The sequence below is a fragment of the Leopardus geoffroyi genome, chromosome D4 (assembly GCF_018350155.1).
Source record: "Leopardus geoffroyi isolate Oge1 chromosome D4, O.geoffroyi_Oge1_pat1.0, whole genome shotgun sequence".
Lineage (NCBI taxonomy): Eukaryota > Metazoa > Chordata > Mammalia > Carnivora > Felidae > Leopardus > Leopardus geoffroyi.
Genome location: NC_059342.1, coordinates 93,526,808 through 93,653,632, shown reverse-complemented (window position 1 = coordinate 93,653,632; position 126,825 = coordinate 93,526,808). Strand labels below are relative to the sequence as shown.

General features: G+C 64.9%; 12 protein-coding genes and 1 long non-coding RNA gene across 23 annotated transcripts in view; 6 read left to right on the top strand and 7 right to left on the bottom strand.

The window, feature by feature from the left end:
- Window positions 1-14,347, bottom strand: part of LOC123593836 (endoplasmic reticulum mannosyl-oligosaccharide 1,2-alpha-mannosidase-like) — a 15,073-nt gene extending 726 nt beyond the window's left edge. Inside the window, exons 1-13 of one of the 5 annotated variants that reach the window (XM_045470376.1) lie at window positions 14,096-14,347; window positions 13,511-13,619; window positions 12,707-12,822; window positions 11,047-11,201; window positions 10,644-10,756; window positions 9,142-9,327; window positions 8,285-8,433; window positions 7,760-7,948; window positions 5,672-5,862; window positions 4,682-4,802; window positions 3,577-3,774; window positions 3,288-3,419; window positions 1-2,663 (exon numbers count right to left, since the gene is read on the bottom strand). The exon at window positions 1-2,663 is cut by the window's left edge and continues 726 nt beyond it. In XM_045470376.1, the coding sequence (XP_045326332.1) occupies window positions 2,451-2,663; window positions 3,288-3,419; window positions 3,577-3,774; window positions 4,682-4,802; window positions 5,672-5,862; window positions 7,760-7,948; window positions 8,285-8,433; window positions 9,142-9,327; window positions 10,644-10,756; window positions 11,047-11,201; window positions 12,707-12,822; window positions 13,511-13,619; window positions 14,096-14,206 (1,983 nt within the window). In that variant the 5' untranslated portion in view covers window positions 14,207-14,347 and the 3' untranslated portion in view covers window positions 1-2,450. Of the gene's footprint in view, window positions 2,664-3,287; window positions 3,486-3,576; window positions 3,775-4,681; window positions 4,803-5,671; window positions 5,863-7,759; window positions 7,949-8,284; window positions 8,434-9,141; window positions 9,328-10,643; window positions 10,757-11,046; window positions 11,202-12,706; window positions 12,823-13,510; window positions 13,620-14,095 lie in introns of those variants that run through there. The other 4 variants (XM_045470377.1, XM_045470380.1, XM_045470375.1 and 1 more) reach the window with 4 other exon arrangements.
- A 1,049-nt stretch (window positions 14,348-15,396) lies between these two features.
- Window positions 15,397-22,020, bottom strand: UAP1L1 (UDP-N-acetylglucosamine pyrophosphorylase 1 like 1). 2 transcript variants are annotated; one of them, XM_045470383.1, is made up of 9 exons: window positions 21,666-22,019; window positions 20,779-20,983; window positions 20,397-20,572; window positions 19,922-20,094; window positions 19,637-19,830; window positions 19,024-19,164; window positions 18,265-18,450; window positions 17,625-17,691; window positions 15,397-17,193 (listed from the first exon to the last, which is right to left on the bottom strand). In XM_045470383.1, exons 1-9 carry the CDS (start codon window positions 21,952-21,954, stop codon window positions 17,110-17,112), a joined length of 1,515 nt encoding a protein of 504 aa, XP_045326339.1. In that variant the 5' UTR covers window positions 21,955-22,019; the 3' UTR covers window positions 15,397-17,109. The 2 variants fall into 2 exon arrangements, with proteins under 2 accessions (XP_045326339.1, XP_045326340.1); XM_045470384.1 differs by lacking the exon at window positions 17,625-17,691 and having other exon boundaries at window positions 21,666-22,020.
- A 4,345-nt stretch (window positions 22,021-26,365) lies between these two features.
- SAPCD2 (suppressor APC domain containing 2) lies at window positions 26,366-33,017 on the top strand. The gene is made up of 6 exons (XM_045470252.1): window positions 26,366-27,077; window positions 29,344-29,456; window positions 30,114-30,260; window positions 30,603-30,710; window positions 30,822-30,944; window positions 31,018-33,017. The coding sequence occupies exons 1-6, from the start codon at window positions 26,492-26,494 to the stop codon at window positions 31,144-31,146; spliced, it is 1,206 nt and encodes a 401-aa protein (XP_045326208.1). The 5' UTR covers window positions 26,366-26,491; the 3' UTR covers window positions 31,147-33,017.
- A 9,978-nt stretch (window positions 33,018-42,995) lies between these two features.
- ENTPD2 (ectonucleoside triphosphate diphosphohydrolase 2) lies at window positions 42,996-53,007 on the top strand. Of its 3 annotated transcripts, XR_006710494.1 has the most exons (11): window positions 42,996-43,158; window positions 44,430-44,547; window positions 45,070-45,220; window positions 45,403-45,562; window positions 45,643-45,870; window positions 46,334-46,588; window positions 46,671-46,790; window positions 47,564-47,698; window positions 47,774-48,135; window positions 49,068-49,291; window positions 52,900-53,007. XR_006710494.1 is itself a non-coding variant. In XM_045470250.1 (9 exons), exons 1-9 carry the CDS (start codon window positions 43,042-43,044, stop codon window positions 47,975-47,977), a joined length of 1,488 nt encoding a protein of 495 aa, XP_045326206.1. In that variant the 5' UTR covers window positions 42,996-43,041; the 3' UTR covers window positions 47,978-48,358. The 3 variants fall into 3 exon arrangements, 2 of the variants coding, with proteins under 2 accessions (XP_045326206.1, XP_045326207.1); XM_045470250.1 differs by lacking the exons at window positions 49,068-49,291; window positions 52,900-53,007 and having other exon boundaries at window positions 47,774-48,358; XM_045470251.1 differs by lacking the exons at window positions 45,643-45,870; window positions 49,068-49,291; window positions 52,900-53,007 and having other exon boundaries at window positions 47,774-48,358.
- Window positions 49,902-55,818, top strand: NPDC1 (neural proliferation, differentiation and control 1). The gene is made up of 9 exons (XM_045470254.1): window positions 49,902-50,239; window positions 52,900-53,046; window positions 54,169-54,303; window positions 54,398-54,571; window positions 54,657-54,723; window positions 54,800-54,884; window positions 54,970-55,049; window positions 55,260-55,356; window positions 55,451-55,818. Exons 1-9 carry the CDS (start codon window positions 50,128-50,130, stop codon window positions 55,517-55,519), a joined length of 966 nt encoding a protein of 321 aa, XP_045326210.1. The 5' UTR covers window positions 49,902-50,127; the 3' UTR covers window positions 55,520-55,818.
- Window positions 55,819-58,278: 2,460 nt separating this feature from the next.
- On the bottom strand, window positions 58,279-61,662 carry LOC123593776. The gene is made up of 2 exons (XR_006710495.1): window positions 61,550-61,662; window positions 58,279-61,290 (listed from the first exon to the last, which is right to left on the bottom strand). It is a non-coding gene; the product is annotated as an uncharacterized LOC123593776 (long non-coding RNA).
- On the top strand, window positions 61,206-63,085 carry FUT7 (fucosyltransferase 7). Its single transcript, XM_045470253.1, has 2 exons — window positions 61,206-61,309; window positions 61,419-63,085. Exons 1-2 carry the CDS (start codon window positions 61,304-61,306, stop codon window positions 62,433-62,435), a joined length of 1,023 nt encoding a protein of 340 aa, XP_045326209.1. The 5' UTR covers window positions 61,206-61,303; the 3' UTR covers window positions 62,436-63,085.
- Window positions 63,086-65,220: 2,135 nt separating this feature from the next.
- On the top strand, window positions 65,221-85,696 carry ABCA2 (ATP binding cassette subfamily A member 2). 2 transcript variants are annotated; one of them, XM_045470073.1, is made up of 49 exons: window positions 65,221-65,377; window positions 69,087-69,180; window positions 69,454-69,456; window positions 70,143-70,254; window positions 70,332-70,495; window positions 70,783-70,910; window positions 71,123-71,221; window positions 71,567-71,785; window positions 72,119-72,489; window positions 72,723-72,882; window positions 73,664-73,792; window positions 73,908-74,075; window positions 74,144-74,240; window positions 74,699-74,872; window positions 74,951-75,053; window positions 75,139-75,253; window positions 75,480-75,670; window positions 75,845-75,995; window positions 76,070-76,274; window positions 76,406-76,570; window positions 76,661-76,841; window positions 76,938-77,150; window positions 77,240-77,436; window positions 77,525-77,707; window positions 77,941-78,125; window positions 78,256-78,376; window positions 78,657-78,890; window positions 78,973-79,179; window positions 79,433-79,535; window positions 79,667-79,986; window positions 80,059-80,272; window positions 80,365-80,470; window positions 80,567-80,678; window positions 80,765-80,825; window positions 80,899-81,073; window positions 81,247-81,362; window positions 81,442-81,589; window positions 81,665-81,788; window positions 81,896-82,028; window positions 82,139-82,256; window positions 82,834-83,012; window positions 83,084-83,225; window positions 83,294-83,428; window positions 83,512-83,615; window positions 83,730-83,822; window positions 83,914-84,016; window positions 84,126-84,263; window positions 84,340-84,546; window positions 84,947-85,696. In XM_045470073.1, the coding sequence occupies exons 1-49, from the start codon at window positions 65,312-65,314 to the stop codon at window positions 84,980-84,982; spliced, it is 7,302 nt and encodes a 2,433-aa protein (XP_045326029.1). In that variant the 5' UTR covers window positions 65,221-65,311; the 3' UTR covers window positions 84,983-85,696. The 2 variants fall into 2 exon arrangements, with proteins under 2 accessions (XP_045326029.1, XP_045326030.1); XM_045470074.1 differs by lacking the exon at window positions 69,454-69,456.
- Window positions 85,697-89,602: 3,906 nt separating this feature from the next.
- Window positions 89,603-94,441, top strand: CLIC3 (chloride intracellular channel 3). 2 transcript variants are annotated; one of them, XM_045470077.1, is made up of 6 exons: window positions 89,603-89,701; window positions 90,501-90,610; window positions 90,694-90,819; window positions 90,967-91,073; window positions 91,155-91,330; window positions 91,409-94,441. In XM_045470077.1, the coding sequence occupies exons 1-6, from the start codon at window positions 89,666-89,668 to the stop codon at window positions 91,565-91,567; spliced, it is 714 nt and encodes a 237-aa protein (XP_045326033.1). In that variant the 5' UTR covers window positions 89,603-89,665; the 3' UTR covers window positions 91,568-94,441. The 2 variants fall into 2 exon arrangements, with proteins under 2 accessions (XP_045326033.1, XP_045326034.1); XM_045470078.1 differs by having other exon boundaries at window positions 91,189-91,330; window positions 91,409-92,085.
- On the bottom strand, window positions 92,288-93,843 carry PAXX (PAXX non-homologous end joining factor). 2 transcript variants are annotated; one of them, XM_045470076.1, is made up of 7 exons: window positions 93,710-93,843; window positions 93,565-93,625; window positions 93,258-93,307; window positions 92,987-93,177; window positions 92,840-92,908; window positions 92,585-92,669; window positions 92,288-92,484 (listed from the first exon to the last, which is right to left on the bottom strand). In XM_045470076.1, the coding sequence occupies exons 1-7, from the start codon at window positions 93,841-93,843 to the stop codon at window positions 92,445-92,447; spliced, it is 630 nt and encodes a 209-aa protein (XP_045326032.1). In that variant the 3' UTR covers window positions 92,288-92,444. The 2 variants fall into 2 exon arrangements, with proteins under 2 accessions (XP_045326032.1, XP_045326031.1); XM_045470075.1 differs by having other exon boundaries at window positions 92,585-92,908.
- Window positions 94,442-98,539: 4,098 nt separating the features above from the next.
- Window positions 98,540-101,854, bottom strand: LCNL1 (lipocalin like 1). The gene is made up of 7 exons (XM_045470081.1): window positions 100,770-101,854; window positions 100,290-100,429; window positions 99,833-99,906; window positions 99,632-99,742; window positions 99,197-99,298; window positions 98,926-98,951; window positions 98,540-98,655 (listed from the first exon to the last, which is right to left on the bottom strand). The coding sequence occupies exons 1-6, from the start codon at window positions 100,866-100,868 to the stop codon at window positions 98,926-98,928; spliced, it is 552 nt and encodes a 183-aa protein (XP_045326037.1). The 5' UTR covers window positions 100,869-101,854; the 3' UTR covers window positions 98,540-98,655.
- A 116-nt stretch (window positions 101,855-101,970) lies between these two features.
- On the bottom strand, window positions 101,971-105,240 carry PTGDS (prostaglandin D2 synthase). Its single transcript, XM_045470079.1, has 7 exons — window positions 105,043-105,240; window positions 104,226-104,365; window positions 104,039-104,115; window positions 103,218-103,334; window positions 102,966-103,067; window positions 102,327-102,352; window positions 101,971-102,124 (listed from the first exon to the last, which is right to left on the bottom strand). The coding sequence occupies exons 1-6, from the start codon at window positions 105,154-105,156 to the stop codon at window positions 102,327-102,329; spliced, it is 576 nt and encodes a 191-aa protein (XP_045326035.1). The 5' UTR covers window positions 105,157-105,240; the 3' UTR covers window positions 101,971-102,124.
- Window positions 105,241-120,266: 15,026 nt separating this feature from the next.
- Window positions 120,267-124,834, bottom strand: LCN12 (lipocalin 12). The gene is made up of 6 exons (XM_045469430.1): window positions 124,501-124,834; window positions 123,973-124,106; window positions 122,256-122,338; window positions 122,066-122,182; window positions 121,738-121,926; window positions 120,267-121,150 (listed from the first exon to the last, which is right to left on the bottom strand). Exons 1-5 carry the CDS (start codon window positions 124,633-124,635, stop codon window positions 121,781-121,783), a joined length of 615 nt encoding a protein of 204 aa, XP_045325386.1. The 5' UTR covers window positions 124,636-124,834; the 3' UTR covers window positions 120,267-121,150; window positions 121,738-121,780.
- Between the last annotated feature and the right edge of the window lie 1,991 nt (window positions 124,835-126,825).

Here is a 126,825-nt window from a genome sequence, read left to right as displayed (position 1 = left end):
CCCTTGAGCAGGGACACTCTGTCGTTGGGGGCGCTCTCGTCTGTTGGGACTGCCTAGTTTGTAGCCCTGTTCCTGTCCTCGGTTTCCTCGCTGGTCTTCCCCTAGCGGGTCTGTGCATCTTGAAGGCGACTAACAAAGTCTCCAACTGCCACTGGAGACCCGGCTATTTCATTTGACTCTGCTGTTCGATGCATTCTTTATAACCCTGTCTTTTCTTCCCCATGGAAAAATCTTTTGACTGAATACAAAGTAAGCTGCGTCTACGTTGACCTCCTAAAAGTTTTTTTTTTTTACTTTTTATTTGAAAGACACCGTGTGCAAGCAACGGAGAGGGCAGAGAGGTAGAAAGAGAATCCCAGCAGGCACTATGCTCGGCGTGGGGCCCGATGCAGGACTCCACCCCACGACCCTGGGATCATAACCTGAGATGAAATCAAGAGTTGGGTGCTCGACCCACTGAGCCACCCAGGCACCCCCCGTGTTTGAATTAAAGCCTATTTCGTCTGGTGTTCACAAAGCCATCCCAGCTCTCCTTGGGTCACTGTTTCCATGGAGTGTCTCCCCCCATGCTTTTGCCTTCGAGCTATTTGTATCTTTGGAAGCATGGTCTCTGCTAGACAGTACGTACTTGGGTCACTGTGTTTTAGTCCACTCTGCCAAGCTCTGGTTTTGATCGAAGGGCTTCATCCATTTTATTTTACGTAATTACCAATAAGACTTCTTTCTACCACTTTGCGCGTTTTCTATACGTTAATCCTTTTTCGTCCCTCATTTCTTCCAAGGTCGTCTTGTGTTGATTCTACTAGGAAGTGTCTGACCTTCTTGAATTTGTAATTTACATTTAGAACATCACATTTGGTAAGCGTTCAGCATTGTTTCAAATCCCCTTTTGCCCCTGAGACCCCAACTCTAACAGACTTGTGGGGCCTGCGGAGGGTGGGACCTGTCCCTCGGGCTCTGTCCATGGCTCACATTTTGTGGTCTCCTCGCTGCTGTGGCTACTGAACTCTGCTGATGAATCTCTCAATCGCTGCACATTTCAATGGAAGATGATTTTTAGTAATTATTCCTTCTGGTAATTTCTCTGGTAATCTCAGAGTGCTCGTAGTATTTCCCCAATTTCCCCTACTTCCATGTGTGTGTTCGAGTTGAGAATGTTTAATTTAGTTTTATTAGTCCTTTTCTAATAATTCTCAAGGCTGGACTGTCTTTAGCGACAGTTTTTAGCAACTAATTTTGTTCCTTTCATGGAGCCACACTTCCTTTTTTTCTCATGGTTCACTGGCTGTTGTCAAAACTGACCGCGACGGTTCTACTGCTGTTTTGTTTTCTGGGGAGAACGGGAGGTGGATGTTGCCGCTCTGCCTCGCTACAGAAATCTTTTCTCTACACTGACCTTTCCAAGGTATCCGATTTTGCATTTTGTGAAGTTCTGTCTTTCACGAAATACACAGAAGCTGACGAAAGAACTTGGGTGTGGCACTGCTGGCTCTGTTTGCTGTGGGTCTGTGTTCGGCACAGGCTGCGAAACACACCTTCCGCTCCCACCCCGTGATGCGTTATCTCGTCCAAGGACAAGTAAGGGGCGTATGTGCTAACTTATGTATGGAGGACGGCAGGATTATCGGACTGGAAACCTGACACCCCTGCGCACTGCAGTCAGAAGCGCCCCAAACCAGCGATGGCTTTCTCCCAAACTACGCAAAGATGTTTCACAGTAAAGGACCCGTTTACCAACACAGGAAACAATCCACGTTTATGCTGTCTGGAAAGTCCGTTCTGTCGGGTGGTCCAGGAGCAGGATGAGCTTGTCCACCCGCCCCTCCCCGCCCCTGCAGGGCCGGGGGAGGATCCCTGAGTCCAACATGTAAACACCACAGCCGGCCAGGTGCCCGGATTCGCAGGAGGTCAAAAGTGCCCCCCCCCCCAGGACTCCCGGGTCAGGGCACATTCACAGACTCTGAGACCCCGGGCTGAACCGCACGTCGGGCTGTCCCTTCGGCTCATCTCAGAACATGTGTGGGTCCAGGAGACCCAGAGCGGCCCCAGGGGACAAGCAGAGACACTGGGGCCACACAGAAGACGTCTGGGGATCAGGAATGTAAGTCATGATTCAAGCAGGATGGTCCCCAGCAGGTGGGGCCTCGGGGATTCACGGCGCTGACCTCACGACACCATCCGACGTCGTGAGAACCACAAGCCAGAAGTGCAAAGCCGGCGGCAAAGCACCGGGCGCCCAGCTGCCCCGACCACCTCCGAGGCCCTGAGATGTCAGGCTCGGTAACCCCCTGGGGAATGTCATCAGCCTGACCCCGGAGCACGGACAGTCGGCCGAGGGGACACGCCGCGGCCAAGGTCAAGAGAGCGAACCTACCCAAGGCCAGCGTTCCGAGGACAGGTACCCACAAACGCAAGACGTGTGAGGCCCCCGGGCAGTGCCCACAGGGGGGTCACCCCACCCTAGGCGGGGCCCAGATGGGCAAGGGGTGAGCCTCAGTGTTGAACACGTAGGCGTCCAGGCTGAGCAGGGCCGGGTCGTCGGAGAAGAGCAGGTACAGGTACTTGAGCGTCTCCCCCAGAAAGAAGCTCTCCATCTTGTCCCGGGGCTGGGGATTGAGGGGATCCTGGACGTTGCTGATGGAAGAATAACCACCCGAGGGGACCTGCACGAGAGCGGAGACCGCAGCGTCACCACGGCTGCAGGCCCAGCCGGCTCCCCACGCCGGGCTCGGCCCCCGGCCGGGGCCCCTGCGCCTCAGCGCGGCACCCGTGGCCAAGGGCCGGGTCTGAGGCAGACGACCCCAAGGTCCACCGGGGGACCGGCCCCCCCGGGAGCTCAGCCGCAGCTCCTCCAGACGGCCCCTCAGAGACGCCAGCCGCCCTCACGTGACCCGACGTGCAGCCCGTGCTCCGGAACCCGGAGGCGGCCTCCCGAAGGCCCCCGAGCACCTGAGGAGGCCGGGACCCACCGCCCGGCCGCCACAGGGCGTACGCGGGTCGGGTTTTGGCGCTCGCGCTCTGCCGGGGTGGGTGGCGGGCCCCGGACACGGCGTGACCTCCGAGCCACGGCCCAGACCGCGAGACGGGTGTCGGGGCCACGGTCACGGCGCCGTCTGGGGTGGGAAAGGGCTGCCCGGGGCCACACGGAGGATCCGGGAGGAGAGTCGCCCTGTGCACACGGGGCCACAGAGCCTGGTCCCCCCCCCCCCCCCCCAGCCCCGCTCTGGCTGCCCAGGCTAGGGGAGCAGGGACTCAGGCGGGGCGGGCTGGGCGGGGCAGGCGCTCACCCGTGTGTACTTGTTGAAGCTCTGCAGGATCTCCCAGCCCCAGTCCTGGTACTTGCGCTCTCCCGTGAGGCGGTGCAGGTAGAACAGACTCTCCACCGTCTCGGGCCGCAGCAAGTTGTGCCTGTCGGCCGGCTGGGCGGGGGAGGGGGACGGGGGGAGGGAGGGATGGGGGACACAACACGGGCTGAGCTCGGCCGGCTGGGGTGGGGGGTGGGGGCCGGGGGGACACGGGAGGAGCTGGGCCGAGCCCGCAGGGCGCCCCCACGCCCAGACCCCGGCCCCGGCTCACCTTGACCTGCACGTCCTTGCGGTCGCCCTGGGGGTACAGGTTGAAGTGCACGATTTCGGGGCTCAGCCCCGTCTCCATCTGGCGGTTCATCTGGTAGCAGGTGTCCATGAGCGCCCGGGCCAGCTCCATGTGGTCGGCGGGCAGGCCGTGGTGGGCGCCCAGAGCCAGCGTCCCTGGCAGGAAGCACACCAGGTGGTCCTGAAACCAGAGCGGTTTCCTCACCACTGTGAGTCGGTGGCCACGTGGGGCAGGGGCGGGGGCCACGCCGGGTGCAGGGTCCCGCGCTCCCTCAGGCCCCCCGCATCCCCAGGGGTCGACGGGCCTGAGTGGGGACTCCTCAGGGCCCACAAGGGCAGGAACGTGGAAAGCGACTCCACTACGGGCCCGGCCCCTGGAGCTCCACGTGGGCAGGGGGGAGGGTGGCGGACGGACACCCGCCTGCCAGGGGAGCGGATGCTGACCCGGGTCTGGCCCTGACCCCACAAACACTGGTGGAGTACCAGGGGCAGGGGACAAGTAACTAGACCCAGGGCAGAGAGCAGAGGGCAGAGGGCAGAGGGCAGGGAGGAGAGAGGGGAGGGGGGAGGAGAGAGGGGAGGGGGGAGGAGAGAGGGGAGGGGGGAGGAGAGAGGGAAGGAGAGAGGGGAGGGGGGAGGAGAGAGGGGAGGAGAGAGGGGAGGGAGGAGGAGAGAGGGGAGGGGGGAGGAGAGAGGGAAGGAGAGAGGGGAGGGGGGAGGAGAGAGGGGAGGAGAGAGGGGAGGGGGGAGGAGAGAGGGGAGGGGGAGGAGAGACGGGAGGGGGAGGAGAGACGGGAGGGGGGAGTGGAGTCTTGGGCACGGGGCGGGGGGGGGTGTTCCTGGGGAAGGCACAGGGTCCCCGGGGTACGGGAGCGGCACCCCGGGGGAGGGGCCGGGGACCCACCACAGACCCCAGCCCCCCTTGCCGCACACCGCCGCGCAGTCCGTCGTCGACCTGTGAGGGCTCACGCCCCACGACCAGAATCTGAGCCATCTCTCCCACGTCCAGACTCGCGAAGCCATCGGGGGCCCAGAAAAACGGGTGGGTGCGGCCCCCTACGCCCCACCTGCGTCACGACCGTGCTCACCATCTTGGCGCTGAAGCGGCCGTGGGCCAGCTCCCCCACGAAGGTGAGCTTCCTGGGCTCAGACCTGCGCAGCAGGTGCCTTTTGATTCCCTCGACGGCTTCGAGGTAGTCTTCCAGTAACCTGTGAACCGGCAGGCCCCGTGGGCTCAGGCCGGGTGGGTGCGCGGCCCGACCCCCCGCCCGGTTACCCGGGAACGGGCACGTGGCCGCGAGCTGCCATCCCCACGCTAGTGGCCTAGAGGCCTGGCCCTGTCTGGGGTGGCACCACGCCAGCCTGGAGATGCAGGCTCGTGGCAGTCAGCGGCCTGGGGCACACACGGGGCTGTGCCCGCCGCTCCCCCGAACGGGGTCGTTCCTCTCAGCCGGCCCCCGTGGACCAGCCGGGACCCCACGTGCCCACCAGGGTTCTCCCAAGGTCCCCACGTTCAGGCGTGGGGAACTCCGGCTCCCCAGGCGTGATGCCCTGATCTCTGCCCGTAGGGGTCGGCCTCCTGGAGCTGCCCACCCCCAGCGGTCCTGGGTCGTGGCCACCCCCTGGCGTGAGACTTCAAGGATTTCCAGTTCCTTCACTAGAGTGACCTGTGTTTTCCCGACCCCACGACGAGGCTCCCCGAGGCACTGCCGTCTGGGAAAGCACACGTCTGAAGCGTCAACCAGGCAGCGCGGGGAGGCCCAGGGGCCCCTGGCCACCTTCTGCTGGGGAGCGGACGAGCAGAGCCGCCTCCACGACCCCGAGGACGAGAGCTCGGCCGGTGAGCCGGGGGCCCCTCGGCCGGGCCCAGACCCCAGGCCCTGCCTGGCGCAGAGGGGCCGGGGACCTCCGTGACCAGCCAGGCGTCCTCTCTGGCACGAAGGCCGTGCCGGGAAGAGACACATCCCCCGCGGAGGGGCCGAGTCCGGGTCCGGCACGGCCGCTGCCTCCTGACCGAGAACTCGGGACAAGGGGAGCCTCGGGGACCCTGTCCCCGAGGCAGCAGAAACAGGCCTCACTGCGTCTCCTTCTTTCCGCCCTGGATCCACTGCTTCAACAGGTACTCGTAGTAGCTGTCGGCCCTGGCGCCCAGAGTGAACACTCCCATGTGAGTGAAGAGGCCGCTGTGCGTGTTGATGAACATGGGCACCAGCCCGTCCTTCTTCCCCGACAGGGAGTGCACACGCCTCGTCACCTCCTCCGCGGCCTCCTGGGACACACACACACACACAAGGGGAGAGTGCGGGTGAGCCGGGGGGACGGGGCTGCTGGACCTCGGGCCAGCCGAGGAAGGCGGGCCTCGTCGGCTCACCCCTCCCCCGTGACAGGCGGGCCCGTTCCCAGCGGAGGCCGGAAGAGGCCGGAAGAGGCCGGTGTCCCGGCCCACGGCGCTCCCCTGCCCGGCTGCGCCGGACAAGGGCTTCTGAGGGTGGCCCCAGCCACACGGCCACCAGGTCCCCACCCTCACACGCGGCTGCCTCGATGAGCGGGCAGATGCCGAGGGCCCCGAACACGGGGCTGAGCTCCTCCTCCTGGCAGGGGACCGTGTCTGAAGGCCACAGCCGCGGTCCCCGGGACCTCCTGCCCAGGCGTGGCCGTCTGCTCCCGCTCGCTGGAGGGAAGGCAGGGGCGTCTGCTTCCGAGCCCGCGGTCGCGGCACACCCGCCCGCCGATCCTGTTCATCCTTCGAGACCCAACCAACCTCAGCTCCTCCCGGGCAGCGCCACGCATCTGTGCTCCGTGGCCCTGTGCGCGTTTGCTCACGGTGCTCGGGACCCTGCCTGGGGAGTGACTCCCTGGCCTCCACCCGCCACGTACGCCCGCCCCCTTTCACAAAGTCCTCTGAGGCAGGCGCGGCTTCAATTTCCCTTGGGTCTCCAGCAGCTACAGGGATCCGGCATCGCAACGGCGCCCGGCCGGCGTCTCAGAGCAAACAGGGAGACGCTGAGCTTCCGGAGTACGAGCCAACGACAGGAAAGCCGCTAATCCGCCGACAAGCAGACAGGCACCCGGACGCCCACCTCCACCCGGGAGATGAACACGGGGCCTGTGGGCATTTGGAAAACGCCACACGTCATCAGGACAAAATCCACAGCTCAGAGGAGGCACCCTCACGTGCCCACCGCGAAGGCTACCGAGAAAGACCGGAGGACAAGCGCGGGCTGCCGCGGAAAAGCCAGAGCCCTGTGTGCGCCTGGAACCTTCTCCCGGGAGCGCCGCTCTTACCACCCCCGCGTGGGAAGCAACCCAGCTGCTCCTCAACGCACGAGAGCCCGGACAGCACGTGGTCCGGCCGCACGATGGCAGACCGCCGGGCCACGAAAAGGGATGCTTCGGACACGTGCTACGACACGGGTGCGCTTCTCCCGGACGCTTCCAGCGCGGACGAAGACGTCACGCGTGGCGACAGAACCGGCCACAGACGGCCCACGCCGTACGTAGGACCTCGCTCACGCCGAGCATTCCAAACAGAGAAAGCCACGCACGACAAGTGGATTTGCGGCCACCGAGGCAGGGGGCCCGGGTGGGAGCGCTAGGGTGCGCTGGCCTACTTCCTGAGGCGAGGACCTGGTTCTGGAATCAGACGGTGGCGGCCGCTGCCCACGTGGGACTGCGGCGCGACGCTCAAGCCAAGAGGCGAAACTTCCCGACGTTCAAATCGCAGCTCAGGTTTTTAAGGAAGAGGAAGAGTGACGAGGCAGAGCGCCAAGTCCAGAGGGTCCGCCGCGTGCTGGAGACTCACCCGCAAGGAGAGGGACCCCGGCCAACGGGGTCGGGGCGAGGGTCAGGAGCGAGGTCCATAAGGACCGTCGGCGACGGGCTAGCAAGGCCGAAACCCAGGGCTGTGGGCCCCTGCCTCGCTCCCGGCACGGACCACCCCCGGGGGCCACCACAGCACGCGGCAGGGGGCAGTTGGGACCCCAAGGACACGGGCCCGCGCTCGGACTCAGCCCCCAGTCGACGCCCTTCCCGCCCGCGCGGCTGAGGAAAGGCGAGGAACGAGGGACCGGAAAGCACACAGGACGGTGGTCCTGCGGCCCGGGGTCCAGTCCACGCACGCCTCCGCTTGGTGTGACGCCTCCGGCCGGCAGGCCGGCCCCCCGTACCTGAAACTTCTTACTCCCCGTGAGGCGGGAGAGCTCTCGGAACTCCAGCTGAATGCTCGTGACCTCGGCCACCGTGCTGTCCGAGGTCCAGCGGGGCGGGTGGGCGGCCCCGGTGCCGATGTTCACGTCCGAGTATGGGATCCTGGAGGGCGTCTGGAACGCAGGCAGCAGCCGATTCCCAAAGTCTTCCTGATGATGCGACACGACGAGGACCGAGGTTTCCCGTCACACGGCAGCCTCGGCTCCGTTCCACGACGCCCACCCTCCCGCCCCGCCCCCGCCACCCCGCCACCCGTGCTCACCCCCGTAAGTGGACACGGGACCTCACTGGCTTCACGTGGCCTCGGCGCTCAACAGCGGCGACGCCGAGGAGCCCCGAGAGCGCTTCCCCACGGGTCGCGACGGTGACAGGGACCTTCCCACGCACGTGCGCGGGAGCGAGACCCAGACGACCGGGGAGACCCCCGCCCCCACCCCCGGGGGCCCCTCGAGCCGCGGAACCTCCGCCGGCGCCCGGACACTCACGGCCTTCCTCAGGAAGAGGTCGTCCCCGGACAGGTGGTAGGCGCTCAGAAGGCCGCCCAGGATCCGGATCGTGCTCTCGAACAGGTTGACGTCCACGTCTTTCTGAAACCGGAGCTTCTTAGACACCCACTTGCGGGCTTCTTCAAACTCTGCGACGGGAGACGGGGTGGGAGCGGCAGTAGGTTACAGGTCCCGGCGCCCCCGTGACCGCTCGCTGGCTCTGGGGCCACGTGCGTCCTCGCGTCCCTCTCTCCCGACGGGCCTCGCCATCACTTCCCACGGCAAGGGGACACACCGCGGAGCCCCCTGCCCCCGGAGGACGGGCAGCCAGCGTGCCGTCGTGAGCACCAACGCTGACGGGGAAAGGCCACGGCACAAACGGCCACGTGAGTAACTCAGGGGGAGCCTCTGGCCTCTACGGAACACCGGAAACGGACTCCGAGAGACCGATTCGGAAGTACCCAAAGACCCACACCCCGTCCACGTGGCCTCAACCACACCCCGTCCACGTGGCCTGAGAAGGGTGTGATGGAGAGACCCGGGACGCCGATGGCCTTATCGGATCACGTGCCGCCTCCCACCGGGGAGCCCCTTTCCGGCTAGGACAGGAGCACGGGCTGGAACTGCCCCCGGACGCCAGCCCAGGCCTTTGGCCGGGAGCCGAGGGCGCGACTGCCCTGAGCGTCCCCGGGACGCCTGCCACCAAGGGACAAAGCGACTGCCTGCCGCCCAGGGGAAGGGAGAGCTCCTCAGACGGAAACAGTGGCGTCTACACCCTCCAGGGCACGGCTCGCTCACTCGCGCGCCCAAGCGTTCCACCGGGGGAACTTGGCCGCGTGCTCGGGACGAGCAGGTACCTTTTTTCAGACCCAAAATCCACATGGTGTCCAGGGCGTCGATCAGCGTAAGGCCCAGGCCAAACCACTCGCTGAAGGACCTGGACACGGGTTTCAGCTCGTCGTGGCCCCAGGCGAACTTGCGGTAGCCGGTCCACGCGTGGCGGAAGGCGTCTATCACGGCTCTCTGACGCTCGTTCGGGGAGGCTGGGAGGAAGACGGCGGGTCGTGGGGACCGGAACCGCCCAGGGTCCGGACACCGCCCCTCTGCAGCCCCAAGCCGCGGGGCGCTCAGTGGGGCGGGGGGACACCGTCCGGGGCCGCAGGTCAGCAGCGGACGACCCCGAAGGTCGGGGCGCGGCGCCGCCGGGCTCGGAGCCGCACGGCTGGACGCGGCTGCCAAGGTGGCGAGGCCTCCAGGGCCCACACGCGACGGCTCGGCCTCTCATCCGCCTGGCCTGCACCCGTCCGCCTCCACCAGACGCCCGGCGGGCACGACCCCCTGGAGCTGCGGGGAACGCGCGGTGGGCGGCGGTGTCTGAGGCAGCAGACCGGTGCCTGCCGCTCCGCCACGGCAGCCGCGCTGTGCAATCCGGCCGGGGGAGCATCAGACGTGGCGGGCGGGCCCCGGTGACCTCCACGAGAGCGCCTCATCTCACAGGTGCCCGCGTCGTGCCTCAGCAGCCCTGGGTGTTTTCGGGGAGGGAACAGCGTGTGGCAGACACACCCAAGGCCGCCCTGGGGCCCTTCCAGGGTGGCCCCGACGCCGACCGAGGAGGTTTCTCCCCTCCACACGTCGGAGGACCAGGCACGAGTTACAGGGCCACCAGGCGGACAGAAACGTGGGCGTCGGCGGCTTCGCGACACGTGTCCTCTCGGTGTGGCCCGAGGCCCAGTCGTGTTGGTATCTGCGGCTTTGACATCGGTCCTGAGAGCCCCGCGACCGCTCTGCCTCCCCCCACACGCCCGGGCCGCCCATCCCGGCTCTGGGCTCCTTCTTCCTCCTCCCCTCAGTGGCAACAGCGACAGGACTGGAGGGTCACAGCCTGGGCCCCAGGCTCAGCTGACCCGGCGCGAGCCCCCGCTCCGGGAGGCAAATGGCCGTGGCCGCTGCCGGCCTAACCTCGGTTCTCCCGTCCGTGGAACGGGCCTACGACAGACCGATGACCTCAAAGGCCGCCACGAGAACCAAAGCAGACAGGCCGCACGGAGCGTACAAAGCGCCAGTGCCCCGAGGGCCCTCCGCTACAGGTGCCAGAACGCAGGACCCCAGGACCCCACCGAGCCGGGGCCGTGTCTCCACTCTCCCCAGGCCCCGCGCCGGCACGGACGCGGGCAGTTCCCGCACAGGCGGCCTGTGGCTGCCGCGATGGGCCTGGGACCGCGGGCCGCCGTGGAGCCCCGTGTCCTCCCCAAGGCTCTACAGAGAGCTGGGGCCCGCCCGGGTGCCCAGCTGGGTGTCCACGCGCCCTCTCCGTCACCATGTCCGGGTGAGGCCCGACGGGGCGCAGGCGGGGCCTTACCTGGTTGGTTCTGAATCCCGGGGGCCTGTGAGGAAGGCTTGGTGGGGGGGCCCTCTGCCTTTCTCGAAGGGGGTTCGGTGCCCTGCTCCGGCTCGATCACTGCACCCCTCCAGCTTCAGGGAGAGGAGGAAGAGGAGTCAGCCGGCTTGAGGGCAGAGATGCAAACGCCCGCGGTCACAGCCTGGCTGGGCCCGTGGCGGCCCTCCGCTCCATGCGGCACGACGCGGAGAAGGCAGGGCCCCGCCCCCACCGGGGTCCCGCTCTCTCCACCGTCTGCTCTGAGAGGAGAAGCCGCTTCAGACAGCGCGCCGATCCTATCCCTTTGTTTTTCAGGAAACGCCAAACGGACCGGCCTCTGCGCATCTAGCGACCCGTGCTGCCTCGTCTCTGACGCTCCCTGTACCTGACCACCGTTCTCTGTGTGCTCTCTTCCTGACGAGCGTCGCCCGCCACCTCGTCCCTCCGCCTCGTGTCATCCTGCCTCCGGTCCTTGGGGTCTTTGTCGGGGGCTCTGATCTGCAGGTTGGGCGGTCCCCGTCGGAAATGCCTCTGAGACTTCTAGATCAAAACAAGAGCCACTCGTGAAAACACTTCAAGGGCCCAGGAGCTGCCACTCCGTTTCCACCTGGGATGCTCTCCCTATCAGACCCAACCCCACGGACCGCGTGGAATGGCTGGTGGCGCACGGCCCCCGGAGGAGATGCCTTCCCGCTCCCACGGCAACATGCAGATTTGGCCAGAAGATCCTTTCTCACGATCTCCGGGCCCTGACCAACCGGGACGGAGACTGTGCCAACGGGCTGGCGCAGCCCTGGGCAGTGGGTTAGCATCCAGGCCCGGGAGGGTTCCGGGCCGTCACAGACCCTAAAGGTGGCAATAAAGGGCCAGAGCCACGTCCCCGTGGATGGAGGCGCGAAGAACACTGTCCCGGGCCTGTGCCCCAGGACTCCCACCCTTTGTCCTCAGAAACGGGTGGCCAGGGCACCGGGTCCAGGGACGGAGCGCAGGGGCCCAGGCGTAGCCCGTCGTCAGCAGAGGGCAGGAGGAGGCCCCTCCTCCGCAGGACACAGCAAGAAGGCCGACTCAGGGATGGAACGCATCTCTGCCGCTCAGTACCCACAGGACCCGTGAAGAGGTCCTCGTCGTAAAGACGCCAGTGCCACGGAGCCGGGACCCCCGTGGCCAAGAGGATGGGATCTGGCCGCACGCAAAGCACCGGGGCTGACCCAGGCCTGGGGCACGAGTGCCGGAGTCCGAGCAGCAGAAAAGGTCCCAGCGGCCCCGCCACAAGGGGCCCCGCGCCCCGAGGCCCGGACCCGGGGAGCCGTGCACACCGGCCCCGGCCGCCACCACAGACGGGATCACAGGCCTCCCGAGCAATGGAAGCGTGTCTTTCGGCGGGCAACCGTGCAGGCGGGCTCTGCTCCCATCGCCGTCACGAGAGCGGCCAAGAGGAGCGAAAGACGTGCGTGTCGGCTCCACGAGGGAGGACGTGAGCTGTTTGACACACAGCCTCCGAGTAAGACGGTTTGCAGAGAGGCCTCCTGGCCGCTCCCCGTGGGGCCCGACCCCAGCCCCCTTCCCCGCCCACGCCCTCTGAAACTGCAGCTCCCTGAACGAGCCCAGCTCCCCCTGCCTCGGGCAACGTCACTGGACTCGAGCCCTGCTCTCCCGACTCTACCCAGGACCAGCGCTGCCCAGTCTCACGCCGCAGTTCAGCGTCCCGTCCCCAGCCTCATCCCTGGAGGCGACTGCTATTTTCCTCCCGGGATGGACACCACGGGCCACCGGCCTGCTCCCGCCGGCCTGCCGCTCCTCCAGACGAGGGGCGGGTCTGTATCGCTCACCAGCAGGTATCCAAGGGGAAGGAAGGAAAGAATACTCCTCCTCCTTGCCCCAAGCGTCATCCTACTGGCTCAGAATAAGGGGCGCGGGGCGCGAACATCAGACAAACAACAAGGGAAAGGACTGCTCCCCCGTCCGTGTGGAACATCACACGCGGTTCTGAAACGCCCGTGGGACCGACCCCGGTCGCAACCCCACGTGTAGTTCACCGAACATACCTGGGGTAAAAGCCCCGGCGAGTTTTCTGGATTAGCATCTGCCTTCTGAGGAGCCGGCAAGACGGGCGGATCTGCTGGTCTCGCCTTCCGCTCTTCCGCTGACCTGCCATCCACGGCTAAACGAGAGAACAGATTTTATCCCAAACGTGCCGCACAGCCCCAAGGAGAGCCCGAGCGAGCGCGTGGAGGAACACGTCTAGGCGGGCACTCCTCACCACGAGAGGACACCGTGAGACCTGGGGAAGGTCCTTTAAACCAACTCCAGAACGGCCAAGGGTAACCAAACCTTCCTCAAAGCACTTGGCAGCTTCTGTCCTGCAGCCCAGCCCACACGGACCTCCCCTCAGCGGCTTCCCTTCCAGGAAGTGCAGACGCTGGCCTGTGTGCAGCTGTCTCCAGCCGCGTGCAGCAGCTCCTGAGCTTTCCTCCCCCACGGGGGCTCCCTACGCCCTCACCCAGACTGCCCGGGCCGCTCGGAACACACGGTAACACGTGTGAGGCAGTTCAGGGAGCGTGTCTGGACGGGGCACGCGACCTCAGGACCCGAACGTCTCCGTGAGGCACGGAGAACGGAGAGGCCGGCCCTTACACCGGACACCCAGGAAGCAGTCGGGCAACATCACATGAACTCGAGCCACGTTCTAGCAGGGTGGCTAAAGACACTCTCCGCTCCTTTTCGACTGCGCTTCTCGCCAATTCGCAGACGCTCCAGGCGCTTAAGGCGCACGGCCAGACCGCTTCTGCCCAGCCACCCGCAGTCAGTGACGCACACGCACGGGGTCGAGGCACACGCGCAGCCGGTACCTCTCCACTGGTCAGCCACGCTGATGTACGACAGGAGCCCGCAGAGCACGAGAAACGTGAGGAAGAAAAGGATCACGTTGCGCTGTAATCTCGACAGCTGCTTCCATTTCTACGGGACGGAAAACGACACAGCTGGGACCCGTGCAACCGCTGCAGGTCCGGTTTCAGAACCGGGGGTAGCGCCCCGGCGGCAGAGACTGACGAGCCACGGGGCTGTTCCAGACGGTACAGGGGAACGGAAATAAACAACAGACGCAGAAGCCATACGTGTCCTATCGCAGGGGCAGTGAGGAAAGGCTCGCGCGACGCGCGTGTTCCGTCTCAGGCAGCCGGCGGGACCCCGCATCTGCCCCGATGCGGGGTGTCGATGCCCTGCAGCCCGAGACCGCGGGGCTCCTGACCCACCGCACCGAGGGGCAGCCTACAGCTTTCCCCCTCCCCGCCCCCGCCCCGCCCCGCCGAGCGCCGGCTGTAAAGACGGCCTGCGGCCGGCGACCACCGCTCCCCGGGCCCGGACGAGCGCCTGCGCTCCAGGCAGGGGGCGGCGGGCGGGCCGCGGGACGCCGGCCCGGCGCCGACCCTCACCCTCCAGCACGAGCGCCGCCGCCAGCTTTTGCTGCCGTCGTAGCTCTGGCCAAGGCTCAGCGTCACCGAGATGAAGTCCCGATGTGGCGCCGGCGGCGGCGGCGGATACATGACAGCGGTGGCGGCGGCCCGGGCGACCCCGCCCACTGGCGGCGTCAGGAGGCCGGGCTCTGAGAGGCGCCGGGGGCTTCGCTGGTCCGACACCCGCGGGCAGCCATCGCAGCGCCGTCCACACCCCGCCCATCGCGCGCGCGGCCAATGCGCCTGCGCCGCGCCCTCCTATTCCCCACCGCGCCTGCGCCCGCCCTCGTGGCCCCCTGCGTGCGCGTTTACGCCCCGCCGCGTCGGCGCACGGCCGCACCTGCGCCGTGACGCGCTTGCCCGCTCGCGCCTGCGCGCAGCCCGCCGGCGCAGAGCCTGGGACTCGGCTGGGCGCCGCGTCCCCGGGACCGGCCCCCCGCGCCCCCGCTCCGCGGCTCGATTCCCGGGCCCGGGCGGACTTCCCGGCCCAGAGCTAGTGGGGGCCGCAGCTCAGCGAGAGGACAGCGGGTCCGGTGCGAGCCCGAGTCGAGGCGGGGCGGCTGTCGGTGTCCGCTCTTCGGAGGCGATGGTCTTGGGGGCGCGCGGACGACCGCCGCGGCGAGTTGTGCGCGCGTTTCCCCTCAGTAGACACGCGGCAGGGCGGAGCGAGCCCCGCAGCGCCGAGGGCCGTCCCCGCTCCTTGCCGGCCCCCTCGGGTGAGCCCGCCGCCTCCCGCAGTCCTGGCCGCCGCACTTAGGGGTGTGTGGCGGGCTCCCCGGCGTGTGCGCCTCCCTGGCTTGTCTGAAGCTGCCGCAGAAAGCGCCTCCTGCTCTCCGCCCCTCCCCCCCTTCCCTAGCGGGGGTCATCCCCGAGGCCCCTGCGGGTCTTTTCCCCACACAGGGCTCTGCCGCTAGTGCCAGCGGTGCCCTCGTGCGTCCGTCCCTGCACATGCCGACAGCAGGGAGAAGGTGGTATCTGGAGGGTGGGTCACCGGTCTCTCCGGCTGAGGGCGCGGGAGCCCACCCCCGGAGACCTAGCCGGGGTGGGGTGGGGTGGTTCTGCCCCTCCCCCCAGGGTGTCAGACTCCCTACGTGGTCCTTGGCCTCCCTGAGACCCTGGCGAAGAGCTGGGTGGGAGCTCGAGGGGACTCCTGGGCCGCCCAGAGCAGGTGCGGGCTCAGCGTGTGGACTCTTGCTCTCTTGGATGCACGGAGCTGGGAACCCCTGGTTGCCGTTCCCAGCACCCGTGCCGGTCAGAAACTGCGCTCGCCAAGCCAGGGATCAATCACGGCATCTTGCGTTTATTGGGAATCCGCCACGTTCTGTGGGAAATCAAAGAGTTCGGCAGCCTCTCAGAAGTCCGTGGCTTCCTTATCGGTCGTCTGCGGAGGGACAGTTTTGTGCTGAGGGGCCCGTCCTGCCTCTTGAGTGCAGTGTGCACAGCAGCGCGCACCTGTGAGCGGTGACCCAGGGCTCCACCCGTGTTCCTGGTTTGGGGACGTGCTTCAATCCCGTAAGCTGCAAACCCTGTGGAAAAGCCTTTCCGCGGGCTCTCGTGCCCCCGGATCTCTGGGCCGTGTTTGAAACTTTACGCGCAGCTGTAATTCTTTTACAATAAACGGGGTCTTTAAAAACAGGCCGTTTCAAACGTAGCTCCCCCAGCTGGTGTAGGAAAGAGGCTGCACGGTCGTTGGGCTGTGGCAGTGAGGAGCAGCAGCTGTGGGCAGGACCCCGGACCTGGGCCCCCGCCTTGGCTGGCCCTCCTCTGTCCCAGGCCCTCTGCTTGCCAGCGGAGCAGCTGGGAGAAGCGTCGTAAGGCACGCGGTTCGGTTGTGAGGTCTGCGAGGGACTGGCACAGCGCGGGTGGGAGCAGAGTCCTCCTCTGGGCTTTGGGCCTGGCCCCGACCCCGCCGCCACGCCCAGGTCCGGGTGCGGGGACACACGTCCACCCTCCGCTAGTCCACTACAAGCCACCGGAGGAGTCCGCGGCCTCTGAACCCACCGCCCAGGTGACATCCTTGCCCTGGGGAAACCGGCTTCCGTGGGGGTGTCGCCGCAGGGTGAGGGCGTGGGAGCAGGCGGCCTGGCGGAGCGGCAGGCTGCATTCCACGCCGCCCTTTGCGTCAGCGGGCGGGGAGGTGCCCCCGTGCTGCTTTCCGGAGGGGAGAGCCGCAGGCACTGGGGCCCGGAGCAGCAGGGCTAGGGGCCGGGGCCAGCGGGTCTTCCCCAGCCTCGGTGGGGCCGCGGGGGTGCAGCGTGGGGACCGTGGCCCCGTACGTGGAGTCTGTGTCTCCCTCCAGAGAGCGCGGGAGGTCCGTGAGCACCAAGATCTGTCAGAAGCTACTGGCAAGCTGGTTGGGAGACGGTGCTCCCCGCCTGCTTATATTTCAGACCAATTAGCCACCACGTGCGGCCACTGGAATTGGTCCCACCGGTTGTTGGGGAAAAGACCTAAAACTCAGCAGCCTGAACCAACCGTAGCCCTGGCCGAGGAGCCAAGGCCTCCAAGGGAGATTGAGAGAATTCAGTGTTAGGTGTGCAGGCTGTGCGTGGGGGGGCGGGGGGGGAGGTGGGGGGCACTGGGGGGCTGGAGGGCTAGGCCGCGACACCCCCCCCCCCATGCCAGGTCCTTGGTCAGCTGCAAGAGAGGGAGGGAGCAGCACCTTTGGACAGGTCACCCTGCGGGGGACGGACACCGTGCCCTCCTCTCGCCTCGTCCGTCCGTGGGTCTGCAGAAAAGCTGGAGTGGCCGGCGCTCCCCGCCGGGCGGATCTGCGCGTAGGGCTCGAGGTGCCGCTGTCCTCACGTACGTCTCCGCTCCGACAGAGGCAGGCCTGCTGCCCTCCCCGAGGACGCCGCACCTCTGCCTCTCGCCCAGACCTCACAGCCAGGAGCACGGCCAAAGAGCCCTGTTTGGTCACTTGTGTCCCCGGGAACGATGACGGGAGCGGCGCCACCCCTCAGGACCCCGGGGTTGGCAGGCCAGAGAGCAAGTCAGGGCTGCAGAGCCCTGGCCCGGTTCTCATCCAGGATCAGCGGGGATGGGAACTCCCGGCCTTGCAGATACACCTCCAGCGCCTGGAAACAAGGATGTCATTATGTCCACACGTTAACCTCTGTCCCCAGGTGGGGTCCATATTCTGCCTTGAGTCCGTGTGGGGTAGGGCCAGACTCGCTCCCAGCACGAAGGGTCGCATGCCACTTGCAGACCCAGGCCCTCTTGAGCCCAGATCTTCTCAAAGGGTCCACGCCGGCATTCCTTCCTTGCAAGGCTCCCACAAAGCCTGGCTGGAACCCTGGCCTCTGGCCTCTCCTGGTCCTTGGGGCCTCCTGATGCCTCACCCACCCTACATCCTAGAGGATCCTCTGTATTTGAAAAACTATTTGTCTCATCGGTAACGTGAGGCAGAGCTGTGACTTTCCGCCCCAGCATCCACCACTCCCCAGCCCTCCTCCCGATCATGCATCCCTACCCCAGAAAAGACCCGAATGAGCCAGTCCACTCTCACCTCTCCAGAGTATGATACCAAAGGCGAGATCTCACAGATGGCAGGAGGCTCTCCGCTGCTGGGCAAGCTGTGGGAGCCCATGTGTCAGTACCTGCTCCTCGGTGCGTGCCCTGCGGCTGGCCTTGCCTGGCCCAGCTCCCATAGATCTTTTCTCAGCACCACTCCCTTCCACGGCACCCCCAGAGCCCTCGGCAAACTGCCCCTGACGTGAGTGATCAGCTCTGATCTGGGCTGGAAGACACCCCTCAGCCCTGCAGGTAGCCCGCACGGGTCCCCGTGAGCAGCGTGACTTAGGTGGTGGCTCTGTCGTGCCCTTTTCCAGCCCCGAGACGTGACCTGCATTGCTGTTTTTCTACACGTCATGCCTAGGTCTTGGTTTCAGAGCTTACAGACGAGTCAGGAAGGCTGGCAGCCACCCACCTTCCCCAAGGCCCTGAGCAGACCTCGAGGAGTTGGGCTCAAAGCTGCAGGCAGTCACTGTATGGCTGGGCCGGCTGCGTGGCCACCCATACTCAGCGTGGTGCTGGAGCCCAAGCTCCCAGCGCAGCTCAGACAGCAGTGGAGCCGGCAAGGGCCTGGGGTGGGGAGCTGGACCCTGACACCCTTGTCCTTTGAGGAGCATGCTGACGGGCACACTCACCTGGGCAGCTCAGGGAGCCGCGCCCCACACGCGTCCAGAAAGTGGGCCCCTGCCTGCAGGGCCCAGCGGTAATGCTGCAGGAGCAGGGCGCACCGAGTCGTGGTGGGGTTGTCGCTAGCAGCCGAGGCAGCATTCTTCAGAGGAGAAAACTCCTCCTCCCGAGACACTTCGAAGGCCACGAAGTTCCTGTGCGGACGACAACTAGTGACCAGACGTCCTGACCCAGAGGCCCTGGTCCTGAGCGGGCAAAGCCTGCACCGGGCTCACGACGACTAAATGGTGGTCTGTTCCACGCAGGAGGCCCCACGGTCACCGCGTGTGTCTTTGTTTCTGAGATCCCTGGGGCTGCCTGATTTCCCCGCCCCCCACCCCATTCCCACCTGCCAAACCCACAGACCCTGAGGCGCCAGATTGAGGGCCAAGTCCCCTGGGAGTCCCCCAGCCACCGGCCCGGGAACAGCCTCCTAACCCCGACCAGGAGCAGACGGAAGGCTCAGGAGTGGCAGGCGTGGCCCCCAAAGCACAGCCCCCAAGACTCCAACTGCTCCAGATGTCACCATGCTCACACTGCAGGGGCAGTGTGAGCCCCCTTCTCTTGCCCCCTTCTGGAGCCCGCCTACAGCCCCTAGACCCCACTGCAGAGGTGCACCCCCACTGTCCCCCACAAGCCTCCACTTCCCAGCCCAACTAGGTCTCAGAACCCACCACCAAAACAAGGAGAGGAGAGAAAGAAAAAAATAAATGACTTTTGCCACTAACTTAGCAAACGGGAACACATCAAACACAAACTTCTCCAGCTTTATCCCATTTGGTTTTAGCGGCTTTACCAGATTTCCCTCCTCATCCACGTACGGGACCTTCTTCACAGCCACGTGTGGCTTCAGCAAGGGCTCAAACTCACTTGGGGGGGGGGGGGAGACAGGAGAACAAAAGAAGGAAAGACACGGTTCAGACGGGACACCCCTGGGAGCCCCCTCCCCACCTCTCTGCACACCTGGCCAGGCAGGATGGGCCGACAGACGGACACCGCAGGGCACAGGAGCCCCGGGAGCTGAGCCCTGTCTCCGGAAGGACACAGGCACCCTCTTACGCTCCCCAGCCCGCGAGAGAGACTGGCACCACTGGCCACATCCCCGCCCAGGTGAAATGGCAGCTGGCAAGTCGCAGGGCAGAGGTGGGGCCTGAGGCCACAGCCACTGTGTGGGGAGGAAGAGCAGGCCAACCGGGCCCCAGAGCCTTCTAGCAGCTGCTAGAGGTCTGGTGGCGTTGGCCGACTTAAATGCACCCCAACCCAGGCTGGCCCCTCACCGCAGCCCCGCTGGGCTCAGGCCAGCCTCCCTGGCCAGCACCCTTGGCCACCTGCTGAACACACCTGACGACAGCCCGGAGGAAGCCTCGAGTGAAAAAGTGGTTGCAGATGTTGCCCAGGTGGTAGAGGAGGCTCCCATCGGGCCCGCGAAGCCGTGCGGTCTCGGGGCTGATCTCGCTGTACTCCACCACCTGAGGGACTCCGTCCACCTGGCACACCACCCCCACCGGCTCCTCCGGGGACGCCTTTTCCACCACCTGCAGCCGAGGCAGAGACAGGAAAGGCTGGCGGGGGCGGGGCCGGGGGCGGGGCGAGGCAGGCAGCCGGGCAGTGGGCGGGGAGGCTCACCTTGGCCCCACAGTCTGCGCCGCGCAGCACGCAAAAGCCGACGAAGGCAGGGTCAGCCAGCCGCACGAGAATGTTGTCCACGCAGTACACGTGCACAAACTCCACTCCCCGACGCTCCATGTCCTCTAGAATCTGGTGATCTGACAGTGCGCGGTACAGCCCTCCGTTGCCATCTGCCAAGGGAGAAAGGGACCAGTCCCCGGGGCTTCAGCCATCCAGTCCAGAGTCTGCTGGAGGCAGGAGAGGCCCCTGGGGCTGGACCTTGTACCTGAGGCAGCTCTGTGTCGCTATCCAAGTAGCCCTATGGCTGTGTCATGCGACACGTGGGAATCAAAGCCCAGGGAGAGGAGGCCAGTCGCCCAGGACCACACAGCCTTCTAGCATAACGTTCTGGCCGCGTGCAGCCCTCCTGACCTCCGATTAGCTCCTTGTTCTAGACCAGGCAGCGCTTCCCTGACTCAGGGGCGGGGCATACCTGGGGCCATGGCAACCTTGTCTTTCTTCTCCAGGATGGCCCTGCCATCAAAGGTCACAGCAGGCAGCATGCGCTGCTCAAACATGATCACGTTGTTGGGGTCCAGGTGGAAGAAGTCGTGCTCCTCGAAGAACCTGGCGGTGGGCTCCAGCGTGAACTCACTTGTCATGATGTACCTGCGAGGAGAGGCAGGGCTGAGCAGGCCCTTGGAAGGGCCCGGCCGCTCGGGGCGGGGATCCAGGGCTCCGATAGGGGCTGGCCTCGGAGTCCGGGCTGGGGGCTGGGGGTTGGGGGTTGGGACTCGAGTCTTGGTGTGGGGCAGGGCTGATGCTGCGTGGGCAGGGGATCATTCTGGGGACAGGGTGAGGAGGGAAAGGCACACCAGGGTATGGCGCACTGGGTCCCGCTGCGCTCGCTGGCCAGCTGCTCCACCCGCCGAATCCGTTCTGCCTGCAACTGGTACAAGCTCTTCCCGCTGGGCAGCCCCACCTGATACATGCCCTTGGGGTAGGTCACGCCTAGGCGAGTGCCCTGCCCACCAGCCAGCAGCAGCACAGCCACCTTGTTCAGGGCGATCTGGTGGAAACCTGGGGGCAGAGGGTGCCGTGAGGGGACCCCTGGGACCTGCCATATAACCACCCCCTCGCTTCAGAGCAAGCCAGACGTGCGCCCAGGACTCTAAAACTTCTGAGAGCCACAGAACAGAGATCTCCAAATAACATTCCGACCTCATGTGGGCCAGGGCCCCATCCAAATCTGACCTTGTCCAGACCCATCAGAGGTCCTGATGATGTCCTCCAGGGCTTATTCCCAGCCTGGGTCCTTCAGAGGGAACACCAGGTCAGACTGGTCAGAGCAGTCTGGTGGGGGCCCTGGGCAGCTGCCCTCCAGGAGCACCTGCCTCACCCGTAAGGCCAAGAAGCCGAGAGTGCACCCGGGGCCAGCGCGGTTGTGAAACGGAGCGTGTACAAATGTGCAAGGGGTTCCCTGCTGTCAGTACGCTTGTGGCCTGGGCAGCTGACCATCCAGGTGCGCGCCTGCACAAAGCACTCGCTGGAGGGGGAAGCCGCCTGAGGGCGGCTGCCACCTTCGCAGCTTCTGGAGCCCTACACCTGAGTCGCGAGCTGGTGTGTGAACGGAGACTCCACAAAGGAACGAGGCGCGCCAAACTCCTCCAAGTACAAGCTCTCCTGTCACCCCACTTTGGGCAAGGCCCCCTGCGCCGGCCGGGCCCACCCCGACCGGGGACCCCCGCCCCGCCCCGCCTACCTTCCTCCTCCCAGAGCCGCCGCGTCTCAGGGTCGCACCGGCTCGCGCTGCCCACGCGCTCAGGGGGCAGGGGCCGCAGGCGCGCGGCCAGGCCGGGCTCCGGGCCCGGGGGGCACGCGCAGGCCGCAGCCGCGCGCTGGCAGTGCTCGCGCAGCGCCTGGGGCTCCAGCGCCTCCAGCTCGGCCAGGAGCGCGGCGCGCGGCCCCGGAGCCAGCTCGGCGCAGAAGCGCAGCAGGTGTTCCTGGCCCGCGCGCTGCAGCCGGGCGCGCACGTCCCGCTCCGAAGCCATGTCGCCGCGGTCGGCCGCGTCGGCACTCGTGACTCGCGCGCTCCTACCGGCGTCACGGGACCCGGCGGGCGGTGGCGACCCCCGGAGGGGCGGGGCCGGGGCGCCACGCCCCCGCCCCGCCACGCCCCCGAGTGCCCCCTCCCTCCTCCGGCCCCGCCCCTCCTCCAGGGGCCCCCTTCCCTCTCCCGCCTGACTCCGCCCCTATCCGCGCGGCGCCGGACGCTGAGGGGCCGAGTCAGAGGGCTAGCGACGCCCGAGGCGTGGGGGTCCGGGGGCCCCGAGTCGGGAAGCCCCGAAACCCGCGATCCCGGCGCGTGAGGGCGGACTTCAGTTCCAACGTACCCCCCTCTGGACCCCACAGCCCTGAGGGTCAGGGCACCCGACGTGGAGACTGTGTTTGCCTTGACCAAGACCCCTGGCGTCTGGGCTGGAGAGGATAGAGCCGGATCGTCAGTAGGGTCGGCTGTCTGGATGCCGCCAAGGCCTCCCAAGAGGGCCACCCAGCACCCGCGGGGGCTTCCTCCTTCACACCCTTCGTCCTTCGCATTGCCACGTAACCAGAACCGCTCAGGTTCGCCCTTCGCCCTGCCGCATTATCTTAACTATGACTTTAAAATATTTTCCTATTATTAAAATAGAGATCTTGATGTCTATAAACTCCCTTGTGAAAAATAATGAGAGTAGCTTGGGCCATTTGGGGACAAAGCTTCCAAAAAAAAAAGTTTTTATTAAATCTTAAAACAAATTCGAATGGCGTTTTGGGACCCGAAATGAGAAGTGACCTCTCCTCCAGACCTGCCCCAGCTAACCCCTGTTAAGGCTGTTACATCCACGCGACTCGTGAAACAGAATGCTACGGGCACCAGCGACAGTCACAACAAAGTTTATTACAATGAGAGGCAAGGCCGACCGATCGGGACCAACACTCTTGATAAGAGTGCCCCCCCCCCCCCCGGAACAGCGGGTGTACAGAGTTTTTATAGCCGATCACATCGTTTTATCATCACCTGGGAACAGAACAAAGAAACAATTTCCAGATGAGTTAGAAACAGTTGCCTAATGAGGTGTTTATTTTAGACTTTCTGCCTCTAAGTTGCAACCAGTGGATCTCCTTGACCCTGCCTCTGATGCTCCATTCTTTGAACTTTTGTTTCCTTAATTGGTGAAGCCTAATTTACAAGAGTATGAGGGTGTTATTTTTCAAGCTAAGAGTTAGCCCTACAATACAATTTAACCCTTACAAGGCAATTGTGTCTCCGTGCAGGCAGGTTCTGTATATAGAAACTCCCACATGTTCCTTTCGTGGGTTAGGAAGGAGAGCTTCACAGCCCCCTGGGGGTGCACTCTAAATTCTGGTGGACTTTTCAAGGATGGCCTTAGGCCTGCCTCAGGACCTTTGCACTCGCTGTTCCTCCTACCTGGACCACTCTTTCCCAGAGACTTCCTGCCACACTCTGCCAGGTCTCTGCTCCTGTGTCACCTCCTTAGGGAGACCATCCCAGCTCATGTTGGCTCAGACAGCACCTTCCCATCCATCTCTGTTCCTTCCTGCCTTTCTGCGTTCTTTGCTGCCCGACTCCCCTCAGAAAGGAAACTCCACAACAGCTGGATGTAGTTTGGTTCACTGCTGTGCCCCCTCACTCTAGATGAATACCCAGCACACAGGAGGAACTCAAGAAATGTTTGTTGGGTGAATGAGTGTTGAATCCCACATCTAGCACAGTGACTGGGCCACAGCAAGGGTTCAGGGAGTGCTCTCTGAATGAATGAATGAATGAATGAATGAATGAATGAATGAGTGGTCTGCTCCAATAGTTTGTGGCAGTTGAAGGGCAGTTTGGGGCAGATGTTGGAGGTGTGCATGGGAGGTAAGGAACCAAGGAGCGGAGTAGGTCCCACACCCCAGGCCAGAGTCTAGGGGAACCCTTACGCCCTGCACATGTGCCCTTGAAGGCAGGTGTCACGTGAACTCAGGGCTCATCTCAGAGTGACCCCCAAATCTCACTTCAAGGTGGGGGTGGGGCTGAGATTGGGAGGGTTTGGACAATTGAGGCTGTGTAGCCAGAGGCACCTAAAAAGCCAGAAGAAGGAGAGCTGACCCACCTGGGCAGACAGGTGGGAGTGCCAGGGAGGCAGGGGTGAGTAACAGCCTCCTGGACCACCTGCCAAAGGCAGGCTTTTGGCCAAGGCCCCTGGTTGTTACTGCAGGAATAGAGACCAGAGAATCGCCAGAACTGGGCAGCTACCTGTCCTTGACTCCATGCTGCGTTAGGCAGGGGACAAAGGGGCCCAGTCCCCCTGTCCACCTCCAAGGAGCTCCAAGCTGGCACAGTGAGAACATGATCACAACGGGGATGGGCCCCTCAAAAAGTACAGGGGCCACAGGGGACCCACCTGGCTCGGGGCTCTGGGAAGCCCGCCGGGGGAGATAGCAACACTGAAAGGTACAGAGCTAGGCAAGTGTCGGGCCAGGCTAGAGAGGAGGAAGCTGTCAGAATTCAGGACAGGAAGTACACGAGGGCCACGCCTCAGTCCCACACCCAGAGCTGGGACTCACTCCAGTTTTTTCTGTACCTTCCTCCAGTGCCTAGCCAGAGAAGCCCACCGGGAGGCCGGCAGGCCAAAGGCCAGTGGGGACTTCCTCCTCCATGGCTCCTGACACTCTGAGCAGGCCTTGCTTTCTCTGCACGGTGGACTCAGGCTCACAGTGGCCCTGGCCTGGGTGCTGTTGGCCACGCTGTCCTGCTGCCCTGAGCTGTAGCAGCATCGCTTGCCGCTGGCCGCTGGCCTCCACATCCACACAACAACCCCCCCCCCCCACCACCACCACCACGGAGCTGTCCCTGGGCCTCCCCATCCCACCCAAGGGTGGCGTTTCCACTGTGACCTCCAGGATGAGGCTTCCCCTGTGCTGGTCACCCACTAAGCCTCCACTGCGGGCCAGGCTGAAGCCAGGCCTTGGGGTGGCCCTGTCCTGCTTCCAGAAAGCACAGGGAAGGACCCATGGGGAGAGAAGCACAAGAGCTAGGAGAAAGCAGCCTTATGCTTTGAAGGTCAGGACATCTAACCAGACTTCCAAGGGTGGGTCAGGTACCTGAGTGGGGTTTCAAAGGACGCACAGTGATTGGCCAGGAGCAGACAGGGAAACATGTTCCTGGCGGGACAGCTACCATGTGCAAGGGCCCAGAGGTGAGAGAATGCTGGGCACCCTCAGGATGGGGGATGGGGCAGGGTGTGCTGGAAGGAGAGGAGGAGGGAGAGGCCAACTACAGGCAAAGCGGCCTGAATGCTGTTCTGGGACTCTGGCTAGTCCTGTCCCTGAAGGGGAAGGCTGGGATGAGCTAGGCTCCACGGGGAAGCTCCAGGCTCACAGCTTTCTAGGTGCTTCCAAAATTCCTTACCATAAAGGAGCCTCAACTCTGAGGCGTGTGAAAGGTAGTAAAGGAAGGCCGCATTTACAATGGAGTCAGGAAGCCCTCGCAGGGGGGGCTCTCATGAACAGGGCACCTGTCCCAGCGGACCGCACGTCCTGGGCAGGAAGAAAGTCACCTTACCGCCCTAGCAAGAGGAAGTTCTCTTCTGGACGAGACCGCAGGCTAAGCCCCGGCCCCCTCCCAGACTGACCAGACAGAATGACTGGATGCTGGCTGGAAATGAAGCAGGGGCCGCTGGGGACACAGGGCTGCCTGGCCGGGAGCGCCTGGGGAACCGCTGGAGGAAGCGTCCAGCCAGGGGAAGAGGCCGGAGCAGAGGAGAGCTGGTCACCAGATGGGGATCTGGGGACACAGGAAAAAGTGGCTTTGTCCTGCAGTAGGCAGGAAAGGCCAGGCTATCCCCAGGGACAAGGGGAGGAGCCGGCAGCAGTGTGGACAGACAGGCCTCTGTAAGGGGAAGCGTCCTGCTGGCTGGAGCCCAGTCCTCTTGGGACTCTCCTGGCACCTGGGCCCCAGAGTCGAGGTGCCTGGAGCCGGGGACCCTCAGCGAAGAGTCCCCAGGGGAGTCAGACAGGGAAGGTGACTCCCAGAGGAGGTGTGCTCCCCATCCTTACCCCACGAGGCCACCTGGGGACAGGTTTTCGTAGGGCGCCGGGCCCCGCCCCTCCGAGAGGGCTGAGCCGCCGCGAGAGGGGGAGGGGGAGGAGAAAGGGGTCCGCTCGGGGCTCCGCCCGCCACCCGCGAGACCCGGAGGAGGCCGAGTCGGGACCCCGCCCCCAGGCTAGTACCCGTGTCTCGGCGCACCCCCGGCCCCTCCCCGCCCGGCGGCGGGAGCGCGCGGGGCGGGGCGGGGCCCTCGGCGGAAAAATCAAACCGGGCTGGCGGCCTCTCAGCCAATCCGGGAGCAGACGGGCCAGCTTCGGCCAATGGCTGCCGCGAATGCTAATGAGCGCTGACGCCACGAGAAGGGTCCATTCAAAAAGTCGCAGCTATTGTCGCGCCGGGTTGCGCGCGCCGGCCGGGCCCCGCCGTCGGGCCCCGGGGGGACGGAGCGCGGACGCCGCGGGGACCGAGCCCAGGACGGAGCCCGGCGGCGGCAGCCCATGGCCGGAGCCGCGATGGCCGAGCCGGGCCACGGGCCGCCCGCCGCGCCCGCGCCCGGCACGGAGGGGCTGCCGCGCGCCTTCCTGCAGAGCCTGCGCACGCTGTTCGACATCCTGGACGACCGGCGGCGCGGCTGCGTGCACCTGCGCGAGATCGAGTCCCGCTGGCAGGGCGCCGACGCGCGCGAGCTGCCCCGCGGCGTGCTCGAGGGCCTGCGCCAGGTGGCCCCGGCCAGCGGCTACCTGACCTTCGAGCGCTTCGTGGCCGGCCTGCGCACCTCGCTGCTGAGCCCCGACGGCGGCCCGCGGGGCCAGGCGCGCGCCCCGGCCCGGGGAGGCTGCCCGGCGCGGCCCGGGGGTCAGCCGCCGCCGCCGCCGCGCCTGGTGTTCGCGCCGGCTGACGAGCCGCGGACGGTCCTGGAGAGGAAGCCCCTGCCCCTGGGCGCGCGGCCCCCGCCAGCCGTCCCCGGCGGCGCGGCCCGGAGCCTAGAGAAGCTGTGCGGACCCGCAGAGGCAGCGCCCGGTCCCGCGGAGCCCGAGCGGCCCCAGGGCGCGGCGCTGGAGCGGAGCCCGAGCGCGGACGCTGGTGAGTGCGGGGCGGCCCCCAGCCCCGCCTCGTAGCCGCCCCCCGCCGAGCCCCCGCGACCGGCGCCTCAGGCCAGAGGCGCAGAGGCGCTGCGGCCCTTCTCCTACCGCGGGGGCCGGTAAGCGCCTGGAGGGAAAGCGGCCTCCTGGGTTCCCGGTGTGCTCAGGGGCCAGCCCCTCCCCCTCCACAGCTGGAGGCCATCGTAGGGCCCAGGGGCTGGTGGATGACTCCCAAACTCCACCAGGAAGCCACTGTACAGGCCTGAGCTGAGCACTGAGGACCCCTGCCCCACACCTGGGGACACTTAGACCCTCGGCCGTATCCGTGGTCACTGCCTAGGCAGAGTTTTCCTCTAGTGCAGAGGAGAGAGGGGCCCAGGCTGGGCGGGGGCCCTCGCTGCCTTTTTGGGTTCTCAGTCCGGCAGCTCCGCTCAGACGGCTGGGCTTGCTGCCTCCACCACTGAGGCCAGGGCCCGCCGAGGTGGCCCCGAAGGACCTGGCCTGGCTGCCAGGAAGAGCGAAGCGGTGGGTGAGTCTCCAGCCCAATCTTCAAGCCTGCAGGGGTGACACCAGGGAGAGACCCAGGCGCAGCCACTGCTTGCCTAGCTTCCGGTCCAGTTGGCAGTGCTGGGAGATGGCTGAATGGCTCCCCTGTGCCCCCCCCCCCCCGCCATGGCCGCTGCCAGCCCTTTCTATGCCTTCACTGCTCTGCCAGCTTCATTGGACCTCCACCCCAGCCTTGCCCATGTCCCCCAGCCCCATGACTGGCGCTTGGAGCCACAGTGGCTCCTGGCCTCCTTGGTGCAGCCGTCCAGAAGCCCACCCCAGGCTGGGGGCTCCCCTGCTCCTCACTGCCCCACCACTCTGTCCCTGTGGTGTGGGCAGGCAGGGGGCGCTTCTGAGTGCAGGGCTAGTGCCGTCCCTGTGGCTGCATGCAGTTGAAAATCAGCCATGGGACTGGGGTTTGGAGGCCTCAGACCTGCAGTCCTGCTCTGTCCGGGTGCCTGACACCACAGAACAGCTTTAGTCTCAGGCCGGGCTCTCACTGTCACCTTTTCCAGGCAGAGACCCAGACGAGAGGCATGGCATGTTTTGGCACTCCAAGCTCCCCCAGATTTCCAGGACGAGAAAGCCCTCATACTCACAGGGCCCCCCGCTCCGGAGATCCAGGGGCCCCTTCCCTATCCCCTGCTGGAGCTCAGTGCACCCAGGCCTGCCCTGGCCCCCTTGGTGCAAGCTGCTAGCTCAGGCCCAGACGGGGACAGACAGGGCTGCGTCCACCTGCTGTTCCCTCTGGACATCCAGCGTGCTGTCATCTGGGAATCTGGGAGCTGCCCCCACACCAAGCCCGGGGGTTCTGAGGTTCCGTGCTCTCTAGCCTCCCTCTGGTGTATCTTCTGTGCCAGCCATGCAGCATGGGCAGGTTGGGACGTGAACTCTGGGCTGGCTCGGAGCCTGTCTGCCAGGGCCGGCTGGAGGCCTGCAGAGACCTGGTGCCAGCCCTGTGGACATGTTCCCTCCTTGCACCACCGCCCCCAGTGCCGGGGGCAGAGCCTGTGAGGCGGAGCCTGGTGTGGGGGAATAGGGCTCGGGAGCCAGGAGGGTGACCTTCTCCACACCCGCACCCTGCTCTGCCTCGCGGGTTGCCCTGCAGGCGCTCCCCATCCCCCGGGGAAGTCAGCTGGCCCCGATGGCTTTTCAGCCCCAAGCACACTCAGCTGCACACACTTCACCTGCACGGACTCCCGTCACCCCTGAAGGCCCCGGCAGACCCGGAGGGAGAAGCAGGGACGGCCAGAGGCCTGCTCACTCCCCCCGTACTTAGCAGCCCGTGAGCCCCTGCAGTGTACTCGAAGCACCCTGGGCAGCGGGAGTGCTGAGAAGAACGGGGTAAAGCCCCTGCCCCAGGGCGCTCGTGCTGGGGCATGTGTGTGGGCGCACACATTTGTGTTGTGTGTACAGACAAGCAGCCTCAGCGGTCACATGGCCCTTACCAAGGGAGGGACGAGGGGAGCTGGTGGGGATGGAGTGGGGAGCCAGCCGCCAGCCAGGCACAGAGGCAAGGTGTGTGCTGCGCTGGGCCGTTGCCCATGCCCCCAGGATGGGTTGAGATGGGGAGGGCCTGTGCAGAGGCTCTGAGTCGCCCATGACCCCAGAGAGACGTAGGCCTGGACACCCAGCTGTGCACCGCCAGGCTTGGGGTGGGGGACGTTGAGCTTGACTAGGCAGGCCTGGAAGCGACCCAGGTCCTTGCCCCTCTGCGGCAGGTGCAGCGGCCTGCAGGGCCCGGGAGCTAGGCGTGGGCGATGCCCATCGGGCCCCCCGTGCCCGAGGGGAACGTCGGAGGCACACCATCACCAACGGCGTGGACTGTGACCTGGTGAGTGAGGGCTCTGGGGGATTCTCCACCTTGCCTGGGATAGGCCTTGGCCCCCACGCTTGGTCTCCTGGACCACCCCTCTGGGAGGTGGCAGTCAAGCCTGGGTTCTGGGGGACCTATGGCTGGAATGTGAGTTAATTACAAACATCTGTCCCCGTGTCTGGGTGTGAATCCACTTGAGACGTGGCTCTAGACCACACGAAGAAGGCCCTTAGGGAGAAAGCAGCCTCCGTGCGCCATGCAGTGGGCACGGCCCCTCCCCAGAACTGCCCCTGCACCAGCCGGCTTCACGAGGCTGTCCTTTGCCAAAACTGAGCCGGGGTCCCCCGCTGCGTGCTCGCCATTTGCTCCAAAGGAAGCTGCTGAGCTCGGGGGGTGTCGCCTGCGTTCCTGTGGGGGAAGCCTGCGTGGAGGGGCCGAGAGAGGACAGCCCGCCCGCAGGGGGACAAACGGGGCGGTGCTTCCCAACAGGGGCACGCGTAGGACTCACGTACAGGCGCGTGCGCCGGCAGAGCTGTGCTGGCGCGGCTGGCCTGCGCGGGCGCGCGTCCGAGTTGCGGGGCGCGCGCCGTGTGTGTGTGTGTGTGTGTGTGTGTGTGTGTGTGTGTGTGTGTGTGCGCGCGCGCCATTCACACGTGTGCGTTGCCGCACGTGCAGCTGAAGCAGCTGAAGGAGCTGGAGCAGGAAAAGGAGGTGCTGCTCCAGGGTCTGGAGATGATGGCCCGGGGCCGCGACTGGTACCAGCAACAGCTGCAGCGCGTGCAGGAGCGCCAGCGCCGCCTGGGCCGGAGCAGGGCCAGCACCGTGAGTAACGCCGCCCGGGACCGGGCTGTCCCCGTCCCTAGGCAGGGTGACGCCCCCTGCACCTGCAGGAACCACCCACCTAACCCCAGGCACCCCCAGGTAGGCACAGGATGCCCTATTCCGGGACACATCGCCGTCCCTCCTCCCAGGGTGCTGGGACCCCCACCCCCGACACACACACACACACACACCCCGTGATGTCCCCCACCGGCAACACCCGTAGGCTCCCTCTCTGCTCAAGCAGTAATTTGGGGAGACCAGAGTGCCACCTGTGAGGGCTCTTCTCGAGGCGCGGTGGCTGGTCCTGCTCTCTGACCTTCCCCTTGTCTGCTTTCCTCTCAGGACCTTGGGACTGAGGGGAGCCCCCTCCCGCTGGGCCGGCTGCTGCCCAAGGTCCAGGAGGTAGCCCGGTGCCTGGGGGAACTGTTGGCCGCAGCCTGTGCTGGCAGGGTGAGTGCCCCCCCAGACCACCCAGCGCCCGCCTAGGGCCCGTGCCCATCTTGGTGCCACCCCTCACCCTTGTCCTGGAGGCTAGGCCTGCCTGACTGTGCCCTCCCGTAGGCTCTGCCCTCATTGTCCTCGGGGGCCCCGTGCCCAGCCCTGGCCCCCACCTCACCGTCAGCCCCAGGCTGGCAGCAGCAGACCATCCTCATGCTGAAAGAGCAGAACCGGCTCCTCACGCAGGTGAGGTGCGGGGAGGGGTGCAGGGTGGGGGCTGGAGGCCCGGGGTGCCCTGACCGACCTCCCGCCCGTCCAGGAGGTGACCGACAAGAGTGAGCGCATCACGCAGCTGGAGCAGGAGAAATCTGCCCTCATCAAGCAGCTGTTTGAGGCGCGCGCCCTCGGCCAGCAGGATGCTGGGCCCTTGGACTCCACCTTCATCTAGCCGGCCACGGGCGCGGGGCTCTTAGGACCTGGCCTGGCAGTCAGCCTGGGCAGGTGCCTCCTTGAGCCCCACTTAGGCTAAAGATCACCTGACTGGCCTGAACACGGGTTTCTTCCTCTCTTCCGGCCGGGGCTCCCCCAGAGCGCCGCCCCCCCCACCCCCAGCCCAGGTGGGGCCAGCAGGCAGGCTGTGCCCCGGAATGTCTTGTGGCTCCAGATCCGGACTCGGTCCTGGCCTGGGGGGCTAAACCGGGGTGGGGCTTCATTGTGCTGTCACAGCCTGAAGCTGCTCCAGCGGCTGTCAGCGGTCAGCGGGGGACTCCCCCTCGTGTTTACCTGGTCTCTGGCAGCCCTGGGCAGCTCGGCTTTGTGGCAGGCCTGTCCTCTCTGACCCGGGGTCTCGGGAAAAGACAGTGGTTTCCCCTGGCCTGCACTTCCGACCACAGCCAGCAGAGGGGCCTCACACACAGTAGCCAAGAGCTGCCTTGGAGCCGCCGCTGGGGGTTTCCTCCCGGGTCTGAGTCAGGGTCCCTGAGGGGGGCTGGAGCCCCAGGTCTCGGGGCTGGCCGTCCTTCAGCCGGGAGCACGTGGAGGGGAAAAGGGGTGGTTTCTAGTAGCGGGGTCTGCCTGTGTCTGGTTTTGGGGGAGAGTGATCAGAGTTCATGCCTGGGCCGAGGCTGGCCTCCTTGCCCCTCCTCACAGATCCCAGACCCTAAAACAACTCGGGCCAGCTGTCACTCCTCCTTGCCAAAACTAAGCCCCACGGAGCGACCTGTGACCCAGGCTCAGGGCCTTGGGCCCGCCAGACACCCCAGCCAGGGCAGGATGTGGTCACCAGGGTTGCTCTGGTGTGCCCCTGTCCTGGGGAGGGCCCTGTCCCCAGGAGCGATGTCCGCATGGGCCTCCCGATGTGCCCCAGGGTTCCTCATAGGCCAAGCGCCCCCACCAGGACCTACCCCACATGATTCGGGGCTGGACAGTCAGCTCCCACCTCCGGTCTTTGCAAATGCTCTTCTGTCTCCTGGAACACCCTCCCCCTGCTTCACCCGGCTCGCTCCTACCCAGCCCTCCAGGATGGAGTGAAGGACCGCCCAGAGGCCGGAACAGTGAAGGTGGCAGCCTCTGGGCGGGCGGGCTCGGCAGCGGTGACCTCTGGGGCGTCCGCCACGCCCGGGGGTTCTGCGTTCCCCGTGCTGCCTTCACGTGACTCGGGGGGCAGGAGGTGGCGCGTTGTCCGCCCCAGGCGTCTTCTAGCGGGAGACCTTCCGCAGAGCGTGCCCCTCCAGCTGAGGGAGAGGTGGAGTCGGCAGGCAACTCGGATAGAAACCCCTCGTCCTTGGGGCTCTGTGTGGGGTGAACAAACGTGTCCTCTCTGCGGTCTGAAGTCAGGCGACCTGTGGGGCGCTAGAGGCCTCAGGGGAGACTTTTAAGCGGTCCTAGTCTGCTGGCGGAAGCCAAACCCTGCTCGGCAAAGCGCCGGTGACATTTGGGGCCAAGTAAGTGTTGACGGGGGAGGGGCTGTCCCCTCCTGTGTGACGCCGACCGCCCTGGCTGCTGTCCACGCACTCGGTTCTGACAACCAAAATATCTCAAGACGTGCCAAGGCGTGGTGGCGGTAGAGACGCTGTCCCTGCCTGAGGAGTCTGTCCCAGAGGAGACCGTAACTTCACTTGGTCTTAAGGGGCTCCCGGAGGTCAAGTTCCAAGGAAAATGAGCATCTCCAAGGTAGATTTTTTTGCAAACACTGTGAGGAGCCTCCACGACGAGCCAGCAGAAACCGCCGATTCTGCAGACGGTTCAGACAGTGGAGCGATCAGAGAATATGAGATGATTTTTGTTCGTCTAAAGAAATAAAAAGGATTCTTGAAAATACGAGCAAGAAAGAGTGTTCATACTTTCTTATTCTGTGAAAGTATAGTCTATAAAGGTGAGCAGTAAAGCCTGACAAAAGAAACTTAAAAATAAAAATTGAAATTGAAAACCCAAGTGGACTAAAGTTGAGAATGCTAGTGAAAAACGAGCTTAGGAAATGATCCAGAACGCAGCCCAGAGACTCAGACCGGAAGCACAAATGAGAGGGGGCGTCCTGGAGGGCAGAGGGACAGGGTCACCCATCTGGTTGCATTTCCTAAGAGAGGACGAGGAAGGAGGCACGGTACATGAAGATACACTAGCTTAAAGTTTGCCAGAGTTGTCTGAAAACCTCAATCCTCAGGCCCAGAAATCCCAACAACTGCCAGCCAGGCTGAACGGGAAGAAACGCACATTTTCTCTTACAAGGTCGCGAAGGAGCCGGGAAGAAACGCACATTTTCTCTTACAAGGTCGCGAAGGAGCCGAGACGAAACCAGTGGCCTCCAGGGGAAGTGCCGTCAGAGTTGGAGGGGAGCGGCTTCGATGGCCAAGACGCAGACTCGCTGCCCTCCAAGGCCAGACCCAGAGAAACTCCAGAAGGAGGGCAAAATAAAAACACTTCAGAAATAGTTGAAAGTTTGCCACCGATAGGACTTCACTAAAGGGCAATCTGGAGGAAGGATTTCAGAAAAAAGGCAGAAGTCAAGAAGGAACCCTAAATAAGGATGAGTTTTCTCCTGCTGCGGAACAAATTAGCTTCAAGCTCAGTGGCTTAAAGCAACAGTTATCGTCATTTTCTAAATGTTTACTTAGCATGAGAGGAGAAGGGGGGAGAGAGAAGCCCAAGCAGGCCCCGCACTGCCAGCGCACAGCCCGACGTGGGGCTTGGACTCACGATGAACCGTGAGATCGTGACCTGAGCTGAAACCACGAGTCGGACTCTTAACTGACGCCCCCAAATCTATAGTTCCTTTCTTGCCATTTCCGTGGGTGAGGAGCTCAGGAGCAGTTGCACCGGCCAGTTCTGGCTTGGAGCCTTCTGGGCCGCCGTCTCCGACGGGCCCGCTTCCAAGAAGGCGCCCTCGTGGGCCGTTGGCGGAGCACCTCCGGGCTCGTCACCTCCAGCGTCCTCACATCACTGCCCCTGCACCAGAGCGGAGACCCAGGAGAAGCAACAGTGAGGAAGCCACGTGCCTGTGAGGACCTGGGCTCAGGAGTCCCGAGTCACACCCTCGTTTCACTTTGTTCGTTAGAAGCCAGTCCTCAGCCCAGTCCTTTCTCAAAGGGGTGGGAGGGGAATCAGGCACCACCTTTTCAAGGAAAGAGAATGAAATCTGTGCACGTTCGACAGTGCTTGAGTTGTTCGAAGAAGGGACAAGATACCGCTCTAAATTTTCTTTAGTGTGTCTTGAAATAATTGGGAGAGCCAGGGGCAACACCTTCCCAAGAAGGGAGGCGCAGGCGGACAGGGTGAGAAAAGGAAAAAAAAGTTCGATCTTTAAGAAAAAGCCAAAAACCCCAAAACACAATAAGGTGATAGAGCTACATCGGTAATCACAACATAGGTGGATGGATTAAACTCTAATAATTGTCAGATTGCAGTTTTACGAACTCGGATAGCTGTTTTAAGAGACAGACCTAAAATATGGCGTCAAAAAAAAAAAAAAAAGAAAGAAAGAAAAGCTTGAGTGGTTGTGTTAATATAAAACAAAACATATTTTAAAGCAAAAGACGTTGCTAGTGATGAAGAGAGTAACTAATGATAAAAAGCTTGGGGCACCTGGGTGGCTCAGTCGGTTGAGCGTCTGACTTTAGCTCAGGTCATGATCTCACGGTCCGTGAGTTCGAGCCCCGCGTCGGGCTCTGTGCTGACAGCTCGGAGCCTGGAGCCTGCTTCGGATTCTGTGTCTCCCTCTCTCTGCCCCTCCCCTGCTCATGCTTTGTCTTGCTGTCTCTCTCTCCTAAACATTAAACAATAAAATAAGAAAACAACTACAGTGAGCTGAGCTGTTACACCCCAATCAGAATAGGTAAAACGAAAACTAGTGATAACACCATATGCTGGTGAAGATGTGGAGAAATAATCGCTCGTATGTTATTGGTGGGAGTGCCAAGTGACATAGTCGCTCCGGAAGAGACTCTGGTAGTTCCTTTAAAAACTAAAATTAACACGCGGCACCTGGGTGGCTCAGTGGGTTGAGTGTCTGACTCTTGATTTCAGCTCAGGTTGTGATCCCAGGGCTGTGAAGTTCAGTGTTGGGCTCCGTGCTGAGCACAGAGCCTGCTTGGGATTGTCCCTGTCTCCCTCACCATCTGCCTCTCCCCCACTCATGCTTCCTCTCTCATTTTCAAATAATAATAATATAGAATACCATATATGATGGTTTGTTAATCTTATGTGTCAACTTGGCTGGAGTATGGTGCCCACCCGTTGGCCAAACACCTATTTACATATGGCTGTGAAGGTATGCATTAGATATGTTTAGGATTTACATAAAGCAGATCGCCCTGCATAATGTGGGTGGGCCACATCTAATCAGTTTAAGGCCTTCGACCCCCCCAAAGAGGAAAAGATTCTGCATCTGGAGACGCTCTTTGGACTCAAGACTGCAACGCTGACCCTCCCTTGAGTCTCCAGCCAGCTGCCCTGCCCTGCAGACTTCACACTTGCCAGCAATTGCTTTCTTGGGCATTTATCCCAGGACAGCGAAGACATTTTCATGCAGGAACATGTGTTCATAACAGCCTTACTGGTAATAGCCCCAAACTAGAAACTACACAAGTGTCTTTCTCTAGGTGATTAACCGAACAGAGTAGATTCACCCACACCCTGGAATACGATTCAGCCATAGAAGGAAGGAGCCACTGCTGTGCTCAACAATGTGGATGAACTTCAAGGAAGTTGCTGAGTGGTAAAAGCCAATCTCAGAAGGAGAGGTTGTACATGATCCGTTTACGCAACAGTTGTGAAGTAACACAATTACAAAGGCTGAGAACTCATGTGGGGGTGGCATGGGAGCGTCTTGTGAAGGTCAGTTGAGTTTCTTGCTGGTGGTACACATGCTGCGAGTGTGATAAGACTACAGAGAGCCACACGTGTGCACACGCACAGACACGTAAGTGCATGTAAAACTGCCTGGGTGGCTCAGGTGGTAAGTGTCCCGATTCCAGCTCAGGTCCTGATCTCACGGCTCATGTGTTCAAGCCCCACATTGGGCTCTGTGCTGAGCGTGGAGCCTGCCTGAGATTCTCTCTCTCTCCCTCTCTCTCTGCCCCTTCTGCACATTCTCTCTCAAAATGAATAAATGAATCTTTAAAAAAAAAAACAACCCAAAACACAAAAACAAATGAAATGCCCATCTAGGGCACTGGGGAAAAGGTATAAAGGATTTCCGTGCACATCTGCACTAAATTCTTCTATTAACTCAAGCTACAAATGTATATATGCCAAGACTTGTCAGAACAGTAAGAAAAAGAATTGTTGAACCTACCATCACAGTTGGAAATTTAATACACATCCCTAATAATTGGTAGGCTGTGGTCGTTTTGAACACTACTAATAATTTGATGTCATGGGCAGAATTAGGTTAACGCGTTAGTCAGTCTTACTAACTGGAGAACACACATTCTTTTCAGGCGCACGCGGAACAGGTCTAACGATTTACGACCACATGCTGGGGAAAAAGCCAGTCCGACAAATGTCAGAATATATTTGAGGATGGCTCTCAGACAGACCACGCGCTCTAATCGGGATGCAGGGAAGTTCCAAGTCAACACCAAAAAGGGAACCAGAAAAAGCCCAGACTTCTGGATATTGAAATACACACACCTAAACAGCTCATGTGTCAGATAAGAAAGTCCAATGAAAGTGGAAGAAATTGACCTAAATGGAAGCGAAAAGCATACAGCAGCCAACATACACAAGAGGGAGATGTATCCAGACACTTAGATACTTACATCAGGAGAGAAGAAGGCTAGTAAGTACTGAACTGGGCATTGAATTTCAGAATTTCAGAAGCCGGAAAAAGACCTAGCAGAATAAATAACAAAGCATACGGAAGGAAGAAATTATACTTAATTTTTAGTGAACATTTACTACATACTTGGTACTTTTCTTGATACTGGGGAACAGACAACCGAAACAGACACAAAAATTCCTGCTCACATAATACGCTCAAGGTGGAGTGAAAGAGACGGGAGTACAAATCAGCGAAACAGAAAACAGGCCTCAGAGAGAACATCGCTGGAGGGGAATGCGTGGCTGAGAAGACAGACACCTGGCCAGAGGAGCGATCCGGGGCGGACGTAAATGCTAGAAACAACATGACCTGTGCGGCGGGAGTTCGGCAGATACTAACAGCTCGTGCCTGTCGGCTTGAAGTGGATACGTTGCAGGAAAAACTCCAGGCCTGCGGGCTCCTACAGGCAAGTTCTCAAGGAACAGATAATGCAAATGCGATGTAACTGTTTCCAGAGGTTTGCGATGCTAATATAACCCTGATGGTCAGACCGAAGAGGGACTTCACAGGAAAGGACAAGTACAGTCTAACTCACTGTTAATCTTCAGAATAGAACTGTCACAGGGCGGGCGGGGGGTGCGGGGGGGGGGGGGTGGGCTTAGCTGGTGGAGCATTTCTGCTCAGGTCATGGTCCCAGGGTTTCTGGGATCAAACCCCGCATTGGGCTCTGTGCTGAGCGTGGAGCCTGCCTGAGATTCTCTCGCTCTGCTGCTCACGAGCTCACTCTCCAAAAAAAAAAAAAAAAAAAAATGGAATAAAAGTGTGAGTTATTTTGCGAACCACGGGAAAGCCATAGGCACATCCAACGGGAAGGAGAGGATGTTGTGTTATGGAGACGCTGGAAGCTGGGAGGCGTTCTTCTGAACCCACGTCCACTGGAGAGAAGCAGGGGGTCGGGGTGACGGCCACTGGTGAGCGGCGGCGGGGGCGGGCTTCTTGCAGGAGAGGCGGTGCCTCTGTCCCTGGCGGCGCGGGAACCGGGGTTCTTTCCCAAGGACACTCTTCCGTGGAGCCTGCGCTGGGGGCTCCTTCCCGACGGCGCAGCGCCCCCTTCTGGCTGCGTTAGCGAGGTTTCTCCAGGAATGTGCCCACGCAACGGGTGTTTACATTCAGGGCCGCTTGTGGTTGAAATACCGACAGGGTTTTTCAAGGAACTTGGTAAGCTGGTTCGAGAGATCTCTGTGGAGGAGCTCAGGGCTCCAGCCAAAGAAGCAGGGAGAGGGGACTTTCCTCCCAGAGATCGAGACGCGCTAGCGCTCCCTGGCTGAACGCCCTGCGGTGTGGGCATGGGCCCGTGTCTGCAGACCCGCCGGGGGCCAGGCACGCCCCGCCCGTCAGGGCAGAAAGGCCAGCCCACGGGATACAAGGCCCGGGACGACCGGTTCCCCAGGCGGGAGGACGGGAATCGGAACCCCTTCCTCTCACCCTCCACAAAAAACACGTCCAGGTGGATCAGACTCACAATCAGCAGGACGCTAAAACCTTTCGATTTTTTCCCCGAAGTTAATTCACTTACTTTGAGAGAGGCAGAGACGGTGTGAGTGGGGGAGAGGCAGAGAAAGAGAATCCCAAGCAGGCTCTGCGCTGTCAGCATAGAGCCTGACGCGGGGCTGGAACCCATGAACCGTGAGATCATGACCTGAGCCAAAACCAAGAGCCTACGCTTAGCGGACTGAGCCCCCCAGGCGCCCCTCGAACAAAGGCTTTACAAAGCGAGTTAGGAGAACATCTTCCGACCTAGACTACTCACACGAGACCCCATAGGAGCAGAAAAGCAACACATCTGGACTGATTCAGAGTTTCCATGACTTCGCTGCCAGGATGAACGTTCAGAGTCTACATAAAGAATGCTTGCAAGTGAATGCGAAAACATAAACAGTCTCTAGAAAAGGCACTAAGGGCCTGAACAGGCACTTACACAGCAGGCAGGAAAAACACCCCGTCTCTTCAGAAACACAGGAAGCGCCACAGAAATCTCGAGGGTCCGTGTTCACCAGCGTCTCACAAACCGTCAAGTTGCACAATTCCAAACGTCGGAGAGGACGCAGGGGAACCGAAACTGTGTGTCTGGTCTTGGGAGTGCCGGATGGATGGCGCCCTCATTTTGAAAACAATGCGGTGTTTGCTGGGGATGCTCACACACACGCATACAACCACCCACTTGTTCCTAGGAAGTTCCCCCAGGGAAATGCGTGCAAATGCAAATGCAAATGCAAAAAAGAAAAAAAAAAAACAAAAACCAGCCTGGAGCTAGAGACCCCTGCGTGCTCGTGCTCATGCTCACGCTCATGCACTCGGATGACGTGCAGGCTTCGGGGGAGCCAGGCCAGAAAACGGTGCAGCAACCACAGTAAACCAACCACAACTTCAGAGGTCTACGTGCACGGACCTCAGAAGTCACCTGAGCGAAAGAAGCAAGTTACAGAACCATCCGTGCAGCACGTAAACACAAACTACGGTCCAGCACCAGGAAACGCAACAGATATATTTATTTAGGGGGAAAAATATATATGAACGCAAATGCGTGGATAAGTGGAACCCTATAAAGGTAAATAAGAGACTAACGGACGTAAAACCCAAGAGAGTGCGTGGCTCCGACTGGGGCCACGGAGGGGTCTTTGATGTACCCGTTCCCCTCTTGTGTGTTTTTTGTTTTTTTTTTTTAATTTTTTTTTCAACGTTTATTTATTTTTGGGACAGAGAGGGACAGAGCATGAACGGGGGAGGGGCAGAGAGACAGGGAGACACAGAATCGGAAACAGGCTCCAGGCTCCGAGCCATCAGCCCAGAGCCCGACGCGGGGCTCGAACTCACGGGCCGCGAGATCGTGACCTGGCTGAAGTCGGACGCTTAACCGACTGCGCCACCCAGGCGTCCCGTGTGTTTGTTTTTTAATAGGTTTCACGCCCAGCGAGGAGCCCTGTGCGGGGCATAGGACCCATGACCCTGAGAAAAAGACCTGGGCTGAGATCACAAGCCGGATGCTTAACCCACTGAGCCGCCCAGGCGCCCCCGTGTTGTTAGTCTTCCCACTGTGCACAGTTGCCCCACCTGCTCTCCTGCGTGTCTGCTGTGCCTCACAAGGCGCCACAGCCTTTTCCCCTTCCCGGGGTCCCTTTGGTCAATCCGCTCTCCTCAGGACAGGCGGTGGGTGGGCCTCCCCTGTGCCCACAGCATGCGGTTCAGGAGCACCCCTGCTCACTGTACATGCACGGATCCTGGTGTACAAGTGTTTGCTGAATGACTGAACGAGCACGTGAAGAAAGTGAGCGGTGAGTTGTGAACGTGAATGAAGGGCAGGGTCACCAAAGGGGACTCTGGATGTGGCTGGAAGGGGGAGCCAGAGCCCTAACAGGCCAATCACAGGAAGAATCATGACTCACAGGCCCCACCAGGGAAAGATGCACACTACCTCTCCTATGGGAAACCCACCCCCTGAAACCCACCAGTGGCCGTCACTCCGAACTCTCGCTTTTCTCCAGTGGACGTGGGTTCAGAATAACCCCTTCCTCCGTCTCCTCCATAAAATAGCATCCTCTCCTTTCTTTGTCAGATCTGCCTGTAGTTTTGCTGGAGTTTGTAAATGCCGAACCGCGATTCTGTCATCCCCAAATGCACCAATTTTTGCCAGTCAAAGAGACTGTCTTATTTTTCAGGTGAACAGAGTGAAGGGCCTTCACCGGTTAGGAGGTTTCAGCCATAAGACGCGGCGCCTCCCGACGGGGAGACGGAGGCAGGCATAGCCAAGACGTCAGTGGGCCTCAGCAAGGGTCCGCGACCTGGGAGGTCTGGGTCCCTCTGGCTGCACCTCTCTGCAAAGGCATTCCTCTGCCAGGACCCAGGGCCAGGCCACATGTAGCACATCTGGGGTCCTCCTCCCCCCACCCAGTCACCCCTAGGTTCCCAGAGGCCCCTCCCATGGTGAGTTCCTGCCAGGAGCCCCCTTGCGTGCCCCCCAGCCCACCTCCCACTCGGGAAGGACGTCTCCGCACCAAGGAGGGAGGTGGCGGCCCCGGGTCTGTCTCAGAGAGAACTCACTCTCAGGCTTCGTCCTGGCTGCCCCCTGCTCCCTGCCTGCTTTCCTTCTCTTCCGGGACTAATCTGGGCCCTGGGCCATGAGCCCTCCCGCATCCAGGCCTCCACTACCCTGGCCCCATCCTCTCCCGGCTGGTGGGTCTCCGTCCGAGGACCAACCAGAGCATCAGGGAACCCTGCTTGGGCTCAGTGCGGTGAGGTGTGGGGGCCGGGAGGGGGGCCAGCACAGGGTGGGCGGGCCTGTAGGCAGCGCCCCCTGGCTGCCCTTTCTTGCGCTGGGCTCCCTGTGGGCCGCCTTTGTCTCTTTCTTTTCAACTTAATCTGCAGGCCTCTCCCTCCTCTGGGCTTTCCCTGTGGAAGAAAGGCCTAGAGGGAGGGGCAGGGGGGTGCCCGCAGAGCCAGAGCCCTGTGCTGGCCACACCCGGAGACTCTGCTGGGGCCCAGCCAGACGGGGTTGCGAGCAGGCTGAGCCATCTCCGGGATTCCCACCCTTTCTGCTGTCGGGGTCCAGAGCTGAAAGAAAAACTCTTTCACTAGGCCAGTGACACCAGCCCCTCAGCCTGGGCAGCATCCCAGCCCAATTGTTCCTGCTGGTTCCAGCCAGCCCGGGTGCTGCCCAGACCCTGTCCCCATCAAAGGCCACCCTTTGGCCACCACCTCCCTGCCCCCAGTCGCTGGCACTCGGGGTGGTCTTGCCACATGGCTCCCTGCTGTTACATGGCTGGGATTCTTGGTGCCGGAATTCCTGTTTTGCCTAAGGCCCGGAGTGGGGGTGGCTCCCCGGCCAGGGAAAGGGGTGATGCTCGGCTAGGCTGGCTCACAGGGTGCCTGGGGAGTTAAAGCACAGAGGCCAGACGTTTCAGGGGATTAAGGGCAGAGCTGAGGTCTAGGGCTGGCTGAGCGCTTCCCTATCCCAGTCAGCATCCAGGGAGCTGTTGGCGGACAACCAGGGCTGGGAGATCTTCTCCCTTATCTCCTTGCCCGGGGCACAGAGGACCCTCCTCCTGCTCCCCACCCCCTGCCCTCCCCAGTCCAGGCTTCTGGGCACCCCACTCTCCAGGCAGAGGGGGTGTCAGGGATGGGCCAGCCCCTGAGCCAGGAGACTGGCACTGGTCCATATGAGCTTGGGCTCTGGTCTCTCAGTTCACTGTAAGCGTGACCACCCTGCCCCTTTCTCTAGGTGTGTCCTCACCTGTCACCTTGGCACTAGGGCTGTGTGTGGGATAGGTCTGGCTTCATGTTGCTTGGCTGCCCAGCTTTGAGCCCTCAGCACCTTGAGGGCAGGCCCAGACTGGGTCCCTCTGATGTCCCCAGGGCCTGACTGTACATTTGCAGCTACCTGCCGTGTGGCCTACAGCTGGGTCAGCACCACTGGCTGGCTGGCCCTTGATTTCATGGAGAGTACGGCAGGACCCCAGCCGGGACCGGGGCAGCTCCTGTCGCTAGTGGTGGCCCCTTCCGTCAGGATCGGGCCGGAGAAAAGCTGGCCACTCCGGCAGCCTGGCCCTCTGACCCAAGGCTGCCTGAGAGCCAGCCCAGCCCACCCTTCCAGGCCAGGCCTCCTGCCTAGACTCTCCTGGAGAGGGCTGGGGTTTCTCTAGGTCCTGCCCAGGGGAGGTGGGGGGAATCCCCCAGTGCCCACAGGCCGACCCTGGTAGCCAGCACGAGGGGTCAGGGGGACGTGGCAGAGGGGACGAGTGTCGGAACTGGGCGGACGGGAAGCAGGAGGTGCTCGATAGCCGCGACCGGGGGCGCTGGGAGGGGCGGCGCGGGTGATTCAGCCGACACTTCTCCCACCTGCGCTCGCGGGGCGGGCGGGCAGTGGGCGGGGCGGCCAGTCAGTGGGCGGTCCTGGTCCGCCAGTGGGCGTGGCCAGCCGTGGCCTCTGTCCGCGCCCCGCCCTGGGCGCCTACCCCCGGGCCCCGGGCCCCGGGCCTCCAGCTCCCTGCCGCCCCTTCGACAACGCCTGGTGCGCCCGCGCGCCCGCCCATGGCTGGGAAGGTGCTGTCGCTGCTGCCGCCGTTGCTGCTGGCCGCGGCGGGCCTCGCCGGGCTCCTACTGCTGTGCGTCCCCACTCGAGACATCTGGGAGCTGCCCGCCCTCAAGGTGCACGCTCGGGCATCCGGCGCAGTCCGCGGAGTTGCGGGCCCCGGCTGGGAGGCTTGGACCCGAGCAGGGCCAGGCTGCGCTCCCGCGGCAGCCGGGGACCCCCACCCGCGCTGCGCTGCGCTCCTGGCCGGGCGGGGGGTGGAGTCCCGGGAACTCCCCGCTCGCGGTGCCCGTCGCGTAGCCTGTCAGGGACGCGGCCGAGAAGCTGTCTCTCCGCTCCCCAGATGCAGCCCCAGGACGCCCCAGGCTGCGGCTGGATCCGCCGCCCCCAGCCCTGTGCTGCGTGCGCCCCAGGGATACATACCCTCAGGGTTCAGTCACATGGGGTGCGGCGGGTGTCAGAGCCTAGGGACCCCTCCCCACCCACCCGGTGGCCCTGACAGTGCGGGGTCTGCCCTTGAGGGGCACCCGGTGGGAGGACAGGACCGGCTGGTCCTAGAGGCGTTGGGGTGGGCTAGGCCAGATCTGCTCCCGCCAGCCTCCTGCAGTCCTGCCGGCTCCCTTGACCCTTTATTGGACTGGTAGGAAGAGAGCTTTGCTGGGGGCACGTGGGTGCTCCAAGCCCCAGCAGCCCAGGATGGGAGGTCGCAGGAGTGGGCGCTCTGTAGCCAAGGGCCACAGCTTGGGGGGTGCTGAGGCTGGGGGGCGGTTAGCCCGCTGATGCTGCTGTCCCTGGGTTGGGGAATAGGCCCGGAGAGGCCCCTTTCCCCTGCTCAAGAGGGCACGGGCTCCAGTGGGGCTCTCAGTGCTGGGAGCCTGGCCCTTGGACCTGCAAGGAAGGCCCACGTGGCCCCTCCCAGCTCTGCAGGACCCAGCTCAGAGGTGCTGGCCTTGAGGCTCCGGGAGGGGGTGTCTTCAGGCATGCTCCCACATCCTGAGGCTGGGCTGAGGTCGGAGAGGTAGGGACACAGACGTGGAGAAAGCGTGGCTGCAGGTGTTCCTGCAACTGGGTTTCTCTACTGCAACCTGGGGACCTCATGTCCCTAGGGCGTCTCCGAGGGTGGTCCCGGGACTTTTGTGACACCGACACAACCCTTCAGCTTGCCCTTGCCAGGAAAGTTCCTGCAGTCAGAGGAGAAAAGGCTCCTGGCTGTCTACCCTGCCCCCATTCTCTCCCCTACCAAGCCGTGTCTCTGTGGCCGTCCCTGCCGCCTGAACCCCAGTACTTCATTCTGGAGGTTCCAACCTTGCCACAGGGTGGGGGTGGGGGGAGACCCGGGGAGCCAAGCGGCGTGGCCTCAGGTCCCCACCCTCACCCCCGTTCCCAGTACGGCATTGTCCTGGACGCGGGCTCTTCGCACACGTCCATGTTCATCTACAAGTGGCCTGCAGACAAGGAGAACGACACAGGCATCGTGGGCCAGCACAGCTCCTGTAATGTACGCGGTACGGCCCCCTGCGCCTGGACACCCGCTCCGCTCACTGTAGGACCTCAGGCGCCCTCTCTGGCCTTAGCCTCTGAAGTCAGGCGCCTCGGCTCCATGCCACTGGGGCCTGCTCCAGGAAGGAGCTGCAGGAGACTCCAAAAGAGGCTGGGACCCTGGGCCTGGGAGAGGCTACAGGCAGTTCATTCTAGAAAGTAAGCCTCAGGCAGTGACTGGGAGGTTTGGGCTTTGCCTGGCCCAAGACTGGCACAGCCAGGCAGGCCCCTTGGGAGGCTAGGCCAGATTGACAATGCCTAGTGCTTTATCCCCGGCACCTGGGCCCACACCCATGGGCGGGCAGCAGCCTCAGAGACTCTGGGTGGCCCAAAGGCAGGTAGGCCCTTTTGTCTCCGAGGGCTTAAACTGGGAAGGTGTGTCCAAGCTGCCACCGGGCTTGGGAGCCCAAGGTCCCCAGCCCTCCTGGCCCGTGGCTCTTCCAGGGGCTGGCTGTCAGGCTTGGGCCCATCTCCCTGTCCCCCTCTAGGAGGGGGCATCTCCAGCTACGCAGACGACCCTTCCAGGGCTGGCCAGAGTCTCGTTGAATGCCTGGACCAGGCGCTTCAGGAGGTGCCCAAGGAGAGCCACGTGCACACGCCCCTCTACCTGGGAGCCACGGCAGGCATGCGCCTGCTCAAGTGAGTGTGCCCTTGACCTTTCTGGTCTCCACAAGAGCCTCAGCATAAGGTGGGCCCCACACACCCTCAGCAGCGGCCCTGAGCGGGGACCCACGCGGCCGACCGGCCACACACGGTGACCCCAGCAGCAGGATCTTGGCTCCCTGGCGAGGATGGCCCTCAGAGTCCTCCCTGTGTTACAGCCTGACCAGTCCCGAGGCCTCGGCCAATGTGCTCGCGGCTGTGACCCGGACGCTGACCCGGTATCCCTTCGATTTCCGTGGTGCCCACATCCTCTCGGGCCAGGACGAGGGGGTGTTCGGTTGGGTGACGGCCAACTACCTGCTGGAGAACTTCATCAAGGTGGGCCTGATGGTCAGCCCAGTGAGCCAGGGGGCGTGGCACCCACCCACCAGCTGACCCCCACCCTCCGCTCCCCACAGTATGGCTGGGTGGGCCGGTGGTTCCGGCCAAGGAAGGGGACGCTGGGGGCCATGGACCTGGGGGGCGCCTCCACACAGATCACCTTCGAGACGGCCAGCCCAGCCGAGGATCCAGCCAATGAGGTCCGGCTGCGGCTCTATGGCCAGCACTACTGCGTCTACACCCACAGCTTCCTCTGCTATGGCCGTGACCAGGTCCTCCGGAGGCTGCTGGCTGGTGCACTCCAGGTGCCCCACCACCCCTGGCCCGCCTGCACCACTGTGCCCTCCTGGAGGGAGGGGGGTGAGAAGAGATGGGAGCTGAGGGTTCAGAGCAGAGCCTGGACCGAGGAGGGCTCCTCCGGCAACAGAAACCAAAGCTGGGTTGTAATCAGCTGGCAGGATAGATGCGGAGGGTTCCTGGGCAGAAGCCAAGTGGTGGGGGGGGGGGGGGGGGGGGCGGGGTCTGGCGAGTGCCTGACTGGAGGAAAGGGGGGCCAGGGCCAGGTCTCCAAAGGCCTGGATTTTGTCCAGCAGATAAAGGGAAGCCATAGATTGCTCCTGAGTGCAGAAAGCGATGTTGCCCAAGCGGGACTTACGAGAGAGTCAACAGGCAGGCCCTCTGGGGAGGCTTTCCAAAGGCCCTGGGCAAGGGGTAGCGGGCAGACTTGGGAGGAAGAGTGATGCCTATCACAGCCCTACATTCCCCTAGACCCACGGCTTCCACCCTTGCTGGCCAAGGGGCTATTCTACCCAAGTGCTGCTTCAGGACGTGTATGAGTCTCCGTGTACCGCGGCCCAGCGGCCCCAGACCTTCAACAGCAGCACCCGGGTGGGCCTGGCAGGGAGCAGCGACCCTGCCCTCTGCCGTGGCCTCATCTTAGGACTCTTCAATTTCTCCTCCTGCCGCTTCTCCCGATGTTCCTTTAATGGCATCTTCCAGCCCCCAGTGGCGGGGAACTTCATGGTGAGTCCAGGGGGTGGGAGTGGGGGCGGGTGCCCTGTAGCATGTGGGGCCTGCTCATGGGGAGACCGTACCCCCCTTGCAGGCCTTCTCTGCTTTCTTCTACACCGTGGACTTCCTAAGGTCTGTGATGGGGCTTCCCGTGGCAACCCTGCAGCAGCTGGAGACAGCCGTAGTCGCCGTCTGCAACCAGACATGGAGTCAGGTGAGGCCTACTCCCGCCTTCCCCGGGGTTGCGCAGGAGGCCCCGGTCAGCTGGCATCATGCCTCCCTGAGGCCCGGCCCTAGAACCGAGATCTGGAGGACAGAGCGAATAGCAAAGGCCCCGTGGCAGCAGGGCGCACAGAGGGAGATGAGGTGGGGACTGGTTGCAGCGGGAAGGACCGGCAGAGTTTAGGGGTGGGGAAGCCAGACTTTGAAGACAACACCCAGGCTCCTGGGGTCTGCCCCCGGTTAGACGCTGGTACCAAGTAAAGGAAGACAGAAGTGTTTGCTCAGGCGGAGTGCCAGGTGTCTGCCAGACCCCGGGAGAAGCACAGTGTCTGTGGGCTCTGGTGGTGACCGAGGCCCCGTCCTGTCTTCTCTGGGTCTAGTCGCGGGCAGACTTGGGGGGGGGGGGCGGGGAAGCGGGGGACAAGAGGCCAGCCCAAGGTCCATGCGGAGGGCCTGGAGCTCCTCCTGTTGCCCTGACCACGGGCTAAGGTCGCTGCCAGCCTGCTGCGCCCTGGGTGGTCATCCCTGCTGTGCCCCCGGGGGCCCACCTCCAAGGCAGGGGTGTCCCCTGCCATCCATCCACAAGTCACACTGTCCTTCCTGGAGGGCACAGTCCTGCCCTGGGGAGGAGGTGGCCCCTCTGGCCCCTCACTGCCCGTGGGTGTGTGTTGGGGGGAGGGGTGCGGCACGCCGCCGGCCAGCGCTCCTCGTGGGCCGGGACCTCCAGGTGGCGGCCGGCCCGACAGTCTCCCCCGCGCGTCCCAGCTGCAGGCTAAGGCTCCAGGGCAGCGGGCCCGCCTGCCCGACTACTGCGCGGGGGCCATGTTCGTGCAGCAGCTGCTGAGCCGCGGCTACGGCTTCGACGAGCGCGCCTTCGGAGGGGTGACCTTCCAGAGCAAGGTAGAAGCTGGCGGGGTGGGGGCGGGGGAACCCCCGGGGCCGCGCGGAGGCTGAGGCCGTGCCCCTCGCCCGCAGGCCGGGGACACCGCGGTCGGCTGGGCGCTCGGCTACATGCTCAACCTGACCAACCTGATCCCCGCCGAGCCGCCGGAGCTGCGCAAGGGCACAGACTTCGGGTCCTGGGTCGCGCTTCTCCTGCTCTTCGCCGCCATGCTTCTGGCCGCCGTGGTTCTGCTGCTGCGCCAGGCGCGCTCGGCCGGGGCGTCGAGCGCCATCTAGCGGCGGGCCGGATCCCGGCCCCTCGTTCCACCCGTGACGCCTCCGCCCCCAACGCTGCTCCGGCCGAGACGGGGGCCGGGCCCACGGGGGACCGGGGTGGGCGAAGGGAGCCACCTCCGGCCCCTGCCTGCCTGCTGCAGCCTTCTCCAGCCTCCAAGGTCTCCTGCTCCTCCCCGCGCCCCCCCCCCCGCCCACTTCCTGGGGGTGGGGGATTCAGACCCCCCCCCCCCGGAGCCCTGGGCCTGTGACTTCAGGACTGGGTGTCTAGGGACCCCCACCCCGCCCTCGGAAGTCTGGGTCTGCATCGGGGCGGTCAGAGCCCACAGGCTGGGAAAGCAGCGCTTCCTTGTGACAATTTTGTAATAAAAGCTTCTTCCTAGAGCAGCGGAATGTTCCTAGGGTGGGGCCTCCTTGCTGCTGCCTGCCCTCCCTCCCTCCCCACAGCTATGTTGGCCAGGAAGGCCTGCTGCTGGTCCCCAGGGTGGCCCCGGGCTCCTTCTCCTTCCTTCTTCTCTGTGCCCGGACTGGAGCCGTGAGGGAACCCTCGTTCCCTGGTCCCCTGCTCCCAGTGTGTGGCCTGGAGTAGCTGTGGGGTGGCCGAGCCAACACAGACCCCGTGTCCCCTGAGTCTTCTCCGGCCAGCAGTGCCCCTGCGGCACCTCCAGATCTGCATCAGTGACCCAAGCAAGATTGGAGCTGGGCCCTGGCCTGGAATTGGCCTGGGGGTGGGGGTGAGGGCAGGGAGCGTGGAGGTGGTGGAAATAGTGGGCAAGGCAGCTGTCTGGCTACAGTCAGTGCTGGAAGAGTGAGGGGGGCGGTGGACAGACCCTCGGCAGGAAGCGGTGTTGGGGGCTGTTGTGATCAGGACCAGGAGGGCCGCGGGGCCCATTGCTCAGAGAGACGAATCCCGTGAAGAGGCTGGGCTGTAAAGCCCAGGGGCCACCACACTGGGACGCGGCTCCCTTCCTGCCTGGGTGTGGTCTTCCGCACCCCCAAGAAGCACCAGGTGCCCCCACCTGCCGCTCCTGCAACCCCCTCCCCCAAGCACTGTTGCACTGTTTGTTAATTTAATTTTTGAGTTTTTCCCCAGCATGGGAAGGCATGGTCTTGCCTGTGTCTCCCTGCCCCCAGCCTTTCTAGAAAGTGAGTGCAGACACCATTTCTGTCTGGTCATTGCCCTGAGGGCAGCGCTTGCTCTGGGGTTTTGAGCCATTTCACGAGCCCGAGGGCAGCCAGCCCTACCTTTGGGATTGTGACGCAAAGGGCTGAGAAGACGCATCGGGTGTGGAGGCTCACCCCTGTTCTCTCGGCAAGGTGAGCCGGAGGGAGGTTTCCAGATGGCAGGGGTGGCTGTGCTCTCTGGAGGCAACCGGTGCGCTGTAAGTGTGTGCATCCATAGGTGCGTGCTGCCGTGAGGCCTCGGGGAGCTAAAGGCTGTCACCTAGGGACCGTGGACAGCTCCCAGCCGCTCCAGGTCGCTCTTGCCCCCTGGCGGCCTCACTGAGAGCAGCCGCCCCATTCCCCCGAGCGGTCACCAGCACCCGCCTGGTTCTGCGAGTGTCTGCTGCTGTCCGTGTGTCCCTGAGGGCCCAGGTGCGGACGCACCTGTCCACCCGTGTGCGCCTGGTGTCCCCGTGTTCCTGGGGCTCGCGCCTCCAGGCCCAAGGCAGGTGCCCCGCTCCAGCGGGGCGGAGGTTGGGTGGGAATTGACGACAGAGAGGGGACCCGAGGGAAGTGTGTCCGGCGGAAGCCCACCCCAGGCCTAGCCGGGTTTGTGGAGGACAGAGAAGGCCCCCGGCTGCAGAGGCCACAGAAGTCGGGGCGCCCCGAGGCCCCGAGCGAGGAGGTGGAATCGGAACTAGAGGAAGGGGGAGGGGGCGCAACCTGGAGGCGCCGGCCCGCCCCCGCAGGTGGAGCGCGCAGGCGCACTTCCCGAGCGCCTCCCGCCGCCGCGCCTGGATCCCGGATCCTTTGCCGCAGCGTCAGCGCCGCCGCCGCCGCCGCCTCTTTTCCGCCTCCTTTCCTCCTCCGTCTCCGCCTCCGCTCCCTCCTCCTGCTCCGGCTCCTCCGCCTCCCGGACGCGGCGCCCGCAGCCCGCGCCGAGCCCCGGGCCGCGCGGTGCCATGCTGCCCCGGCGGCGGCGCTGAAGGATGGCGACGCCGGTCCCTCCGCCCTCCCCGCGACACCTGCGGCTGCTGCGGCTGCTGCTCTCCGGCCTCGTCCTCGGCGCGGCCCTGCGCGGTGCCTCCGCCGGCCGCCCGGGTGAGCCAGCGCGTCCAGCGCAGGCCGCGGGGGCGCCCGGGGGCCCGTGAGCGCTCGGTTGCGCGGCGCCGCCGCCCTCGCCCGGCCGCAGGCCCCGCCTCGCCCGGGATGGGTAAACAGGCTGGGCCCGGAGGGCGCGGCGCCCTAGGGGCCGCCGAAGGGCTCCCCCGGATGGCGCTTCTCCTGGGTTCCTGGCGGCGAACCCGAAGTTCACGCGCGTCTGGCCTTTGTCTCTGGATCCGTGGGCTTGTTCTGTGTGTGTGTGTGTGTGTGTGTGTGTGTGTGTGTGTGTCTGTGTCTGAGGAGGGTTCTCTCCGGGTGGGCCCGCCGCTGGGAGTCTGTCCTGTGCGCGTCTGTGTGTGTGCGCTTCTCGGCCTCCGCGTGTCCGGGCCTGGCTCCGGGTGCCTGCCGGCCTTGCTGCTGGTGTCCGTCCTGGGGACTGCCTGTCCCCGTGGTGCGTCGGGTGGCGGTGGGGACGAACCTTACCTTGCTGCGGTGGGGGAGTCTGAGTTGTCCCAGGCTTAGGGACTTGTTCTGGCCTCAGTGGGGCAGGAGGGCTACCAGTCTGGAGCTTCCTCCCTCACCTCCTGCCCTGGAGGGCCCCCTTATGCGCTAGGGGCTGAAGGGCACCCCCCAAGGTATGCTCCGCAGAGCCTGAGGAGCCCAGCGTCCTGGGAGATGGGCAGTGAGGCTCCAGGTCCGAAGGTCTGCGGGAACCCAGGATCCAAAATGCACCCCCCACTCCAGGGCTGAACTGGGAGACGGTGCTCACACATTCATTCACTTCTCCTGGCAGCAGCACAGGAGAGGTGCTACCCTTAGCCCATTTTACAGGTGAGGAAACAGGCACAAAGAAGTTAAGTGGCTGGTAGGTGGTACAGCTGGGGTGCCAACCTGGGCCGTGTGGTTCTGCGGGAGGCCTCCGGAGGCCTCTTGGGTATAGCACCCCTGGACAGGGGGCTGGGGCATGGCTGGCCAGGGATCGTGAAGGCTGCCTGCTGCGAAGCTGGCACTAGAGCACGAAGGGTGGGGCCTCCCGAGGAAATGCAGCCTCTGTGCTGAGCCCCTGGGGCGGGCAGTTTCTGTCCCGGCTGCTGATCAGCCTTATGCTCTCACAGATGTGGGATGTGGTGCCAGCCAGTCTCCAGCTGCCGCTGTTCCTGGGACCTCATCCTGCACCCGAGGCGGGACTGGGGACTGTCCCTGGGGCCTCGTCCTGCACCCGAGGTGGGGGGGACTTGCCCAGGATTAGCGAGGCAGCAGCCATGTCTTTCTAGGCTGGAGGACTGGGAGTGGAGGGAGGCCTCTGCAACCCAGACCCTGGCACCAGCTTTGCGCTTTGGGCCTCTACCCCTGGCCTAGTGCACTCTGGGTTCTCAGCACCAGGAGCAGGGACTGTCTGGCTTCCTGGGCACCCAGCTGGTGGGTGGGGTCCAGACTGATGGGCTGACACAGGCTTAACGTTTAACTAGCCCACGCCCCAGGCCGGCTTTCTGATACCGGTGCCTGCTGACCGGAGGTAGTGCAGGATGGGGTCCCCGGGATGGGAGTCTGCCTGCTTGCCGCAAGGACTGCTGGGACTTCCTGCCTACAGACAGGAGGCTGGGAGTATCAGGTTACCAAGGAAACCAAGTCAGGCCAGCCAAGGTCTGGAGAAGGACAGGGCCGGGGAGTCCCTGATCCCTCACATACCTTGGGCTCTAATGGTCCTCCTGCAGTATATGTGTGTGTGTGTGGGGGGGGGGGGGCTAGGTAGACAGGAGTAGTCCTAGTTCTCCAGAGATGCCCCATCCCAGCCTCCCCAACCAGAATCGATGGGCCCGCTGGGTATCTTCCGGGGTCCTCTGGCTCTGCTGCTCATACCTGGGGCCAGCGTCCCAGGCCTTGGGAGAGTCCCTCGTTTCGAGGCAACTCTCCTGCATCTGAGAAGGGAAACGGGCGTGGAGGCCTACTAGCTGCGTACACAGGACTCCCCGGTCCCTGGCAGCGTGGCTGCAAGAGTGACCCTGGCCTGGCTTCCGTATTTCAAGCAAGTCAGATTTGCTGACCCTATTCTAGAGCTCCCCAACCCAGCAGCTTCTCTGTGCTCTGGTGACAGGCCAGAGGTCAGACGCTGGAGGAAGGGCTGTCTTCCCTTGTTCTGGGCTGTCTTCAGGCTCTGCTCTGGGGCTGGGGGATGGCATGCTGGGACTTGCAGGGCAGTCCTGACGTGGTGGGAGAGGTGGGCGGCCAGCATCCTACGCTGTCCCTGTCAGAGACGGACCTGGGCCCCACCTTCCGGGGCTCCCAGTCTGGATGGAAGGTCCAGGGCTTGTTCAGGGCACGTTGCAACTGCAGACAGGACCCAGAGGGCTGCACGGCCCTGGCCAGGAGCGCTGTTGCTGTGCAGCCAGTGAGGGACGGCTTCCTTACAGGGCTGGCTCAGGCCTCCCAAGTGGACTCTGGGGAGTGGGTGGGGCAGGGAAGTTCCAGTAAAATGTTGGGACTGCTTGTCTTCCTGGTCCTGATTTCTGGCTGTTGGGAGGAAGGGCCTGCCCAGAACAATGGCCGGAGCCAGGCCAATGGGTCAGCTCAGTGGGGGAGGAGTGGCCGGGGCGGCACTGTCTCTGTGCAGGGGCTGAGCCAAGCAGGGCGGTGACCCGGCTCTGCTTCCTTCCTAGATGCCGCTGTCTGTCCTGGGAGCCTGGACTGCGCCCTGAAGAGGCGGGCACGGTGCCCCCCGGGCGCGCACGTCTGTGGGCCCTGCCTTCAGCCCTTCCAGGAAGATCAGGAAGGGCTCTGTGTACCCAGGATGCGCCGGCCTGTGGGTATGGGAGAGAAGGATGTCCTCCCCCCTCCCCTGTCCTGACACATTCGCCACTCAACCTCAGCTCCTGGGTCCCTTGAGCTTTGTCAGGTGCCGGAGACTCTTCTGTCTCCGAGAAGCCTGGTGATCTTTCCAGATAGCACCAGCCCAGAGCCTGGCAGTGTGCCGAGGCCTGGGGCAGTTAGCCCCTACCGGGACAAAGGGTGTGTGGTGTGAAATGCTGGGGTGACTCCAGGAGAGAAGCAGGTTAGAGCTCCCCAAGTCGTACCCCCTGGGCTGCCCCAGCTCCTCGCCCAGGGTGACCTCTTTCTCCGTGGCTCACTCACCCTGTGCGATCCATGTGGCTTAGCGACCGATCTGAGCCCAGGATGTCTGGACAGCCAGCCAGATGCTGAGTGACTTCAGGTGTGAAGGGGATTACAAAGGGATGCCGGGGGAGCTGAAGTCTGGTGGGGCAGGAGGACCTTTCTGGCTGTAGGAGAGGCAGGGGAATGAGATGTACAGGCTTGCTTCTAGAAGGTGGCAGGCGTCCTGCTCTTTCGATGCTGTGCAGAGTGTTGGCCTGGAGCCTCTGTCTGAGCTGTGGAGCCCATGGCAGGGACGGGGAGGAGGAGCCGAGACACCAGCCCCACTCAGAGAGCTGCCCTCAGTTCCTACTGAGGACCTGGTGGTGGGGGGGGGGGGGACAGAATGGGTCCTCTCCCCTCTTCTTGAGGAGCCACTGCCTGTCTTGGTAGAGAAGGGGTGGAGTGATGCATGGGTAACAGGTAGGGCGAGGAGCACCCTGCCCTTCTCCTCCTAGCCTCTGCACAGTCCCCTAACTCCTCCGCTCCCTTGCCCCCACCCCCACTTTCCTGGGAAAGCTGCCGCTCCTGTGGACTGCCTTCGGCTGTCACCATGGCAACTCAGGATGGCCGGGGCTGGCAAGCTGGTACCTGGTCCTCTGGCCACCACCGGCTCCTGGGAGGAGCCTGGAGGGAGAAGGAGGCCTAGGCCTGGAGTCTGCTTCCCGGACCGGCCTCACCTTCTCTGGAGGGCCGCCTGCAGCTGGTGTTGCCAGGGATGGGCTAGGAGCCTCTCCATCTGATGGCCCCTCCCCCCACCCCCACCCCCACCCCCCCAGGGGAGAACCTGCCCAGGCCCAGACTGGAAGACGAGATTGACTTCCTGGCCCAGGAGCTGGCCCGGCAGGAACCCCGGCACTCCAGGCTCACGGCCCAGCCCCAGCTTGAAGGCGGACAGCAGCACCTAGAGCCCGGTGAGCCCCAGCCGGTCCCCCTGCGTCTCCCCACCACTTTTGACCCCCCCAGGCTGGTCCTGTGCTCTAACCGTACCCTGCCTTCTCTCTGCAGCAGCCACCCTGGGGCTCTCAGAGCGTCGCCAGGACCCCAACCTGGGCCTCCCCTCCACTCGGGGAGCCCCTGCACCCACGGTCCACACATCCTTGGGCTCCCCTGTGTCGTCTGGGCCGGTGCACATGTCTCCCTTGGAGCCCCGGGGCGGGCACGGTGACGGCCTCGCCCTCGGTAGGTCTGCGGGTCTGTAGGTCGCCGTGGGCCGGACGCAGGGTCCCGCCCAGAAGGCCGTCCTCACCGCGCCCCCTCCCCGCAGTGCTCGTCGTGGCGTGCTCGGTAGCCGGCGCGGCTGCTCTCGCCGTGGCCGCTCTCTGCTGGTGCAGGTGAGCGCGGGGCGGCCCGGGCGGACTGGGGACCGCGGGCGGCGACCCCGCGGGTCTCAGGCTCCACTCCCCGCAGGCTGCAGCGAGACCTCCGCCTGACTCAGAAGGCCGACTACGCGGCCCCGCAGGCGCCGGGCTCCCCCGCGACGCCCGGGATCTCGGTGCGTGGCCCCGCCCCGCCGCCCCACCGCCCCGGCCCGGCCCCTCCCCGCCGCGGCCTGACCTCCCCGCCCTCCCCCTGCACAGCCGGGCGACCAGAGGCTAGCGCACAGCGCGGAGATGTACCACTACCAGCACCAGAGGCAGCAGATGCGGTGCCTGGAGCGGTGAGAGGCCCCACCCGGTCCGCCCGTCCCCATACCGGCCAACCTACCCGGCCCGGCCCTGCCGGCTGCGGCTCGCCCACCCTCCTCCCCCCCCCTCCCGCCGCCCCTGCCCTTGGGCCCTGGGGCCAGACGCTCCGAGGCCCCCCTTGCAGCCCGGGCCACCTGCGCTGGAGGGTGTGGGAGGACCGAGCCGTCCCGCCCCCCACCCAGGCATAAAGAGCCGCCCAAGGAACTGGAGTCGTTGTCGTCCGACGAGGAGAACGAAGACGGCGACTTCACGGTGTACGAATGCCCCGGCCTGGCCCCCGTAAGTGCTGGGGCCGGGGTGGGGGGGGGTGGGTACTTACTGCCTCCTGGGCCGCTCCCCCCGTGCACCCCGAGCCTGACACTGGCCTTCACAGACCGGAGAAATGGAGGTCCGGAACCCGCTGTTTGATCAATCGTCGCTGGCCGTGCCCCTGCCGCAGTGACCCGAAGGCTGCCGCCCACCGGCTCCCGGACCGCAGGGCCCACGGGTGGGGAGGGGCAGGGCTTGGAGTTTCCCCCTACAGAGACCGCGTTGAAGGTGGGCGTGCTTGTGGCTGGGCCAGGGCACCAGGGCGGGAACCCCTCATTGAGCAGACTCAGCCCCGTCCTGCCAGGGACCACGTTCCCCTTGCACCTGCCCTCTGGAGTGGGAACCGCAAATGAGGGGATGGGGCGAACCCCCTAAAGACCTGGCACGGATGAGGCATCCTGGAGACAAAACCATTAAAATACATTTCAAACCCACCATCTTGGCGTGTGCTGGAGACCGGCCTCCGTCCCACCATCTGGGGCTGCGGAGGATGGGGGTGCAGTGGGGACCTGGGGCTCCTCCCACGCTCCGAGGGTGGGGGAGGGGCATCTCTGCCCCCTGCTGGGGAAGAGAGGCTTTATTTTTCCACCAACACAGAGGACCACCCTTATCCAGTTTCCCCGGTGGGCCTCACCCCTACTGAAACTTCTCTCTCAAGTTGGGGAGGGAGGGGTGAAATGCGGGGCCAGGCGGGTCTGGAGTTGGTACCACCCCCTAAAAGAGCCCGTTCCGTGTATGCTAAAAAGGGCAGGGGAGCGGGGGAAGTGGGCGCCCACGCACACCTGGCAGCGGGCACCCAAATGCCATTCTGCTGTTGCCCACCTGGGCCAGAAGGCGGGGAAGACGCAGGCGCCGAGTGTGGGTTTGTTACAGGGACCACAGAGACACCTGGGCCCCTGCAGCACGTGGGCACGGCACGCAGAGGGACCTGAGGGCTGCGGGCTGCACACAGACCAGGGTGCAGCAGGTGAGGGGGGAGAGGTGGCCGGGGCCCTGAGTGTCAGGAACTGGGTCTTGGCCCCCACCAGCCACCCACCCGGGAGCAAGGATGCCGGTGGAGGGGAAGAGTGACCTTCAGGTGGAGGTTCAGAGCGGGGGTGAGGGGGACCGCGCTGTGTCATCAGAGGTGCGGAGGGGATTCAAGGAACAGGAGGGCCTACCGCAGACGCGGACGGGGTGCAGGGATTGGACCCGTCTGCCCCACTGAGGCTGGGGGGAGAGGGTTGGGTTCAAGAGAGGAATCTGAATTTCTTTTTTAATGTTTACTGTGTGTTTTGAGAGAGAGAGAGAGCACGGAGGAAGGGCAGAGAGGGAGAGAGAGAATCCCCAGCAGGCTCCGTGCCGTCAGCTCAGAGCCAAACGTGGGGCCTGACTCACGAACCGTGAGGTCCTGACCTGAGTCAAAGTCAAGTTGAGCCACCCAGGCACCCTGAGAATTCTGAACTTCAGGGGCGACCCTGAGAGAGGCAGACAGCCGGGTTCCTGAGGAGAGACCGGTGGGCTGGGCTGGGGGAAATGAGGTTGCCCCTGCTTGGAGCACGCGGCCTGTCCTAAAAACGTCTGTCTGTGGGGCTAGTGCCCACAAGGCTGGGAAGTCCTTTCTCCCCACCCTGGCTCCTGGGCCGTGGCCTTGGGCTGACCCGCAGCTGGGAGCCTCAGTTTTCCTTCTGTGCACTGGTGTGGGAGATGGAAGGAGGCAGGTGCAGGGAGCTCGGAACCTGTGTGGGTGAGGGCGGGGTGACGATCCCATGTCCACTGTTGCTTACTCTGTGCCTTCAGGGGAGATAGCCACGGAGGGAAAGGTGTGGAGGGTCCCAGCCTCTCTCAGGAAGGCCCAGGCGGTCTGCATTGCTGGCTGGCTCCTACATACTGAGGGCCAGGAGGTTCCCCTTGAGCTCTGGGGTCAGGCCCGGTGTCAGGACCCTTGCCTTTCCCGCTTCCTGTGGCCTGACCTGGGCAGGAGTGGCCACCAGGGTTTTCCTAGCTTCTGTCCCCAGCGTCCTTGCTGCCTGCTCCCCAGGGCCTCAGACAGGAGGGTCCTTCTTCCTGGGCAGCTGCAGCGAGGCAGGAACCGGTATGTCTGGGCCAGGGAAGCAAGGGCAGGGGCTGGGGTCCTCCCGGCTGTTGGGTCTCCCTTGGCATAGGCCCGAAGCAGCTCAGCAGCCCGCTCCCTACCTGGTTCAGGCCTTCCATTGGCCTCAGGCGACCTCAGGCAGGGCCGGTCCCTGCTTTCGCCTAGACTCCAGCCACCCTTTGTCCCCACAGGCCCAGGATACAGTGGGCTGCCCTGGGGTGGAGGCTCAGGGCCCAGGAAAGCACTGTCTCCACAGGGACTTTGGAGACCCCAATCCTGGGCGAGGGGCCCATTACCTTCCTCCATACCACGTGTAGCCTCGTACCCCCACCACTGTTCCTGTTGCCGTCCCAGGGCCCCTGACCACGAACAACCTTCTTGGCACAAGAGGCTGATCCCATCTCTGCCCTCTGGCCCGACCCTGTGCAGAGCCCTCCTGCTTTAGCTCTTCACCAACCTTCCCCAGCTTGACATTCTCCTTGGGCATAGGTGACGAAGGGTGACATTCTCACAGCCCAGCAGGGACTCCGAGGTGACACCCATCTGTTGGGAGATACCCCCACCCCTGCCAGACCCTTACCCTGCAAGAGTGTAAGATCACATTTGGCACAGAACGTGGGGTGGTCCCTTAGCCAAGACCCTATGAAGTGGGCACTTTCTATGTGCAGACCCCAGGAGGTGACGCCTTCCTCCTGCAGTTCAGACACACTTCCCTGTCCCCCTGGATGGCTGGCTGGGCTGGCTCCGGATCCCAGTCCCCCAGCTGCACCCCCACCCCGGGTTTCGTGCGGAACAGAAAGAGACGAGGCAAAGTCAGGGCATGGGCATCTGGCGCTGGTCTCGGATGAGGAAGTGAACGTGCTCCCGGCCTGGGCGGGAAGGGAAGGGGTAGGAGAGGAGGCGCTGTGCTGCTGGCCTGGACCTGTGTGCCCTTGTGGCTGGTCCCCGTGGCCTCTGCAGCTCGAGATCAGAGTTGTCTCCCGCGGCAACTGGCTCCCGGCACAGCCCTCGTGCTGCACCCCCAGCCTGGGGGCTCCTTGCCTACCTGCCACTCTCTGCACCCGCCTTCCAAAGGCTTCCCTGAACCCCCAGCATCATCGTGCCTTTGACAATGAAGGGTGTGCTGCCCTTGCTCCCTCCCCTGCGGGAGCACGTGTCTTTGGAGCACGGCCACCAGGGGGCCTTCTGGGCACAGGCACGGACTCTGCCCTGCTCAGGATAACCCTTGGCCGGCAGGCAGCTAGGCTGTGGCCCCCCCTTCCCTGAGGCAGCCCCCCAGGCTGGCGCTAACGCTGGTCCAGCCCTCCACCGCCCTAGGTGCTGCTGCCTGGCCACTGTCTGCGAGGGGGAGGTGGCCAGTGGCCCGCCCTCCGTCTGGGGCAGGGCCCCCCACCCCCATCTGTGGTTCCTTCAGTGGGTGCCCACAAGGAGGCCGGCCCCGAAGCAGCCCCGAGGGCTCAGCCGGGGGAGCCACGGTACGCTCCTGCTCCCAAGATGCTCACGGGCTGCAGAGATGGCGTTGGGTGCCCGCCTGCGTCCCAGAGAGTCACAGGGCCCGGGGTGAGGCGGCAGGATGAGGCCCCCGCTTTCCCTTTGACTCACGCTTTCTCACCTTCTTGACTTTCCCCTGAGAGCGTCTCATTCTGACCTGTTTCTAGGCCAAACCTCAGGGCCCCATTTCCCAGCCGGCAGGTTTTCATGACAGGGGGCCGCCAACCCGAGCTGGCAGGTGTGCGACTGGGGAGCAGTGGACCTGCGGCGGAGGGCGGGGAGGGTCCTTTCAATCCACCCAGAAAGGCAGCGGGCTGTGGGTGTGGGTGAGGCCTGTGGTGAGCGCCTTGGCCAGCCTGGCCGCGCAAACAGGAAGGGCACGGGTGCCAGCAGCCAGAAGCCAGGTCCTAGCTGCTGCCGTGGGATCGGCCCCTGCCCACCTGCTGGGTACCTGCCGCAGGAGAGGTGGGCTGAGGCCGGGGCGTGGCTGCTCTGTGGTACCCCCGTCAGTGAAGAGATGCCAGGGTGGGGCCAAAGGCTCAGCGCCACCCGGGGCATCCCCCTAAACGTCGGCGGGGCGGGGGGGGGGGGCTGCTCCGGGCAGTCCCTGGTGACCACCGGCAGCGAGTCAGGCCTGGCTGCGGCACCCACACCACAGGCTGCCAGATGGTTGCCGCCAGACCCCACAGCCTCCCTCCCCTCCTTCCACGTTGCGCAAAGCCCCACTGCAGCTCGGAGGTTATGCGGCGGCAGGGGAGCCCCACAGATGCCACACTGCCCCCTCTCCTGCACCGGCCTCTGTCTCCTCCGTGGATCTCACGCCAGCTCCCGGCTCCACCCTGACAGCAGTCTGGTCCTCACTGGGGGGGCGGGGGCTGGGAGAGGCCAGCAGCTTCAGGTGCCACAAAGTGAAAAAGGATGGGCACAGCGGGCTCTGCAAGGTCCCCAGAATGGGGTGGGGCAGCAGACCCAGCCAACAGTTCCTGTTTGCCCTTCCTTCCACAACAGCCATCCCGCAGATTCAAGAGCGGGACCGGCCTGAGGCCTCCAGAAGCTGAGCACGAGGGCCAGTCCTTGCCCTGGCACGTCGGGGACCACGTGAGGGTCCAGCCAGGATGAAGGAGGCAGACGGGCGCTGGCTGAGCTGAGCGTGGGGAGGGGGCCAGAGCTCAGGGGAGGCCGACCTTGCTGGTTTGCCGTGTCTCCCGCTCAGAGGAACTGGAGAAGAAGGGGAAGGAACTTGACCTCCAGGCCTGGGCCCCCAGAGCTGGCCCGAGGGCAGCGGTGGGGGGGGGGGAGAAGGCCTCTGGACTTCTGCCTTCCTTTTCCTGGAGCAGGCACCGGCCCCCTACCTGCCAGCGTCAGGGACACAGCGACTCCTTCCCTTTCCACCCTGGAAAGCCCCCTCCCTGTCCCCACCCCCATCCTGGGCTGTGGCACCCGGAGGAAGAGGCCCGGAGGCCCCCAAGGGCAGGCCTCTGCCCATACTCCAGGCTGGCCGGGACCCTGGGACTTCCGTGGACATGTGTCCTCGGGTGAGGAAAGAAGGCGCGTGGCCCTGCAGCCCACCCTGGGGCCAGGCCCAGGCTGGCGCCTGCCCTTTCTAGGCACGTGCTGTGGCCTGGTGTGGACGCTCCCGGGACCCCGGGGCAGTCCCCCTCCCTGGGAACCTGGGTTCTGTGGCGAGGCAGGCGTGCTAGAGGCGGCAGGGGTGAGGAGGGGCGGGGCAGCGCCGTGAGAAGCTGCGGGCCGAAGGCTCAGGCTCCTGGCAGGGCGCTGAGCACAGCAGGTCTTCGTGGGGGTCTGGGAGTGGCAGCGCGGGCAGGCGTTGGGCAGGGGAAGTGGGTGATGCTACCGCAGGAGGGGCTTCCCAGGGAAGTGCGCCCTGCTTTCCGGGCCTGGGTGGTGGGCAGTGACTGGGTCCTTGCCAGCGGGGCGCTCTTCTGGGAAGGGGGCCCCCCCCCATCGGCCCAGGACGGCCCCTCCCCTGCTGGCCCCAGGCCCCTTCAGCAGGGGAGCGGGGGGCCTGGTGTGGGCTCTGGATGGCGCCCCTCCTGGCACCACCTAGCCCCCCTCCCCCACAGCCAGAGGCTCGGAGGAGAAAGCCAGCGGGCGGGCAGGCGGGTGAACCAGGATGGTGGCTGTTGCCAAAGGTCACCCCCAGGGCGGGGGCCGGGGCGGAGCGGGAGCAGGAAGATACCCTGGTTTCTGTCATCTTGGGCAGATGAAAGGAGATCGCTTCCAGGTGGGGCCGGGCGCGGGGGCGCAGCTGTGATTTGAGGGCGCCTCTGCCTAGCGGCTGCTGTGATTTGAGATCCTCGGGCGGCTGCAACCGGGCGCTGTGGATGAGCCATGCTGGTGAGTGTGTGGTCCCCCGGGAGACCTGGGCCGGGAGGAAGGGGCCCGCGGGGCGCGCCGGGAAGACAGCCGCTCTCCCCCGCCCCCCCCCCCCGCTTGTCCCCTGTAGGACGTGGCCCCACTCAGAGGCGTCGGGCATCTGGGGACGCTGGCCGGAGCCGCCCTGCTCTCCACCCTGTGGCTCCTGTGGCAGCTCGGGTGGGCCCCCGCGAGGGTCCCCGCGGCGCCGCCCACGCTCACCGTCCTCGTCTGGCACTGGCCCTTCGCCGACCAGCCCCCGGAGCTGTCCAGCGACACCTGCGTCCGTTACGGGGTGGCCCGCTGCCGCCTGAGCACCAACCGCAGCCTGCTGGCCAGCGCGGACGTCGTGGTGTTTCACCACCGCGAGCTGCAGAGCCGGCGGGCCCGCCTGCCCCTGGCCGAGCGGCCGCCGGGGCAGCCCTGGGTGTGGGCCTCCATGGAGTCGCCCAGCCACACCCACGGCCTCGGGCGCCTGGGCGGCATCTTCAATTGGGTGCTCAGCTACCGGCGGGACTCGGATATCTTCGTGCCCTACGGCCGGCTGGAGCCTCACGCGGGGCCCGCCCCGCCGCTGCCGGCCAAGAGCGGGACGGCAGCCTGGGTGGTCAGCAACCTCCAGGAGCGGCAGCGGCGCGTGCAGCTGTACCGGCAGCTGGCGCCCCACCTGCGGGTGGACGTGTTCGGCCGCGCCAGCGGGCGGCCGCTCTGTGCCAGCTGCCTGCTGCCCACCGTGGCCCCGTACCTCTTCTACCTGGCTTTCGAGAACTCGCAGCACCGAGACTACATCACCGAGAAGTTCTGGCGCAACGCTCTGGCCGCCGGCACCGTCCCCGTGGTGCTGGGGCCCCCGAGGGCCACCTACGAGGCCTTCGCGCCCGCCGACGCCTTCGTGCACGTGGACGACTTCGGCACGGTCCGAGAGCTGGCCTCGTTCCTGGCGGGCATGAACGAGAGCCGCTATCGGCGCTACTTTGCCTGGCGGGACCGGCTCCGCGTGCGGCTGTTTGGGGACTGGCGAGAGCGCTTCTGTGCCGTCTGCACCCACTACCCCCGCCTGCCGCGAGACCGGGTCTACCGGGACCTCAAGGGCTGGTTCCAGGCCTGAGCCCTGGCTGCAGGAGGAGGCAGAGGGGGGCGGCCGGGCGCTGGCGGTGTGGGTGGAAGGCTGGATGTTGAAATCAAACCACCGGGCATCCGGCCCTGATGCGCAGCCGTCAGGCTAACATGGAGGCTGGGGTCAGAGGCTAGAAAGCAGGGGTGTGGGAGGAGGGGGCCGATCTGGGCAGGGTGCCTGGAGGAGGCTGGTGAGCACTGGGGCGGGCGTTTGGCGGTGAAGGTTGACAGGAGGGAGTTAGTGGGGGTGCGTGTTGCTAGTTGATCACAGACACAGGCTCCCACGACCTCTGAGGACCTCCCTCCCCACCTTGGTGACATGCCGGGCGAATCGAGGCTGTGCCAGACACGGCGGCGGGGAGGGGGAGAAGGCCAGAGGCAGGGCGCCGGGCCTGGGGGGCATGCCCTCCTGCAGTCTGTGGGGGGAAAGACCGCGCCCCCCCCCCCGACCTCCTCTGTAACGGACCGCTGGCCCGGGTCGTGCGGGCACATCACCCTTGCCCTCCACGGTGCCAGAGCCCCGGTGTGCAGACCTGTGCCAGGCCTGGGGACACCACACAAGCACACCAGTTCGCTGGCCTCTCCCACCCTCGGCCCACTCTAGGGAGGGCAGCTGCCAGTAAAGGGAGAACAAGAATGGCATGTGCTGACTCTTGGTCTCTCTGCCCCCACCCCCCGCGGTTTCACCCCTGCCACACAGGCCTCCTTGTCCTGAAGGAATCGGGCCTGCTCCTCCTCAAGGCCTCTGAGCTCCCTGTGCTTGAGAGACCCTCCCCCACGCTGCTCTGCCCGTGCCTCCCGGCTTCCCTCAGCCACTGCCAGATGAACAGCATGGCATTGGAGAGCCTTCCCTGACCGAGGCGGGTGGAGGGTAGGGGTGCCCAAATGTGAAACCTGGCTCCGGGTGGGGGGGTGGGGTCAGAGATACCCCGTCTTAAAGACCCTGGGATTTCATTTTCAGGCTGCAGAGGCGTCTGGGGTGTGGCAGGGCTTGGTTTGTGATACCGGGCTCTCTCTGACAGGTGGTTGGTGGCCGCAAGGGCAGAGGTGGGTACTGACAATGGGGCGGTCAGGGCAGCCCCCGTGGCAGACTGCGTGTGGGGGAAGGAGCGGAGAAGCTGGTGGTGCTGACAGGCTGAGCCCCTGGGGCAGGGGACAGGATTCGCCCCTGCCCCAGGTGGGGTTGGATGGCATGTGGAGGCAGGAAGCTGCCCTCCCCCTGGCAGTGGCTTGCGGGAAAGGCCTGCCAGTGACTTCCTGCCCTGACCTAGCAGGGAAAAGGAAGCGTCCTCAGGATGTACGGTGGGGTGGGTGGGGGACTGTGCCCCCCACCCACCCACCCCACTGTAAAGAAGGAGCTGATGGGGCGCCTGGGTGGCTCAGTCGGTTGGGCGTCCGACTTCAGCTCAGGTCATGATCTCGCGGTCCGTGAGTTCGAGCCCCGCGTCGGGCTCTGGGCTGATGGCTCAGAGCCTGGAGCCTGCTTCCGATTCTGTGTCTCCCTCTCTCTCTGCCCCTCCCCCGTTCATGCTCTGTCTCTCTCTGTCCCGAAAATAAATAATAAAAACGTTAAAAAAAAAAAAAAAAAAAAAAAAAAAGAAGGAGCTGGGAAGGGGCAGGTAGCTGTGGTTCTCCCCAAAGCCTGCAATTCAGCTTAGGGCGCACCCTCTATGCGAACCACAGACATGGCCATCTCTCGGCCTGCGCCTCCCGTTGGCAAGTGGGGAGACTGAGGCTGGGGAGGAGCCACCCGAGCCACCCACAGAGGTTCCCTGCCCCCTGCTGGCCTCTGCTGGCCTCCACGGGAAGCGGCAGCCTCACCCCACCAGGCATCAAACTGCCTCTGCGGAAATCACTCCATTCCAAATTCCGTGTGTGGAGGCCTGGCTCGCTCTGCTCTCCCAAACAGAGAGGAAAACGAGCCCCTTACAGTGGGGGCAGCCTCCGTCTCCTCAAGCACCCTGCCCGCCCCACCTGCCAGGAGCCAGAGAGCTGCAGCACCACACCCCCGGCCCAGCCAGGCCCATCCTGACACTTGGTCAGCAAGTGGCTCCTTCACAAGGGACCAAGGGACGAAGTTCTTCCAGCGGTGGGACAGCGCACCTGCAGCGCTTCTCACAAGAGCCCCCCCCCCCCCCCCCCCCCCCCGCCCTGCCTTAAGAGGCGCGGGTTGGGAAGCACCTGGTGGGGCGCGGAACGTTGCTTCTGGACGACCTGAAGGCAGACGTTGCCCGCCCGGCACAGGTGGGATCTCCAGCCAGTGCTAAGCTTTCCCCTCCCCACGTGCGGGCGGCCACACCCTTCCAGCCTGGCAGTGACCCTGGGGACCGAGACCTGGCTCTGACGTCCAGGTGAAATCCCTGCCTGTAGCACTTGAACGCGGGCGGGTGGAGGTGGTGACCCCGTGGGAGCCGAGCCTCCCCTAGCATCCCTTCAGGGCGCCCTGGGGGCCAGTGACCGCCTCGGGGCGCCTCCGCGGGAGCGCGAAGATCCCCACGGGGGCTGCTGTGCGCGGGCCCGATGCCCCCGGGAGAAAAGCGCCCCGGAGGGGCGGGATGAGTCGGTTTAGACGGGGGCTCTGGGGCACGTCACTTCAACGCCTGGCGAGATGGGGGCGACCAAGGAGGCCGCCCGCGGCGGGGCAGAGCTCCGGGAACCGGCGCGGATCGCGGCGGCGGGCGCAGCGCAGCGCGGCGCCTTTAAGCGGGGGCGGTGCGGACGGGGGGCGGAGCCAGCGCGGAGCCGGTCCCGGACGCCCGAGGCCCCGCCCCGCGCGGGCGATGCCGAGCGGCGCGGCGGGCGGCGGGGCCGGCGGGGCGCGCAGAGGAGCGGGCCGCGGCGCGAAGGCGGCCGGAGCGCGGCCCCGCCATGGGCTTCCTGCACCAGCTGCAGCTGCTGCTCTGGAAGAACGTGACGCTGAAGCGCCGGAGCCCGGTGAGCGACCCCGCGCGCCTCCCGGCCTGCCCTGAGCGAGAGGGCGCGCGCACCGGGGCCGGCGGCGCGCTTTCCGCGCGCACGTGCGGCCGGGCGCGCGCAGACCCCCGGCGGGCTCTGGGGGCGGCGGGCCCGAGACCCCTTCCCGCCGGACCCCGCCCGCCCTGGCCGGCTCCGGGCTCCGGCCTCCGGCCTCTGGGGAGGGGGCTCGGCCGTGCCCAGCCCGCGGCCCGCGCCCGCTGACATTCGCGGTGCTCGGCTGAGTCACGGGATGGGCGCCCTGCGCGGCGCGCTCTTGGGGTCTAGCTGCGCGAGTAGGGGGGCGAGCGGTCCCAGGACCCTGGGGTCGCGGGAGGCCCTGGTTCCCGGGACAGAGGACAGGCATGGGGGGACTCTGTCCAGCCCAGAGGCTCCTTGGCCTCTGGGCCCAGCCCCCCTGGAGTCCCTGCAGGGACCCTGCCCCTTCCCTCCCTGCACCACCCCTCTGCCCTTGGGCAGACACCTCTCTTCCTCCCCCTCTTCCTCCCTTTCACCCTCCTCCTCCTCCTCCTCCTCCTCCTCCTCTTCCTCCTCCTCTTTTTCACCCTTCCCGAAAGTCCCTTAGCCCGTGCTCCTGCCTTCTCACCAATGGGAATGTCCTTGCTGTGGCAGCATCGGCCAGCCTGCAGCCCTGCACCCTTTTGTCCTTTGGGGCAGTCCTCCCTGAGGCCGATCCGCCTTCTGGTCTCCCCAGCCCCAGCTTCCTCTGGGAGCCGGATCCTGCTATTTGGAGATGTGACCTCCAAGCACCCCAGCTGTCCGCCCGTGCCTGGGGCGGCCAGGGGCCTGAGGGTACAGGACACAGCAGCTGTCAGGGGCAGAGGCCCTGGTGAGGAGCCAGCCTGGGGCAGAATGGGTACCATCACGCCGGCCCTCACCGCTCTTGTCCCGGGAAGGGCAGGGCCATCTCCTGTTGTCCTGCCCAGCCGACAGCAGCACATGCACCAGAGAGGCCTGGGCAGCTCCGGTTTCTGCATGGGCCCTGGGGATTTTCCACAGTAAGGCCCAGAGCAGGCTGGGGTCCAGAGTGGGGGCCCGAGGAGGAGGCATCCCCTTGCCCACCTGGGGCCCAAGAGGCTCCTCTCCCACCTGACTCTGAGCCTCTGCATGGGTGCCTCCTTGAGAAAGGCTCTGGAGTGCATACTCAGAAGCCCAAGGCTGCAGGCAGGGTGGGGTGGCCATCATCACCATGGCTGGCAGGAGTGCCCTGGGCACCTGAGCCTGGCAGGGAGCCGGGGTTGAGTACACTCCCTGCCCACGTGCCTGGGGCTGGCTGGCACCGGGTCCCATGGGCCAGGCCTGCAGCCTCTGGTGCACCTTCCCCTGCTTCAGATTTGGGGTTACTAGGGGCACCAGGGCAGGGCTCAGGGGAGGAAGGGAGACCGGGATGTGGGCATTAGCATTATCCCCAGGGTTCTCAGCAGGAAGGGCCCCCAGGGGCTGGGAACAGAGCCTAGAATGACGGTCCCTGCATCCACTGGGGACCTCAAGGCTCAGGGAAGGGAGCAGCGGCTTGTGGGGCACCTGGCAAGCAGGTGGGAGGTGCCTTCTGCCAGATACCCGGGAGTGGCCCCCACCTGCTAGGTTGGGCCTTCCCTAGAGTCTTCCTGTACCCTGCCCAGCGGCACCACCAGGGACTGGTTGGGCCACATGGAGGTCGTCAGCCTGAGGCCACGGCAAATCAGGAATTCCTCCTCCAGGGTGGCTAAGGCCTTGCTGGGCTCGCGCCGTGGGGCTGGGGCAGGGGCTGGCCAAGTGCCTGGCCCACTCCTCCTGGCCCCCCACTTTCCTGGGGAGGTCTTGGGCTTTGGAGTTGGACCTGCGGGCTTGGCCAACAGAGGTTCTGCTCTGCGTTCTATGCGCTTCTCTGGGGGAGGGCTTGGTTCGGAGGGAAGGGACGAAGGCCCTCTGTGCCTCTTCCCATCTCTGTGCCTTGGTTTCTCCATCTGAGTGTCGCCTATCCCCTCTTAGCTGGGACGGGTCTGCCCTGCTGTCGGGACGGCTGTAGCCTCACCCCTGGGGTCAGGGTCAGGCCGCTCCGTTCAGGTCTCCTCCGTTCTCCCCTCGACACAGCAGGAGGTGGCTCAGGCCCAGAGTGGGCACCCAGGCCCCGGCAACACCATGGGGGCACTGGGCTACTCTCAAGGGACTGGGGTTTAACCACCTTGCCGGCCGCGGGTGGGGTGCCCAGGTGGGGCTCCCAGGTGGGGCCTAACCTGCACTGCCTGCCTGTAACCAGATGCCCCTCTGGCCGCCCGCCCGCCCGCCAAGCAGGCCTCCCTCCTCCCAGCAGCTCCTGCGCGGCTGTTGCTATAGCAATGAGGAGGTAGCCGCGGCCTGTTGCTGCAGTTACGTGGTGGAGGTGCCCGGTGGCAGGGCGGGTGTGGGTGGGGCTGGCACCACGGCCGCGACCCCGCGCGCCTGCGTCGCCACTCGCACGCAGCCACCCTCACTCTGTGCCCGTCCCCAGCCCCGTGGCTGCCCGTGGTGCCTCTCCAGCTAGCCCTGGGAGGGGGTGGAGGCTGGCACGGGCTGGGGCGAGTGTGGGGTGCGGACACACAGTGGGGTGTTCCAGGCCACAGAGCACGATTGTCAGAGTGCGGTAAACAGGAGCAGCTGGTCCACCCCAGGGGACCGGGAGCCCGGGCCCTGGGCCAGGCGGAACGCCACCGGGGTGGGGGCTCTGGAGCTGCTTTGGGGGCAGGGGGCGAGGAGGAAGGAATCCTGGAGCCTCTGAGAAGAGCCAGTGGGGTGGAGGTCGGGGTGTGTCTTTGGGCTGAGCAGGGGGCTCCCCCTCAGGGCAGCTGGCCTGAGGTCCCGTCTCTCCACCTTCCCTCCCTGAGCCGGGAGAGGTGGGGGTGGTCACGGGAGGCCTGGGTCCCTGGGGCTGCTGGCATTTGTCTCCCACACAGAGCAGTTCCATCAGGGCTCACCTTGGCGCCCAGGCGGGGGTGGCCGGGGCAGTCCCAGGAATACTGAACAGGGGTGCTGGGGAGGGCAGGCAAGGCTGCTGAGCGCCCCCCACTGCCGTGAACCACGTGGGGGGGGGGAGGGGAAGGGGCCAGGGTGGAAGAAGGTACCTGTGCCTCAGGGACTCAGGGCTGTCAGACCTCTGACCAGGTTTCTCTGGAGGCTCAGGACCCGGGGCTAGAGCCATGCCTCCTCCCGTCCAGGCTTTTGGTGTGATGACGGCTGTCACAGCCAGGAGGACTCACCCTGGGGCACTGTGGGAGCTGAGATGGGGCCCGCGACCACCTCCAAGATCCTAGCCTGGGGAAGGGGAAGCCGAGCTGGGCAGACGCACGGGTCAGAGTAGGCCACGAGCTGGCCGTTTGGTCTCTCCTGGCAAGTCAGTGTGGCAGACAGGACCCGGGCTAGGGGGCGGGGGACCCGGTTGGCTTGGGCCAGACAACACTCGCCGTTGCGCCCCTCGAGAAGGCCCTTGAAGGAAGGGGGTGGGGCTGCAGACTCTGTTGGCCCCCAAGGGCCTGCGTTGACCTTTTGTGGCCTCTGTGGGAACGTGTGGGGCCCAGGCTGGCTCTGCCTACCAGGAAGACATCTGTCTGGGGAGCGGGGCGGGGGGGCTCAGGCCTGTCCCGTCCAGTCCCCGGCAGGTGGCGTGGGAGGCCAGGCTGCCGGACAGGTACCTTACTCAACCCGCCCTTTCCAGTGGGTCTTGGCCTTTGAGATCTTCATCCCTCTGGTCCTCTTTTTCATCCTGCTGGGGCTTCGGCAGAAGAAACCGACCATCTCCGTGAAGGAAGGTGAGTGTCCTTGGGGGGGGGGGGTGCCCAGGGCACAGCTGGGGGGTCAGGGTGGGGCAGGCGGTCCTCACAGCATCACACATGCCTGTCCTGTGTGCACGCGGCCACACACGTGTCCCAGCTGCCACGCTCCCCCGCGCGGTCCCTGGCCGCGCCTCCTGGCTGGGCTAGGGGCCCGGGCCGGCCGTGGCGGCCATCCCTCACGGTTCTCCTCTGTTCTGTTTTACCCGTCCCCCGCATGGTCTCTTGTCCTCCTCCTGGGCCTGCATGCAGTCTGTAAGTGAGGCCTTCCTGGTGCAGCCTAAGCGTGCCCCAACCCCGCTTGCATTAACAGCCTTTCCGGGCCTGGTTGCATCCTGCAAAAACCCCTCTCCGCTGTCAGGGACAGCCGGAGCACTGGGGGACGGTGGGTGGTGGGTGCTGAGTGTGCCTGGGCCACGGTGGCTCCCTTCTGGGGGTTTCCATCTCTCTGTGGGGTCGCCCGGCCCTGCTTTGCAGGCCCGGGGCCAGGTCACCTGGCTGCTCCCCCGGCAGACCCCTGTGGGTTCCTGCGTTCTCTCTGCTAACCAGCTGGCCAGAGAGGTCAGAGGTCACTTCCCGGGGCGGGGAGCCCCACGTGCTCCCCTGGGCTGTGGCACCCGTGCCACACCTGAATTCTTGGGGAAGGCGTCAAGGCACTTTGGCCTTGGCTGGCTAAGGGAAGAAGGACACCCTGGGAGTTGGGGGGCAGGGATGGTGAGATACCCTTTGACCTCTGACCTGCTGGGGTCATTTGCACCAGAGCTCTTGGCCCTCTGCCCCCTGTCTGCTGCCTGAAGCTGCTTTTCCTCCCTGACTTTCTCTAAATTTCTTTATTCGGCTTCATCTCCCTCCTTCCCTTTCTTGACTCCTTCCCCGTCTCCTGTCCTTCTGTCTCCACCCCTCGGGTCCTCTCACCTGCCCTGACCGCCAACCCCCCCCAGCTTTCTACACGGCAGCGCCGCTCACCTCTGCGGGCATCCTGCCCGTCATGCAGTCTCTGTGCCCGGATGGCCAGCGGGACGAGTTTGGCTTCCTGCAGTACGCCAACTCCACGTGAGTGCCCCCCACCCCGCCCTCCGGGAGCCCACGCCCCTGCGGAGGCCAGTGGGTGACCTCGGATGGTGGTGCAGGGTCACTCAGCTTCTGGAGCGCCTCAACCGCGTGGTGGAGGAGGGCAACCTGTTCGACCCGGCGCGGCCCAGCCTGGGCTCGGAGCTCGAGGCCCTGCGCCAGCACCTGGAGACCCTCCGCTCGGGCCCGGACGCCTGGGAGAGCCTCCCGGACAGACCTGCAGGTGCACACCGGGCCCTGGGCGGGGCGGGGGTGGAGGTTGTCGAGACCTGAGCTCTGGTGTCAGCTGGGTTCAGACCCCGGCTTGGTCACTTCTGACCGTGGGCTCGCGGCTGGGCCTCCGTCTGAACCGTCACTCCGAGTTCCCGGGGCAGACGTGCGCGGGTGGTCCCGGCCGAGCCGACCGCCACAGTGGCCGAGCCTGGGGCGGGGAGCTTGGCGCTGAGTCTGTTCTGGGTGCCTAGACCCTGGGCCCAGCTGGCCCTCAGCGCCATCCTTCTGCCTGTCCAGTGCCCTCCTTCTCTCTGGGCTCGGTGGCCAGGGACCCACGGGAGCTCTGGCGTTTCCTGATGCAGAATCTGTCGCTGCCTAACAGCACGGCCCAGGCCCTCCTGGCTGCCCGGGTGGACCTGCCTGAGGTGAGGTGGGGCAGGCGGCCTCTGTGAGCGCGTGTCTACTCCTGGGTAGCTGCCAGCCCTGGGCACTGCGTTCCACCCTCCTCCCCTGCTTGTAGGAATGGAGGGCACGGGGGGGGGGGGGGGGGGGGGGGGGGGGATGCGGGGCTCTGAGGCAGCCCCGGGGCCAGGCTCTGGAACCTCCTGGCCTGAGCCATGCCCCCTTTACACCCCAGGTCTATCACCTGCTGTTTGGCCCTTCGCCTGCCCTAGATGTGGGGTCAGGACTCCCCAGGGGTCAGGAGCCCTGGAACAACCCCCTATACCGGATGGAGGTGAGAGGGCCTCTTAGTGGGATGGGGGTGTGCTGCCTGCTTCTGCCAGAGCGGGTGAAAAAATGGGCCCCCTTGATAATTCCGAGCTTCTCCTGGGAAGTGAGGGAGGTCTCTGGGAGTCTGGCTGGCATGGAGAGGGGGAAGGCAGGACAGTGATGTGTGTCCATCCCTCCTACTCCCCCCCCCCCCCCCCCCCGCCCCGTCACAGAACCTGGGCTGCTGGGCTGTCTCAGACTTGACACAGTGGGTGGTGCAGGGGGCGACCCGAGGCCTTCTTGGGTTAGGGCCTTGGTTTCCTCTGGGCTGAGGCTCCCGCCCAGCGGTTCCCCTGTGCCTCGCCCCCAGGAGATGCTGCTGACGCCTGCCCTCCTGGAGGAACTCACGTGTACTCGGGGATCCAGGGAGCTGGGCCGGATCCTCACCGTGTCCCAGGGTCAGCAGAGGGCGCTGCAGGGCTACCGGGATGCCGTCTGCAATGGGCAGGCTGCAGCCCGCGCCCAGCGCTTTTCTGGGCTGGCTGCTGAGCTCCATAACCAGCTGGATGTGGCCAGGATCGCACAGCAGGTGGGGTCCTGCCTGCCAGCTGCCCCACAGGTCCACTGTGCTGGGGCTTCTCGGTGTCCTAGGGACCCCCCGGGCCCAAGGCTGTCAGTGGGGCGTGCCCATGGGTGGGTGTCCCGCGCTCCCCCAGTGACACCATGCCTCGTGTCCCCTGCCTCACCCTGTGGCCTCACCCCAGTGTGCTTCCTAGCCCCCCGCCAATGCTCACCTTCTCTCGGGATGCCGACCCTCCCGCATCCTCTCATCCCAGCCTGTGCCCTCCCTGACCCACCTCCAGATCGGCCCCCAGCCCCTGCTCCTAGGCCTGCATTTCCCCACATGCTCATTTCTCCTCAGCTGGGCCTGGACACCCCCAACGGCTCGGCTCCCCAGCAGCAGCCACCACCCCCACAGCGGCTGCAGGCGCTGCTGGAGGACCTGCTGGACGCCCAGAAAGTTCTGCAGGATGTGGACGTTCTCTCAGCTCTGGCCCTGCTGCTGCCCCAGGGTGCCTGCGCCCGTCGCGCTCCGGGGTCCCCAGCCAGCGGCCCCGGCAGGATGGCCAACGGCACGGGGGCGGCGGCGGTGGGCACGGGCTCCAACTCCACGGCGGAGGAGGGAGCTCCGTCCGCTGCGGCTCCTGCCTCCTCCGACGCGCTGCAGGGCCAATGCTCTGCCTTCGTGCAGCTCTGGGCCGGCCTGCAGCCCATCCTGTGCGGCAACAACCGGTAGGTGGGCGGCAGGGAGACAGGGGTGGGGGTCTGATCCCAGGCCTGGCTCTGACCCCCGCCCATCTTGACACCGGGGCACCTGGCTCTGTATCCCGGCCCCATGCCCCACCCCTTCCGATGCACCCCTTCCACGCTGAGGTCCCGCCCCGTTAGTTCTTGAGGCCCCACCTCCACCCCCCCCCCCCATCCAGACCCTGGGCTCCGCCCCTCACGCCCCACCCCCACCCTAGCACCATCGAGCCTGAGGCACTGCGGCGGGGCAACATGAGCTCCCTGGGCTTCACCAGCAAGGAGCAGCGGAACTTGGGCCTCCTTGTGCACCTTATGACCAGCAATCCCAAGATCTTGTACGCGCCAGCGGGCTCCGAGGCCGACCGCGTCATTCTCAAGGTTGGCAAGTCTGGCGCGCCGTGTGCTTGAGCTGCACGTGTCTCTGGGGCAGGAGCTGAGGGAGCTGGGCGCCGGGTTCTGCAGGCCCGGGACCCCTGTGCCGAGTGGGGTTGGTAGAATTGGCATGGGAGGGGCGCGGCCTGGCACTTGAGCACAGACTCGGCTCTTCAGGGGGAGGGGGAGAACCCACCGGGGGCGTTTAGGGTGCAGAGGCCCTTGGGGGCCAGGCATGGCCAGGGCCCACAGTGCTGGTTTGGACAGAGGAGAGGCTGCATGTGAGGATCTCTGCAGCATCCAGTGGGTGACGATTGGGTGGGGTAGCTAGGCGGTACGGGACCAGGCGAGGGCAAGATGTCGGTGGCCGATCCAGGGGGAGTCCTGTCTGGGAGAAGTAGAAGCTGGGGCTGGAAATGGCCCCGGAAAGGGGGGAGCCTATGGAGGGGTCTTTAGGATGACCGGGGGCAGGGAGGCAAGGGCCAGGTGTCAGGACCCTGGAAGGGACATGTGGAGAAAGGCCCGACAGAGGAGGCAGGAAGGCACAGCTGGCGACGTAGGGGAACCCCGAAGCTATGTTGCCCCAGGAGCCAGAGCACAGCCTGTGCTGTGGGGTCACTGCGGAAAGGTTGGGGAGGGGAGGGTTTCGAGCTTCTAGGTGGCAGTCTGGCCAGAGCAACACTGGTTTGGGGGAGGACTGGCCTAGGGGGAGACAAAGGAGTGGAGTCCCCCCTTGCTGGCTGGGGTCCGCCCTGAGCCCCATGACCCGTGCCCTCACCCTCTGCAGGCCAACGAGACCTTTGCCCTTGTAGGCAACGTGACTCACTACGCCCAAGTGTGGCTCAACATCTCTGCCGAGATCCGCAGCTTCCTGGAGGAGGGCAGGCTGCAGCAACACCTCCACTGGCTGCAGCAGGTGCCGGGGGGGGGGGGGGGGGGGTGCTGGGCGGGGGTGGGCTGCAGAAGGTGGCGGGGGTGGGCTGGGCCCCCTGTGTCAGCCCCGCCCCCCTGAGCCAGGCTTCCACCCCCAGTATGTGGCGGACTTGCGGCTGCACCCCGAGGCATTGAACCTGTCGCTGGAGGAGCTCCCGCCTGCCCTGCGCCAGGACAATTTTTCGCTGCCCAACGGCTCCGCGCTCCTGCAGCAGCTGGACACCATTGACAACGCGGCCTGCGGCTGGATCCAGTTCATGTCCAAGGTGGGGTGCGTGGCCCCTCGGGCTCCGCGGGGGCCGGGGGCTGGCTCCAACAATGCCCCTCCCCTCAGGTGAGTGTGGACATCTTCAAGGGTTTTCCCGACGAGGAGAGCATCGTCAACTATACTCTCAACCAGGCCTACCAGGACAATGTCACCGTGTTCGCCAGTGAGCTGGTCCCCCTTGGGCGGGTCCCTGACTCCTGTTCTTCTGCCTCCCCCCTCCTCCAGCCCTGGCCTCGTGTCTCTCCATCACAGCCCTCCTGTCCGCTTTACCTGCCCCTGTGCCCCTTTTCCTTCTTCAGCCTTGCCCCAGCTTGGTCCCCCTCCTCCCTAGCCCTGCCCTACGACTCCCCTATCTTTTCCCAGCCCCGCTCCTCACCCCCTAGCACTGCCCCAGACCCTGTACCCTGCTTCACGCCCCGCCCCCATCCCAGCCCTGCCCCTGCGACAGGTACCTTCCCAGCTCCCCAGCCCCACCTTTTCCCTGGACCTGCCCCCCTCATGCCCCAGTGGTGCTCCGGCTGGACAGTCCCCTTCACGTCCCCGCCCCTTCCTCCCTTCACACCTTCACCCTGCAGCCAGCCTGGGCTCTGCCCCTCCACCTGCCCCTCGTCCTGTCTCCAGGCGTGATCTTCCAGACCCGCAAGGACGGCTCCCTGCCACCCCACGTGCACTACAAGATCCGCCAAAACTCCAGCTTCACTGAGAAAACCAACGAGATCCGACGGGCCTACTGGCGGCCGGGGCCCAACACAGGCGGCCGCTTCTACTTTCTGTATGGCTTCGTCTGGATCCAGGGTGAGGGCCGCTCCTGGGGCAGCCGGGGTAGGGCCTGGCCACCCCCCCCCTGCCGTGGCTGACCTCTCCCACCTGCAGACATGATGGAGCGTGCCATCATCAACACCTTCGTGGGGCACGACGTGGTGGAGCCTGGCAACTACGTGCAGATGTTCCCCTACCCCTGCTACACGCGAGACGAGTGAGTGTGTGTTGGGGGGGCCGGGGGCTGGGGCTCAGGCTGAGCCCCTCCCCTCACGCCCCGGCCCCGACCCCCCCCCCCCCAGCTTCCTGTTTGTCATCGAGCACATGATGCCGCTCTGCATGGTGATCTCCTGGGTCTACTCAGTGGCCATGACCATCCAGCACATCGTAGCAGAGAAGGAGCACCGGCTGAAGGAGGTGGGGGGTGGGGGGCATGGAAGGGGGAGGTGGGGGGTGGGAGGGGGGCAGGGGGGGATGGGGCAAGGATAGAGGCAGGGGGACCAGTGAAGGTGGAGGGGAGACTGTGGGCACCTCTCCTTCCCTGGGCCTGGCTGGTAGGGCAGAGACCCGTCGTTCCTTCGTGGCACCCCATCCCAAGGCCTCCTGCCTGCGTCCCCCCCCCCCCCCGGCCACCTGCCCACAGGTGATGAAGACAATGGGCCTGAACAACGCCGTGCACTGGGTGGCCTGGTTCATCACGGGCTTCGTGCAGCTCTCCATCTCTGTGACGGCCCTCACGGCCATCCTCAAGTACGGCCAGGTTCTCATGCACAGCCACGTGCTTATCATCTGGCTCTTCCTGGCGGTCTACGCTGTGGCCACCATCATGTTTTGGTGAGCACCGTGGGGCTGGCAGGGGGCTGGCAGGGAGCCTCTTGCATTCACCCAGAAAACGCAGAAACACCCCTTCTGGAGCTCCTCTGTACCCCGGGAGGTTGCGCCAGGAGGGCTTTGGGCTGTGCCCTGAGGGTCGGGTGTGGCTGATGGCCGTGGCCCCACCCACCCTAGCTTCCTGGTGTCTGTGCTGTACTCCAAGGCCAAGCTGGCCTCGGCCTGCGGTGGCATCATCTACTTCCTGAGCTACGTGCCCTACATGTACGTGGCGATCCGCGAGGAGGTGGCCCACGATAAGATTACCGCCTTTGAGAAGTGCATCGCGGTGAGGATCGGGGATGGTTGGGGGTGGGGCGGGGTCCATCCTCCTTCCCCCCGCTGACACCACCGTGCCCTCAGTCCCTGATGTCCACAACAGCCTTCGGCCTGGGCTCCAAGTACTTTGCCCTGTACGAGGTGGCAGGTGTGGGCATCCAGTGGCACACGTTCAGTCAGTCGCCCGTGGAAGGTGATGACTTCAACCTGCTCCTGGCCGTCACCATGTTGATGGTGGACGCGGCCGTCTACGGGGTGCTCACGTGGTACATCGAGGCGGTGCACCCAGGTACCAGCTGACCCTTTGTGGGGGGAAAGGAGAGGGCGTGTGGCTCCCTAGAGGGTGCACATGGCCCGGGGCGGACCTGACACCAGGCCCTGGGTCAGCCTGCCTTCTGCACCACCACCCCCAACCCCTAGGCATGTACGGGCTACCCCGGCCCTGGTACTTCCCACTGCAGAAGTCCTACTGGCTCGGCAGCGGGCGCACAGAGGCGTGGGAGTGGACCTGGCCGTGGGCTCGCGCCCCCCGGCTCAGCGTCATGGAGGAGGACCAGGCCTGTGCCATGGAGAGCCGGCGCTTGGGTGAGGCGGGCACCCAGGGGGGCGGCTGGGGCAGTCGCTGGGGTTGGGGGACCCCGGGGCGTCCTCAGCTGACCCGCGGCCCTCGTGCAGAGGAGACGCGGGGCATGGAGGAGGAGCCCACCCACCTGCCGTTGGTGGTCTGCGTGGACAAGCTCACCAAGGTCTACAAGAACGATAAGAAGCTGGCCTTAAACAGGTTGAGCCTGAACCTCTACGAGAACCAGGTGGTGTCCTTCCTGGGACACAACGGGGCTGGCAAGACCACGACCATGTGAGTGTCAGTGCAGGGGGTGGGTCCTCACCAGGTGGGCAGCAGGGTGGGGCTCCCGGCAGGAGGTGGGGGTCGTGACCCTGCCCACCCGCCCAGGTCCATCCTCACGGGCTTGTTCCCGCCGACCTCGGGTTCGGCCACCATCTACGGGCACGACATCCGCACGGAGATGGACGAGATCCGCAAGAACCTGGGCATGTGTCCGCAGCACAACGTGCTCTTTGACCGGCTCACGGTGGAGGAGCATCTCTGGTTCTACTCGAGGCTCAAGAGCAGGGCCCAGGAGGAGATCCGCAAGGAGATGGACAAGTGGGTGGGGTGGGGGCGGGGCTCCGGGGCGGCCCCGGGGCGGTGGCGGGAGCCCGCGTGCGCCCCTACATGCGCCGCCCTGCCCGCAGAATGATCGAAGACCTGGAGCTGTCCAACAAGCGGCACTCGCTGGTGCAGACGCTGTCGGGCGGCATGAAGCGCAAGCTCTCCGTGGCCATCGCCTTCGTGGGCGGCTCCCGCGCCATCATCCTGGACGAGCCCACCGCCGGCGTGGACCCCTACGCACGCCGGGCCATCTGGGACCTCATCCTGAAGTACAAGCCGGGTGAGCGGAGCGTGGGGTGGGTACAGGCGGCCCCGGCCGGCCCCACCCAGCCCAGCGCCCTGAGCCTGGTCCCTCCCCCCCGCTCCAGGCCGCACCATCCTGCTGTCCACCCACCACATGGACGAGGCCGACCTGCTGGGGGACCGCATAGCCATCATCTCCCATGGGAAACTCAAGTGCTGCGGCTCCCCGCTCTTCCTCAAGGGCGCCTATGGGGACGGTTACCGCCTTACTCTGGTCAAGCGGCCTGCTGAGCCTGGGGGCCCCCAAGGTCTGTGCTGAGACTGCCTGAGCCGGCCCGGGGTCCCCCTCTCCCAGGACCCCCTTTCCAAGATCAGTGAGCTAGAGGGGCGGGCCCTCAAGGCTTACCTTAGTGAGCCTGGGGTGCCTGGTCCCTCTCCTCGGTCCTCCTCTTGACCTGGCTGGGCTCCCCCGTAGAGGATCCCCCTCCCCCAGCCCCCTACCCCCCTGGTGAAGCTCTTCTCCATTCCCCACCCCTCCTAGAGCCAGGGCTGACGTCCAGCCCCCCAGGCCGCGCCCAGCTGAGCAGCTGCTCAGAGCCCCAGGTCTCCCAGTTCATCCGCAAGCACGTGGCCTCCTGCCTGCTAGTCTCCGACACGAGCACAGAGCTCTCCTACATCCTGCCTAGTGAGGCCGCCAAGAAGGGGGCTTTTGAGCGCCTCTTCCAGGTATGGGGTGGAGTGAGTTCCAGGGCGGGGCGCGGAGGGGGCGGGGTCGTGGTGGTGGTGGAGTGGGCTCCAGGGCGGGGGCAGAAGGGGTGGTCCCTGCCGCATCAGGTCACGCACAGCCCTTTCCCAGCATCTGGAGCGCAGTCTGGACACTCTGCACTTGAGTAGCTTTGGGCTGATGGACACGACGCTGGAGGAGGTGTTCCTCAAGGTGTCAGAGGAGGACCAGTCTCTGGAGAACAGTGAGGCAGGTGGGAGCCCCGCTCCACCCCACCTGACCTTGGACCCGCAGCTGTCTGCCCACTCTAGCCTGGTCTCTGGGGACCAAGGATTCTGGGTGGGAATAAGGTGCCCGGGTTCCCTGCCAGGCTGGCTCTGGGGCTGAGGAGCCTGGGTAGGTGGGTGGCCATGGGAATTGGGGCGCCCCAGGGTGAGGTGGGGTGAGGGTCTTGGTGGGTGAGCATGGGGACTGGGGGTGGCACGCTGGTCTGAGTCCCCCTTGTCCCCTCCCTGGCCCCTGTGCTGTGGCAGATGTGAAGGAGTCCAGGAAGGATGTGCTCCCAGTGGCGGAGGGCCCGTCGGGGGAGGTGCACGTTGGCGATCTGGCCCGGAGCACAGAGCTGGCCCAGTCACAGGTGTCACTGCAGTCCGCGTCCTCGGTAGGCTCTACCCGTGGAGACGAGGGGGCCACCTACGCAGATGTCTATGGCGACTACCGACCCCTCTTCGACAACGTGCAGGACCCCGACAACGTCAGCCTGCAAGGTGCGGGGTGCGGCCGGCTGGGGCTGGCAGGGTCCCTGGAGGGTGGTGTCGGGCCACCTGCTCAGCCCCCCTCCCTGTGCAGAAGCTGAGGCGGAGGCCCTCTCGAGGGTCGGCCAGGGCAGCCGCAAGCTGGAGGGCTGGTGGCTGAAGGTACGCCAGTTCCACGGACTCTTGGTGAAGCGTTTCCACTGTGCTCGCCGCAACTCCAAGGCCCTGTCTTCCCAGATCCTGCTCCCCGCCTTCTTCGTCTGCGTGGCCATGACTGTGGCCCTCTCCGTCCCTGAGATTGGTATGGCCGTTGGGTCAGGCAGCGTGCTGGGGGGACCGGAGCCCCACTGCAGTGGGGCTGTGGCTCTTCCCCCCTCCTGGACCGCCCGCTCTGGGCCTGGCGGGCACACTTGGGGGCTTAGTGGGGACTCGGGCCTCCTCAGGGCCAGGCCCCCAAGCTCCAACCCTGTGGGTATTGGGAAGAGGGGACTGAGGCCTGGGGGCCGCCGGCAGGCAGGCAGAACCTGCTCAGGTTTCCTCGTGCATCCTGCCAGGTGACCTGCCCCCTCTGGTCCTGTCACCCTCCCAGTACCACAACTACACCCAGCCCCGTGGCAACTTCATCCCCTATGCCAACGAGGAGCGCCAGGAGGACCGGTGAGGCCATCTGCTGGGCAGCTGTGGTGGACAGGGGCCGGGTGAGGGAGGGGAAGGTGGGCGGGCACTCATCCCCCCCCCCCCCCCCCCCCCCCCCGCCCAGGCTAGGCTCACACCGCGGGTTTCCACAGATTGCGACTGTCGCCGGATGCCAGCCCCCAGCAGCTTGTGAGCACGTTCCGGCTGCCGTCGGGCGTGGGCGCCACCTGTGTGCTGAAGTCTCCGGCCAATGGCTCGCTGGGGCCCACGCTGAATCTGACCAGTGGCGAGTCACGGCTGCTGGCCGCGAGGTTCTTCGACAGCATGTGCCTGGAGTCCTTCACGCAGGGGCTGCCGCTGTCCAACTTCGTGCCGCCCCCACCCTCACCTGCTCCGTCCGACTCCCCCGTGTCCCCAGAGGAGGATCCCCTGCAGGCCTGGAACGCTTCCCTGCCACCCACCTCTGGGCCAGGTATGGGCCCGCCAGGCTGCCGGGGGGCGTGGGACGGCACGCACCTAAGCTGACTGCCGGCTGTCCCCGCAGACAACTGGACGTCAGCACCCTCCCTACCGCGCCTGGTGCGGGAGCCTATCCGCTGTACCTGCTCTGCGCAGGGCACCGGCTTCTCCTGCCCGGGGGGTGTGGGTGGGCGCCCGCCCCAGATGCGGGTGGTCACAGGAGACATCCTGACCGACATCACTGGCCACAACGTCTCCGAGTACCTGCTCTTCACCTCTGACCGCTTCCGGCTGCACCGGTGAGTCAGGTGGGGGTTCGTGCCAACTGTGGGCGAGGGGGCAGACCACCCACTGCACGCCTGGCCTCACGCCGCTCGACCTACCCGCCCAGGTATGGGGCCATCACCTTTGGCAACGTCCAGAAGTCCATCCCAGCCTCGTTTGGTGCCCGGGCCCCAGCCATGGTGCGGAAGATTGCGGTGCGCAGGGCAGCCCAGGTGAGCGGCACAGCCCCGGGCCCTGCAGCGTCCAGCTGTGGCCGGCATGCTGCAGGGACCCACGGTGCGCTAAGGGTGTTTCTGCGTCCCTCCCAGGTTTTCTACAACAACAAGGGTTATCACAGCATGCCCACCTACCTCAACAGCCTCAATAACGCTATTCTGCGTGCCAACCTGCCCAGGAGCAAGGGCAACCCGGCAGCCTATGGTGAGCCTGGGTGGGCTGGGCTGGGCTGGGGGCCGGGCAGGGTGGGCATGGAGCAGGTCCCTGAGGCTGCCCTCCCCCGTCTGCAGGCATCACCGTCACCAACCACCCCATGAACAAGACAAGTGCCAGCCTCTCCCTGGATTACCTGTATGTATGCAGGCGGGTGGGGGGGGGACGAGGTGCGGGTGCTGGGCAGGGCTGATGGCTGCCTTGCCCCCAGGCTGCAGGGCACAGATGTGGTCATCGCCATCTTCATCATCGTGGCCATGTCCTTCGTGCCAGCCAGCTTCGTGGTCTTCCTGGTGGCTGAGAAGTCTACCAAAGCCAAGCACCTACAGTTTGTCAGTGGCTGCAACCCCGTCATCTACTGGCTGGCCAACTACGTGTGGGACATGGTGTGCTCCTCCTGCATGGCTGAGGGGGGTTCCCTCTACCCCTAGACCCCTGCCGTCCCCTCCCCCTGTCTCCTGCCAGGCCCACTGGTTCTGGCCCCAGCACCCCCCCAGCCCCACTCCTGGACCCCTCACCCCTGCTCCTGGGCCCTCACCTGCCACTCTTGCTCTGGTAGCTTAACTACCTGGTCCCAGCCACCTGCTGCGTCATCATCCTGTTCGTGTTCGACTTACCGGCCTACACGTCACCCACCAACTTCCCCGCCGTGCTCTCTCTCTTCCTGCTCTATGGGTAAGGGGGAGTGGGCCGGGAGGAGGGCCTGGGGTGGGGGCGGGCTCCCCGTGACGGCCTCCTGCCCGCCTGCCCGCAGGTGGTCTATCACCCCCATCATGTACCCGGCCTCCTTCTGGTTCGAGGTGCCCAGCTCCGCCTACGTGTTTCTCATCGTCATCAACCTCTTCATTGGCATCACGGCCACCGTGGCTACTTTCCTGCTGCAGCTCTTTGAGCATGACAAGGTGGGGCAGCGGGGTGGCCGGGCGTGGTGGGCAGCAGGGCCGAGGCTGTGCCCGTGACCCCCCGTCACCCTCCAGGACTTGAAGGTTGTCAACAGTTACCTGAAAAGCTGCTTCCTCATCTTCCCCAACTACAACCTGGGCCACGGGCTCATGGAAATGGCGTATAACGAATACATCAACGAGTACTACGCCAAGATTGGTGAGCGGGGTGGGTGGGCGTGCGGAGGGGGGTCCGGCCTGGCCCAGAGATTGAGGGTTCAGGCGTGAAGGACATGGCCACGATGTCCTGAGCCGGCTGCCCCACAGGCCAGTTTGACAAGATGAAGTCTCCATTCGAGTGGGACATCGTCACCAGGGGGCTGGTGGCCATGACGGTCGAAGGCTTCGTGGGCTTCTTCCTCACCATCATGTGCCAGTACAACTTCCTGCGGCAGCCACAGTGAGTGGGGGAGTGCAGGGAGATGTGGGGGCCAGTGGCCGGCAGGGCACTGCGTGGCCACAGAAAGTTGGGGGGCACTGGGTGATGGCTCCGCCACCCTGTCCCCACAGGCGAATGCCAGTGTCTACCAAACCTGTGGAGGATGATGTGGATGTGGCCAGCGAGCGGCAGCGAGTGCTGCGGGGAGACGCTGACAACGACATGGTCAAGATTGAGAACCTGACCAAGGTGGGCCCTGGGCTTGTGAGATAGAGGCCAGGTTGGGCGGGGCCCAGGTGGGAGGCGGGGCCCAGGTGGGGTGTGTTTCCGAGCAGGGGCGGGGCCGGGGGGGGCGCGGAGGGTGTACCAGGGCCCAGGTGGAGCGTGTTTCCAGAGAGGGGCGGGGCCCAGGTGTTCGGGCGGGGCCAGGTAGGGGCGTGTTTCCAGGCAGGGCGGAGCTCAGTGGGGGGTGGGGGTGTTTCCAGACAGGGGTGGGGCCCAGGTGGGTCATATTTGCAGGCAGGGGCGGGGCCCAGACAGAGGGCGGAGCCCATGTGGGGGCCATGTTTCCAGACAGGGGCAGGGCCCTGGTGGGGCATGTTTGCAGGCAGGGCGGGGCCCAGGCGCGTGGGAGGGCCCAGGCAGAGGGCGGGGCCCAGGTGGGGGGGCGTGTTTGCAGGCAGGGGCGGGCCCAGGCAGAGGGCGGGGCCCAGGTGGGGGGGGCGTGTTTGCAGACAGGGGCGGAGCCCAGGGGGCGGTGTGGTTCAGGGGCCGGCCAGCCCCACTGGCAGCCCGGATGGGTGGGCTGACCCTTCCCTTCCACCAGGTGTACAAGTCCCGGAAGATAGGCCGCATCCTGGCTGTGGATCGCCTGTGCCTCGGCGTGCGTCCTGGCGAGTGCTTTGGCCTCCTGGGCGTGAACGGCGCGGGCAAGACCAGCACTTTCAAGATGCTGACGGGTGACGAGAGCACGACAGGGGGCGAGGCCTTTGTCAACGGGCACAGGTGCGGGCGGGCGGGCGCCTGGGCGGGTGGGGTGACTGCGGCCGCCGGTGCTGATGGCACTGTGTCCCCAGTGTGCTCAAGGAGCTGCTCCAGGTACAGCAGAGTCTGGGGTACTGCCCGCAATTCGACGCCTTGTTCGACGAGCTCACAGCCCGGGAGCACCTGCAGCTGTACACGCGGCTCCGTGGCATTCCCTGGAAGGACGAGGCCCGGGTGAGGGTCGCCCAAGGGGGGCGGGGCGGGCAAGAGGGGCAGGCCCTGACGCCAGTCCTCACCCCCAGGTGGTGAAGTGGGCCCTGGAGAAGCTGGAGCTGAGCAAGTACGCCGACAAGCCGGCCGGCACCTACAGCGGGGGCAACAAACGCAAGCTGTCCACGGCCATTGCGCTCATCGGGTACCCGGCCTTCATCTTCCTGGTGAGCCGGGGCGGGAGGCGGCCGGCCGGGCCAGGCGGGGTGGACAGGCCGCAGCCGCTGAGCCTGGCGCCGCCCGCCCCCAGGATGAGCCCACCACCGGCATGGACCCGAAGGCCCGGCGCTTCCTCTGGAACCTCATCCTCGACCTCATCAAGACGGGGCGCTCGGTGGTGCTGACGTCGCACAGGTGCGCCCCCACCCCGGCGCGCCCCGCCCCCACCCGGCGCGCCCCGCCCCCACCCCGCGCGCCCCGTCCCCGCTCCGCGCGCCCCGCCCCAGCCCCTGCGTCTCCGCCCTGCAGCATGGAGGAGTGCGAAGCGCTGTGCACGCGGCTCGCCATCATGGTGAACGGGCGCCTGCGCTGTCTGGGCAGCATCCAGCACCTGAAGAACCGGTGAGCCGAGCCGAGGGTGCCGGCGGCGGGAGGGGCGCGGGGGGGGGGGGATGGGGGGCTCGGGGCTCGGGGCCACAGGCCTGTCCCGCAGGTTCGGAGACGGATACATGATCACCGTGAGGACGAAGAGCAGCCAGAACGTGAAGGACGTGGTGCGGTTCTTCAACCGAAACTTCCCGGAGGCTGTGCTCAAGGTGGGGCGGGGCCCCAGGGGGTGGGGCGGGGCCCCGGGGGTGGGGCGGGGCCCCAGGGGGTGGGGCCGGGCGGTGCGCCCAGCTGCCTCTGACCTCCCTGCGTCCCCAGGAGCGTCACCACACGAAGGTGCAGTACCAGTTGCAGTCGGAGCACATCTCCCTGGCTCAGGTGTTCAGCAAGATGGAGCAGGTGGCGGGCGTGCTGGGCATCGAGGACTACTCGGTCAGCCAGACCACCCTGGACAACGTGAGTGCCCCAGCTCGGCGCATCGGGCCAGCCTGGGCTGCACTCCGCTCACCCACCCACGCACCCCGCCCGCCAGGTATTTGTGAACTTCGCCAAGAAGCAGAGCGACAACCTGGAGCAGCAGGAGACAGAGCCCCCCTCGGCTCTGCGGTCTCCCCTGGGCCGCCTGCTCAGCCTGTTCCGGGCCCGGCCCGCCCCCACTGAGCTGCGGGCACTCGTGGCTGACGAGCCCGAAGACCTGGACACAGAGGACGAGGGCCTCATCAGCTTCGAGGAGGAGCGGGTGAGCCCAGCCTGTAGGGTCAGGGCAGCCAGGCTGGCCAGCGGGCTCAGGCTCTGCATAAGGAGAGGGCTTGGAGAGGAGTGGCCCCGGGGACTCCTGCCGCCCTGAGGGATCCGTCGGATGCTCAGGACTAGGGTGGACACAGGAGGCTCCGGGCACAGGTGGAAACAGACTGGTTGTAGACCCCGAGACACGTTGGAAACCTTGAGGGGTTCCAGACACGGGCAGAGCAGAGGTGGGGTAGGGGGGAGCAGAGCCTGGGGACACAGGAGCCACCAGACTTGGCCACTGAGAGAGAACTCACGGGAGACAAAGGTGGGGGATCCAGTCCCAGGCCCGTGGGTGCGTGGGGGTAGCGGACGCCTCCCCCAGCGCGGCTCACCTGCCGTCTACCTACCAGGCCCAGCTGTCCTTCAACACGGACACACTCTGCTGACCGTCAGGCGCTGGCTCAAGGACACGCAGTGGGGACAGAAGTCAGGCGGTGGCCGAGGCCCCACCCTGTGCCCCCCAGTGCCCGCCATGAGGCCCTGGAGTGGGGGCCCCCTCCAGCCCCTCACCTGTCCTCGGCACTGCCTGAGGCCACTGCGCTGCCCTCTCCTGATTGTGCCAAAGGTTGGCCTGGCCCTGGGCCGCACACACCCTCACCCTGCTCTGCCTTAAAGCCTTGGGGTCTGGCCGGCCCCTAGCCTCTGCCCCCGTCCAGCTCTGCCCACCACCCCCAGGGCCACCAGGTGCCACCAGACCCCGTTGGCCGGGCCTGGCTCCTGAACGGGCCTTTCTCTGACACCCGAGACTGATGGGCCGGCCTGGGGCTGAGGATGGGGACTGGGTTAGGTCCCGCCCCCGGCCCTTATTTATTTTGCTGTAGGAAGAGGCCCCCTCATCCTGCTCTCATTTGGGCAGGCCCCCACCTGAGGGAAGCCGTGGGCATGGGCCAGGGAGGGGCTGCCTCAAGGGGGTGGGCCGGGCAGCAGGAACGGAGAAGCTGCCCCGCTGGCCAGACGAACAGCCGGATCCCCTCCCCACCCCTGCCCCCTGCCATTGCTCTCTCCCACCCAGCTTGGCCCCCTGCACACCCACCTGCCCGGGAGCCAGACCTGTACATAGCGCACAGATGTTTGTTTTAAATAAATGAACAAAAAAACCAGCACCAGCCTGCGTGTGTGGAGTGGGGCGTTGGGGTGAAGATGGGCCCGGTTGATGCTGGTCTGGCCCCTGCCCCACAGGTGCATCTGCAGCGTCCCGCAGCGGTGGGCCCAGCGTGAGGGGAAGGTGGCTGGGTTAGCCTGGGGGGAGGGGTAGGGGTGGGGGTGGAGGGCCCTCATCCCTGTAAATAGCTGTTGCTACAGATGGGGAGACTGAGGCGGGGGCTGTCCATCACCCCCCTCCCCTGCCCCGCCTACATAGCCCAGACTGCCTGCCCGGAGGCAGGTCCTGAATGGGCTGCTCTGAGCCACGGTTGCCCGCCCTTCGGGCCTGTGCTCCCTGAGGCCTAGACCCTGGGCCCCGTGTCCACTCAGGGCCCATGGGCAGTGTGCGCTGGGCTGTGTCCCTCTCACCCAGGATGTGGGAGGGCTCTCAGGAGGAGGTGGTCTCTGGGCTGAGACCGGCGTCCCGGTGGAGCGTGTGCAAAGGTTGGGGGCAGTGTGGGGACTCCCAGGGACTGCAGGGCTCGGTGGCAGTAGAGCCTGGAGACAGCGGGGCCACAAGGAAGGATCCCAGAGCCCGCACCGCTCAAGCTCGGCCGTGGTCAGTCTCCCATCGGAGACCCCTTCTAGGGGGCTGGAAGGGACACAGAAGGTTCCGCGGGAGGACGGAGGGCCATGGGAACAGCTTGTCTCCCAAAACTTTTTACCCCAGGGGGTGGCTGCAAAATGTCAGGTTTCTAACGAGTTCATCTTTTCTGCATTTATTAGCTGGCATTTTGCTTAAAGATTTCCACTTTTAGAAACATATCATTGTGGATTCACGGCTTTTTTAAAAATCACCATGTTACCGTCATTGCTATCCTCTAAATTTTTTCGAGTTCACTTATTTTGAAAGACAGAGTCACACAGGAGAGGGACAGAAGGAGAGAGAGAGGGAGAGAGAGACTCCCAAGCAGGCTCCATGCTGTGAGCACAGAACCTGACAACGGAGCTCGAACATCACGACTAGAGCCAAACTCAAGTGTCGGACACTCCACCGACTGAGCCACCCAGGTGCCCCACTAATATTTTAAATGTACATAATAGTATTTACTGTTTTGGCCATTTATAAGTGTACAATTCTATTGCCATCTTTTTTATGCTCAAACTGCCCCAGATGTGGCCGGTGGGAACCCCTTCGTGGTGGCTTCTGTGTCCTTTTGACTTGCCCTGGACATTGTTTGGAGCACTTCTTTTCTGTTACAATTTCCAGGCCTGCTCATTACCTCCCTGACCCATGTCTGGATTCAGCAATTTTCCAAGGAGCCCCGTTTCTTTGGGGGGAAATGGGTTTTGGAACCCCCATCTGGACTCTGGCTGTGCCCACTGCTCCTTGGCTCTCTCAGAGGGCAGAGCTCCTGCTCAGATCCCAGCGCCCCCCCAGTCCTCCCCCCCCCCATAGTGTCCCCGACAAGTCTGTTAAAATGTCACCAGGAAGGGCCCACAGACAGGGCTCAGGAGAGAAATGTTTCTAATGTGTCACGTCCTGGAACTGTGGGCCGAGAACCGTCCCCAGGAAGGAAGAGAAGGACGTAAAAAGACAAGGACAGCAGGCCCCCGGGCCCCTCCAGGGGCTGCTCTGTGGATGTGGCCGGGGCACTGTCAGGGAGGTTTATTCAATGCCCAGTAGGTCATGGGTCAGTTAGGGTTGGTGACCGTGAGCTTCTGGTCTCATTTATTTAAAAACATTTACTAGGAAATCATGGTAGAAAATTCAAAAGTCGGAGGACATCCTCGTGGCTTTTTCCGAAAGCTCAGGGCACAGACTCGCAGTGACTGCTATGTAGTGCTGTTCAGTTGGCGGGGCTCTTCTCTCACTGGTCTTTGCTAGAGCCGTGAATCACCGCTGGAAGCCACAGAGATCTATCCCCCCCCCAGTCTGGAGGCCGGAAGTCCAAGATCACTGCGCGGGCAGGGCTGGCTCCTTCTGTGGCTGTGGGCGAGGGTCTGGCCCCAGCTCCCCGGAGCCGCCCCCCAGCTGCCGGTGGTTTTCCGGCAAGGCTCCGTGTTCCTCGGCTTGGAGAAGCACGGCCCTGCCTTCTGCCTCCACCTTCGTTCGTGTGGCACCCCGTCCGTGGGGGTCTGCGTCCAAATCTCCCCCGTGTACAAGGACAGTCGTATTGCGGTAGGACCCCCCCTGATGACCTTATTTTACTTTGATCTCTGCAAAAAGTCTGTCTCCTAGTCAGGTCACATTCTGAGGTGCTGGGGGCTGGGACTGCCACCGTGACCCGGGGCCAGTTCAGCCATAAAACCACCAAACCTCCGGGCCCCCCCTCTGTCCTCTCCTGTGAGCAAACCAGGACTCTCCCACGGAAAGGGGGCTTGCATCAGGGGGACGGCCTGGATCTGTCTACACGTCCCTCGTGTGTCCCAGGACACCCGTGGGCTGATGCCCCGTTTTGCCGGCCGACAGGGCATCCGGAGCGACGCCGAGAACGTGGTTACCGCGTTTCTGCTCACCGCAGCCATGGATGTGTGCTTCTTCACAGCAGCGTGAAGTTTCACGCCTCCCCCCACTTCCCGCTGGGGTGCGTGCGTTTCCTTGTTTCTGCACCACCGGGTCCTTCGTCCAGCTCACCGTTTGTCCTACGGACGTGTGAGGGTATTTTCACAGGCGCGGAAATCCGCACGGGACACCTGGCGAACGGGTGCAGGTGTGGGGGCCTTTGTGCGGCATCGAGGCAGGAAGTGAGCAGGCCCAGCCCTGCCCCCACCCCCACCACGCAGAGGAGCAGCTGAAACACCGATGCTCGGACTGGAAGCCCAGCCCCGGCGGGGAGCCGGGGCCCAGCCCCAGTGTCAGGCCCGCACCCGGGCTGCGTCCGGGGGTCCTGGACGGCGTGGGGTCCCAGAAGGGGCCGGCCGGCTGGAGGCCCTGGGGGAGGAGGCCATGGGGCGCCGGCCACCCTGACGGGGGCAGTGCAGGTCGGGGGGGGGGGGGTGCTGTATGCACAATGTCCCCTAGTTTTTTTGTTCCAGCCAAGGGCGGGGCGGGCAGCAGCACGGGTCAGGAGGTTGCGGCTTCCCACCCTTCTCCTGGTGCTTCTTTTTAAAGGTTGAGAAGGAGGGGCGCCTGGGTGGCGCAGTCGGTTGAGCGTCCGACTTCAGCCAGGTCACTATCTCGCGGTCCGTGAGTTCGAGCCCCGCGTCAGGCTCTGGGCTGATGACTTGGAGCCTGTTTCCGATTCTATGTCTCCCTCTCTCTCTGCCCCTCCCCCGTTCATGCTCTGTCTCTCTCTGTCCCCCAAAAAATAAATAAACGTTGAAAAAAATAAATAAATAAAGGTTGAGAAGGAAAGAAGCCTGCGTGGAACCGATTGCAAAGGGCAGGGGTGCAGGGTTGGCAGAGAAGAGCTACCTGAGCAGGCGGGCAGCGGTTCTGGAATGTGGGCGGGCCTGGGGGCGGGGCTCTGCCAGACGGAGCCCAGTGGTGTCCCGGGCGTCCCTTCCGAGGAGGAGGCTTAATGCTCTGGTAACGCCCTGGTAGGCAGCTAGGGAAACTGAGGCTGGGGCCAGGCTGTTCATTTCTCCTCCCCACCCCCCGGCTTTCTGGGCTGGGGACCCCCGACAGATAACGGGGTGTGCACTGCAGGGCTGGGGGGTCGGTGGCAGATCCCGATCTAGAGCTGCCTTCTCCCCAGGCTGGCACCCTTCTCTCCCCGCCTCCACATCCACCATTCTCCGCCCCCCATCCCACACCCACCCTGGGGTGCTCAGGTCCCCAGCCCCGCCAGCCCCGAGCACGCAGTGCCCCCACAGTCACACCCTCATGCTTGGACACGGTGGCCCGACAGCCCCGACAGCCTCGTCCACCTGCGTAGGTGGCTTGTCAGGGCGGGCCCTGGGCCCGGGAGGGCGGGGCACCCCGGGAGCCTTAAAGGGCTCTCCAGATCCCCACCCTGCCTCGGCCACCACAGCTCCCCGCCATGGCAGAGACGGCTAAGCTCCAGCTGTTTGTTAAGGTGCCGCTGGGCTGGGAGGGAGGTCTGGGGAGGAGTGTGCTGTGCGGGGCTCCGGGGCTCTCTAGGGCGGGCGGTGGGTCTCCGAGGCAGCATCTGTGTCCTTTCCTCTGTGGTGGGCTCGGGCAGCCCTGCAGAGGCTGAGCAAAGAGGGAGCAGGACCGGGGAAGGGCCCAGTGAGCTGTCCCCAAGGGCGTGGGGTGCTGACTCCCAGCCCTGGCTCCTGGACCCAGCCCAGCCCTCCTGGGGGAAAAGCCCCTCGGTGGGGACGCGACAATCAGGCAGCTGGAGGCCAAGGCCTACGTGGAGCTTGAGGTCAGTGAGGCAGGCGGGGGCTGGGCCAGGCAGCCCCGTGGACGGTCACATCGCTGCCCAGATCTGGGGTCCCTGTGTAGGGCTGCGAGGCCCTGGCCTCCTCCCCACTGTGGGAGGTGGGAGAATGAGTGTGCTGGCACCCAGTGTCCAGTCCGGCAGGGTGAATCACTCAGAAAACAGCTCACTCGGCCCACCCCACCCTGTGACCCGCCTGTGGGGCCTGGAGACCAGCAGCCTGGCCTCTGCCCAGGCTCTGAGGATAAGGGTCAAGGGGCCAGGCTCCAGAGCTAGGGTCCCAGCCCCATGTCCCTGTGCCCCTCCCCAGCTCCCAGGGACCACGCCAAGGGCTCTCACGTGTTGAGGTCATACCCAACCAAGCTGGAGCCCGGGATCATTCCAGGCTCTTGGCCCTGGGAGGCGGGGTCCCCTTTGGCGGGATTCTTAGGTCTGCTCTCTTCCCTGGCACCCTCTACTCCATGCGCCCCAGGCAAGCGAGGATGGTGAGAGCGTGGGACACTGCCCTTCCTGTCAGCGGCTCTTCATGGTCCTGCTCCTCAAGGGCGTGCCCTTCACCCTCACCACCGTGGACATCCGCAGGTGAGCCCCTTGCCCCCACGGGATCGCTGCCTGGTCCCTGGCCCTTCTGACCAGCAGTCTCCCCACCTGCCTCATGCCCACAGGTCCCCGGATGTGCTTAAGGACTTCGCTCCCGGCTCGCAGCTGCCCATCCTTCTCCACGATGGCGACACCAAGACAGATACACTGCAGATCGAGGAGTTTCTGGAGGAGACGCTGGGGCCCCCCGAGTGAGGGCCCGGCCTGGCAGGAGGGGCGATGATGGGGCGCCCAGGGAGGGTGCTCCCAGGACAGAGCCCGGGAAGGATGCTGAGGGTCCCCGCAGGGAAGAGGGCCTGGCTCAAGGGTCTGACCACAGATCCCCTACTTCCCCGCAGATTCCCCAGCCTGGCGCCCCGCTACCGGGAGTCGGCCACGGCGGGCAACGACGTCTTTCACAGGTTCTCCGCGTTCATCAAGAACCCCGTGCCCACGCAGGACGATGGTGAGGAGGGTCAGGAGCGCGGCGAGGGTGGGGGGAGCTGGCCCAGGCCGGGCCTCACCGCGCCCCCCTCCCCGCCCCCAGCCCTGTACCAGCTGCTGCTGCGCGCCCTCACCAGGCTGGACAGCTACCTGCGCGCGCCGCTGGAGCACGAGCTGGTGCGGGAACCGCAGCTTGGCGAGTCGCGCCGCCGCTTCCTGGACGGCGACCAGCTCACGCTGGCTGACTGTAGGCTGCTGCCCAAGTTGCACATCGTGGACGTGAGTGCCGGGCCGGGGCGCGGAGCGCGGGGGGCGCCCCCCACAAGGCCCTGACCGCGCCACGCCCCTCGCCCACAGACGGTGTGCGCGCACTTCCGCGGGGCGCCCATACCCGCCGAGCTGCGCGGCGTCCGCCGCTACCTGGACAGCGCGCTGCAGGTGAAGGAGTTCAAGTACACGTGTCCACACAGCGCGGAGATCCTAGCGGCTTACCGGACGGCGGTGCGCCCCCGCTAGCCGCCGCCCCCTCTACCGCCACCCCCTGCCCCCTCTTCTACAGCCCCATAAACGCATCTCTGCCCCAGCAAGCATGCCCTGACATCCGCGAGGGACCAGAGGGCCCTTGACTTCTGCCACCCCCAAAACCCCCACCATGGAACACTCCGTCCCCACGACAGCCTGGAATGATGGGCCGAGAACCCAGTGGGTGGCTCTGCTCCACTCACCCTGTCGGGGGTGGGGTGGGGACTAGATTGGGCTCCCAAACCAGTCAGGCCAGGGTGGGGCTGCAGGATGGCCAAGGAGGGTGGGGACCAGAGCCCAGACTGGGCACCCAGAGGCTCCAGGCCGGTGGGTGGGGCCGGCCCACATTCCTCAGCCCAGCCCCAGGCGGCAGGCCACCACCCTCCAGCTTCCACATGACCTGTGGTGTGGGACACTGGTGGCCGTGCCTGCTAGGTGAGGTCTGGAAGAGTGAAGTGTGTGGAGTGGAGGGGCCGGCAACAGAGTTCCAACCTCGAGGAGCCCTGACCTGCCTTCCAGTCCCTCTCCGCTCCGTCGCGAACCGGGCAGGGGCAGCTGGGTGAGCCTGTAGAGAGTGGTGCTCCCCCCACCCCCACCCCCCAGGCGGTGCGGAAGCCGGCCCATCTGCTTACACACTGCGGCCCGAGCCAGATCACAGGCCCAGGGAGACCCCTGATCCCTCTCCCCCGGCCAGACCCCAGGAGCCAGAGCATGGCCGTTTCCTCCACCTGAGGAAGCCATTTATTTAAAGGGGAAGGGGTCCAAGGAGCAGGTTTGTTCCCCTCTGGCAGCAGGACGGGCTGTGGGGTCTCAGGCGCTGTCCCCACCGCATGAGCAGACTCCTGGCAGGGTCACACTTGGTGCTGCGCCTTCAGGGGCTGTCAAAGTCTACACCGCTGGCTGGTTTCTTACTGGGAGAGAAGAGGAAGAGACGCTATGGTTTTCCGGAGGGAGCGGCAGGGGTCCAGGGCTGGGCCAGGGGCACAGGGGGGAGGCGCAGGGGGTGAGTACCTCTTGAAGCCAGGGTTGATGAGGGACTCTCCTGGACACCGCCTCCTGACCCCAAGTCCAGGGCCACCTCTCTGGGGGTCCGGGTCTGAGGGCAACAGGACGGGACGGGGCTTCCTGAGTCGGTAGAATCCCAGAGCCACGGCCCCCTCTCCGTGCACATGCTGTCTTTGGGGCCCGACTCTTGTTCTGGGGAAGGGGAGTCACAGAGGGAGGAGGAGCACAGCCCCCACCGAAGTCCCAGGTGACAGGCCTTACCTGGTAAGAAGAACTGAGGCCCTGCCAGACAAGGGCTCTTTTTGGGGCTGGCGGCTGTCACCTGCAGGCCTGGGGAAGAAAGCCAGGAATGGAGGCACGAGCAGGGGGACCCTAGTGAAGATTCGGGGTACCTGCTCCCCACCGCACCTGCCAGCTGCCTCTTCAAGTTGCACACTTGCTCTGCCAGACCCAGTGTCAGTGCCCGCAACCTGGAGGCTGCCTCTGGGCCCGGCACCTTGGAGAGCTCGAAATCCAGGGCCCAGGGCCCCCCGGAAAGGGTTAGGGATGCTCCATCCTCCCGCAGGGCCAAAGTCACAGCTTGCTGCTCACAGGCTGCCCTAGGAAAGGAGGTGTGCTGAGTGCGGTGTCCAGACCCCCAGCTCCACACCCACCCTTCCTTCCCCGCTCAGCGACTCACCTGAACCGGGGGGTGATCTCCTCAGCCGCACTCAGGCCCAAACGGGCTTTCTGCAGGGCACAGGGGCTGGTCACCAGCTGCCCAAGACTCTGGAGCCACCCCAAAGCTGCCTGACGGAGGGCCACCCAGGACCCCGGGCCAATCTTAGGGCTACAGTCACAAAGCTGGGGGAAGGGTGTCCAGACCCCCCCCCAACCCACCCCTACCGCGGGATCCCAGACCGCCCCCTGCGATCCCAGAGGTCGTCCGCACTGCAGGTACGGAGTGCCGGGGGCTTCCAGGCCTGCCCGGCAGCCCCGATACCCACGAGGGCCTCCAGGCTGTCCGCCGTGAAGCAGGTGCTCCAGAGGTCCGCGGCGTCCGTCACACTGTGGGGGGAGGGGCTGTCAGGCGGAACGGCCCGCAGAACTGTCGGCGCCCCCAGCGCCCCGCGCTCCTCGCCAGCCACTTACTAGAGGTTGAAGCCGCCGCGGCCTCCGTCCTCGCTTCCCTCCCCCTCGCAATAGCACACGAAGCGCGGGGGCCCGGGCCCCGGCGGCAGCGTGCAGAGAGGCGGCGACAGAGGCGGCGGCGGCGGCGGCGCCATAGCACCGCGGCCGCGGCAGGGACACCACCCGGGAGGCCGCGGGCCCCAGGGCGCCTGCGCGGGAGGACGGCTCCGGCGCCGGGGGCGGGGCTTACGGCCCAGGTCCCGCCCCGAAGACCCAGGCCCTTCGCGCCGGCGGCGGGGCCTGGGGGCGGGCTGGAGGGGCGGGGCTCGGTCTCCGGCGGGCGGGGTCCCCCGGGCGGGCCTGTGCCGGGTGCGGTTCCCGCGTCCGCGCGGAGGCCTGCGCGCCTTCCGCGCGCGGAGTCCGGGGTTCCCTCCCCCGCCGCTTCGCCCCCTGCTGGTCCCAGCGGCCTCGTCCTGCCTTCCGCACCTGCTGTCGCCCTTCCCGAGATACTATCTCACGTGGCCTTTAGACGCGCAAACTTTCCTAACGCCGATCCGCGGCAGGTCGGAATACGACCGTGAATAAAGTGTGGCGGCCAGCGCACGAGGCTCCCGGCACTCATCCATCCATCCCCTCCTTTGTGCCTTCCCTTGTCCTAGCCTTGAGCACTTTGCTTAACAGACAAGGTCTCTGGTCGCCTGGAGCTTGTGAGATCTGATGGATTGGACAGATAATAAACGAAACATGAAACTCTCGGGTAGTCCACCTGCGGTCGGAGCTGTGACCCCGGGGAATCGAGGGATGATGGCGACGCGCCAGGATGGGGGATCCCAGGCAGAGGGGCGGCCACTGCAGACGCCAGAGGAAGGCACAGAACGGTTCTGCTCAAGGCCTCGCCAGAGGGTCAGGGTGACCACAGGGCAGTCGTGGGGAGGGCTGAGACTGGGCCTGTAGGCCGCGCTGCTGATGTTGTCCTGCCCCCCCCCCTCCCCACCGTGTGCCTCCTACGGCCCAGCCTGACCCTCCCTTATGGTCCCCTGGGTGACAGCCTCGGTGACCCTCCCTTACTGTCCCCTTGGTCCCCTCAGACTCACATGCTTCCTTTGGGGCTTCAGTGAAGTGCCAGCTTCTCAGTCTTCCTCAGTCACCTGACACAAAGTGTCGCAGCCTGTCCACTACCTCCAGTCCTCTCTCCTGTTTTGTGTACTTGCTTTCCAGCCCTGTCGCTAGATAAAGTACCTTCTGGCCACTTACTGTGGCAGCAGACTGTGAGACGGCCCCAACCAGGCCGGCCTCCTGTGTCTCTGCCCCATCGCGGTCCAGTCGAGTAACTTGCCCCTGGCCAGAAGACTGGAGCGATGAGCTGCCCATTCTTTCTCCTGGACTCGCTCACCACCACCCGTGGCACAGGACCAAGGCTTGGCAACAACCAGTGAAGGGCTGGCATGCAGACCCCCTCCTGGCCGAACCTTCTGGGGAGAACACAGCCCTGGCCTGTGGCTTGACCACGGCCTTGTGGGATCTCTTGTGCCAGAGGCCCTAGATCACCCAGGACCAGATTCCTGACCCTCAGAAATGGGGGGGAATACCTGCTTCTTGTTTCCAGCCAGGGAATTGGGGGGTAATCTGTTATCAACAGGAGGGAACTAATGCATTTTTCATCCTGTTTACGGTGGTTCCCCCAGAGGTCCGAGGAGGGGGAGGACTTCACTTCACGTCTGTTTCACTAGCCTGGTCTTCAGGGCTTAAACACGGCATTCAGTAGATATTGTGAATGAGAGAATGCAGAGTAGGGGGCTGCTGGAGGGCTTAAGCAGGGGCGGAGTGGGGAGGGGCACAACTGATTTATTTGTAGAAGGCCCACATTGAGTGCCAGGAGGAGAAACAGCTGAGGGCTGCACGGGTGGAGGTGGGGGTGCAGGGAGAGTAGCAGAGGGCTGCTGAGAATCCCTCAGGGCAGAGCCGACTGAGGCTGGAGGGTGGGGGAGGGGTTGCTCAGAGTGGAGGTGGACAGGGGTGAGGTGAGGGGGGTAGGGCTCACAGATGCCCCTGTCCGTGGGTGGTGTGGGCACGCCCTTCCCCAAGGTCGCTGGGCTGAAGCAGGTTTGGAGAGATCCTGGGGGCCACTCCTTTGCTGTAGGAACTCCGCGACATGTCGGTGTCTGAAGGGGATGCTGAAGTCTACTGTGTACCCAGGACTCCGGAGGAGGGTCAGGTGTGGCAATGGGAGTGTGGGGCCACCAGCCCCCAGGACCCCCTTAAACATTCCTTCCTCTGGGCACAGTGCCGGGGACCTGGGGGAATGTTTCCAGGGAGAATGCGGCACACTCAACGGAGTCCCCCAAAGTTACTGGCAACGGTCAATGGCAGCTTGTGTGGAAGACGGTTTTTTGCCGATGTGGTTACGGATCTTGAGATGGGGAGATTTTCCTGGATTATCCAAATGCTGTCATAGATGTCCTTAGAGGCGGAGAAAGATTTCACTAAGAGGAGACTAAAGCCTCTGGAGGGAACGCGGCCCTGACAACACGGTGATTTCCGCCCAGGGGCACAGATTTTGGACTTTGGGCCTCCAGAACTGTGAGGAGGTAAATGTTACGTTTTAAGCCACCAAGTTTGTGATAATTGGCTACAGCGGCCACAGGAAACCAATCCAAGACCTGAGCCGAGGAGTTCAAAACATGGTAAGAAAACCGAAAGATCGGTTTTCATTTTAGACACAAGGGTCTAGAAAATGTAACTTACCAGCCTATCTTCCTGCAGGGAGCAATCTTCTTTAATGTGGGTGTGGGTACGTGTGGATATCTGGGTGCCAGGTAGGTGGGGAAGGGAAAGGACACTGGAGGGAGTGGGGGGGGGGGCAGGGGGAAAAGGGTGGCCTCTCACCCCAGGGCATGCAGGGCTGAAGCCTGAGAGCTGGGAGAGGAGCGCTCCTGGCCGGGGCAGCTGTGCTCTGAGGCAGGCGTGGGGCCAGCATGTTCAGGGTGGTCAGAAGCAAAGATGGGAGGGGATGGGGTCAGAGGTGGGCGGATCGGGGAGGGCCTTCTTCTTTTTCAAGTTAAAAAAAAATTTTTTTTAACTTTTATTTATTTTGAGAGAGAGAGAGTGAGCAGGGGAGAGACAGAGAGAGGGAGACAGAATCCCAAGCAGGTTCCGTGCTGCCAGCACAGAACCTGATGCAGGACTCTAACTCAGGGACCATGAGATCATGACCTGAGCTGAAATCAAAAGGCGGATGCCCAACCGTCTGAGCCACCCAGGCGCCCCAGGGAGGGCCTTCTTGGCCAGCTAAGGACTTTGGCTTTTCCTGTCGGGGCGATGAGACCCCCTGGGGGCGGTTAGGAGCCCAGCAGGGAACGAGCTGATCCAGCGGATGAATTCCGTGGCTTCCGGGCGGGGAACTGGCTGAGGACTGCCCCCGTGTGGTCTGAGCGGGTGATGCAGGACGACATGAGCCCCTAGTGGATATGTTGGTGCCGGGGGCACAGCCCTTCTGGGTTCCTGAGGGGTCCTATGGGGCTGCCCCACCCCAGAAGAGGGCCGCCCTCCCTGGAAAAGGTGTCCATAAGGCCACGGGGGGGGGCAATCTGCATCTCCCCACTCCGGCCCTTCCCAGGGGACCTGGGGGGGGGGGACAGCGGGGGAGGGCAGGACCACCGGAGCCTGGTGGCCAGGCTTCCTGCACCGCTTGCCAGGGGAGCGCATCCCCACGTCTCCACCTTAAACCCTTGTTGCTGCCGTGACAACCTTTGTCCTTCTTCTCTGGGTCCATATGGAAGGCGAGTGACAACAGATAAATCAGCCCCTCCATCCGCTAATTTATCACCTGGAGCTCAGACAGTATCTCTCAGCAGACGCCTCCCTAGGTGGGCAGACAGCACCTTGCCTGTCAAGAGGGTGGGACGGTGAGCTCACAGGTCACACGTGTGGGAGGGGGCTGGCTCTCTGGGCCTTCCCACACACTCTTCCCCATCCCCAGGGCTCGACTTCCAGACTGGTGTTGTGCTGGCGGTGGGGGGTGGGGGGGCGGGGAAGACCGTGTCCACAGGTGGGCCAGAGGCTGGCATGTGGGCTGGGGCAGCCAAGGTGCCCAGGTGTCGGGTGCAGGTGTGGAGGGGCTGTCTGGGGCCCCCAGAGGGTGACCTCCCAGCCCAGAAGGGCCCCAATCAAGGCAGCAAATTGGGCAGGACAGGGCTGTGTTTTTAATTTAAAATGTCCAGCCGGGGGCGCCTGGGTGACTCGGGTGGTTAAGCGTCGGACTCTTGGTTTCGATTCAGGTCACAATCTCACAAAACGTGAGATCGGGGCTGAGATGGGCTCTGCACTGACAGTGTGGAGCCTGTTGGGACTCTCTCTCCCTCCCTCTCTCTCTGCCCCTCCCCCACTTGCACTCTCTCTCAAAATAAAAAAACTGAAAAAAAAAAAAAGAGAGCAGCGATATTATCCTACCCAGACACAATGGCAGGACCGAGTTTTGCGCATACCCCGCTTTCCTCTGGCTCTGGGTCAGGGGAAGTGCGGGACGGAGCGGCCCAGATACCTGCTCTGTGCTGTGGAAGGAAGGGTCCCAAAGGCCCAGGAGATCCCCTGTGTCTGCGGGAGCTCTGGGTGGCCGCCCCGGGGCTGGGCTGCTGAGGCTGGTGCCCTGGTGCGTGGGGAGGGGGAGCGAGTGGGAGGAAGGCCCCTGGGATGCCCTGGTCAGTCTGGATGAGCTTGCCTCCCTTGGAGCAGAGCCTCGGCTCCTTCCAGGCCAAGCGCCTGCCCGGCCCCGCAGAGCTCTGCCCGGCCTAGCGAGGGGTCCCACCCTGTGCCCGGAAACCACTGTGGAGGGTCAAGAAATGCAGAGCCATGGGCTTTAGGAGAGTATTTATTGTGCGGGGGACGGGTGGCGGACAGAAATGGTGTGCTCCTGGGGGAAGGCCCCGTACAGCATGGCCCCCAACGGGCACTCCTGGGAGGACTCTTTCCTGCAAAGAAGGGGGCAGGTGTAGTGGGGTGAGTGCCATCTTGTCGCCCCCTCCTGCCCTCCCTGGGCCCAGCCCCAGGGCCCTTCTGTCCCTGCCCACTGCTGTCTGCTGTCCCACCTTGATTCTATGGTACCCACCCCCCTGCCACCTGCTCCCGGCGGGAGGGCCCCCACAGTTCAGCCTTCTGGCTAAGAGGGGTCTCCATGGGTCTCAGGGCACCGGGCACTGCATGCTGTGGGGACTGGCGTCCAGGCCGGCCCGAGCACTCACCTAGGAGAAGGCGCCAGCACACTGGTCTGTGGGAGAGAGTGGGGTCTGAGGAACCAGCCAGAGGCCCCTTCCCCAGGGGGGGAGGCCCCCAACCGCCCCTGAGGAGCCAAGCCTCCCTGCCTGCAATCCCCTTCGGAGAGGCCACTGGCCAGGGCACTGGCCCGCCCTCTTCTGGCCCAGATAGGTCTGGTGCTTGTCCCACACCTGGGGGGAGTGGTGCTCCCAGTCTGAGTCTCCTGCAGCCCTGAGCTGGCTCGGGGACAGCACTCACCGGACTGGGGCAGCAGGGCGCCCTGGCTGGGGTTTAGGCCCACTTGGGGTGCCAGCTGCTGCATTTTCTGGGCACCTTCAGGAAACAGCTCCGGGGCGCGGGCTGAGGGCAGGGAGGGTTGGTGAGCAGAAGAAGGCAGGGTTGGGAGGAGGAGGGTGGTGGAAGGCGGGGTGGGGTGGGGTGGGGTGGGAGGCAAGGGGAGGAGGCACCGGGGTGGGGGGAGGGGTCCGGACCCCTCTACCACAGACACAGGGGTCCCCAGGAGACCCAGGGACACAGCGGTCCCGCCTGCCATGGACCTGGAACTTGCTGGAATGTGTGCGTGGGCGGCAGTGCAGACGGACCTTGGGCACATGGCTCCCAGAGGAGCGGCCTGCGCCTGGGGACCAGTGGGGGGACGGGGGTGCTGGGAGCCCCTCCCCCCAGGACGCCCACCGTAGAGCTGCAGCCAGACGCTCCTGACGCCTGCCTTCTGGGTCTCCACGTAGAGCACGGCGAAGTGCTTGTAGTCGGTGCTCACCACCCGGATGTCAGTCTGCGCCATGGCTGAGGGGGAAGGGCCAGCTGAGCTGCCTCGGCCCGGGGCCCGCCCCCTGCCTCTCCCAGGAGCCCCCCCCCGCCCCTGCCCAGCCTCACCCGCATTGCTGAACTGCCCATCAGCAGCCCCCTTCGTGAAGGTCGTGAGCATCTTCTGGCACCCGCCGTCGGGCCTGGGGAGGAGGAACCACGGCGTCCCCAAGGCCACCGCTTGGGGACTCTGACCACGTCGGGTGGGCCGGGGCCCAGGCCACCCCAGCACCCCTGTGCCCCCTCCCAGCGCTGCTTAGAGGTGAGGCAGCCCTCTAGGGGACAGGGGGCAGGCGTGAAGTACTTGGGAGAGCCCTACAGCCAGGACACGTGGGGTCTCCCCTTCAGACACACACACGCCCCGGGGACGATGCTCCTCCACGGCTGAGGCATCTGCTGCGGCAGCCTGACCCCACCAGGGGCCTGGGACTAGCTCGCTAGTGTGCCAGGGACACCTGTGTTCTCAGTGGCTCACACTGGCCAGGTCTAAGGCCCAGTCCGAGGTGGGGTTTGTGGGGTCACTTACGTAGGGTACCCGAACTTGAGGGCCAGGTCACCGTTGTCCAAGGGGGTCACCAAGACCACGGGCATCTTTGTGTCGTCCTTGGAATTCAGGAAGTCCTGGTCGTCTGAGGCCACCCCGACCACGTACCAGGTGCCCTGGAACTGCAGGGAGGGTGCGGGGAGAGCTGGGGCCCCGCGTCCTTATCAACCCTCACCCAGGTGGGGGGCGGGCAGCTGCGACTCCTCCCGGTTCCAGGCTCTGGGGAGCCGTGGTGGGCACAGGCCACAGAGCAGGCCTGCTGTCCTCCCCAGCCCAGCCCGTGCCCAGCTGATGGGGCAGGTGGAGGGGGCTGTCTCCCCTGTCCCCCTGACTTGAGCTGAGCCGGGACCGGAGGATCCCCAGGGGCTCCCCTGGCCCTCCAGCCTCCCTGCGGGTCATGCACCCCCCGGATGGAGAAGCCGAGCAGGTAATTCGCGAGGAGGAGGGGCTGCCAGGGCCCACCTGGCTGGCATCGAAGTTGGCCTGGATGGGGACCTGGCCCTGGCCTAGGGACAGCCTGAGCAGGACAAAGACAGAGCCGATGAGCAGTGCCTGTGGCATCTTGGAGGACGGTTCTCAGCAGGGGACCTGGGGTGGCCTCTCCTGTCCGGCATTTATGACCCCCAAGTGCGCTGGCGTGGCTGTCTGCTGGCCTGGGACCAAGCCCACTGAGCTAGGCTCGGATGGGGTTGTGCCCAGCTGCCCCGCCCATGCCCGGCGGCGTTTCCTGCTGGGGAGGCAGCAGGTACTTGGATGTAGGGGGAGGAGAAGTTCTGGCAGGCTTTCCGCGGTGTCTGCCCCCAGCTCTCTGCTCACACACACCCCCCACCCAGTCCCCTCCTCCGGGAAGGCTGCCAAGAAGCTCCCCGTCCCGTCTGAGCCTCACAGCCCTTGGTGCCTCTGTAGGGCCAGGCTGAGGTTTGCCCGTGGGGGGCGGTGCAGGGGATCCTGCCAGGAGGGCTCCGGACAGGGCCTGAGGGGTGGCAGACGGCAGGAGGTGGGGGCAGGGCCGGGCAGGGAGACCGTGCTCCGGGGCCCAGCGCTGGCTGTGGCGCCTGGGGTCTGGCGAACGGGCAGGGCTGTGTACTCTCGACGCCCAGGCCGGAGAACGGGGGACTGGAGGCGCTACAGTAGCCAGAGAGGACGTGAGGTTGTCCGGTGGTCAGCCCACTCTCCGGGGCAGCCCAGGGTGGGGGGCATGGATGCCGAAGCCACCTTCCTCTCTGTCCTCTGGTAACACTGGTCCCTACCCCGTGTTCTAATCCCACACCTTCAAAAGCCCATCGGGTACAGAGCTCCCCTGGGCCTCAGGCCTCTCCGGGCTCGGGGTGAGGGGGCCAAGGGCACCTGCCTGGGGAGTAGGAGATGAGGGGGCACCGCCCAGAAGCGGCCAGCAGGAGGGGCCCTGGTGCGGTCAGAGCCCAGCCTGCGCTGGGTGGGGGACGTGAGGGCGCCTCTCCGTAGCGGTCCTGACTGCGGGCCCGCCCACCGGGACCGAACACCAGCGCGCCTTTGCCCAGAGTCCGAGATTTTACAGACGGGAAGGGGAGACTGAGGCCCAAAGTGAGGGGGGTGCGTGCGGTCAAGTCCCCAGGGAGCTGGCCGGAGCCAGGCCCAGGGCCCAGAGCGGCGAGGACTGCAGGAAACACAGGCAACAGCTGGATTGTTGACTTGCTTCTGGAGTTTATTCTCAGAGCCGGGATAAAGTCTGAGGGGGCAGAGGTGGTGGCAGGGAGGAGCCAGGACTGGGCGCTTGGGGATCCCGGAGGAAAGAGCAGAGCAGGGCGCGATGGCCAGGTCCTGGGGGCTGGGGTCGCCTGGCAGAGAGAGCGGCACCCGTGGGTGGGGCGGGCAACACCAGCTCTCCCACCCCCAGGGTCCCCAGGTTCCTCTTTACTCCCGGGAATCTCACGGAATTCCCGGGGAAGCCCCTCTGCCTCGGGCAGCCCCGGGACCACCCTGGGGTGGTGGGGTGGGTGATGGCAGGTATGAAGCCAGCCCACAGCCCACCACACTCACCTATCTGTGCTCCTCCATGCACCTGTCTGCCAAGAAAGAACCCGGGGCCGTGGTCAGCACCCCAGGCCTGGGGCCACTTCCCCACCTGGCCCCCTCCCTGCAGCCCTGGAGAGCGGTCTCAGTGGAGCCCCCCCAAAACTGCTGAGTCCGTCACACTTCAGCACTCTCTCCCCTCCTCCAAACAAAGAGGGGGTCGTGCCCCCAGCTGGGCCCAGAGCAGGCTGCCCCCCCTTCCCCCCCCCCCCCCCCCGCCATGTTCCCATAGCACCGCTGCCCTCCACAGGCATCCCAGCCCACTGGCTCTGCTTCTGGGGCCCGTTTCCCACCAGGCTAGGGACCCCTGTGTCCTGAGGGCCGCCCAGGGGCCTAGAACACCGTAGCTGCTTGGTGAAACTGGGCCGGGGCGGGGGGGGGGGCGCTGTTCCTGGAGAAGGAGTATCTTCCTGTGCTGTGCCCAGGGCTGCAGGCCAAGGTCACAGGGTGAGGACAGACTGCCCCCACTCTGGAGGCCACAGTGTGCCGGTCCGTGGGCGGTCTGACCGGATGCACTCCACCCCTCAGCCTCCCTTGAATCAGGAGACTTGCCTGCCTCAAATCTGACCTTAATCCTCTTCCCATGAGATTAGCAGCCCCCCTCACCGGTCTTGGGCAGGAAGACAATGGCATCCTCTGTGAAGCCCCGGGTCTTGGCAAAGGTGCTGAATTTCTCCTTTACCTCAGCCCTTGGAGTCTGGGTGCGGCCTGGGGCAGGAAGGAGAAGCCACTGGCCTCAGTCGGGGAAGGTCTCTGCTGCCCCCACCCCTGCAGTTTAGGGACCCGCCCCTTGAGACCCCCATCTGTGGCCGGGTGGGCCTCCGGCCAGAGCGCGGGTCGCTGGCGTGGGGTACGTACTGTAGAGAGTGGCCATGTGGAAGTCCTGGCCCGGGCTTTTTGTGCCCGCCGTGTACAAAAGCGCGTACTCCTCATAGTCTGTCGCCACCACCCACACGTCGTGGGTGCTGCCCCAGTCTGGGAATCCAGGAGAGAATCCCAGTCAGGGACCCTGTCCCCCAGCCTCTGGCCCGCTTCTGCCCGGGGCTGGCTGTGGGAGGGAGCCAGGGATGATCCCCTCCCCCACCGGGACAGGCAGCCAGCCCCCAGCCTCCTGTCCGCACAGCCCCTGAACCCTGCGGGGGTCCAGTGCCTTCAAACCAGAAGTCCTGGGGGGTCAGCAGCCAGAAAATTAGGGGCTCATGGCGCAGCCACAAACCTCTGGGCTAGAACGGGTCAGAACTGGGGACAGACTTCCCAGTGGGAAGGCCTCCCCAAGGAAGGGGGTAGATGGTGGGGTGGGAAATGAAGAGGCGCCTGGCCCTGGTTCTGCAGAACAGTGGAGAGGTGTGAGGGGGGCTGGGGGCTACCCCAGTGTGCTCTGTCTGGCCAGCAGAGCAGAGGCCGGCAGCAAAGATCTGGGGGAAATTCCATCATGGGGGCGGGCAGGGAGGGGCCTGGCGGTCGGCTCCAAAGAGGATCCAGTGTCCTAGAGAGAGGGTTCCTGGTCCCCCACCCGGGAGCCTGGGGTCGATCGGGCCAGGCCTTGGGCTAGCTGACCCCGACGAAGGGGCCACCAGCCCACCCCGTGTACTGCTGGGGCAGGAGGGTTGCCCAGAGCCACCGCCTGCAGGTTGCCCAGGGCTGGACCCAGGGGTCCCCAGCAGGGGGGCCCCACTCACGGGGACTCGTGTAGCTGTAGCAGCCTGGGGTTTCCGCCGGCCGCAGCAGCAGGGTCCGGGTCTCACACTGGTCTTTCCTGTGGGCAGGTCACCGAAGGGGTCAGGGGTCAGGCCGGGGGCTGTCCCTAGATCGTGACCGTGGGGCGGGGAGCTCTCGGCCCCCCGAAGCGCGCGCCGCCCCGCCCACCTGAGGAAGGTGGTGGTGAGGTTGAGGCCTCCTTCCGCGCTGGGGGCCACCACTGATATGCACATGGACAGCGCGTTCTTCTTCTCCCGGAACCAGCTCGAGTTGGAGGCGAGGCCCGAGGTGAACCAGCGCCCCAGGAACTGCGGCGAACGGACCCCGCCCGGGTCGGCCAGGACCCTCCTGGACCGACCTGGGTGGGGGCGCCCCTGCCCCTCCCCTCCGGTCTCCAGCCGGGCCCCGCCCCGGCCCCGCCCCCGGAGGCCCGCCACGCCCCCCGCCGTCCCCTCCGCTCGGCCGGGCTCCGTCGGTCGCGGGAGCGGGCGGCAGAGGGCGCCCCGGCCGTCCCTGGAGGGGTCGGGCGGCCGCGACGCCGGGGGAAGGGGCGCGGGGCGGGGCGCGTGGGCGGGAGGACCGACTGAGCGCGCCCGGGTTCCCGTGGCCCTCCCCGCGCGCCGTCCCCGTCGGCGCGCTCGCGCACGATGTGTCCTGAGACCCGGGTGTGGGACGTGTGCCTGCTTTCCTCCGGGCGTCGTGAGCTGAGAAGGGTGGCCGTGTTTGGACGGCGCACGCCCGCGCTCGGCCCGCGTGTCCGCAGGTGCCGTGTGCGCGCTCACGGACACAGGTCGGCCTCCGTGGCTCAGTTCTCTTGGTCGGCGAATTGCTTTAGGCCCAGGGAGGCGGGAGGTTCTCCCCCTCGGCCTCCTCCTTCGCTCGGCTCCCCTCTTCCCGGGAAGACATCTCGGCCCTCTGCAGAGCGCCCCCCTTCCCCTCGCAGCGCCCTGTGCCGCCTTGGGGACTGGGCAGGGGAGCCTCTCACCTTGTCCTGTTGGAAGTTGGGCTGCAGGGAGACCTCGGCCTGGGCCTGCGTCTGCAGGACTCCCAGGACTCCCAGCAGGACCAGCCCCATCCACAGCGTGTGCAGAGCGGCCATTGTCCTGGAGCTGAATAGCCACCCGGGCCGGTGGTGCCAGCAGTGCGGGTGGAGTGAGGGAGCCGGCAGGAGGAGCAGAGGCCACCGGAGAGACCCCTATTTATGGGCCTGGCTTGGCCTCCACCCAGGGCCCAGGGACAGCCCACTGCAGGCTCGTGATGCTGGGGGAGGACAGAGCCGGGAGCCCAGCTGCAGGCTTGCCCCCCACACGGCTGCTTATGTAAGAGGCTCTGACCAGGACCCGCCTGAGCCCTGCCACCTGGGGCTGAGTTTGGGGCCGGGGGTTGGGGGGGGGGGTTGCAGGCAGAGGCTCCTGCAAACTTCGTCCTCCCTCCAGTCCCCGCAGCCTGGATGGGGGTGGGGGCACGTGCCCCGGGGCCTCCGGCCACTTCTGGGCCCGGGACCCCCTCTCACAAGCCCTACCGTCATTCTGTCTCCAGGTCCAGGGACCCTGGGAGGGGACACTGTTCATACGGTATGAGTTTGGTCCTGGAAGGCCTGGCGGGCTGGGTGGTGACAGGAAACTTGGGCCCAGGTCAAGGAACCCAGTCTGCCCCTCAGTGCGGCCGGAGGGCCAGGTGTGCGGGGCACGGCTTCCCCACGGTCAGCTGTCGGGGCTCTGGCCTGCGGTCCCCTGGGTACCCTTCTCAGCCTGGGCCCCCCCTTCGTGCGGGGCCCGCCCACCAGTGTGGCCCAGCAGCACCACGTGAGACTCGGGGCAGTCCCTACCTAGGGCACCCACCAAGACCAGGGCTGCTCACGGCCACGTGTCTCCCCGCCAGCACAGGACTCAGGGACACCCCCACCTTACAGAGAGGGCTGCTTCCAGAACTCACACGTGTCGCCTTGCCTCTGCTCCAGCCCAAGGTCACCCCAGGCCGGCGGGGTCTCAGCTCAGGGCCGAGTGGGGTCGACAGCGCTGAGCAGCTGTGAGTGGGTTGGGTGTGAGTGTCCTGAGGGAGGCGGGGAGCCTGGGCTCTGACCCTGGGAGAGAAGACGTACCAGGGCAGAGTTCCCGTGTGGGTGCAGACACAGAGGGGCTATAGGTGTGGCCCGTGGAGGACAGGAGCCCGTCATCTCTGGGCACAGGCCCAGCCCATTCAGGGGGTGCCGGCTCCTGTCTCAGGGCTTCTGCCCAGAAGCTGGGTTCTTGGCAGCCCTGGCCTCTGGCTTTGGAATGGCCCAGAGGCTGTTCAGAAATGATCAAAGGGAGGCAAGGGTCAGGTCAGTGCCCTAAATGGGACCAGCATGGGCACTGCCACCCACCTTGTGAGGGCAGGGGGGTGGGTACCAGGTCCAGGGATCCTGGTGATGTCAGGGCACCGGGCTTCCTGGCCCTGGCTAGACCCCTGCCACGGGACCATTGCAGGTGGCCGCGCGTGCCCTGGTGGGACTGGGCTCCCCTTCTGAGGCCGGGATCTCAAAACTGCTGGTGAAAACAGGTGTGGCCGTCCTGTGGGAAGGGCTGAGTGGCTGCGGGGAGGGCCCGGGACACCACAGGTCGGAGCCTGCCTCTTCTTCCCTCGGCACCTTTGCCCTGCAGCCCTGATGGAGGCCAGGGATGTGAGATTGGCGTGTGTCGCCCTTTGTCCCCCCTCCCCCGTGACCCAGGAGTGCGGGAGCACAGGCTGGGGCTTATTTAGGGGGTACTGTGGAGCTACATCATCACGGCAGCTGGGGGAGCAGCTGGGTGGGCACAGGCCCATGTGAGGGGGTGAGGTGGCAAGAGACAGGAGATGCCCAAGAGGGTGACTGGCAGCGGTGCAGGGGAGGGGGTGGGGGTGCAGGGGAGGAGGGGGGGTGCGGGGGAGGGGGCAGCAGTGCAGGGGAGGGGGTGGGGGTGCAGGGGAGGGAGGCAGCGGTGCAGGGGAGGGGGCAGAGGCAGGCCTGAGACTCCCACCCTTCCACCCTGGCCTCCTGTACCTCGGGAGGGCACAGTCCTTTGCCACAGTCCTGAAGGCTGTGGGATGACAGTCCATCAGAACAGGCAGCCGTTGGGGGGCTGACCCCACAGGACCCTGCACTGGCCCAGGAATAGATCTTGGAGTTCTTTTCAGGCTGGGACAGGGGCAGGAAGAGGAAGGTGGCAGGAAGGACTGGGGGACACCGGTTGTACCCCGTGTGGGCACCAGGGCTCCTGCCCGTTCGTCGGCCGACAGCTCTTTGGCCTTAGAGAGACCCGCAGCTCTCTGAGTGGCTGGGCTAGAGGTCCCTTTCCAGGCCAGGCCACCCCTGGACAGGAGCACCTCTGTCAGTGGTGAGCACATGCTCCACGGCAAGGCGGCAAGGTGACCCAGGACGCCGGACCAAGGGCGTGGAGGGAGAGGTGATCTAGGGCAGCAGGACCCCAGACATGTGGGCCTCAACAGCTGTCATCTGGGCCAACCTGCCAGGAGGGGCGCTTGCAGCTGGATCCCCAGGGGGGTGTCCCACGGATCCTGGTGGTGGGACAAGGTCCTCCTGAGGACAGAGTGGCTCCTGGAGGCCCCGGGTGTCTGGCCCCCAGACCCAGTGCCAGGGACTGAGTCCCTCTTCCTCCTTTTCCCTGGTGGGGGGCAGAAGGCCAGGCAGCCCCCGCGCCCCTTCTCCCCCAGTGGCCGTTACCGGTGGGGACGACGTGCTTGTGGGTGAGGACAGAGGCCCAGAGGAGTAGGAACTGCCCCGTGGTCCCCCTGTGGCCCAGGCGGCTTTCCGTGAACATTGTGGAGGACAGGGCCTGACCTCGGTGGGGGGGGCCCTGGGCAGGGCTGGCTGCTGTCATCTCGGGTCCCTGCGTGGTGGGGTGCAGACTTCTAGAAGGGTGTCCGGTGCCCTGCTTGCCAGAAACCTGGAAGGGCACGACAGAGAACCGGCTGTCTGGACCCACCCCCTGTGGCGTCGGAGCCCCTCCAGGGGGAAGGGGACCCCGCCCTGCCAGCACAGGCCGCCACCCAGGGAGGCACATCTGCGTGTGGGGTGGGCCGTGTGTGCCCCTTCGGGAGGCCCCGCTGCCCGTGCTGCTCCGGCGGGCGGCATGCTGAGCTCACGCTCTGGGACCCAGAGCGGGGTGACCACCCAGGCAAGATGGGGGCCGGGGCTGCAGCCGGAGGGGCCACGAGCCTCATGCCCCCGGCCCAGCCCGTGGTCAGAGGAGACCCTCCCCTCTCCGGGGCCTTCCCTGCATAGCCCTCCCCCAGGTGCTGCCTCCGTCTCCTGGGCGACATGCTGAGGCTCCAGTCTCCTCTGCCAGTGGCTCCCCCAGCTCCTGGAATGACCCTCAAGCCCCTGCCCACTGTCCCTGGCCCCCAGAGCAGAGCTCCCGACACCTGCCTTCTCCACTCCCGCTCCCCAAGTGCTCCGGTAACAGGGCTGCCCAGCGGCCAGAGCCGGACACCCTGGGGCTGGCCAGTGGGGGGTCCGTAGCCCCTTCCCCAAGTCCTCATCTGCCCCTCCCGGCACCTCCCACCCGTAGTGAGCACCCCAACGCACACTGGTCTCCCAGCCTGCACCCTGCCATCACGTTCCTGCTGCGGCCCTGAGGACCCCGCCAATGTGGACCAGGGTGACCCTGGTTCGGCAGGGACGGGGTGATGCTGGCTGGCGGCTGGCGGCTCTGAGCCTCAGTTTCCCTATCTGTGCAGAGGGAGTGGGGATGCTCCTACCTCACAGGACTCATGGGAGTTAGGGGGCATGGCTCTCCCAGCTCTTGGGACAGATTTGCTCCCGGGAACCTCTCTGTGGCAAATGGGGAGCTTCTGTCCACCTGTGGGCAGAGCTGGGCTGAGGCCGGGGCCGTGGGCCCTCCCCCCTGCTCCGGGCCCTCTCCCCAATCCTTCTGGAAGGGGACCCTGAGCAGATGTGGGGGAGGGGGGGTGCCTGGGGCACAATTCTGGGGCTCAGTAGGTAGGTGCCCCGCAGCCACTGGGTCCCGCAGGTAGGGGAAGAGGCACCCTGAGAACCCAGTCACCTTTGCCTGGTCCAGGTAGGGTCCTGCTGAGCTGAGCTGCTTGTAAGATGTCGGCCCCCTTCTCCCCCACCCCCTCGGATGGTGCATGATGGAGGCCTAGGGAGGCGGGCGGGGGCGTCCAGGAGCCCCCCCTCGGTCCCTCCCCGCCTCTGCCTCTGCGGTCACGGGACTGCCCCCGCACCCTCTGTTCTGAGCTGCGCCCTGTGTGGCCGGCTGCCCCGGGCTGGGCGGTCTCTGCCCTCCGGGGGCCCCTGCTCAGCTGATGTGGGGACGGGGGATGGGGTGCGAACGTGCTGGATGCTGGGGCTGGTGAGGCCCCTCCTGGCACCCACTGAAAGCAGGCACGCCCGGCCTGGCAAACCAGGCGTCGCTTTGTGGCTCGCAGAGGGCTGGGCGGGGTGGCTGACAGTGCATGTTCCTGACCCGCCAGGGCAGGGTCCCCATCTGAGCCTGCGGGACAGACGGAGGTGTCTCTGGAGCCCCACGCCAGGACCTGGCGGGGGAGAGATGCCCGGAGGCTGACCTGGGAGCTCCCCCCCCCCCCGCCCCCGACCTCAGGTCAGGCAGCACGCAGACAGCTCTGGACGCAGGGACTTCTGGGGCCCCGTGGCCAGAGACCCAGCCGGGCGCTGCTGAGCTGCCCAGCAGAGACCTGGGTCCCAGGCGGAGGCGGAGGACGGCCATCTGCCTGTGGAGCTGCTCTGGAAGGCAGGGATGCCAGGAGTGGGCCTCATCCTTGAGAGGTCATCGAAGCCACTCCCCTGCCTCTGGCCCACCAGGTCAGACACAAACCCGGGGCCCAGGCCCAGCCTTGAGCTCATCCTCCGGTGGGGGGGGGTGGGCAGTGTCCCCCACAGATGGTTGGCTCTCCAGGGCCGAGTCTGTCCCAGCGCTGGTGGCTTCTCACTGACCTACAGCTGACAGTGTCCTCTGGCCTCCGATAGGGACCTTGTGGACCCTCCCACCTTCTACTTGGCAATCAGCCGCCCCCCCCACCCCCACGGACCTCAGCTTATGGGAAGGGGCCTTGAAGGAACCTTGAGTGGGTGGGCAGAGGCGGCCCCTCTAGACCCCACCCTAACCCTCAGGCCCTGCCCCCTGCCCTCTGGAGGTGCCTCTCAGCCTGGGGGGCGGGGGGTTACCCCACCCCAAGATTCTCCTCGCATGGAAGGTGTTGAGGAGACTGGCTGGTGGATCCCCAAGGATCTTAAATAGGGAAGATGCCCTGAGTCACAAGAAGCTGCTAGACAGAATATTCTGGAAAATCCCCAAAGGCCTTCTCCCTTTCTCCGCCCCCTCCCCAGGATCTTGGATCAGCCCTATCTCCAGGGCCATATTGGGAAAGATGGCCATTGCCAGGTGCCAGCACCGGCCAGACGTGGAGCAGAGAGTGGGGGGCGGCAAGGTTAGGCACCTGGTGGGGCCCTGGGACCCACAGAGGGAGTGGGGTCCCACGAGGGCAGGTGCCGCGGGGGCAGGCAGCTCAGACCTCCAAGTACAAGGAATGTTCTATACCCCTCCCCCGCCCAGCTCCTAGACCGGCCCAGCCTTCAGGGCCCCGGGAAAGAAGGCCGCCAGGGACAGAGACAGGATGGGCGCAGGGGGACCAGTGGGGTGTGTCTTGCCCAGTCTGGGCAGAAATGCAGAGAAGGCCTTGTGTGGGAACACCCTGAGTCCAGGGGCCTCCTTAGATCCAAGAGCGGCTCTCCAGTGGGGGGAACCTGGGTGAGGCTGACCCCTCCTGGTAACCTGAGGCCACTTCGGGCCAGGAGGAACCCAGGGCTGGCAGAGGGAGAGAAGCCTGCCCCCTTCGGTGCTCCTGTAAGCCCATGGCCTTCCATAACTGTGACAGTCAGCGTCAGGGTGACCCGGACAGATGGCCTCCAGAATCCAACCAGGCAGTGGGTGTGGGGGGTCAAAGCATACCCCCTCACTTGTTTGAGGGCTGGGTGAGAGGTCTTCGGGCTCCTGTGTCCCATGCGCCCTGGGGGCATCGGCAGATGGGCCCTCCCGGGTCACCACCAGCTAGCCCAGGTATCCCTCTCCTCGAAGACCCCAAAGCCAGAGGACATTTTGTGCTGAGGCTGGCTCATCCAGGGGTCCCGTGGAGTCTCCCGATTCTGGAAGTTTCCTTGCCTCTATGGCCTGGCCACATCAGGCTGGCCCAGGCGTCTCCAGGACCACCTGGCCCCAGCAGAGGAAAGCAAGTCTCCCGCTGTGGCCCAGGCCCCTGGTCCTTCCTTGGTCGTGGGCCTGACCATGACCCCGGCGTGGGCTCTCCTGCCTTTCCCTGGGGACTCGGGGTGACTTCAAGGGGATGGGACCACAGCTCTGAGCAGGGCCAGCCCCAGGGTGGGCACCTAGCAGGACTGCGGGAAGGGCGCTCTGGGCCCTCTGGGGTCCTTGCTCCCCAGGCCCTTGGCTGGCCTCCGATACATGCCATCAGAGATGGGCCGTGCGTAAGGGCTGCTGAGGACGGTGCCCGGTCCTCAGGACGAAGGCACCCGAGGGTTAAGTGAGGACGGGGTTGGAGAGGACATCTCACTGCGGCCTGGGTCTAGAACCTGGGTGCTCTGGGAGCCACCCACAGCCTGGCCTGCAGCCCTCACCCACCCCACGGGTCATCTGGCGGTCATGCCGGCTCCTCCTGGCACCAAGTGTTTATTTCCGTTGGGGGAGGAGTACGGGGACAGATGTGGCCTCAGGGGATGGAGCACAACAGGGCCTTGATGGTCACTAGGAACCGTCTCTCTGGAGAGAAAGGAACCATCCAGTCTGGCAGCCACTGGTCCTGGAGCCTGGAAGTCACCCTCTGTCCACTGTCTTCCGCGGCCGCCCTCCCTAGGGGATGAGCCTCCCCGACGTCCCACACACCTCCCCCTCCGAGTGTGCGCCCCGGCCTCTGGCTAGTCCCCGCTGGCGGTCTGGGCCTTGCAGACCCCTCCCTGCCCTGTCTGGGGGCCGGCTGGGCGTAGGACTGTGAGCAGCAGTCACGGAGGGCATCCTGGAAGAGATGGCAGTGGGTCCAGGAGACCCAGGTAGGGCCTGCTCCGTAGTAAAGAGACGGGACACTGGGGGGCCTCCCAGGGTTAGAGAGGGACAGTCGGTGGCTCTGGAGGTGTGGGCCGGGGGTCACGGAGCCGCATCTAGAAGAACCAGAGTCTTCTGGGGCTGCAGAGACGGGGAGCTGCAGGGTAAGCCCGGAAGAGCCGGGGTCACAGGGCCACAGGGTCAGAGGTCAAGGGAGGTCACGGAAGCCATGGCCTGGAATGGGGCTTCCGGACTGGAAGGAAACAGGCTGTGCCCACTCCCGGACAGAGGCTCGTCCTCTCCTGTGTCCGAACGCTGGTCACAGAGCCCAGCTGTCCCAGAGCCATCGGGACAGTTGTGCCTGGGACTTTGCCCAGCCGTGGGGGAGGGGCTCTCAGCCCCAGAAGAGGGGTCGGGATGGGTTGGGAGGTGAGCAGGACTAGGGGCCACACTGCCCAGGCTCGCCCCAGGACCTCGCGCCCGCGTGGGTTTGCGTGGCTGACGTTGGGGCCGGGGCCTTTGTCCGGTTCGGCCACAGCTGGCTCCTCGGCCCCGACGTCCCCTGGGCATCAGGCAGGGACGTGTTTGGCGGGGCCACTGACTGGTGGGGCTTCTGGCTGGGAGGATTCGGGAAGAGGCAGCCGTCCTGCCCCGGCCCGGCCAGACCCAGGGGAGTTTGCCAGCTGGTGAGCAGGTGGGCCAGCGGGTTTCTCCCTTGACTGGGCACAGGATGAATCGCCCCATGCTGGCTCGTCAGCAGGGTCTTCAAGGTGGCAGCCTCACGGGCCCCCACAGGCCAGGGCACGGGCGCCCTGTGGGGGGCTGCCCTCGCCCTGAACACCCAGAGTCCAGCCTGTGCAAAGCCCTTGGACCGCAGCCAGACTTGGGAAAGGACCGGGTAGGCGGGGCCCCGGGGAGGGTCTGCCCCAGACTCCCAGAAGGCCCCCGGGGCTGAGGTGGGTGGACGGCAGCGTTTCTGCAGCTGCGGGGTGGGCACTCTGACGGGGGCCAGCCACGGCCCCTCACCCGGGCAGCCCCCCCACCCCCAGCCTCTGACTCTCCCTGGCATCGTCAGTGCTGCTGGGGAGGGGGCTCCCCAGGGCAGGGTGGGAGGGGGGCTCTGCCCATTCCCAGCCCCCTGTGCTTTAGGCCTGGTGGGCGGCACCCATGGGAAGGCAAGTGGGAAGCCATGACGTCCTTCTAGCCCTTACGAGCGTAACGCGGAATGTGGCTTCGGGGTCGTGGCCTCCTGTGGGGGCCGCGGCAGCACTGTTGGGGGCTGGTGTCTCTCTGAGCCTCGGCGGAGGAGAGCCTCATCTCTGCCAAGACAGGGCTGCAGGGCTGTGGGGGGCTGTCCTTCCTTCCCTTCTCCCAGGCTCAGAACCTGGGCCGGTCTCCATCCTCTACCGAGGTGGGGGGTGGTGTGTCCCTGCCTCACTGTGTCCCTCCCCGTCCCCGGACATAAACAGGTGTGCCAGGGGTCAGGCCTCTGAGCATCTGCAAAACCAGTGCCCAAGGGCAGGGGAAAAGGTCGCGTCCCCCCCTACCCATTCCTGTGCCCACGCTGCCCACGCCCTGTCCCGGCCCCTCTCCACCCCTCCCTCCAGCTCAGCCACAGCCCTGAGTGGGCGTGAACTTGGCCATCTGCAGGTGGTCCGGGGTGGGGCAGCTCCCTGCACTTGGAGCAGCAAACCCCCCCCCCCCGCCCCGCTCAGCCTGGGGGGGGGGGGCGAGGCCGGGACAGCGGGGCCCAGGGAGACGTGGATGCCATTCACCAGGTGCCGTGGACCCGGGGAGCCTCTTGGGAAGCGAGGCCTAAAGCAGGCCCCAGAGATGCAGGGGAAGGGCTGTGCGTGGAGGAGACGAGAGACCAGGCCGGCTGTGCCTGATCTGCCCCCGCCCCAAGAGTGGAGTCTGCTTCCAGGGACAGCCCCAGGCCTCCCACCAGCTTCCTGGGCCACCAGTCACAGGAGCAGCCTGTGCCCCTCACCCGGGGCCCTCTCCGGTTGGGATGGAGCCAGGGGACCCCGCCGAAGTGCACGGATGCTCCCGGGACATCTGCTGTCCAGGGTCCCGGAGTGCCAGCAACTGACAGCGTGGAAAAAACCCAACCTCCAGTTAATCCGCACAAGCCCAGGAAATAAAATAACTTCCTTCAAAACAAAATAGCTTTCTGCCAGAGCATTCCTGCCCGATGCAGGCCACGCATCCCGTGGAGAGAGCTTTCAGGAGAAACACAAAAGAGACGGTGTGTTTCAGAACAGGCGTGATCGAGCCTACACCTGCGTGTGTGTGTGTGCCTGTGTGTACACCCCGTCCGAGTGTGTGCATGCATACAGCAGAGGTCGTGTTTCTGTGTCCCCCCCCCCCCCACAACCTAGGAACCTTAGGCTCCTCACCAGAATAGGGAGGTGGACGGTCAGGCCCCCTTAGGGTCCTCGGGTCATGGTGCCCAGGCCCGTCCGTCCCCAGGCTGGTTGCACGGCCACCGAAACCAACGCCCTCCCTCCCCAAGCCCCACCTCTCGAGCCCACCCCCGTTTCCAGTCTGCCAGGAGGACATCAGAGGTGGTCTCCCGACGGCCATACAGGGAGGAGCCCCTGGGTGAACCCCTCGTCTCCCGGTAGACCACGGGTAGCGGGTGACTCCAGACATGCTGACGTCTGGCCCTGGGGCAGGGCAAACGGAGCTTTAGCCACGGGCACCTTGGCTCTGAAAGCCTCCTGTGAGCCCGGCAGCGAAGCAGGAAGGGGTGAGGTCACTCTGGGGAGTTGGGGCGGGGGAGGCCCAGCCTGCAAGATCCCTGGTGAGGCTCTTCACACCCCCAGGGTCTGTGCCTTCCCCCAGCTCCCAAGGACCAGTCACCTCACATGCAGGTGGACCAGGGAGCCTGGCCTGCCTGCATGGAGTTACCCCTCCATGCCGGGGCCTGACCCCTTCGGCCCCTCTGTCTGGCCCCGATCAGGGCCTTGGGGGGGGGGGGGCGCAGCTCAGCGCTGGAGGCCTCGCCCAGCCCCCATTCCTGGGAACTTGCCCCTTCCCAAGCACCCCCCACACAAGCCTCACCCCCTCTCTCTACCCAGCAGAGGGGTCTCAGGACACCCCGGGCAGCTCTCTCAGTCCTCCCCACACCCCAGGATGACCAAAGGGACTCCTCCCCAAGACCCCTTCCCCACCGTCCTCCTGCCACGTGTGGAGTGGGTGGCCCCTGGCCACATGCATGGTCCTCAGTCTGGGGCATCGTCTTCCATAGGGTCCCTGTGTCCTCTGTGTGTGTGTGCGCGCGTGCACGCGTGTGTGCGTGTGCATGGCAGTGGGGAGGCATGAGGTGACTCGGGAAATTGGCCACCAGGCCCAAGTTACCCACCATGTGGGGGTGGCTGGGAAAAGATGCTTCTCCAGGGCCCAGAGTGGGCATGGGGCCTCGGGGCTTAGACAGACGGGTACAGGGCAGGGCTGGGGTGGGATGGGCTCCGGTAAGTTCTGCACCCACAGGCCCAATGCCCCAGGCTGCCCACTCAGACCCCTGCCCTGTGCACGAACTACCCCAGCCAGCCTGCTCCCCTCCCTTCCCCCTCCAGGAAGCAGGCGGGGTCAGCTCTGGAAGCCCCAGGGGCTGCTCCCGGCCCCAGCAGGCCCACATGGTGACAGGGCTCCCGGGCAGGATAAAGATACCTGTCCCGGCCATCACAGGGTCCGGAGTGGGGGTCAGCCGCACGATGGGGCCAGCAACCCTAGCAGGTCCCACAGCCACCCCGGCCTGGGCCAGTACTCCGGGACGAGCCCCACCTGGTCTTCCCTCCACGCGGCCCCCATCCCTGAGGCATCTGAGGATGTCCTGTCCCTGTTACCCAGCTCCCAGGTCCTCTCTTCAGTGATGCCCCTCCACCCTTGCCCTGCAGCTGGGTCTCTGCTCCCGGCCCCCCTCCACTCCCACGTCCCCAGCGTGTAAAGTTGTTTCCTGAGGGAGGCATATGAAGGTCTCCCTCAGCAACGGCAGATTTGTCTCTCTCCTTGCGGTCCTGTTTTTTGCTTTAGCTATTCTGAGGCCATATTATTAGTCGCATACAAATTTAAACTTCTTAACGGTTCTTCATGGATTGATTCTACCATCGTTATGAAATAACCTAGCATTTCTGTACCCTCATGTCTTAAATGTTTCTCTTCTAAAACAACATATGATAGATGCTTTTAAAAATCCTCCGATCAGCCCTTTCTTTTAAGAAGCGTATTCAGTTAACTTTACTTAATGTAACAATATATTGGGGTTTCAATGCACCATCTTATTTTGTGCTTTTTATTTTTCCCACCTGCTCTCACCTCCTTGACACTCTGGATTATTTTTCATCCATTCATCATTTCCTTTCTATCAATGTAGGGTAGTGTGTGTGTGTGTGTGTGTGTGTGTGTGTGTGTGTAAGCACATGTATATTTTCTTCGTGGTTATGGCCAACATTATAGCGTCCAGCTTTACCTTGACAAAGTCACCTCTCCCTCCTTCCGAACAATGCCATTTTCGTCATGTTTTGGAATTCATACATTTAATCTCCAAAACATTATTGCTGTTGTTTTCTGTGGCCAAGATTGATTTTCGAATTCTCCACCTGCTTACTGCTTTCTCTGTTCTTTGTTCCCACTGGAGCTCAGGCCTCGTGTCTGGGGTCACTTTTTTCTCCCTGAATCTCCTCCTTCAGGGTTTTCTCCATGGAGCACCTTTTGGTGACATACTCTCTGTCCCATCAGAGCAATTCCAGGCTGGAGGCCTTACCGGCAGTGGGACAGCGGGGGTCAAGAAGTAAACACAGCTGTCGACCTCACAGCGACTTGGGGCGGGGCAGCCCTCGGCCTGCAGAGACACAAGAGGCGACACACTGAGCGATTCCAAATCAATCCGGCCTCCTCCACAGAGGCGGGACTAGATCTGCGGTTGCCGGGGCTGAGGTTGCCGAGGACCAGTCGCAAATGGGCATCGAGGAGCTTCCCGGGATGATGGAATGTTCCGCATCTTGATTTGGGTTGTGTTGACACAGGACATCAAAGCGTACAATGGAGTCACGTCTATTTTAGCGTATGTCAAATAGAAGTTCATATTTTAGAAATGAAGACTAAGTCAGGACTTTTTCAGACAAATGGAACCCCGGGGAATTCATCACTAGCAGATCTGCAATGAGGAAATTCTAAGGGGTGCCCTTCAACCGGAAGGAAAGTGCTCCTGTGGGAGCATCGTGGTCTAGGAGGCTTGAAGAGCAGAGAAAAGGCTGGACGTGTGCAGCCCTGTGGACCGCCATCTTGGCCACCCTCAACACGTCTTGTGGGGAATGAAATATGTTTAGAATTAAAACACATGGCAAAACTAGAACAAAATCTCAGAGGGTATGAGTGGAACTAAAGTGTTGTAAATAATTCCACTGCCCAGAAGATGGTGAACGTGTTAACTTATATTCAACATGAGCAACTCAAGGATGAGCTCATAACCCCCCGGCTATCTCAAAAAGAAGAGTCAAAAGTTTGAGAAAGCAGGGTCTCCAAGAGAGATCTGAGCGCTCATGATCCTGGCAGTGTCGTTCACAACAGCCACGGCGCGGAAGCAGCCCACGGGTCCGCTGACAGGTGAAAGGATAAACAAAACAGGGTCCAGCCGACCACGGAATATTAGCCTTAAGAAGGAGCCAAATCCCGGCACCTGCGACAACCGGGCGAACCTGGAGGGCACCGTGCTGAGTGACGTCAGCCCGTCTCAGGGGACACGTCCTGTAGGAGTGGACGCTCACCGGAGGCCCTGGAGGAAGGAGTCGGAGCCACGGACACCGAGAGCGGGAGGGTGGGGCTGGGGGAGGGGAGGGTCCACGTGTAACGGGACAGAGTCCAGTCTGGGAAGATTGTCCCGGACACGGGTGGTGAAGGCCGTACAACCGTGTGAATGTGCCTGATGCCCCAGGAGTGAGTACTTAAAGAGGGTTTCAACAACAAAAGGGCGCCTGGGGGGCTCGGTCGGTTGAGCGTCCGACTTCGGCTCGGGTCACGATCTCACGGTTCGTGGGTTCGAGACCCGCGTCGGGCTCTGTGCTGACGGCTCGGAGCCTGGAGCCCACTTCCGATTCTGTGCCTCCCCCTCTCTCTGCCCCTCCTCCACTCGGTCTCTGTCTCAAAAGAAAAAAAAAATAAAACATGAAAAAAACAACCACGACAAAGTAATATTACAAGCTAATAAAGAGAGAAGATGATGTAACAAAGAAATTATTTAGTCCAACAGGTGGGGCAAGAGTGCCTGACCTCAGATGAGGGGGCCCAGCACACACTCCTGTGGTCCTGCAGGTGCCCTGGCCGCTCCCACCCCCGGGCCGGTCCCACGGGGGACCTGAGCCACGTCCGCTCCCTCCCAGAGCTCTGCGCCCATCCGTCCTGCCCCTGCTGCCCTGGCTCGTCCCCACCACGCGTGCTGAAGCCCCCAGCAGGCTCAGATGCGGAACCGGGGCCCCAAAGGGTCCCTTGGCTTCGCTGGCCATCCCTCCCGGGGAGCTGCTGTCCCTGGAACGGGCCCCCCAGAGCCGGGGAGGGCTCCCCTGCAACAGGCCAGTTTCTCTGGCCGCCCAGACAACAGTCCTGTCCTCCCGTCCATCTTACTGCCCTCAGAGACTCCGGCCGCTGGGACGCAAACAGAGCGATGCTGGCCCATCAGTTCCTGGACACAGTGTCCCCTCAAACACCACAGCCATAGCTCAGGCTGGGCTCAAGGGTGTCCACCCCAGCCCAGATGCCCACCTTGAGGGGGGGAACACAATGCATGGCCCTCGCCCATGTCTGCCCTGCCTGTCACACGGCCGCTAGACTCCTGACCTGCAGGAGGGGGCTTGGTGGAAAGAAATGGCCGACCGAGGCTTTCGGAGGGTTGGGACCCAAGCAGGGACAGGGTCTTGGAGGCAGCCTTCCAACCCCTTCCGGCCTCAAAAGTCTCAGGTGCCAGCGACAACAACGTGTAGCACCTGCCCCACGGGTCCGAGGAGCCTGGGGACCCGGTGCAGCTGGAGTCTGTGTCCAGGGCTCGGCGGGACCCACCTGTGTCCTTGGCCCCAGGGTCTGAGCCCTTCACTTTATAGGGTTTCTGCTTGTCAGAGGTGCATGCAACACGGAGCGATCCCAGGGACAGGCCGGGCGCTGTGCCTTCCAGAACATGGGGAGGGACGTCCGGCCAGAGAGCGCACCTGCTCTCGCCAGGCTCAGAGAGAAGCTGCGGGGGGCGTCCTGGGCAGCCAGCCAGGGGACAGCTGTCACAACACTCAGGCCGGCAGGCAGCGGTACTGACTCTGAGGAGCTACGTCAAGCCACCTGGGCCTGCTGGGACCCACACCGCACCCCTCACTAGAAGCGGCAGGGACCCCTGTCCTCAGATGACAGGGCTGGGAGGAGGGCCGGGGGGAGTCGGGGACATCCTCCAGGGCTCTGAGTGAGTCCTGCCTGGCACTGAGGAATGGGGACCCTCCTCCCTCTGCCCTTGATAGGGACACCACGTCAGAAGACCCAGAGAAGTCGTGCACAGGGGTCCTGTGTAGCTCAAAGTCGTAAACTGTACTTCAGACTAGGAAACAAGGCACATCCGTCCTTTCCTGGAGGTGGAGACTAGGGTCACGTGCGGGGGTCTCCATCCCTGGCTGCGCCCCACTTCTTCCTCTCCTCCCTCTCCCCCCTCTCCAGGCCTGGTCTGCCCAGCCTGCCCACCCAGCTTGGGCCCCTGCCAATGGGTGAGGGTGGGTGGGGCGCCTGCCTGGGAGGAGGGACACCACTGGGAGGGGTGTGGCTGGAGAAGGGCCAGGGGGCCTCTCAACCAGGGGCCAGACCCCAGATCCCTGGGGGACCTCCCTGGCTTTCACGTGTGCGGCTACCTTGGCCTCTGCCCTGGGTTTGTGCACGACAGCTCGCCACCATTTGTGGCCTGGAAGGCTCACCCGAGACACAGCCTCACGTTGGCAGGCCCGGGGAAGCCCCAGGCGGCCCATCGATATCATGGTAACCGCTGCAGGGCTTTGTGGGACCTCGGCCGGCAAGGCCAGGAGGAAGCAATGTCCCCGTCCCAACAATGCTGCAGGGCCAAGGCACGAAGGCTGGCCCAGGGCCATGCACGGTCCACCTGCGTTTATTTCCTTCTGCTGACCCTCGATTGGGAGGGGGGGAGCAGGCCCGGATTGGGGGCATCCACTCGGGCCAAAGAAACTCGAGCTGACACAGAGCAAGAGACCTCTCTAGATGTTGTTTCATCTGTGGTGGGGCCAGCTCCACTTTGGGCCCTGGGCTTGGCCCGCTGCCCCCCTGCTCGGAGCGCCGTGGGGGCCAAGATGGGGGGAGACTCGGGAGGGCTGGTCCTGTCTGGGGTCGGGCAGCTGTGAGCTGCCCTCGAGTGTGCACAAGCGTGCCGGAGTCCCGGGCTGTGGCTCTCCGTACCCGAAGGGTCCGTACACCCAGTGGAGGTCAGGCCTAGGGAAGTCGTCCCCGCGTGCCCACCGGCAGGAAGCCAAACCTGTCTGCGCCCCCCCCCGCCCCCAAGGCCGGGGCCTCTGTATCCAGATACGAGGATACGAGGCCTGCTCGTGTTCTGGGGCCCCAGCTGCACCCCTCATGGCAGCTGCAGGGCTCGGAGGGGGTGTGGGGTTGGAGGTGGGGTCTATGAACTTGCCCAGTGGGGGGCTGAGTGGGGAGGATGTAGGGGCCTTGTCCCGGGACCAACTTGTGCAATCCACGAGGGCCTGCAAAGCCACACACGCATGCACACACACACACACACCCCAGGAAGCCTGGAGGGCAAGGACAGGCCTGGTGGGCTGGGGTGGGTGAGTGTGCTCAGAGGCCCCTACTTCGGGCTCCCCCTACCCACCCGAGGTCACAGTGGGTCGCACGCCTGGATCCCAACACGGAGCATTTATTTCATGCCGAGGGCAGAAGAGGGCAGTGCGGGGCAGTGACACAGGCCTTGGCCGGCGAGGAGCGGCGTCCACCTTCAACGGGTGCTTGGATGGGGGGACCGGCCTGATGGGGGACACAGAGCCTCGGATGAAGGATGGGGGAGAGACTGGGGGCAGAGCTGGGGAGGAGCAAGACGCACGAGAGAGAGCTGGCAGCTTCCGGGAGGGGAGAGGAATTGGGGCTGAGGGAGAAACGGGCTGGGGTGGGGGAGGCCGGCCAGGGACCGAGGGACGTGCCCTCCAGGGCGCCGCCCTGCCCCCACCTGGGCCCCCAGACTCCCCGAAGACACCCAAGGGGGCGCTCAAGCGCTCGTGCTTGTGAGCACGGTGTCCAGTGTGCGTGCACCTCTGTGCACACGTGTGTGAGCGTGGGTGTCTAAGTGGTTACACGTGCACGTGTGTGTGGAGGTCCGCGCGTGTTTTATGCACACGTCTGCCAGTACGTGTTCACGTAGCCCGAGGTGGGAGGGGCGGGGGTGTGGCGAGAAATGTTCCCGGAAGGAGGGAAGGGGTGGCCCAGGATGGAGGGGCGGGGGTGGGACAGGGATCAAATATGGACCCCCCCCCTCCCCGCCGCACTCTGGGCTCAGGCTGAACCCTCTGGCGCCGCCAGGACCCCACAGGTCGACCCTGAACACAGTCCACACTCACCCGCCGGGCTCCCCCAGGGCTTTTGAGGCCCATGGGCAGCTACCTACGCTGGGTCCGGGCTCCCGCCGCAGCCTGAGAGCCCGGGACCGGCCGAGTCCGGGAAGACGACGTTGTTATCCGAGAGGCCCTGAGCTCTGACCAGGTGGACGAACCTCTCCAGCACCCGGGTCCCTATCACCCACGTCCTGCCTGGGGCCCGATGAGCGCAGCACGGCCCTCAGCGACCGGCGCGAGTGGGGGCGCCCTGCCCCTCCCCCCCACCCCGCCCCATCCCCCCCACCCCGCCCCGTCCCCCCGGCTCTACTGCGGCCGCCGGCCAGGCACTCACACAGCAGGCTGACCGTGAGGACGCTCTGGCCGCCCGACCGTCTCCTGGACAGCATCAGAGCAAACTCGCTGTAGTCAGTGAGTGCACCTGGAGCTCCTCGGGGGCCTTTCCCGGGCGCTGAGGGGTGACGGCGCAGCGTCAGGGCCACGCCCACCAGCGCCTCCCCGCCTCTCCCCTGTCGCCCCCTCACCCGCTGTGTTGTCCACTGAGAAGCCCCCAGGCTGGGCCGCTGCGATCAGCACATAAGACCAGGTGATACAGCGGTGGCCCCGGTGAGAGCAGGGATGGACAGAGGAGGAAGGTTCCAGAAGCTGGCCGGACCGCCGGTTTCCTTCTGCCTTTCTCAGGGGCGGGCCCCGAAGTGGGCCCCTGAGAGAATACAGCTGTCTGTCTGGAGGACACTTCTGTGTGAAGCCACGGGCACGGCCCAGCACACCGCTCTCCCCAGGGAGGCCCGTGTCCACTCCGTGGCCCCCCGGGGGCTGCCCTGTGTCCCTCCTGGAGGAGCAGCCAGGTGTGGGCGGTGACCTTGAAGCCTCTGCCCAGCCCACCCGCGGACAGCTCCTCCTCAGCCTGGAACAGGACCTGAAACGTGCACGCGTGTGCCACCGTGAGGGGTTTTCTAGGCCGCGGTGTCCCCTCTGGGAATACGGAGTGGGCCCAGTGGGCACTGCCCGGCGCCCCCCCCCCTCCCCCCCGGCCTCAGCCGTGGACTTCGCGGAGCCGGGCGGGGCGGGGAGGGGTGGGGGCTGCTGGCGGCTGTTGCCGTGTGGGGCCTGGTCCCGCCCCCGCCCCCGCCCGGGCTCAGTCCTCGGGGAAACGGCCAGCAGTGCGGGGTCCTCTCCAGGCGCATGCGCCTGTTTAAGCAGCAACCAGGTGCAGCCTGGCCTGCAGGCCGGGGAGAGGCTGCGTCTGCACTGGGCTCTCTGTCCCCCACGGTCCCCCCAGTAATCAACCTCTGGCAGGAACCAGGCCAGTCAGATGCCCCCGAGAGTCTGAGCCGCTCCGGTGGGGGATTCTGGGGTGGCTGGTGGTGTAGGTGGCTTCAACGATGGTCGCCGGCAGGCGAGGGCAGGGGCCGAGTGGAGCCCCTCAGAGGCTCTCGGCTTCTAGCGTTAACCCTGGTCTATGTGACAACCCCCCCTCGTTTCAGGCTCCTCATTTATCTAACGTGGAGCCAAAGAGCCCTAGCCAGAGAGGTTTCCGGGCCCTCTGCTCCCCCATAGCCAGGCAGGTGGGCAAGGAGGAGGCAGGGGCAGGACTGCAGGAGATCTGGGGAGGGGAAGGAAGCCCTCGTGGCATCGGTGTCCCCCGAAGGGCGGGCTGCGCCCCCCTCCACCTCATTTCAGGCAGCTGTCTATGAAGACACCCCACTTCTTCCCAGCCAGGGAGCAGGCACTTTACCCAGGGACACCGACCAGACCACCTGTCACCCTGGATGCAGCAACTGATCCAGGAGGAGCACCTGACTCCAGGAGAACCAGTCAGAGGCCGTTGCCAGGCCGACCAGGATGATCTCTTTTCTGGAATTGAAACCCTGAAAAGCACATCAGCCTAGGCTGATGTTTTATTCCTGTGAGGTGAGAACTTCCCTGAACAACAGAAGTCCAGGGCAAGCAGAGCTGAGAGAGAGAGAGAGGGAGGAGGTGATGGGGACTGATCACAGTTTGAGCTCCTGGATCCAGCTGTACCTGAAATCCATCAGCGCCCAAGGCCCTTCAGGGTCTGTGATCCGGTGAATGCCCCCCACTCTTGTGTGTGTCCCCAGAGCTGGCTTAGGTCACTAGCAGCCTGTGCTGAACTTTTGGAAGAGGATCTTGGGAGAACATGGCACGGGGGCCCATGCTGGACCTGAGTCATGAAGCCATGGCTTCTGGGGGTACAGGTCAGGGATCCTCACTCACCGGGTCATGGCATATGACACTTTAAGGCTGCCGTTTTCATTCTTCTCGAACGTCGCAGTGAACGGGCTCAGCACGGAACTGTCTGTCTTCCTGTGGGCGCTGCCCGCCAGGCCGACAACAAACCATTCCCCCTGGAACTGTGGGGACCCGGGGTCGGCAGAGCCCAGGGCAGCCCTGACACCCTCGCCAGGCAGCCTGTGCCTGTGCCAAGCCGGGGGCTGCCCTGGGTCTGGCAGGGACAGAGTGACCCGGTCCAGTGGCTGGTCTCGTCCAGCCTGTTTCCCCATCTGTGCGGAGGGACTGAGACGTCCCCGCCTCACGGGGACTGGCAGGGGCTACAGGAGGGAGCGGCTGCCCAGAAGGTCTGTTCGGGGCCCTTTTCTGCTGGATGTCAGGAATCTCTGGGGAGGACGCTGAGACCAGGCTGGCCACGCTGGGTTCCCCGAGTGGTGCCTTCCCCGGCCACCATGGCCCTCCTTTCTCCATGCACTTGGACCCTGGCTTTCTCCCCCTCCAACCCGGCCCCCAGACCTGGTCTTCCTGGAAACTCTGTAAGACAGAGATCATGCCTGGCTGGGTGTTTGAGGACTGGCCTTTAAGCAGGATGAGCATCACCCACAGGGCAGGCCAAGGCCCCATGTCAGCGGGGACAAAGTAAGTGCTCATTGTCGCCGTGGTCTCAGATACTCACCTCTTTATGGGCCCACCTGGCAGGTGCCCCTCCCCAGGGGTGTGCTCCCCGCACCTTCCTGCTCAGGACTGGCAGGAGAGGTGGGTGCAGAGGGCTTGGGGGTGGGCTGGGCAGGGGCGGGCCCTCTTCAGATCCCGCCCACCAAAGATGGAGGGCATCTGGGTCCCAGCCCAGGAAGGGAGGTGGGCAGAAAATGGAGGTGCTGGGGGTGCTTGCTGGGCCCACTAGCTCCCAGGGATGTCTCTGGACCTTGCTTTCTGATTCCTGAGACCCCCCAGCTCCACACCTCCTTGGGACCCCTTCCCAGTGTCCCATGCCAGTGAGGGGGTCAGAGGCCCGAGGCGCCTCCCTAGCCTAGCCCTACCCTAGTGGCATTCCTGCTACCAGGTGGAGGGCAGAATGTTCCATCCCACACAAGGAGCTTGACCTTTTTAGTCCCAAGGTCAGGGGCACAGTGTTCTGCTGCAGGAACACAGTGTAGGGTCCGGCCTGCCGCCCCCACACCGCTCCACAGTCCCTGAAATCACAGTGTGGGGCGAGAACAGGGCCAAGTGGCCCTACAGTCACAGGGGGCAGGGGTAGCGGCGGGTCAGAGTGAGGCCAGAGGTGGTGGGGTGGCGGGGCAGGCAGCCAGAATACCCAGATAGAGGTGACTGAGGGGCGGATCACAGGGGCCCCTCTGCCAGAGGGAGGGCAGGGGGCAGGAAACCCCCGCACACCGGGCCTGGGCGCAAGAGGGCCCAGGCTCTGGGCACGTAGCCCACCTGGCCACCCCCAGAGCAAGGGCCTGGGAAGCAAACAGACATTCCCACATAGGCAGTCAAGTGCATCCCCTGTCTTGGGCCACCTCCCCCCCCCCCCCAACCCCTCAGGGCCTCCAGCAGCCTGTCCTGAGGAGGAGGGCCCCAGCCAGGACACTTGGAAAGCACCCGTCCCCCAAGGCGAGGAGCCTCATGGCTCTGCTCTGTCCTGGCCCTCACTCTGCATGGAAGGGCATGGACCGCCTGGTCCTTCCTCCTCCAGGAGCGAGTCCCATTGCCAGGTGGAGGTCAAGACCTCTCTGGGCCAGCTGCAGGCCCCAGGACAGGGGGAGGGTCAGGGGTCGGGAGGGCTGCGGCCACCAGCATCTCCTCGAGAACCGAGCCTGCAGGGCAGCACCGCATTCCTTGGGCTCGCTCTGCCCGCTGCTCGGTGTGGCTCTACTACTTGGGGAGAGGGCCCACAAGGAGACAAGGGGCAAGGGACCCGTTTTTGCCCGGAACTTCCCAAAGCGATCACCGTCGCACAGAAGCTGGCGTAGCAGCTCCTACGCCTGACTCCCTGAACGCCTCGCTCCTTGCAGGCGCCGACCTTGCCCTGCGGATCCCGACCCGAGTCTCAGCCCGCCCAACACCCGAAAGCAGCCCCCTTGGCGCCCGCGCTCCGGGGAGCCCGGGGGCGGGGCGGCGGCGGTCCGAACGGGGACCCCAGCCCGGCCTTCTCTGGCCACGACGTGCCGGCCGCAGCGGTGGCCGGGCGGGCCCCTCGGGCCAGCTCTCCCGGACCCCGCCCGCTCCTCCCGGCCTAGGGACCCACGCGGCGCCCCCGCCACCCGTGCGGCGCGTCCCAGGCTGCGCGGAGGACGCCGGGAGCCGCCCCGGCGAGGCTCCTCCCGCCCCCAATGCGATTGGTCGAGGGTGCGCACGTGACGCCGCCCGCCCGCCGTTTGGGGGGCTGGGAGTGGCTGCTCGCCTCCGCCTGTGACCCGAGGGCCGGGGAGCCGACCGCCGTCCCCGCGGCCGGCCCCGAGAGGCGGCAGGGTCCGCGGGTCCCCCTCCCCGCCGCCCCCCCTCCCCGTCCCGTCCTCTCTTCCACAGCAGGAGCGCCCCCAGCTGCTCCCCGCTTCTTTCCTCTCTCCCCGAAAACTCGGACGTGGTGCTCTGGGCTCGCTCTTCCCGAGGACGCGGTCCCGGGCGACAGGGACACCGGGGAGGGATGCTGGAGTCCGGGGATCCCCGAGGTCCTCACCCCGGCCGCGGGCTGGGGTGGGAGCTGTGCTGGGCAGGAGCAGGACGCGCGGAACGACCCCGTGTGACGCCCCTGCCGTGAGCTGGAGGGAGGTGGACGGTCCCCTCCGCAGCGAGCCATGTCCAGCCGTGTCCCCACAGGCAGGGACCTGGCCCATC

What these genes read in the sequence shown, in the direction of transcription:
- UAP1L1 (XM_045470383.1), bottom strand. Translation starts at nt 21,954, where the DNA reads ATGGCTTCGGAGCGGGACGTGCGCGCCCGGCTGCAGCGCGCGGGCCAG. An exon ending in GCGCAGACTGTGGGGCCAAG is followed by an intron (nt 19,831 to 19,921) that starts GTGAGCCTCCCC and finishes CCTCGGCTGCAG; the next exon opens with GTGGTGGAAAAGGCGTCCCC. An exon ending in CGGCTCCCTGAGCTGCCCAG is followed by an intron (nt 17,692 to 18,264) that starts GTGAGTGTGCCC and finishes GGGCTCCCACAG; the next exon opens with CTTGCCCAGCAGCGGAGAGC.
- LCN12 (XM_045469430.1), bottom strand. Translation starts at nt 124,635, where the DNA reads ATGAGCACTTACTTTGTCCCCGCTGACATGGGGCCTTGGCCTGCCCTG. An exon ending in AAAGTGTCATATGCCATGAC is followed by an intron (nt 122,339 to 123,972) that starts CCGGTGAGTGAG and finishes TCCCTGCTCTCA; the next exon opens with CCGGGGCCACCGCTGTATCA. An exon ending in CTCAGTGGACAACACAGCGG is followed by an intron (nt 122,183 to 122,255) that starts GTGAGGGGGCGA and finishes GTCACCCCTCAG; the next exon opens with CGCCCGGGAAAGGCCCCCGA.
- PTGDS (XM_045470079.1), bottom strand. Translation starts at nt 105,156, where the DNA reads ATGGCCGCTCTGCACACGCTGTGGATGGGGCTGGTCCTGCTGGGAGTC. An exon ending in CTCACCACCACCTTCCTCAG is followed by an intron (nt 104,116 to 104,225) that starts GTGGGCGGGGCG and finishes ACCTGCCCACAG; the next exon opens with GAAAGACCAGTGTGAGACCC. An exon ending in TGTCTTCCTGCCCAAGACCG is followed by an intron (nt 102,353 to 102,965) that starts GTGAGGGGGGCT and finishes CTTTCTTGGCAG; the next exon opens with ACAGGTGCATGGAGGAGCAC.
- CLIC3 (XM_045470077.1), top strand. Translation starts at nt 89,666, where the DNA reads ATGGCAGAGACGGCTAAGCTCCAGCTGTTTGTTAAG. An exon ending in ACCACCGTGGACATCCGCAG is followed by an intron (nt 90,611 to 90,693) that starts GTGAGCCCCTTG and finishes TCATGCCCACAG; the next exon opens with GTCCCCGGATGTGCTTAAGG. An exon ending in GAGACGCTGGGGCCCCCCGA is followed by an intron (nt 90,820 to 90,966) that starts GTGAGGGCCCGG and finishes ACTTCCCCGCAG; the next exon opens with ATTCCCCAGCCTGGCGCCCC.
- ABCA2 (XM_045470073.1), top strand. Translation starts at nt 65,312, where the DNA reads ATGGGCTTCCTGCACCAGCTGCAGCTGCTGCTCTGGAAGAACGTGACG. An exon ending in CCTCCCGGACAGACCTGCAG is followed by an intron (nt 70,496 to 70,782) that starts GTGCACACCGGG and finishes CTGCCTGTCCAG; the next exon opens with TGCCCTCCTTCTCTCTGGGC. An exon ending in CATGGAGAGCCGGCGCTTGG is followed by an intron (nt 76,571 to 76,660) that starts GTGAGGCGGGCA and finishes GCCCTCGTGCAG; the next exon opens with AGGAGACGCGGGGCATGGAG.
- LCNL1 (XM_045470081.1), bottom strand. Translation starts at nt 100,868, where the DNA reads ATGCCACAGGCACTGCTCATCGGCTCTGTCTTTGTCCTGCTCAGGCTG. An exon ending in TGGGCAGTTCAGCAATGCGG is followed by an intron (nt 99,743 to 99,832) that starts GTGAGGCTGGGC and finishes CTTCCCCCTCAG; the next exon opens with CCATGGCGCAGACTGACATC. An exon ending in CGCCCTGCTGCCCCAGTCCG is followed by an intron (nt 98,952 to 99,196) that starts GTGAGTGCTGTC and finishes TCTCTCCCACAG; the next exon opens with ACCAGTGTGCTGGCGCCTTC.
- SAPCD2 (XM_045470252.1), top strand. Translation starts at nt 26,492, where the DNA reads ATGGCCGGAGCCGCGATGGCCGAGCCGGGCCACGGGCCGCCCGCCGCG. An exon ending in GAGCCCGAGCGCGGACGCTG is followed by an intron (nt 27,078 to 29,343) that starts GTGAGTGCGGGG and finishes CCTCTGCGGCAG; the next exon opens with GTGCAGCGGCCTGCAGGGCC. An exon ending in AGAACCGGCTCCTCACGCAG is followed by an intron (nt 30,945 to 31,017) that starts GTGAGGTGCGGG and finishes CCGCCCGTCCAG; the next exon opens with GAGGTGACCGACAAGAGTGA.
- ENTPD2 (XM_045470250.1), top strand. Translation starts at nt 43,042, where the DNA reads ATGGCTGGGAAGGTGCTGTCGCTGCTGCCGCCGTTGCTGCTGGCCGCG. An exon ending in TGCTGGAGAACTTCATCAAG is followed by an intron (nt 45,563 to 45,642) that starts GTGGGCCTGATG and finishes CGCTCCCCACAG; the next exon opens with TATGGCTGGGTGGGCCGGTG. An exon ending in TGCTGGCTGGTGCACTCCAG is followed by an intron (nt 45,871 to 46,333) that starts GTGCCCCACCAC and finishes ACATTCCCCTAG; the next exon opens with ACCCACGGCTTCCACCCTTG.
- PAXX (XM_045470075.1), bottom strand. Translation starts at nt 93,843, where the DNA reads ATGGCGCCGCCGCCGCCGCCGCCTCTGTCGCCGCCTCTCTGCACGCTG. An exon ending in CGCGGCGGCTTCAACCTCTA is followed by an intron (nt 93,626 to 93,709) that starts GTAAGTGGCTGG and finishes CTCCCCCCACAG; the next exon opens with TGTGACGGACGCCGCGGACC. An exon ending in GAGATCACCCCCCGGTTCAG is followed by an intron (nt 93,178 to 93,257) that starts GTGAGTCGCTGA and finishes CTCCTTTCCTAG; the next exon opens with GGCAGCCTGTGAGCAGCAAG.
- NPDC1 (XM_045470254.1), top strand. Translation starts at nt 50,128, where the DNA reads ATGGCGACGCCGGTCCCTCCGCCCTCCCCGCGACACCTGCGGCTGCTG. An exon ending in CGGTGACGGCCTCGCCCTCG is followed by an intron (nt 54,572 to 54,656) that starts GTAGGTCTGCGG and finishes CCCTCCCCGCAG; the next exon opens with TGCTCGTCGTGGCGTGCTCG. An exon ending in CAGATGCGGTGCCTGGAGCG is followed by an intron (nt 55,050 to 55,259) that starts GTGAGAGGCCCC and finishes CCCCCCACCCAG; the next exon opens with GCATAAAGAGCCGCCCAAGG.